This window comes from Cuculus canorus, chromosome 6 (assembly GCF_017976375.1).
Source record: "Cuculus canorus isolate bCucCan1 chromosome 6, bCucCan1.pri, whole genome shotgun sequence".
NCBI classification, from domain to species: Eukaryota; Metazoa; Chordata; class Aves; order Cuculiformes; family Cuculidae; genus Cuculus; species Cuculus canorus.
In genome coordinates, this window is record NC_071406.1 from 22,432,563 (window position 1) to 22,546,109 (window position 113,547).

General features: G+C 37.4%; 3 protein-coding genes across 9 annotated transcripts; 2 read left to right on the top strand and 1 right to left on the bottom strand.

Annotated features, from left to right (window-relative positions):
* The first annotated feature begins 2,288 nt into the window (after window positions 1-2,288).
* Window positions 2,289-32,922, top strand: DYNC1I2 (dynein cytoplasmic 1 intermediate chain 2). Of its 5 annotated transcripts, none has more exons than XM_054070145.1 (17): window positions 2,289-2,524; window positions 3,889-4,006; window positions 5,415-5,529; window positions 8,773-8,863; window positions 12,323-12,382; window positions 13,565-13,680; window positions 22,385-22,474; window positions 22,721-22,883; window positions 22,967-23,066; window positions 23,598-23,723; window positions 24,659-24,805; window positions 25,122-25,235; window positions 25,601-25,734; window positions 26,725-26,869; window positions 27,715-27,855; window positions 28,827-28,952; window positions 29,671-32,922. In XM_054070145.1, the coding sequence occupies exons 2-17, from the start codon at window positions 3,899-3,901 to the stop codon at window positions 29,782-29,784; spliced, it is 1,890 nt and encodes a 629-aa protein (XP_053926120.1). In that variant the 5' UTR covers window positions 2,289-2,524; window positions 3,889-3,898; the 3' UTR covers window positions 29,785-32,922. The 5 variants fall into 5 exon arrangements, with proteins under 5 accessions (XP_053926120.1, XP_053926121.1, XP_053926119.1 ...); XM_054070146.1 differs by having other exon boundaries at window positions 2,289-2,456; XM_054070144.1 differs by having other exon boundaries at window positions 2,289-2,453.
* A 143-nt stretch (window positions 32,923-33,065) lies between these two features.
* Window positions 33,066-82,838, bottom strand: SLC25A12 (solute carrier family 25 member 12). The gene is made up of 18 exons (XM_054070143.1): window positions 82,765-82,838; window positions 82,393-82,446; window positions 77,248-77,390; window positions 72,001-72,116; window positions 63,050-63,189; window positions 60,173-60,319; window positions 58,971-59,109; window positions 57,524-57,617; window positions 56,831-56,915; window positions 51,861-51,945; window positions 51,237-51,395; window positions 47,943-47,995; window positions 47,672-47,752; window positions 39,054-39,194; window positions 36,975-37,113; window positions 34,508-34,666; window positions 34,231-34,321; window positions 33,066-33,679 (listed from the first exon to the last, which is right to left on the bottom strand). The coding sequence occupies exons 1-18, from the start codon at window positions 82,774-82,776 to the stop codon at window positions 33,490-33,492; spliced, it is 2,028 nt and encodes a 675-aa protein (XP_053926118.1). The 5' UTR covers window positions 82,777-82,838; the 3' UTR covers window positions 33,066-33,489.
* A 2,887-nt stretch (window positions 82,839-85,725) lies between these two features.
* On the top strand, window positions 85,726-107,304 carry HAT1 (histone acetyltransferase 1). 3 transcript variants are annotated; one of them, XM_054070305.1, is made up of 11 exons: window positions 85,726-85,857; window positions 86,865-86,936; window positions 89,551-89,626; window positions 91,406-91,526; window positions 97,310-97,489; window positions 97,717-97,838; window positions 98,339-98,443; window positions 98,777-98,883; window positions 100,819-100,970; window positions 102,258-102,374; window positions 106,048-107,299. In XM_054070305.1, exons 1-11 carry the CDS (start codon window positions 85,851-85,853, stop codon window positions 106,213-106,215), a joined length of 1,227 nt encoding a protein of 408 aa, XP_053926280.1. In that variant the 5' UTR covers window positions 85,726-85,850; the 3' UTR covers window positions 106,216-107,299. The 3 variants fall into 3 exon arrangements, with proteins under 3 accessions (XP_053926280.1, XP_053926282.1, XP_053926281.1); XM_054070307.1 differs by having other exon boundaries at window positions 105,937-106,074; XM_054070306.1 differs by lacking the exon at window positions 85,726-85,857 and adding an exon at window positions 85,861-85,987 and having other exon boundaries at window positions 106,048-107,304.
* The last annotated feature ends 6,243 nt before the right edge of the window (window positions 107,305-113,547 follow it).

Sequence of the window (113,547 nt, forward strand, 5' to 3'; positions counted from 1 at the left end):
TATCCTCAGACCACTGAAGTGACTGTGGCCACCTGCCTGTGCAGTCTAAGAATTCAAACCACACAGTTCAGTCACTGTCCACATCAGGCGCAGTGGTGCCCAGTGTGGATCCTCGATCTCTGGGGAAGCCAAACCGAAAAATCATAGAATCAGAATTTTTTGGTTGAAAAGCCTTTTGAGGTCATCGAGTCCAACTATATCTGTCCACCAGTAAACCATATCCCTGTGATACGAAAAATGACAGCAAATAAACTCTCTAAGACTCATTTTTGAGTTTTAGAAAGCAAGCACCGTTTTTTACAGTGCTGGACGCATGAAGGAATGATCTGCATCAATCACACACAACAAGACAAGAGCTGGTTACAGAACCTATTTCCTACCTACATGCATATGTATTAATTTTCCCAGAAATCTTATGCATATTCTATTACTTTGCAAGGACTAATTTAAATGTTATTATGAACTTCACAATAGCCAAATCTCTGCTAGCTTGAGCCAGTTCTTTGTGTGACCTTGCATTTGAGATAGGGAAAGTCGGCAAACAGAAGTGATTATAGAAGACCCATCTGTTCAGCACAGATCACACTTAACAAAGGACATTATCATTTCTCAAAGGACAGTGTCTGGAAAAACACTAAAAAAAACATGCTATAAAAACCATGCTATCAGAGGGACATTCTGTCTAACATTAAAAAAATACAGTTACTTAAATGAAACTTAAATGAAGTTAGAAAACTAGCTATACAGAAAATTAACTCTGCATTACCTTAAATCAAAACATTCCACTTTTTGCAGCAGTAACTACTTCTTGTATCACCTGAGCACCACATCTCTTTCAAACACCTCCAGGGATGGGGACTCTACCACCTCCCAGGCAGCTCTGCCAGTGCCTGTAAGAAACACTTATTCGCTGGTAAAATATTGAAAAGGACAAAGTCTTCAAAGCAAAGGCAATAAAATTTTTATTTTACAATTCAGTGCTGAATCAGATGCCCTTCTAAAAACGGCATACCGTCTTACAAAAGCAGTGGGTATGTATACTAGTTTTAGACAAAGGACTGTGTAAGTCCTCAAAGAATGTTTATTTTTTTAGGTTATCCAACCATGTCTGGAAACTCCCTTGGGGCTGTCTCCTGACCCAAGACAACTACATCTCACACGTCAATTAAGCACATCAACAAATTCTTGCAGCCCTAAGAGAGGTTCTCTCTTGACCTAAAACAGCTACATCTTACAAGACAACTAAGCATATTGATAAATTCTTGCAAATCTAAGAGAGTGCTTATTCTTTCAGGTTATTTATCCATGTCTGGAAATTGTCTGCGTATTATCTACATACTAGAGGAAGAGCGGCTGGAAAGCTGCCTGGAGGAGAAGGACCTGAGGGTGTTGATTGACAGTGGCTGAACATGAGCCAGCAGTGTGCCCAGGTGGCCGAGAAGGCCAATGGCACCTTGGCTAGTATCAGAAACAGCGTGACCAGTAGGACCAGAGAGGTTATTCTGCCCCTGGACTCAGCACTGGTGAGGTCGCACCTCAAATCTTGTGTTCAGTTCTGGCCCCTCGCTACAAGAAGGATATTGAGGCTCTGGAGCGTGTCCAGAGAAGAGCAACAAAGCTGGTGAAGGGGCTGGAGAACAAGTCTTATGAGGAGCGGCTGAGAGAGCTGGGGTTGTTTAGCCTGGAGAAGAGGAGGCTGAGGGGAGACCTTATTACTCTCTACAACTACCTGAAAGGAGGTTGTAGAGAGGTGGGTGTTGGCCTCTTCTCCCAAGTGACAGGGGACAGGACAAGAGGGAATGGCCTCAAGCTGCACCACAGGAGGTTCAGACTGGATATTAGGAAAACAATTTTCACAGAAGGGGTCACCGGGCATTGGCAGAGGCTGCCCAGAGAGGGGGTGGAGTCACCATTCCTGGAGGTATTTAAAAGATGGGTAGATGAGGTGCTCTGGGACATGGTTTAGTGGCAGAGAGGAATGGTTGGACTCGATGATCCAAGAGGTCTTTTCCAACCTAGTGATTCTATGGCTCTAGATATCAGACAGATTTATATGACGAGATAAATAAACATACAAATCAACAAACTTATCAATTAACTCTAATGCCCGATAGCCCTTTCGGCGAAGAAGTTACTCCTGGTACCTCATTAAACTTCCCTGGAGCGCAGCATCCCCCTCGCCCCGCCCCTTGTTCCCCGCAGGCGATGCCGCTCCCGGCCAGGCGGCGGCGCTCGCTCCGCGCTGCCCCCCCCCGAACTACCGCTCCCGCCAGCCCGCGCGCGGCCGCCCCGCCCCACGCCCACAGCCCTTGTTCTCCGAGCGGCACCACCGGCGCCCGGCGGTGCGAGGCCTGCGGAAGAAGCCTGTTCTCGCGCCGCTCCCCGTGTCGCTCCGCTGACGGTGCGAACGCGTCGGGCGTCGGCGCGTCCCTCCGCGCTCTCCGCTGCCGGAGGTAGTTTGGCCCTCGGCGCCCGCCGTAGGCTGCGTCGCGGGGCTTCGGGGAGGCGGCGGGGCCCGGTCCAGGTGCGCGGAGCCCCCTTCTCTCGGCCCCGCCTGGCGACTGGGGGGCCCGGGGGCGCCCGTCAGGGTCTGAGCGCGCTGCCAGGCGTGGCGGGGTCTGGGCGGGTCCCCGTGGGTTCCTCAGAGGGCCTCGGCGCGGGGAGGCCGGGGCGGGCCGGGCGGTGACGGGGCGCCTCCGCGGCGCCGCTTCGGAGAACGCGGTGATGCCGGTTTAAAATGCTGAAAGTGTATTTATTTACTGGCTCTTAAATGTTTGCAGATGGCAAGGAGAAATGTGTACATTTACCCCGATGGTCGTGCTAGTAGGGATGTCGGGGTAGACGTGTGAGCCTTGCACATCCTGTGCGGCGCTTAGGCGTGCTGTGCGTGCTGGGTGTTCTTAGTTTTAAATTAATGAATAGTTCTGTTACTGATGCTTAATCTGGTGTCCTTCGTATCAAGCTTAGTGCAAAAGCATTTGTAGATCCCTCATCGCCTGTAGAACTGCTGTACATTCCTCAACTTGGGTTCACTTAAAAGCAGTAAAATTAAGCTTTTATTTGCTCAGACACTTCACACAGTTTTTCACACCTGTGTTCTAAATCTTTTTTAAGTTCTCAAGAGGTTTTTTTTTTTTTCACTTTATTGTTGACCTTTTTGTCTGTACTTAATTGAGTTAGTTATGTAGCAAAACTTTTTGTGGAATTTTTGTCTTTAAAAAAGGTCACCCAGTTTCTTAGCAGCATGCAAAATTTTGAGGAAAAAACATGATAATGCACATATTTTACAGGGTTTTTTTGGACAGCAGACTTGTACTTACTTGTCTTGCAATTTATAGTAATCCTGATAGATTTTTTTTTTTTTTATAAATCTGTACTATGAATCCTACAGCTGTATGTAGCACGATATATAGCTTACATGCTGCCGAGTTATAGCATGCCAATATTTAAGCTGTCAAAGTGAAAACGAAAAGGTAGATGTTGTGTTGGTACTCTGCTTGCTGTTTTCAGTCTCATAGTTGGCTCTGTACCGGTAGAGTCCTACAGCAAGATTGGATGATCTCATCTTTGGTGCCTAATGTTTTTTTCAAAGCATTCTTCCCTCAAACAGTGTCAGAGCTACCTTAGGAAGGGATGCTGTCACCATAGCATAGTTTTCTCTGTTTCTTTTAAATCAACCCCTTTAATATTGAGAATGTGTTAAAGGAAAGAAATGTGGAAATAGAAATGTGGTGGGGTTTTTTTAGTTCTTATTTTAAGACTTCATAGCTCTGATTTTAGTAAACTGTAGCGTTCCCTTAATGATAGCTTATTTAAAGGAAAGCTGTTATCATCAAAACAAGACAAAAACCCAAACCAAAGACAAACGGTGATATTTCTGTTGATCAGTGTTTCAGCCATGTCTGACAAAAGCGAACTGAAGGCAGAGTTGGAACGAAAGAAGCAGCGATTAGCTCAAATCAGGGAAGAGAAGAAAAGGAAAGAGGAAGAAAGAAAGAAAAAAGAAGTAAGAAATAATTTTCTCTTTGAAATTTGACTGTTTGTCTATGTAAATTGGCCAAAATTTAAAGGTACATTCACTTAGCCTTTTACTGCGTGCTACTCGGGGAGTGTCTGTGTAATGGTAGGTTGCTGATGCAAATGTAGCTTTATTCTTTTCTTAATAGAGCAAACACCTACTGTTTTCTTTAGAATTAGTCATATGGTAAGTTAACTTTTTTTTTTTTTGAATCTTACACTTGCATAAAGTGTGGATTTCTAATGATGTCCCACGCACACAATTGATTTTAATCAAATCACTGTGAAGTATTGCACAAAATCTCTGCTTAATGAGATGTGACAGTGTTACTTGGATAGCTTATTTCTAAAGCACAGTTCTGAGGACGTCCATACGAGTTGTCTGACTCTCAGTATTGTACAAACAACGTGCTACTACATTCTTCTGCCCGTTACCCTGAATTTTAGGATCGGATCAACCTTTGGGATGTATATGATACTTGCACATCAGATGTGATTTGTTAACAGTCTTCTGGATTTCTCTCTTTATGTGACAGTCAGTTAGTTATTACTGTGTTTTTCCTGAGCAGTTAAATGAGCTTGGAAAGATAGCAAGTGTTCAGCATCCTTCACAGTAGAGCTTGTATGATTTCTAAGTTATGGGGGTGTAATTTTTTTTCATGAAATCTAGCAGGCAGTAACAGAATTCTAGGAAATCTATTTATATCTTAAATGCCCCGTGAACTTGAGATTACCTCAAAGTTTAAGACTTTCTATTTTTTTGTAAAAACAGGGGTCCAAAAAAAAGCGCTCTCACTAATCACTTTGGTGATGGTTCTGTTTTTAAAAAAATGATTTGAAATACAGATATACTGTCTCATCACTTTTGCATCTTAAACATATTTCTTAATTGCTGTACACTTTAATATGTGTCCTGTTTAACCAAGGGTCCTACTACTTGCTTGACCAGAGGGGTGACTTTACCATAATTCCAACCCTGTAGTGTTTTCTTTGACACAGTTACTGTCATTTCAGAATTTGAACAATATGACTGTGTCTTTAAAGTACTTTTATCTACAGGTACATTATGCTTTTTTTTAGTCTTTGCATTTTACAGTGCTTAGCATTAGCGTAAAAAAGGTATTCTTGGTATTATGAAGTGTCAGTCACTTTGACAAATGAGAAGGCACTTTTGTATGTTATATGTCTTTTGAAGACAGTAGACAAGCTAAAAAATTTGGTGATTCTTGTCTAATTTATTTACAGAAAGGACCGTGAGAATTACTACGGTAAAATATCTAACCTATATGATGATAGATTTCAGTAGCATAACAGAGCCTAAGAGATCTCAAAAAAATAAGTAAAACAGTTTTTAATACTGGTTAAATGTTGTAACTTAATTATTGAATTGTTTTTAGACTGATCAGAAGAAAGATGCTCTTCCTGTACAAGAGGAATCTGATCTTGAAAAGAAGAGAAGAGAAGCTGAAGCACTGCTTCAGAGCATGGGGTTGACACCCGAATCTCCTGTTGGTAGGAATGTTAACATTAATTTGAGATAAATGTTTGGGGATTTTGTTTAGCTTATTTTGGGGATGTGTGGTTTTGGGGGGTTAGTTAGTGGTGGTAGTGGGTTTTTGTTTGCCTTTTGTTAGCATATAATATTCTCTGGCCAGTATTTTTTTGGTGGTTTATATGTCTGGATTTTGTACTGTTTTATTTATTGTGCATGATCTTTGTTATAAATGTCAAATTATGTGCTTCAGTACATATTACTAATACTATTTTGTAGAAGATATGCTTTACACTCAGTAGATTATTTGGAGTCTTTCAGTTAAAATATGTAAATAACATTTATTTGTTTTTATTTTTCATATTTTCCCTGCATATTCTCCTGTGGCTTTTTTTCCTTTCTCTTTTCCATAATGCCAAATTTTAATTCCAGTATTTTTGTGCAGAATTGTCTCGTTTCCTTTCTGTGTCATTTATGTGCTAGTTTCCCTTACCTCAAATACCTGATTGACTTTGATGGAACAATAGCAAGGGCAAGTATAAAATTTCACTAATGGGGATGATGATTCCTATCTGCACCTTTCTTGGATGGGTTACCGTATTGGTTGTTGCTTTTTGCCTTTACATAGCCACAGCTCTCCGGAAGAGGAAAGCAAAGAGGGTGATAATTCATCTCCACTTCTTGTCTTTGGCCCTGAAATCTAAAGGGTTTAAAACTTTGGCTCAGTGGTGAGGGTCTGTTTCAAATGGAATTGCAAATAAAAAATGGTGAGAATTTGTTATGGATATAGTAGATCTGCAACTACATCTTCATAATTGCTTTTGCATCATCCCGACATCTTCAAAAGAGAATGAGGAATAAGCACCATTACAGCTGCTCCCATTCCAACAGCCTCAGCAGTCGCATTTAGTAGTTTGACCTGTTATCACAGTTTAGATGCTGCATTTGGGCTATGTTAGCGCTAGTGTACAGCATTTTAAGTCATCAGTTCTTAACCTTCTAGAGATCTTGCTTGGCAGACTAGTAGCTGAACGCTTTCTTGTGTGAGGTTTTGCTAAGGCAGCTGATGAGACTCTTGCAGAAATGCATATCGTGGTTGTTGGTGTTTTTTTAAATCTGCTAGAATCTATAAACCACAGTGTAACTGGTCCTCAAGGCAAGTCATTGCAGGGGCTTAGATAGCTGTTCGTGGAAATCTATTTCAGGTGCTGTCATGCAAGACCAGGGCACACCCTTGCAAGTGTTGTTTTTAATTCCACTGAGCGTCTACTTAGCCACATCCTTCAATGTGCACAATTTCACGGGGGATTCATTCTATTCCCTTTCAAGATACCCAGACCTGAGCTGGATCCTAAATCAAACTAAAACGTCATAATGACTACCTCTCAGTAGTTCTGCTGACTGGATACTGGCAAAGTACAATAATACAGCAATCATACACCTGAACTGAAGCTAACTCACAGCTGACCAGCTCGGTGTGCTGATAGCCTGAGCTTGTATTGTCAGTGTAGATGGATAGCTTCAGATTAGATTCCTTCATAGAAAATTGTATTAAAAATTCCTGAGGTAATTGCTGTCCTGTTACCTGACAGAGAGGGACACCTCTTTTATGGGAGAGGGGGCCTCAATAATGTAAGTATGCTTTTGGTGTCTACCATATTCGTTATGTAAAAAGCCAGAAGTTAGTGAACCAAGATAACTTTCCAGAAAGTATTATAATTTCATCCTCTGTTGGGGCAGGTGGACTTACACTCGCTCCTTTCCTAAGAGGTCGTTAGATCCCACCTCGTTAGTGGGAAGACTCTTGAAAAGTTTGCCCCACAAGAGGGCACTGTATCATCAGAACTGAGCTGCCGGAGCCTTTTGGCCGTGCTTGCTGCTTGCTGGGGCTGGATGTCACCTCTTCGGTTAAGAAAGGGTGACGTGAAAATGACATCGTTTCTGATACAAACAAAAGTAGTAGAGTAATAGAAAAGCCTATGGGTCTGTCCTTTAGTATAAATTGTGGCAACATACACACCCATATTTATGTGAATATATGTATTAAGTGCGTAAATGTATGAATTCATAATGTAACTCTAGACCTATCCAAAAGTCTCTCCTGTAGGAGGAATGACTTTTTAATAAAGTGAAGTATTTGCTTTGATTTTGTAAGTTAAGGTTAGGATTTTTGTTAACCAGGGTCGTGTCTGTGTTTGGTGTGGGATGAAAGCATTCTTCAGAATTCACAACATACCTGTGATTTCAGGAAGTTCTGTATAAACGTTGCAGATCTAGCGTCAGAATTTTCCCTTGCCTAGCCCGACAGACTGGATAGCAGTTCATGTAGATAACTTACGTTCAGTTGGTTAAAGGTGCTTTTTAAGGGTTGCTAAGGAGTGAATGTGTTCTATGAGTGTTTTACATACTGCTGAAACATGAAGCAAATGAGGACTTTCAAGACACTTTGATTCTTAAGCATAAACCTAAGTTTCATTAAATGATGAGTTTCTCTATTTCTCAAAAGAAAAGTTAAGAGATATGTCGAAAATAGCTTGTGTTTGGATCAGATTGCATGATATAATTCATTGTTATGTAACAGTTCCAGAAAACATGTTGCTTTCTAAACAGTATTCACAGTCTTCATCTACATGCTGAAAATGAACTAATTATTAAGAAAACATTTTAATATAACAGGACTAGGCTGTTTGTTAGTAAAAAGCAAGCATGAATGTTGTAGTACACAGAATTTGTGTTAATTTGATTCAAACTAGAGCAAAAATAGCAGTGTGCTGGATGACAAAGCCACTTTTTGGGAGGCATGTTTCAATGATTATATATTTTGAAACAAAATTACCAGTTAAATACATTCAGTGTCTAATTTTTAAGAAAAACTGGTATCAAAGCTATATTACAGACTATCTTGCTTTTATGTTTAAGCAACATGATTTGGTGGAAATTACCCTTTGAAAGTTGATGCCATCATTTGTCAGAAGTTCAGTTTAAAAATATTGTTTTCAATTCATTTTCACTTAAATGTCTTCCCCTCCGTGTCTCTTTGTATGCTCCAGATGCATAAATGCCAAACAATTGCATGGAAGTCTAGCATGAGTTGTTAACATGGTCTTTTCCCCTCTCTTTCTACTGTTCATTTTCATCCATGTATTTTTTTTTTACCATCACTTTTTTTTTAATTACTTCATGTTAAATTAATTTGAAAACATCCTAAGCTGTGCAACCTCTACGAGTAGTAACAGCGGATACCTGTCTGTTTCACTATTTAGTCCCTCCTCCTACCTCTCCGTCTTCCAAATCTGTGAGTACACCAAGCGAGGCTGGAAGCCAGGACTCTGGTGATGGCGCTGTTGGATCTAGGTATGTCACTTTCCTTGTCATATTCTTTTGCTTAGTTGTCATATTATGAACAATTAAGCTTTAGAAGAGATCGAGGTTAATTACTTGATTATAATATAATAATATGAGGTTACAATGTTACTGAATCTGTCAACAGTGACTGTTTTACAGAAGTGCTTTAGAGTAAAATTTGAAATTAAACTACGCTTCCTAATTTGAAATTACCAACATTAATGCAGAGTTGTTTACACTTGCAAGTTTCAAGTAAAATGAGTCTGAATGTCTTGTGGTAATGTTCTTGTAAGCATGAAGGTCTCAGGAAAATCGAAAACTCTTAAGTCTAACTTCTGGGCTCTTCTCAGCCCTTTCTGTAGGAGAGCGTGTGTCGATGATAGACAATTCCCTTTTTCCCCTCTATACTACGTGACCTAATAAAAGGTACTATCTACAAATTTTGCCTTGCTTCTGATTTTTTTTTTCTGTTTCTTTGAACAGTATTTCTTGTTATTTCACCCTGCAGCCAACCCTGTAACACAACTATACCACTCACAATCTCTCTCATTTGGCTAAAACATAGCACCATGTTAGTACAGCCACAGCTGGCTTTTTTTCAGTTCCAGTACTTGCCACATCTATTTGACTTTTTTTTTTTTGTATGACAGTTTGAGATATGCTGCTTTAGAGAGTCAGGTAAATATTTCTGCTAAACTTAGGAGTTCAGAGTGGCAGCATATGGGGGGTGATAACGTGGGAAATGCTGCTTCCAAAAGATATTTCTACTGTTTCCCATGCACAGTCTATAGATAGGAGCAGTATTTACCTGATTAGTTTTGGTAACTTATGTTTTCTCAGCAAATTAAATTAGGGTACTTAAAATTTACTGAGAACACATTGTGAATGAAGTTTAGTAAAACCACAGTTGCTAAAGCAGTTACCTGTTACTTTTGTGCTTTTTTTGAGTAGATCTTTTTGAGAAAGAGTTAAAACACCTCTTTGAAACACCTCCTAAAAAGACTGCAGTAACATCTTGTATGTGTGCATTACACGTGCATAACTGTATACACAACCTTAATCTGAAAATATTCAAGATTCCCCATCCCCTATAAAAGCATCTATATCCTAGTAAATCGGTACAAATTTGCACAGCTTTCCTGATGGATGCATTCCTGATTGAACCTGAAAGTTAATGGGAAAAGTTGAACTGTGTGATATCACTGGCTTTTCACAGATGACTTTCATATCAGTGTGAGACGTGTTAGAAAGCCAGAGTTGTTCCACTACGCTTGAGAGTCTTAAAATAAACCCCTTGATATCAGTTTATTTTTTCAGTTTGGCGCTTTTTTTGGTCTGTGGCCATGGTCTGTGATGCAGTTATACTTTACAAAGATATTGCCCTTTGGTGCTTTAATCTTTTCACCTCTGATGCTGAATCTTCCCAGCAACTTTACTTATTTAGCAATTAGTAGAGCAGTGTTCAGACTGTTCCTGCTGTTACTTCCATCTGTCTTGCTTCATTTTCATCAGGAAAGAGTTTTGGTTCCCAGTTTCATACAGTTCTCTCTTTTCCTCAGTTCAGAGCATAAATTCAAGACTGGAAATCAATACACTTGATTTACTTTTAGGTTAGGCGGATGCTTCATAGAATTACTTTAAATGCAGAAAATGCTTTTTAGAGATGCAGGAAGCAATAGGAATATGCCTGAATACAGGGAAGTTTGGGCATATGTGGAAGAACAGAAATTTCTATTCACTGAAGCTTGTAGATGAGTTCATTTAACTTAAGGCATAACAAACATCTGGAAAGCAAAAGGATCAGTATTTTATATCATTTTGTTAACACATGTAATAGGTGAGTTTTATCTCGGAATGTTACCATTATTGTAGAAGTGTATATCTCTGAGAAGTATTTAACTGTGTATCCTGTCCTGCTTGTTGACTTGAGCTGTTTTAAAAAGCAGAGTGTCCTCAGTACCACTGAAGCAACTATTGAAAGAAGGTCGGGGGGTGGGGTGGTGGTTTGGTTTTCCTTAATTTTTTTTTTTTTTAATGCACGATTGAACAATATATGAGCAATATCTGGCTTAATGTCTCAGGCACCAAGTTAAACCCCAGACTTACATCTATTTGGTCAAGAAAAATAGAGGTCTAAAGAATAAGGATACTCAAAGTAATTTTTGGTAAAATGGGGTGTTTTCTGAAGCACAACAGTTATGGAAAGGTTTTAGAGATTTATATATTAACTGCTATTGCATCCACAGCAATGGCTTATGTAGAATGAGTTTCTAAATATGAAGACCGTGGATTTGTAGTTCTTTAATAAGCTATAATTAATTATCATTCTAATGCATACTTTCTACAAGAATAGGGTAGTGTATGACACATCTGTTTATGAGATTTCTGAAATCTGTTTATGAGATTTCATGGCATTGCCTGGACATTTTTGAGATTGACTTTACCTTTAGGTATCCTGTGCCTGGTTTATAAGAACATTACCATGTATGGGATGGAAATGGAAAATTTTATTGACTTATCATAGTAAAATATTAGTCTTTTTAATCACGTTTTATGATAAATAAAAAAATAGTATTATCTAAGAACTTCAGAAAAAACATGCGTGTTCAACTCTTAATCTCTTTTATAAGCTTATTTTGTATTCTGCCTAATCCTGGTAGCAGCTTAAAGGAAAATTTGTGAAGGCATGAAGGCTAAAAATGGAGGGAGAGGGGAGATTTATTTCACCCTTCATATTTCTTCTGATACAAAAGCAACTTGAAATGGAAATATTCTGTTAATTATTACGCTTGACTTTGAAATGTGTTGTTAATGTAAAGCCTACTATTTCTAAGAGATTTAAATATCTTAAATGGAGTTGGCTCCAAATCAGATGACACTTACAAGCCCAAGGCAGTGCTTAACCCATAATTACTGCAATGTCACATCTCGGAAACTCTAGCAGTTCTCTATCCCAGTGGAAATGCATTTTTGCCCCCCTACCAAAAAGCTTATGTGTTGACTCATTTCCTTTACCAATACGATAGTTTCTTCCACATTTACTGCTGTGGGCAAGATTGCATTATGTTGACAAATCTGTCTTCATATGACATGAACAGATCTGAACAGATTTTTAAAGGAATTTGATGTTTTTCATGGCCTTTGTCAGTATTTGAGGTATTTAGTTTGCCTCTCGTAAAGGCTACATTTGTGTGCAGATCTTTAACTCTCATTCTTTAAAATAATTTAATTCTTTCCTAAGAGCTCTGAATTCTGTGTTTGCTTTTTAACTTTTGGATTTACTGCATGTATTACTGCACTGAATGTTTGCCAGATTTCCCTTAACTGATGTTGCATTGCTTTGTATCTTGTGAACAATGAAATAACTATAAGCTTACTGTAGCTCTAGCATTTCATAGTGTGTATTTGCTTCACTAATCTCTGGCCTTTTTTGCTAATGCTGCATGATTGCTCAACCTGGGGTATCAGGACGCTGCATTGGGATACTGATCCATCAGTTCTTCAGCTCCACTCTGATTCCGATCTGGGGTATTGCATAGATTTCTTATATTCCCTCTTGCATGTACTTATGGATAATAAGAGCTTATTTTTTTTCTTTAAGACTTCAGGTTGTTGTTAAAAGATTGTTGTGTAAATAACTGAAATTCTTTGTCCCTAGACTTAGTGCAGTTTTCCTGCAATGGGAAATTTTTGTATTATTTACTATACCTAAGATGCTTATTTCTAATAACATACTTATTATTCATGTTTTTCTTTGGCTAAATGTAAACTTTAAAAAAGTCGTTTTTTTTAAATAAAAACCTTAGAATAACTTTAAAAATAGTGACTCCCATCTTTTCTTACAAATATGTTTATAAAAGCTGTAATTCGTTATAAACACTTACTAAACTTCATAGTGTGCTGTAAGAAATATGATTCTTCCCACCAAAACCTTTTAAAAGAGGCTACTCTTCTACATTTATCTTATGAGAGGGATGGATAACAAGAAACTAAACTTGATAGAAATAAATTGTTGTTTGGTCAATGCAGTATTACTACAACACATACTGAAATTATCTTTTATAGCAAGGTACAGTGACTGAATTAGTGTTGTGTGGTTTTTTGGAAATATGTTATGTATTGTAGCTTGATACTAGCTATGTCTGCATTTATGGGATCTTTCATAAGCTAAAGTTAGGAAGCTCAGAGGATTTCAGTGTGGTATTCTGGGTAAATCACTTGCTGGTGTGGGTTCCGGATTAGACTTTTAGTTCTGCATTCAAAATAGTATCTTAGAGGTAGACAAAAACAGGCAGCAAAATTAAAAGACAGAAAATGCTTTTTCTTTCAGAATAATGAAGCCAAATTTTAAGCTTTAAAATCATAGAACCACTGCTGTACAAACATGACTTATGAGCAGATCTGTTCTTCTGAAAATAGGGATGTGTCATATATGTGGCAGTACCCTACTCAACCAAAAAGAACAAGTCTTTAAAATTCTCCTATAATCTCTATATGTATTTGCATGTCTTTGTGTCACAGATTTATACATAGCTGCTGATTTTAAATAATAATGATAAATTATTAGTCATAATCACACGATGAGTTAAGTTTCTACTAGAGTTAAGCTTGACTAAGCAGTGCTGTGGCATAGTGAATGGGTATTATTCTAGGCGAAATGTGAAGTAATTAATAAATCTAAATATCTTTTCTGATTTCTCTATTATGTAGACGTGGACCTGTTAAACTTGGAATGGCCAAAATTACACAAGTTGACTTTCCTCCTCGGGAAATTGTTACTTACACAAAAGAGACACAAACACCTGTTTTGACTCAGCCAAAAGAAGGTGAATGGTGAACTTGCTACCGCTTAAGTTATTTTTATTTTGTTATCATAATGGTGACTGACTGAATTAGAAACTGCGTTTGTGATCTTGAAACTTAATACGATAGAATGAAGGTTGATCTGTGAGGTAATTGATACAAACTATATTATTAAATTCATATAGGTCTTGCTTAAGAGTGTTACTGTCATTTTGCATCTAAACTGTTGTTGAACATTACTCTTGATACTGATATGTGTCATCTCACTCAGCAAGTGTTCAAATTAAACACAGAGTTGCTTAATTAACTGATAAATGAAAGTGGCATATATCTTGCATTTATGACATTTTAGAATCCACACACAACCTTCTTGAAGGCTCTGTATCCTTACAACAACCTAGTGATTAAACTCCCCACCTTTTTAAGCATTTGAATTTTTGTACTTGTAGTTTATACACTGAGTTTTAAAAGAAGGAGCTAATTTCTTTATTAACACATGCAGTTTCTGTTCTCAGCAATTGAACGCATGCTTTCTTTTCAGACATGACTTGTTTGCTTTTCAGAAAAGAATTACTTTCCAGAGAAAACATAGTTAGCTAATAAACTTGCTTTTCAATATTGGAGCACTTGAATTTAGCTGCAAAAGAAGACGCTAATTTTGACCTATTTTGCACGTAGTTCCACAACAAATTTTTAGTTGTTTAGTATGACTGACTTTGAGTACATGTCTCTGCTAGCAATTTTAGGACCTAATTCTACATTCATAATTTTGCATTTGCCTGCTTTATGGTATGAAAACTTTTGGGTGTTTCTGTAGGAGATGAAAGCACTTTTTAAAATGTGAAGAGAATAGTCAACTGAAATCTTATGCTGGTGCTTCCAGAAACTATAATTTGCCTGCAAGTGTAACACAGGTGATATAGAGTGTAAAGTGTAGTACAAGTGATGTGGAATTGTTGTTGTTGCTCCAGTCTACATCAACATCCTGTTCTTGTCTGGAGTGTGTCTTGAAGTCACTTTCGCAAGTTTAACTATATGCAGATGACAATGTGAATGAGTTTTAAGTAGGGGAGAAACAGAAGGGAAAAGAAAGGAAGTAAATTGCAAGAGTACTTTCTGTTGAGAAGTTTCTTCCCTTCTTATTTCTGTGTATGTAGTATAAGGGTTTGGTGTGTCTTTAGAACAGAAAAATTGTCTTTCAAACTTCGTTATTCAGTGATGCAGATTAACAGAAGATATGCTTTTTCTCTAACTCTGTTTCTTTTCCTGTCTTCATTTTATCTATACCCTTGCCATGGACTGTCATTTTGGGTTTTCCTACTTTAGTGTCTTCTGTGCCTTTACCTTTTGCTTTCTCCTTTTTACTTCCTGTCTGTCATGTTCATGGAATCTGAAGACTTTGTTCCTAGTTTACATGCCTGAAGAATTTTGCTTCTGCTGCCCCTGTCAGTGGAAGTTGACTGGGATTGTATGATCTTAGTTTCACACTGAGTGGCTAAATTGTAGTTGAGGTTTACTGCACTGGAGCTGGAAAGATGGGTCATCTGTATTCCTGCGTTTAACAGAAAGCTCTGTCAATGCAGATATGGTCTCCTTGTCCATTCCACTTTAAAAATAATACCAGTTTCTTGAGAGCTGTCGTCATTATTTTGTGTATTTATACTCCACAAAAGTCACTAACAGATGCTTTTTCTTCATTTCAGTGTTGAGGATCGTTTTAAGGTCTGTCTTCTGCCTACATACGTTCGTTATTAAGCTCTATATTCACAGCTTATGATAACATTGAAATAGGACCTGATTTTTTAAAAAAATCATACTACTTCTACAAAAAGTCACTAGGTGAGGGATTTGATTTGATTTGATTTGATTTGGGAAGAGGTCTTCAAGAACAGTTGACAAAAGCAATATGCTGAAGTTCCAAAGTACAGTTAGCAAAAAGAAAATTTGATAGAATTTATTTCATTGATTCTTGTTTCTTCTCACAGTCTGAGTTTTTTATTTATTTTATTTAGTATACTGTAAACTAAAGATAATCTCATGAAGTACACTTCAAAGTTGAAATTAGAACTTGCAGCTGAATTTACAGGTTGCATCTCAGTTAGGTTAGCTCCAGTGTTCACACCTGCTTGTAATATGAGGTGGGCTGAACCTTCTAAGTCATATCTCTTAATTCTTAGTCATTTCATATCTTGATATTTGTCGGAGCTGTGCTTTTGAACAAAGGAAAATAGAAGCAGGTTTATTAAATATGCTGTGCAGTCATTCTGCAGGTTTAGATCCACTTGTGCTGAAGGTTGAATTGTGCTAATGCTGATTTTGAAGAAAAATACCAAACACATAAACAAAAGAAAAACCAAAAAAAAAAAAACCAAAGTAAAAAAATCAGTTCTACTTCTGTGTGCCACAATGGTTATGTAGTTATAATGTAACCTGAAATGGGAAACACTCAAGGTACAACTAATCTTTCTAGTAGCACCGGTAGGAAGTAGTGGAAAACTGGTGTTGGACTAAAACAGTTCCTAATTGTTGTGGAAATACTTCAGACAACACAAATGAAATGACAGTTACATAGGGAAGATTTCATGTCCTCAACTTAAAGTTGACCTTTGCAGATGCCCGTTTTGGATTCAGTGTAACAAACAGTTCAAATTTAAATAGGTGCCTTTTACCTGAACCATTCTGCTATCAGAATGTAAAAGTCGCTCATCTCAGAAGACAATAGACTGCATTCAGTAGCTCAGAAATCCAAACTAGGAAAATTCCGTTGTTAGAGAAGGGAGGTTGACTTAGATGTTCATGCTTCTGTATAGTGCAGACATGTTGCACCATCCTAGACAATAGTCAAATAGGAAGTAACTCGCCCCCACTGTCTTGGAGATACAAGGCTTCTCTGCTGCAACTGTTTTGAGCCAGTGATCCTCACCATTTGTAACGAAAGAATGACCAGTTTCCATGCAGCCCTAGGTGCTAAAGCTAGAATGTGACCTCAGTGCTAGTGGCGATACAGCCTCTTTACGCTAAGACAAAATATCACTGCTGGAATTATCACTTTTTCACATTTCTTCATCCCCACCTGTTTGAAGTGTTGTATCCAAAAAATAGTTGGTAGCCTTGTTGTTCTTACACAATGCTCAACTCTTAATTCTGAAATGTGACAGCTTCCTTAGGAGAAGGAGGCATTTAGCGTGCAACAGGTCTCACAACTTCCATCATTTTATTGCAGTAGTAATGTGTTGATTTATTATGACCACAAAGTATTTGAGAGACTGCCTGTCTTCAGAAGATTGATTCTTTTTATAATGCTGTAAAACAATAAAATCAGGATCTCCCTTAGAAATCGGTTTCACTCTGTGAAGAGATTGAGTGATTTTTAGAGTGCTAAGTATTTTGCCACAGGAAGCCATTCACTGTATTCTGAATAGTATGGAATATTAAATTTCCCCATTTGAATTTAGTAAACGTTTTACAGTTCTTATAAGATGATGTCCACATGAAAAGTAGGTTTAGAAGGTAAATCGCAATGCTTGTTTTATGGGCTCTCTGTATCATGGGTGCAACCCACAGCTGCTCTTTCCTCAAGGTCCTGTGTATACAAGAAGGTGACTAAGGATATGGAAGAAGAGAAGCACAGTAAGAAATGGTGTTGCGGTGGTGGTCTTGGTGCTCTCAGACTTCTTGCTTTGATGCTGACATGTGTCTGTCTTCAGTACTTTTTTTTTTTTTTTTTCATTTTTTGGGTTTTTTCTTCCAGGATTTTCAATAGAATTAGTCTTCTAACCCTATTGTTTCTGTAGCAGCTGTATTTATTATGTAAAATAAATTAAATAATGAAATGGTTCATTGTTCCAAGGAATATAGCAGAGACAATACACCCTTTTTTTTTTTTTTTTCTCTTGTTCTCTTGGCATGTCCTGTTCCCGTTTTCTGTCATTCTGTGGTATGGTAGCGATGGCCATCTTATTTATTTAGGGACCAAATAATTTGTTTTGACTTGAAGTGTTGTGTCATATTTTGTGCTGCTCCTTCTTATTTCATAACTAATAAGCCTAAGTGTCTAGGTCTCTATGCCATTACTACATTTTAACTTTTGTCACCATCATAACACGAATGTCATGTGTTTAGGCTGCTCCATTTACCCACATCCTTGTTCTGCCATCCCCTTTTCTACTGTCTTAATCCATTTTGCTCTTCCCATGTTGCTGTGTATAGCACTGCAGCCTGCTTCACTCGTCCAGTATTGGTAGACATGCTCTTTTAGTTAGTGGTCAGCTGCTTATTAGGGCTGTTATCCAGCCTGCTTGGTGTGCTGTATCAGACAGCAGATTTTTTGATCTGATCTCTGAAAATACATTTGAAAGTGTGTTCCCTTCACGCGCTCATTTCTTTCTAGCAGGCAGCAGAAGCAGTTTCAGCAGGAGATGCAATTCGTGTGTGAGCTCTGCTATATGTCTTGATGTTCAACACGTTGTGTTGGCCACCATGCAGAATACTGTAATTGTTACTGCTGAATTTTTTCTGACTTGTAGCGATGTGTGTAGCAAGAAGTACTACACTGTTCAATCTCTCTTTTCCAATTTGCTAACGTGTCTTTCAAATTTGTGTGCAAAGAAATTCAGCACCAATGCACCCAATAAAGATGTGTTAAATCCTTGAAGTAGTTAATCCAAAGAAGGAGAGGCATATAGGGGAATACGATTCTGCGCAGCTGTCACAACTAAGGCTTTTCCTGGGCTAACTTATTTAGAGCTGCTGTACAATATTGTGTGTGTGCAATCACAGCTAACTATAGACAGTATTACTGCATTAGCTCTGCTCTTTGAGGAATTATTATCTAGTAAAGTCTCCAAGACATAGAATGAAAATACAAAGCTTTTTGGTCCTGTAAATTCTAACTTAAGCAGAGTATTAACAATTTGGTATATAGGATTGGCTTTGTGGATGCTGTTGCATTGAATGTAGTGTCTTTACATTTTAATATTTTAAAAAGAAGTAATGGACCCCCATATAGTCATGTATTATCCTGTACATGCCTTAAATGTACAGTGAAATATAGATGGGGGAAAACTTGATATGAAGACATTCAGCTTAACAAAAGCCGACCATTTCACAGATGATTTAACTTACATTAACCTACTCTGCAGCAACAGATTACTCAGACAACGGGAACTTCACTCTATAGTGTTATTGCTAGGTGTAGCCTCATTTACAGCACTGCTTTTCTTTCTGTCTTGCCAAAATACATCACAATTTTGATGTTAACTCGAAGTAAAAATTCAATGGTTCATTAAACCACTGTTTTTAGCATTCGCTGGCAAGAAATTTGTCGTTATTAAAGTAGCTGCTATTTTTATGCCATCTTCAATACTCAGTTTGTAATGTTGGGTCCCCTGTTCCTCTGTCAGAAATAACACTGAGTTAACCCCTTAGCATGCTATAATGAATAGTCATCAATATATTGATGTGACAGAGTCCCATTTTCTATGTTCATGGCTCTACAACTTTTCTAAGTCTTAACAGCCTGGTTTTAAATGTAAAATTGTACTGAGTGTACTGACAGTAGAAGTGGTGTAAAATGTCAGTAGGTACAGTCAATAATGAATAAGGAGCGTGTAGTTAGACAGTGCCTTTTAAGGTTTCCAAATTTATGTAGCTGACTTGAAATAAATGCAGTACAGCACTGTGTCATGGGTTCTTGACTTAACTAGATGTGGAACTTTTTCAGAAATAGTACGTCCAATCTTTACTGGGAAATATAGTATTTTTCTGCCACTTCCTTACAAATACCAGTGCCTAGCGTATTATTAAATAAATTTAAGGTAAAGGAGAGCTAGGAGAAGTAATTAAAACAAAAAAAAATCTTATCTCATTTGTTATTTAACAGCTTCTTGGTGCCTTTTTAGATGGTAAACTTCTGTTGGAAAGCATCCTGGTTTCAGATAAGAAACCATCCTGGTTTTGGTAATGAGGTCAAGATCTTGGGGGGCAGAGGGATGTGAGGTTGGTTGGTTGGGTTTTTTCTGCCAGATCTCTTAATGAGAAAGTTTGCATATGACTTCTTTCTTTATAGAGAAGGTTTGAGATTTATGTAGTCACAGATAAATCACAGTGAGATGACATGTTCAATTTCAAGTCTGATACTTCGAGAATATTAAAATAAGTGCTGTATCCTGCATTTAAATTCAGTAATATCAGCTGGCTGTATGCAGTGAAAGTGCTATGAAGGAATTTAGATCTCTGTATAATATATGCCATTTATGTTTCAAACATTAAAAGGCAGGAGCAATCAACTATTTGATCCTTTGAATAAAATATGTAGATTAGAAGGTCACTTAGCACTAAGGGGTTGACCATCTGCATTTGACAAGAATTTGACTCCTGTCACTGAAAATGGTACTTAGAATCAGTGTAGTATGACTAATGGGGGGTTGGGCTGAAATTTCCAATTTGGGACTTTCAAAGCTAGAATAATGTATCCAGGGTGACCCAAAACCAAATTTCTGAATTTGAAGGCATCATTTAAGTCTGCAAGATTGATTGGCAGGGTGAACACGGGGAGGGGTTTTATCCAAGTGGCTCTAATGTGGATCTGTTGTCATGTATTTGTTGTTCTCAAAATCATGTATGTTAACTGGTATTACATTTTTTAATTAATCGGTGTGCCATTAAGAATTCCATTCTTTAGAATTACTACAAGTTTTCAGATTACTAGTCTGCTGTACACGCGAATCCATCTAAAAAGGAGCAGTATCTTTCTGTTTGTCTGCGTGATTATTTTGCCCAAAAAAGCTTCCTTTTTTTTTTTTTTTTTAAGTAGCACAAAAGCTGTAATTGGCATGCTTTGTAAGGAAGTGTCAATGTGCAAGAGAGTGGAGATCACTAAGAATTCTTTTACGTGTTCTTTCCCCTTTGCACCACCGCCTCCTCAGCAGGGTCACTGAGATCACTAGCTTTTCTTGAAATGGCCATTTTCACTGGCAGGTGCATTATACCCTGTATTTTCAGATTGTTTTTCCATTCTGAATGTTTGGCAGGTTGATTGCTCTGGCTGCATTGACAGAGAAAGGGCTGACAAATGCGGTTGGGCTGGCTGAAAAGACAGTGATTACTGTTTTCCTTTGTGGCTGATTGAGGCCCTTGAAAGGAAAGATTTTAACCTTCACCATTTGGTTCAAAAGTATGAGCATATATTGAAATCATTCATGCCATTTATCCTAGTTCTGTAAACTTGTCAGAACATAAAAATCGCTCAATTTCAAGTAATGTAGGATTGGCATACGTCATTATCATTTTGATTAAGTTGGAGTTTGTATTATTGTGTGCATTATACAGTGTCATTTAAAGCTTTCTTTCCTGCAGGTACAGTTATATTTTTATTGCCTATACTATGGTGTTAGAAAGATTTTCAGACCTCTTTAAACCTATCACTGTGTGTGTGGTTTGGCAGCTGGTATGGGCTACAAGCTGTATTTTGTTTGCAGGGTAAAGGCTTGTCTGTAGACCTCCTGGAGTGCTGGTAATTGCACAGGCTTGCCATTGGGGAAAGACATGATTGGAAGCAGTCAGGCAGAAAAATGTTGTGCCATCCCATTGCCACCTCATAGCAGAGAGACAATCCTAGCAGTACCATCTGGTTGTTGCTATCTAGTCAGCTGGCCTGGCTGCTGGGACCATGGCTTGGCAGCTGGTTCCCATCCCCTGACCACGCTTTTTTTTCTTTCTTTGCGGTTTTTTTTGTGTGTGCGCGTGCATGTGGATTTTTTTTTACTTTTTTTTTTTTTTTGTTAGATAACTTTGAACGTGGGTCAGGGAGATGGCTGCAACAAACAAGCCTAGTCGCTGTTGAATACTGCCTCATTACTTGTGATGAGGCATGCAGCAGACTCCTGCTGCCAATCCCTTATAGACAGATGACATAGCTGTTTAACCAATAAAAATAGTCTTTTCAGAAGCTTATTCTAGAAAGTGGATGAAGAAAAGCCAGGAAATTCATATTCCACAACACTAATTGTAAGATATTTTCTGGTTTACGGTATAAAAAGAATAAAATGTAAAAATGCAGAAAGTGCTGTAAACCTTATCAGTATTCCTGAAGATTAACATTTTATGTTATTCATTGCAATTAGGGAAAACACATTTTGCTGTAAAGTTCTCATTGCCAAACATGATACAGATAATGCGACTTGCATTTAGAATGACAGAAAAAATGTAATCTCTCTGCTATTATCTTTAGCAAAATTTGCCTCTCAGAATAGCAACCTGAAAGCTAATGTAAGCCATCTTCATGCCATGTGAAGACCCATTAGACTCTGATGGTTTGAGATCACAAGTAAGCAGCTGCTCTGTAGACTATTTTAGACGTTTGATTTTTCTTTATTCTGCAGCATTAATGTGTCAGTATGTTACGCAGAACATGTATCCGCCATATGGTTTTGTGTGGAAATATTAATTCTTCCAAGAGAGATTTCCACTTCGGATTCTTTACAATTTCTTAGGCATCATATTTCAGTTTATACAACTACATAATTTAATGCAACTAAAACCTAGGTATAGACAGAGTTCCAATGATCTTTTGGTTTGAGATAATGTTATCCTGGGGACTACGTTTTACGAATATAACCATTTTGACCTAAATGATACCATTTTGCATCAGCTTGTTTGAGGTTCATATGGAATGTTACTGTTCCTCCTTAAAAACATTGACTGTCTCACCGTAATATTTCTCCTCAGATGAGGAAGATGAAGACGATGTGGTTGCGCCAAAACCTTTAGCCGAACCTGAGGAAGAAAAAACATTAAAAAAGGAGGAGGAGGAAGAAGGTACAGCTCACGTAGACATTCTGAGCATGCTTTAAAGAAAGGCATCAATAAACCTTTTTGCTTATTTTCTTTCCATTAAGTTTAAATTAATTTGATTTACATTTTGGTGATCAGCTAGCAAAATTATTTAAAACCTACAGATGTTAGGAAACAAATTTTCCAATATCATAATACTTGGTTTTTCTTTCTTGGAAAGAATTGGTAAAAGTATGCAGTCCGGAGAATGTGTGTATACTTCTTTTCCAGCTGCCCCTCATGAACTTACTGAAGAGGAGAAACAACAAATTTTGCATTCTGAAGAATTTTTAAGTTTCTTTGACCACTCCACAAGGATTGTCGAAAGAGCCCTTTCTGAGCAAATCAACATTTTCTTTGACTATAGTGGAAGAGACTTAGAAGACAAAGAAGGGTAAAGTGAATGTTGAGTACTTTACTGAGAATGTGCAATATTTGTAATGGAAAAAGATTAATTTCTGTTAATTGCTTTTATAGAGAGATTCAAGCAGGAGCAAAACTGTCCTTAAATAGGCAATTTTTTGATGAACGTTGGTCAAAGCACCGTGTTGTCAGTTGTTTGGACTGGTCATCTCAGGTAAAAAATAATGCTTACACTAAGGAGTTATTTATTCAAATGCTTCTAGTTCTATGTGTTTGACCCTTGTATAAGTACAGTTCATACAGGCTGCATTTCTAAATATGTTCTTTATATGCTCTGTAATGTTCAAAAAGTAAACAGAGCTGTTAATCTTTAATGAAAAGCAGCAAAATGTTTATCTTCTGAAGAAAGTCTTGGCATACTTATTTCTGGTTTATGGACTATTTCATAGGGTTAAGTGTTAGCTTCACTAAAAAAGCTCACTTAAAAATACTGAGTTTTACTTTGAAAAGCAAGTTATGAAAGAACAACAACACTCTAACGTGTATGTTAATGCTGGTTTATGAGCTAAAGTCAAACCAGTTACAGTTTTAACTGCTAATTTCTCATTTTTATGTAATGTAAGGTGGCTTGGGGTTCTGGTGGTTTTTTCAATCCTAGTTCCTTGAAAGAAAACAGATTCTAGGATTGTCTGGACTATTAGCTAGTCATCTTGCTTACTTTGAGTCTTTTTCACTTATTTTACAGTACCCAGAATTACTTGTAGCCTCTTACAACAACAATGAGGATGCACCTCATGAGCCCGATGGGGTGGCCCTTGTATGGAATATGAAGTACAAGAAGACTACCCCAGAGTATGTCTTTCACTGCCAGGTATGATTCCGTCTTGGGAGGCTAAAGATCTTACATTGATGAACTTGGACAAGTGTCTTCGTTTTTCTTGTCAACGTAGTGATTTCATTGGGCTGGCACTCACTTTTAACATATATATTTGCAAACACATTTTGATAGCTAAAGATTTCAGTCTAGAAACATTGTTCTGTTTCAGAATTTCTGATGTGTTCAGAACTCAGTCTCGTTTGAGAACTTATGTTCTTATTTTGGTTTATTTAAAAACCGAAAAACCTTGTCATATAGTGGTTGAACCATAAAGCAGGTTTATATGTAAGGGGATTGAGTGGGATTTTATACTACTAGAGCTTAGTTTACTGGGTAAAATGAGGACGGCCTGAGGAGATGGAGCAAGGATAAAAATTAGAAACGCATCAAGAAAAAGGCAGGTAGAGGTTTTCTAGTAGTTTTCTGAAAGATAAAAACATGCAAATCTCTTTCATTATGCCAAGCCTGGAATAGCTACTTTATTTTGAAAATGCCGTGATTCTGAAAAATTACATAGTTAATTAATTCTCATGATGTCAGATAACTGTCGAAGCCCAGATTGCAAAAGTAACTTTATTGCATCAAAATGGCTTTGTACTCTCTCTGAGAAAATGACCACAGAATATGGCATAACGTTATTAAAGTCTTGTGCATTAGTGCTGGAACTTCCCTTGTTAACCGACTGTGCTAGGAGGAATTACAAATGTATACATATGAAAGAAAAAGAGGAGGAAAACTTCATTCTGTGAATACAAGTCAAAACTAAAAGACTATTGGGAGTTCACAAAGAGTTTGGACAGTAAATAGTGTGTCGAATAAATCTAGGCAAAGAGCTTACTCTGATATTTGGTCCCATTTTCTTTAGTTTGAGATGTAGTGTCATTGGATGATAGGTTTTTGTGTATGTTGTTGTGTGTTTTGCCTTTCAGTCAGCAGTAATGTCAGCTACATTTGCAAAATTCCATCCCAATCTGGTGGTTGGTGGCACATACTCGGGCCAAATAGTGCTGTGGGATAATCGCAGCAATAAGAGAACTCCAGTGCAGCGAACTCCACTTTCGGCTGCTGCTCACACGGTAGGAACTGAAATACCTTCAAGGAATGTTCCCTGTTGAGATGTGGGAAACTGTCCAGTGCACTTTGTTAATAATGCTTAAATGTTTATGTCCGTATTTTGCCAATGCTATCACCAAAAACTGAGCTATTCATAAAAATCAAAGTGTCAGACAAACATGTATCAGTTTTATAGGGGAGTATTCTTTGTACCATACTGTGGTCCATCTTTTATGCTTCATTAAATGGTGAAGTTGTATGTTTTACTATGTAGTAATTATACTAGAATTGATTATTACTTAGAAATTCCTTTTTCTGATAGTATCTTGCATTTCTTAGCACCCAGTGTACTGTGTAAATGTCGTTGGGACCCAGAATGCTCATAATCTGATTAGTATCTCAACTGATGGGAAAATATGCTCATGGAGCCTGGACATGCTTTCCCAACCACAGGTAAGATAACTTTGCATATATATAGTATCTATTCCACATGAGTGTTCTTTTAGGTTCATTAAGTTTTTACAAAGCATTAATAAACATTTTCCCAGAAGACTAAACTATACCTAAGGTAGCTTGCTAGGTCTTTGATTAAATATTTCCACACTCTTGGAATCAAGTATTGTCTGTTGATCCCTTTGTATATTTTTTGTTGCACTTGTTTTAGTGGTGAACACAATTTTAACAAGAAATAACTTTCTTATTCCTGCCTAATTCTATAGAAGTAAAGAACAAAAATGCACTTACTATTCAGAAGTCTAAATGACTTTGTAGATATTTCGGTTTTCTTTAAAAGTAAGTTGCTGCTGTTTTCACTACAGGATAGTATGGAGCTGGTTCACAAACAGTCCAAGGCTGTGGCTGTTACTTGCATGTCGTTCCCTGTTGGAGATGTCAATAACTTTGTCGTTGGCAGTGAAGAAGGCTCAGTGTACACTGCGTGCCGTCATGGCAGGTGAATACAGACTTTTATTATTCAAAGGAAGTAAAAATAGTGGAAGGATGAGCCCCTACATGCTTTACAGTCCTAAAAATATTTATAGTGCCTATTTACTCCTTTGTCTGGGAGGAGTTCTAAATAGCGGTGTATTAATTCTAGTGCATACTCAGGAAAAAGTAAGAGCTTCATTAAAAGCAGAAGTTGTTGGAACATCCAAATGGTACTATGCTGCCTTCAGTGACTAGGAGTTGTTGATGAGGACAGTGGGTCCAGGTTTTATTCATTTGAATTGTAGCAGAACATTCCAAACTTTGTATCGGTTCTGTAGCTAATTGTACAGTAACATCACGCACAAATCTTAAATTGGCTGGCTTTTCTCCTGCTGTTCAATCTATTTTGAAATTGTCCGACTGTATCTTATCAATTGCTTTCTTAAATATAATTGAGTGTCCAGGTTTCATTTCAAATACACATCACCCTTGCTGCACAGCTTTTTGGTTCCAAAATACCCCAAATTGTATCACTTTTGTGTAACATCCTTCCCATCTGTTCCCCCCCTTTTCATCTGATAGGAGACTATTACAGAGATATTGTTACTGGTTTGTCTGAGCCCTGTGCCCATATGCACCTTCTCTTAAGCCAGTGGGAGTTTTGTGCTCATTCCTGAGGACTGGATTTTGTTCTTTATATGAATGGAAGTTTTAGCTGTTGCTTGGAGAACAGTGTAGTTAAATGTGTGGACTGGTACTTGCTGAACAAGTCTTTTCTCCCTGCAGTGTATTTTGGCACTTCAGGTTAGCAGAAAATAGATGTTGAAGGTAAGGTCCATATTCAAGCCTGGTCTTCTCTGATCCTGTTGTGATTAAGTCTTTTGCAGTGGGGTAACATCCATACAAAACAGCAAAATCTTCGTGTGGCTATATTTAAATTGCATTTCAGTGCTGTCTCTGTCTGCAGATGTGTGGTTTCCAGATAAATTAACCTTGGTTATATATTCTAAAACAGCAAAGCTGGAATCAGTGAGATGTTTGAAGGACACCAGGGACCAATCACAGGTATCAACTGCCATGCAGCAGTTGGACCTGTAGACTTCTCACATCTTTTTGTCACCTCTTCTTTTGACTGGACAGTAAAGCTTTGGACAACTAAGGTAACTGAAATGGATAGTTCAGTAATTTTTCTTCATAGTCCTTGACACAAGATGGTGCTATAATGTAAGCTCGTTGAACCTCAGTAAAGTGAACTCAAATCCTGTGAAGTGCTCTAGGGTTCCTAGCAGCGGTCGTGCAAAGAGGAGACAGCTGATGAACAAAACTGTAGTTAACGAATTAAAGCTTTGCTTTCAGATTGTATATCATTTGTATTCTTCTCATCCATTCTGTGTTCATCCTTTTGCCCTTTGTTATCAATAATTACAATGTAATCAATGTAAATCAAGTTGTAAAATCAGTTGCTTCATATTATGCATAAGGCAAATGTTTTGCTACAATTTTGTGGAGGAAGGGACAGCACCAAACCTGATGTCCATTAAACTCCAGGAGGCTCACAACTGATGTGGATATTATTCCCATTGCCAGAATTACCTCTTTCTCTGTTAGTCTGATGACGTTAGGAATTTAAAGCAGAGGAAGAAAGTTCAAATCTCTCCGTAACAGTCTGAAACGCTGTCACTGAATTATTGTTGGCTTGATATACAAGATTCTTAATGCATTAAATTTACTGTCCTTTACAATATTGGCTTGCCACTGATTGTTTTATAGCAGCAGCCAGCAAAAAGGCCGCTTGTTTTGCAAAGCATGCTTTTAATAGTAGCGTTAATTTTTGGCTGCTTTTTCGCAGAGGCTTTTTTTTTTTTTTTTTTGAACTAAGTTAAAATATGAATCACTTTTTAGCTACTACTGATAATCCTGTTGAGGAGTGTTCTGTATTTTGCCTTATCTGTTAGCTTGAGAATTTTGAAGTGCAGAGTTTGGGTATTGTGTTTGTTTTTTTCAGAATAACAAGCCTCTCTACTCCTTTGAAGACAACTCCGATTATGTGTATGACGTGATGTGGTCTCCAACTCACCCTGCCTTGTTTGCATGTGTGGATGGCATGGGCAGGCTTGACCTGTGGAATCTTAACAACGATACTGAGGTGAGGCAGGTTAGCAGTCGAATGCAGCTAGAAAAGTGTTTGTGCGCTTCAAAAAAAAAAAAAGTCAAGAATTTACCATAGTGGTTTGGGTTTTTTGTTGTTCTTAAATAGTCTGTAGGTCCAGTAGTTTCTGCATAACAGATATCATTCTTTGATTACAGGGTTGTAACTCAAATGACTCCTTGTAATGAATAACAGCGGTAATTAAATTGGTTTAACCATAACAAGTGCACAAAACGTTGATCTGTGTAACACTGATCCATGTTGTGAAGGTGATTATAGACCTCCCCCAATACAGCCTTGGCAGCCTATAGCTTAACAGTATGGACAGACCTGTTATCCACACACCACTGCAGTTCCTGTTGCTGTAGTAATGCTGCAGGGACATTTTCATTTGTTTCTAAACCTAGTGAAATGAATGTTTGGGTTTTCTGGTGAGAGATATAAACCTGATTATAGTATGAACCTTTTCCAAGACTTAAACTTGTTGGAGGTAGATGGGAGGGGGAAATCGTGACAGATATTCAGTACCTTAATTTTACCTTCTTAAAAACTGCACATAGGAGAAAGGGCAGTTCTATAGGAGCATATACCAGCCTGTGGCTTCAAATTGGAATTACTTGTTTCTGGCTTTTGGGCAGGATTTGACCTCCCAAAGCAGCTGATTTCATCTCTGCCCTCTGTCATAATCTTCCTTGAGATCCCGGGGCCCCTCTGTGCCTCTTGTCTAGTGATGGAGTGCACGTTTGCTTTTTGATAGAGAATGTTTGGGCAAGGGACAGAAGATACATTGTTTTGTTCCTGTCACTGGTGATAGTTTAAGGCTGCTGAGTGTCTTTAAGATCTACAGACTCTGCCTCAGCTGAAGTGTCGGGCAGTTCTTTTAATACAATGCTGAGGGACTGGGTGTTTTGATCTATAGCTTATGGAATCTTCATGCATTTTTAACAATATATTTTACACGGATACAGGTGCCAACTGCAAGCATTACAGTGGAGGGCAATCCTGCTCTGAACCGCGTGAGATGGACACATTCTGGGCGAGAGATTGCTGTAGGTGACTCAGAAGGACAAATAGTTATATATGACGTGGGAGAGGTAAGTGTACCACGTACTGTTCAAAGTGCATTACAAAACACAAGTTTATTCGACTTTTATTTAGTAACTTACTTTTAACATTTTTTCCCCTGCAATTAAAGGAATAAGGTTTCATTTTTATTTCCAAATTAATGTTTCATTTTTGTGTCTATTTCAGGTATTCTAGTATAACCTTTTAGCATGGTATCTGGCAGCAAATCAAAAAGTAAAAACATTATCGTGAGGCTGGTGGGGAAAAAAAGATGAAAGAATCAGTGGGTTTGTTTCTGTAGAGATTTTATCTGGTTTGTAACTGTGGCACATGTGAGTTCTGACCATAGCTTGAGAAGTACCAAGCAAAAAGTTTTGCAGTAAAGCAGTCTTGGCTTCATTCCTACAGGGAAGCTGTTGCTATTGCAAGTACATGTACTGCCATAGGACGTAACTGATTGATTGGATGAGGACACAGCATTAGTATTCTCTTTGAGAGGGAGTCTGAGACGTATCATGGAGGCTTGCAATAATATCATCGCATACTTGTATACAGGATTGTCAAATTCTGCTTCTTTTATTAGTTAGAGATTTTGATGTTCAGACTATTTTAAATAAGTTACGCTAAGTGAAGGTAAGCTTTTTTACCAGAACCTTTTCTGAACATTACTTAAGAAGCACTCTGCTGTTCAGAATGAGCTCAGTTTTTATTTATCAGTAGGTTTAAATAACATTCTTTTGTCAACAGCAAATTGCCGTTCCTCGCAGTGATGAGTGGACTCGATTTGGTCGAACACTGGCAGAAATAAATGCTAACAGAGCTGATGCAGAAGAGGAAGCTGCAACCCGCATACCAGCGTAGATGTTCAAAACCAGGCTGCAGTGCTAGACTTGCGAATGATTTGATGCAGTTCTTAACAGTGTAAGCATGTGTCAGTTCAAATAATAGCTTAAGGGAGGAATATATGGATTCAGTTATGGACTTTGAAACTGTATTAAGATGACTGAAAATCAAAACTTGCATTGTCACTTTTTATATATAAATTACAAGCACATTCTTGGATTTGTGTAACTTTTAATACAGTTAACTCTGAATTTGCAAGGAATTTCTTTTGCTGAAACACTAACCTGGTGTAAATTTGCTGTTGGCCTTCTGAAATTTCCACTTTGTCACAATATCTATCTCTGAAAAGTAAAAGTTCTGTTTCTAAACTAAACTTTCTATATTACACAGACTAGCCTTCATTAGGTAGTAAAGCTCTGAAGCATTCTTTTAAGTTGAACTATTCAACTTACTTGATCATATGCATGTGTGTTCCAAGTAAGTTTCATTGTCTATATATAGATAAGCCTCAGACTCTGGTAGTGGGTATTACATGTCAATAAAAAATTGTCTGTAGTTACAAACTTACTTGATGATTGGACCTGAATTAATTAAATACATATTTAATACCAAGCCCTTTGTTCGACTTTGTGCATTAGAAGGGGAGACTGATTCATAAATAAAAATTAGATGAGCACTTGTCAGCTGCCCTAACCCCTAATCTGTGTCCCTTCAGTTGGACAGTAGAAAGTTCCTGGAAGCTGCTGCTTTCATTGTACTACACGCAGGACAGAGTGGTTTTCTAACCCCAACCCCCACCTTGTACCACAGCAATCAGCCAAAAGGAAAAAGGCTTCTGTTGTTCAACTTTTCCTTTTCTAACAGAGAAGGAAGTAGATTTTTACTTGACTCCTGTAGCGGGATGGTTTGCATTCTGTTAACTACAGACTTGCTACTAATTTTCCAGTTGAGTTAAAGAAAAATGTTTTAATTGTTTTTTAATATCTTTATTGAAACAACTTCTCAGTGGCTTTAAACAGAATGGTTAGAATTTCTGTTAATGGTTAAAATTTTTTTAGTACATCTTTAAGACATTATGAAGTGTTGCATCAAGACTGGTTTTGGAGTTTGTGCGTTTTGTTTTCTTATTAAATACCCTAACTCTTATTAACTAGGCACTAAACCTGTACTGATGCCTTTAATTTAGGATTCTAGGTTTGTTTCTGGTATTCTTAATCTGCTACAAGCTCATCATTTTGCCAGAAGAGCTGGTTTATATATTCAAAAGTAGGAAATAGATTTCTATTCCTGCTTAATCGGCATGATGCCCAGAAGTGTTCTTCATTGTTTTGAAGTGGAGTTGTTTGGGGTTTTTTTTCCAATTTCTCCTTGTCTCAATTCTGTTACAAACAGCTCAGACATAGGCAGCAATAACAATTCTGTCTTCAGGAGGTTTTTTTTCAGTGAGTTTGAAAGTGAACTGTATTTAGGCTTCCACTGGTGTTGGCTTGTCACAAGCTCCCCCCTCCCTTTTCAATGCAAAGTATTGCTGTTCAGTTTGACATTTGCCTCGTCTGTTGCCTCCTCAACCTTACGACAGCAGCATTCTGTTCAGTTGAGAGACGTGAACTTTATAAAGAACAGGCACATCATGTGATGATTTTTACCCTTTAGACACAAGAACTGTCAGTGAGCAGAATGTCTTGCTTTTGGGTGTTTTTATATTTTTTTTTTTCTGAGAGTGTTACTTAAAAATACATTTCCTTCAGACTTCTGTTTTCAGAAATCCAGTAGATAAGGTATTCTTTCAGTGGACTGTGGCATAAACATATAGGTTATATGGCATTAGTTTTACATAACTTCAACTTTTTAGTAACTTTCAACAAAACTACTCAGCAATCCTTCCTGCTTGTGTTCCTCACAAAGCAGCCAAGTATAGGTTAAAAGTGTTGTAAACCCTCTACTTGCAACATTAAGAGAGCAACAGTGATGCTAGATACCGTAAACAATGACCCTCGGAGACACTCTGTCCAGTTCTGGAACTGTAAGAAGTACAAAGGTTCTCTTGCATTGTAAAGTCTCCTCAGGCCTCGCTCAATGCAGTCAACAAGCTGTGACTAAGATTAAATGCCATTTTTGTATCTGTTTATAAACAAAGTTTAGAACAACATGTATAGATATGGGGGAGAGTTCCTGGGAAGGCTGTCTCTAGAAAACTGCACCGAACAGGTAATTCTTTAAATAAAACAAAAACAAAGCCAGGAAGCTGCCTAAGGGGGTTGTATAGGCGCATGTTGCAGAAAAAGGGTTCAGACTTCTGAGTTCAGTGTATTGTAACCTCTAGCTCACTAAATAGTATTCAACACCAGAAGACTTTGCATCTTACTCAGAGTCTAGAACTAAAGGAGCGCTTGTCTGCAGTTGTAGCATTCAGTTTTTATGAAGCCACTTCTTCATCAGCTGATTAAAACGATTATTGGCCTGTTTCTCCTGAGCCAGAAACTGACAGAACCTGAAGTGTACTCAAGGATGCTTAACCTAGAAGAAACACATAAAACTCAAGATTGGAGGTCTTAATATTTGAGTAAGCAAAGCTGAAAATCCACCAATCTCTTCTCTGACCATATGGGTATTATAACTCCTTTTCTTTTAGGACTGTAGAGATCTAGACTCCCCTCTTTCCTCTGACATTTTAGGCATTTAAAAATTACATTAGATGAACTTTTGGCAGACATTAAGCCAGAAGGGGATTGAGCTTTTCCTTTCTCCTCTCCTTCTACTTAGCATCACGCTCACCTGGAAGTCTAAATCAGTTTTGCATGTAAGACTATAAAAGTATTTTTTCTAGAATAACCTGATCTTTCAGTGGTAAAACAATTTACAAATAAGGAGAACACCTTCTGTTTTTGTTATAAAACTATTTCCATTTGGAGAAAAAAACTCCTGTAAATCTGGAGTCTGCTAGTAACTGGTAAATATTTCATTTTGTTTTAAATATGCTACCATAGAGGTAAGGTCTATTACGTATTTAGTACTGCTGTGTATTTTGAGGGAATTCCTCAATGGAAAGTAGTCCTGTGAAATAAAATACTGCATGTGCTCCTCTAATGACTGTGTTCTCTTCCACTTAGAAGCCAGCACATGCTGTAACCAGCAGTGAAATGCTTTCCTTTGTAGGTCACGTCCTGTGCTGTACTTTCATTAAATGGGTGCCTCTAATCATTATATTTTAATATATGATCCATAATCCGTGGAGGGGAAAAAAATAAAATCACACTTGACGAGATTGCTATAAACATGAAGAAGTGAACTCACTGAGGTGGTTTTAAATATTTTATTTTCACGTTATTGTTAACAAAACACCTTCAAAACATTCTGTACATTTCAAACTATTCTGAACTGCAATGTCATTATATAAATGTACGGGTGTAGATGCTGTGATGTCTCTGTACAAAGATGTACAATATGTACAGTAACATTAAACGCAAGCTGTGCGAGGCAAAGTCTAAGCTACAGATTCATGCCACTGGTTAGAACAAGGCATAGAACCACAGCTTCAATTAGTTCCTTGTGTGCAAATAAACAAATAAATGCAGGTATGTATTAATATTAGAAAGGAGTAATTAGGTTTGCAAGCTCAGTTCAGCGAGAACAACATGCAGCTGACTGGAAAAAAATACAGTACTATGCTTGTGACCTTTTTCCACTGCATTGCTTTGTTAGGTTGAAACATCTTTTCAGGACTCAGCTGCTGCTTTTTGCTTGAGCTGAGGCGATGCCAGAAGATCGAAACTTTGGAAGATATAAACCAAATTTATTTTCTATACCAGCAAACGTAGCTGTAGCAAGTCTGTATCCACCAATGTGCTCAGGGTTAGCAGGGGGCAGATCTGAAATTCGAGTTTTTGGGGCAGGTTCAGATCCAGAAGGTTTGCTGTTTGAAGAAAGAAAAAGAAAAAAAGGCTTTCCTTTATTCAGGCTTAAGAAAATACTTTAAATGACTTGATGAAATCTAGACGAAATAGGCTTTTGTCCGAGTATGGAAGACCATTAAAGCTGACCTTAATTAATTCACTTCTACAGTCAAGTGAAGTTATGAGTTCATACCACTACTTCATGTGAAATCAAGGCCAAAACTCAAGTTACATTTTTACTGATAGCTTTGTAAATTCTTTTCATTTCCCGTGACATGAGGAAAATGGACAAAGTATCTTGCTGGAGCAGAAATACAAATTCTAGGTAGTTTATTAAAATAAATATGAAATGATTCTTTATCTCCTCATCTGTTTAGAAGTAGCATGCAAGTTTCTCTCAATTATGTAAGGATGGGGGGATCTCTTTGCATACTGCAATTTTAAGTACAGGTGCTCAAAGTCACTGAGTTTAATGGGTCCCATGCATGAAAAGAAAGTAAGATTTTTATTTTTTTTTTTCCCTAACTTGGCAGGGGGTTCGTGCAAGCTAAAAAGCGAAAATCTGACTTACAGGCCTCCAAAATCAACATAAAACCATCTCTGCAGAAGTTCATAGGTGACCAAAGTAACACCAAACTGGGGTGAAGATCTGAACACACGAGCTGTTAAATATTACAAAGCATAGTGTCAAAGACTCGCATTTCTTACAGGAAAGGCTAAACATTTTTAACAAGACATATTTTTCAGAGTCAGACCTCATAAGGACTCAAATTAGAGCAGTGTTTAACAAAGCAAGTGCTAATTTGCAGACTCAAGGTCCACCTTAATATACAGAATGCATTTCTCACCTCCAGCTCCCTTCCAAAAAGCTGAAGCACCTTCTTCCCTTAGAATCTTTCTAAAGCAGTCAATAACTCCGCTGTATGTTGTCTGACCAGCGCGAGCTGCCACTTGCAGTCTTGTCTTGATGACATCAGCAGGGGTTACCAAAGAAGCAGCAGGCACACCTTTTAGAAGAAAAACACATTTAATTTGCACAAAGAATCTTGTAAAAGTTGAAACACTTCTAACTGAAAAATACAACCGCAAACTTTAATATTTTTGCAAGAATTAGACTTTAAAAAAAAAATGCAAGTTCTTACACTTGATACTAATATAAACCATTGGGTTTGGTACAATCCTTTAAATTCAGAAGAAACTCAAAAGGCTATAGCTGATAGTAAAGAAAATAATAAAAAAACTAATGGTCTTGACATCTTCTAGTGGTCTGTCATTAACAGTTTCAGATAGATAAAAGAGGCATTTTTAAATTCACAGATCTGTATACGTCATAAGACATATCTATGACACAAATTCGCTGTGCAACCTTACAGCATTTGCTAATAAGCTACAACATATTTTGCAAGTTACATAGATGATCAGTTTGGGAACTTGAGTCCTACACATCCATTTGTTAAAGATGTTAATAAGAAAATTACTACTTAAACCAGCTGTTCTGCAGAAATACATCTGTACTGCTGCTTGGACTGTTCTGTAGGAGAGTAGATGCTGCTTACTTCAGTAGGCAAAAGCCATAAAAAGACTGAGGACAAGGAAGGTGTTTTACAAGTCTGCTTTAGTACCAACAGCGTGGTATTAGCCAACAGTGAGGGAAGAACAAATCTCCACTTCCAAGGCACCACTCTCAGCTTTCTAGTCAAAGGAAAGAAGAAAGTTTTCAGAAATGTACTCCACAGTACTGAGCTGTGTTATCTGAGCTATTTCTGAATACTTCTGAATACTGTAAAAATTTCAGCCTCTGAGAAAGAGGAACCACCCTCTGACTTTGAATTTTGCAGTTGATTTTGACTTCTGTTGAACTTCTGTTGCTTAGCATTGAATTCAAAGTTTAACTCACTGATTGGCACAGGTGATCATAAACTCGCAAAAGTGTTGCTGATCAATTCACAAATTTTTAAAGGAAAACCGAAATGATGTAGTTAAGCCTACAAGCACACACTAAGAGCAACCATATGCAGATTTCCCCTTACAGGCAGATGCGTTCAGACTGTGTTCTTCCCTGCTGCGCATGCATAATAGGAATAGATCAAGCAATCAGGAATTTGAAATTTGCAATTTGGAAAGGCGGATTCCTGTATATGCCATAAAACTGTGCCTACAAGACTTACTTACACATGTTTTTAATAGGGTTCATAACTTAGTATGAGTGACTCAGAAACACTAAATCAAACATAGAAAGAGAAGCTGTGAAGTTTGCTTTCTAGAAATAAAACCAGTAAGTCTTTGTATGAGATACAAGTCCAGTAATAGTATTTATATGTGCTTCTATAAGTACAGTAAGCTAAATAATTTTCTATTTTGGACAACTCCACACTGAGTGAGAATAAACAGGGCTACAGATCTGTTAGTAGTTTCCTAACTGGTCTCTCTGGCATCCCTCTGGCACGAGGGACACACCAACTGGCACAGAGCAGGTGCCGCTAAGCTCTGTATCAAGTCCCATATGGGAAACTGCTCTTTACACACAGATGACTAAGGTCCATGCTTGTAAGTGATTCCTTACAGCTGTAACAAGTAACAAAAGGTCTCTTCAGCCCAGCAATGTTTCTAAACTGCACAGATTCCAACACTGAATCCTTCAGGACTGACAGGCTGCAGATATCTGGTTTTCATCCTACTGCTCTCATAGTCAGCAGTGCAGAATCTGGCTATCTCGACCCATATTTTTAAATATCCACCTCTACAGTTCCTATATCTAGGATTTTTATATCACTTGCCATTTAGTACAAACAACATTTTATGCTTTTATTTATTCTTTTTACAATAAACATCTTTGAGAAGCCTTTAAAATATTTTAAACTTCAGAGTATGATACTTCATCTTCATTACATACTAATGCCCTATTTTTGCAATTACATTTGAACAAAGTTTCTTCTCGGTTATTCAGGAATCCAGAACTACATAAGTCATTTTTCTTCTTAGTTCTTATGGTACCTCATTTTATGTTCATCAAAGATTCAAATTAGCCTTCAACTCTGAGAGCACAGTAACAAGTCAAACCCCATTGAGACAGACAGATCAAATTTGACTACAAGTTGCTGAGTTGCATTACGCTGTTTATCCACATTATGCAAATGTAATTAGCTCTCATCAAAATTACATCACCTCCCACTAAGGATAATGGTGATCAAATTTAAATTAAATCAGATACAATGGTACGGTACCCTTCTTTTTCGTGGGGCTACTGAATGAATATTAAATATTACTCGCTAAAAGAAAAAAACCCTACTTCTAGAACATATTCTGAAAAATTACCTGCAATGGCTCCAGCTAGAAGGAGATTAAGCCCTCCCACATGGCCGTTTTCATCAGCAAGCATCAGTTTACTATGAGCATAAACAGGAAAGTAGATCGCAGAAAAGGGAATGTCTCTGAGGAAACACGCTTTGGCCCCCTGTCACATAGAAGAGAGACATAATACAAATAAATTTTGTAAATAAGGTTAAAATTGATATCCAGCAAGCTGCATGAGTGAGCCCAGGAAGTACCAACTCTCTTGATCTATCTAGTAAATAACAGAAAATAAAACGTCTCTGGTAGGGCTGAACTTGAAAAAAGGACAAAGCACATCTAAAGTAAGTTTCTGGCACAAGGAAGATTCAAAGTTCGCGTCTAATTTTGGTAAGCAGTTCGTGACATCAATCCTGACATCACTACCGAGGATAAATACCTTTTACATATGATGTGTCCAAGTGCGATGAAGAAAGTGGCAAAGGTCTGCCCTTATGTCTTGCTGACAACTGCCCACAACCACAGAAGCAGCAAGACAAGCCCTTGCATGCCATTTGCTTTTACCAAACACAAAAAGCACTACTAGAAGATCTGGGAGAACTGTAAGACCTCATACCAATCTCCACTGATCGTCATCTGGTTGACTGAAGAAGCTGCACTGGAAGGTTAGCAAAAAGAGGGAAACGGAGACAAAACAGGAGTCATGTGGTATGGGGAAGATACAGGGAGACAAAACTAGTGGGATAGGATGATGCTGCAGAGAGTAGCTCCTGGCCACAAACTGGCACTAAACCATTTTCCTCAACAGAAAATTGCATGCTGTATAAACAGTAGAATAGTAATAGTAAAACATATCTAATACTCTTATTTTAGTAACTTCAGTCATCAGTTTCCTTCTCTACAAAGCTCAAATAAGCATTTGCATGCACAAAAATCTCATTTGTGTACCCTGGAAGCACACACTGCGGTACAAAACCACCCCCCCCTTGCCTAAATACCCACCCAGGACAGTCCCAACCCAGCAGCCCCCAGTCACCCAGCAGCTGCATTAATAGCGCACATTACAAACACTACATGGCTTAGGCAGGAGACCTGATAAAGAGAAACTCATTCCTTCAGCGCCCTTCATGCAGATACTTTATGCTCTAAAATGAGTCCTTACAGTTATCCACAAATGATAATGCAATTCTCGGGAACAGCAGAATTTTTAGTAAGCTCAATTGTTTAACTTCTGCAAACGCAATCGGTAGTTTTGTCCCAGAACATCTGTGATCTTTAGGCAACGTAATGGTCGTGAATCTCAACTACTGATTTCAAAATAAAAGCTTCAGCTCTAAAAGTAAATTTGCACATTTTTATAGTATTATTGCAGGTCTATAGACAAAGCACCTAAAACTGTCTTGTAAGTGCACAGCAAATACAACTGCTGAATTTACGCATCACCCCTTGCACTGGCAGAAGATACAGGAAGAAATACTTTTCCTTGTTTAAGAAAACTAATAGCTTCTGCTCCATTACATCTGATCTGTAATGATGGTAGTAAGTGTACCTGCAGGGAAGGAATCTGTTGACTGGCATTTTGCTGCAGTTCGGTATGGGCTTTTTTTTCAGTGGAATTTGTTATTGACAAATCCCACCACTTAACTTCTTAAAAATCTGAATCCTACTAAACTCCACTACTGTTTCACTGCCATCAAATTATTAAGACAAAGAGAATATCCTGCTGCAAAGATAACAATAGAGATAACAGAGATTCAAAAAAAAAAAAAAAATAAGGTAAGAAAAACGCACAAGGAAAGCTAAAGAAACTTTTCACAAAACCCCACCAAATGAAATTATCGGTGCCAGAAGGCAGCAGGTCTGCAATACAGGACTCCCTGTAGCTTGGTATAAAAGCCCAAAGGATAGAATGGGGGAGTATTTTTTGTATCCCACTGCCATTAATCTAGAAGTAGGTTTTCTTCAGTTTTCCACTGTGGAGCTGCCCTGCAGGAAGAGATTGGTTTTAAATTCAAAACATTTCTTTGTTTTTAACAGTTTTTGTTTCCACAGTATAAAAGTTTAACATAAAACGCTGAAGCCCGTCAAAGCAGAAATACATACCTTATAAAGACCAAGAAGGCCTAAATCTTTCAGAACAGAGAGGGCACTGACTCTGGGTCCTGTAGTAATTTCTCCTGCTACCTGCAAGCGAATCTTTACAATCTCCAGAGGGTTAGTGAAGATGACCTGGGAAGCTCCTGCCTGCAAACCCAAAGAAGAAGAAAGTAAATTGCATTACTAGAGCGTGTGGTGACAGGCGACTTCTACAAGGTGCTGAATGCCTTCAATTCTCACCGCATCAGCTGATATTCTCCTGTAAAAATGTATGAGAAAGATTTAATAAAGCACCTGTCTGGAAGTTAAAAGCCCCAAATCAGAAATCATGGATTTTTTTACATTTATAGGTCTATATTCCGGGTGGATTAATTCAGTTTGCTTTTGCTTCTCTTCTTGACATCACTTTCTGAAAGTCATGACTGTGTTTAGTTTATCAGATATTAGATGAAATACTAAACTAAAATAACCATCAAGCTAAATGCTACTAAAGCATCAAGCACATATAAAGAAGACTTTATGTTTATTCAATAATAATCTATCACCAGTGGGCAGACATGTTATTTGCATTTAGTGGTGATGCAGTTCAAAAGGTAAATCTGCATTTAATGGTGCAATTTTAAATTATTAGAAAAAGTGTTTGGAGTTATGTTTAGCAGCCTTTAATTGTCTTAAGTGGAAACAAAACATAAAATTTAAATAGGAAAAGCAACATTTCAAAATATACTAGATATAAATGGAAGTTGTTTCTTTCTCTGAGCTGAGCAGGATAGATTTACATGCAGGAAATTTTCTCTTAGCAGCGCTGAGGACTATCAAGCGCACTTCCCAGCAATAGTGTTGCAGAGCTGTTTCAGATTCTGCGCTTTAACCTAAGGCTTTCAAAGCACTATATCTCAAATTTGAGAGAGACTGAATCTGACAGCTCCATTTTACACACATGTAAATCTAATTAAAATGACATGTTTTGATTTCTCCGTGGTTTGCTGTAGATACTATCATTCACTTCTGGAGGAGCTTCTGAATTTTACTAAGCTTTCTTTTTTCCCCTCTTCCTACGCCACCTTTTCCAGTTAAAAATTACAACTACTTTCTTAACATTTATGACATGCAACTACTTGAAAACAGCCAACTTTAAAAAGAATTTCTTCCACAATCTAAAAGCCCCTCTTAATGCTGATCTATTCCTCCAACACATCAAATTTTATTGAAGGAAAAAGATGCAGAACATCTGCAATTAAAGCTTTTTTCCACTTCTAAATTGCCTGGGAAATAAACTCTCTTTGTGACACTGGGGTGTATGTGTGAAGGAAAATCAATAGTCTGCTCCAGCACCTCCTGGACAGCAGGCAGGGTGTTCTTTGCTAATTGATTCAGAACTAATGAATACTAATCCTTTCTGCCTATAACACAAATTTCCTCTCTCTGGCCGCAGACAGAATAAACTTGAGATCAGCCCTGAAGCATGTCTTCCAAGTTGGTAACTTGAACTGTCCTAGACTTGAGACAAAAGAACATTGCAAACCTGGGCAGCTCTTTTTGAGCCTGACCAAGCACTCGGGCCATATCTACAGGATGTGGGGCATGAAGCATCAAACTCTTCACTGACCAAAAACCCAATACTTGACTGAACCTTTACCGAGCACACTGCCTCCCTTTTACTGCAAGCTTAGTTTATTACTTCAGTCATTATTGACATTTTAAATCACCGTTGTTATGGCTTTGCTAAAGCACCTTGACCCAAACAGTGGGAGATCAACCCCTGCTTTTGATTAATTATCTCCACTGTAGTAGCTACTTTTCACGCCTCCCACTCAAATAATCGGACTTAATCGACAATCTTCATTTTATTCCCTCGCTTCTTCATCTCTCTGAAAGAAAATCAAAGCCTACATTTTTGTGGACATTTATTGCAACCATCATGAAGATCACGAGAACTCCCAGACCAGCCAAACCGATCCCAGCCTCTCTGTTCCTTGGACTTACTGCATTGTGTTTACTGAGTCGTCTGGCACCACTCGTGTCCAAAGCCATTCTTCTGGCTCTCTTTACTTCCCATCTCACCTTTTCCTTCCCCATTCATACACACCTACACATGTAAGATGAAACAGCTGTCCTGCCAGGCAAAGTTCCAATCCAAATAAAACTTACGAACTTCACATCTGGCAAGTTCTGTTAAACAATAACTAATTTTTTTTTTGTATTGCATTAAAACAGAAAAAAACAATTTAAAATGTTTATAAATCCACAACATAATTTTTAAAAACAATTGTGTTAGATAAAACATTAAGCAAATTGCTCTTCCTATATAATACAATGCACCACATAAAAGAGTCAAGTAACTTTAAACGTAGACACTAAGCTAGAAATTCATGCCAGCTACCGGCCTATTAAGTGTGCATTCTTTGTTTACATATATATGTGAAATTCCAATTTTTATTTTTAATGTTATAAATCAGCACATCCTGCAGAGCAGCCAAAATAACTCTTCCTATTTGCCTAACGCCCACCACAGAAGCACAAATAGGCCAATTCGTAAACATTTCTATTTTCTATCCTGAATTCAATCTTCCTGCAATTAACAATCTCTTCTTCTAGGTGCACAGCTGCCTTACCCTTCTGTTAAAATCAGCAACAGCCCTCTTCTGATAGAGAGATGAAAAGAGAAGGCTTTAAACACAACACATTTTAATATTTTAGTAGCAATACTAATTATATATAGTACATTACAAATTGTATGTTGTTAACGAAGAATTATATATGACAATATTAATATTAAAATATGACATGATGATCAGGTTATTGTGAAAAATAAAATATAATGAACACCCTAACATATGCTTATATTGTCAGTGAAAACCATTTCAAAACTCTTTAATTACATTAACATTTTGAACACTGAGTATTTACAGCGTTGACAAATTTCTCAACGGGCAGCTTTCTCTGAAAGAGCTGTAACTGTCAAGCTGCTCAGCTAATACTCCCTGTGAGCAATATCTACTTCTGTCCAGCTCCTGACTTTTCATACAGTTGTTCTTGGAGTTCGGCAAACTTTTCTGCACAGCAGTGATTTGATTGGCACAGTGAGGCACTGAATTCACTGGAGCTGTGTGAATGAATTAGGTCCTCAGATGTGTCACAAGAACAGATGAGACAGCATCAGCTTTAATACTGAACACATAACACAAGAAAACTCACTTTCCCATTGTATTTGGGGGGTTTTAAAATGAATGGAATGGTTGCTTTTGTTTGTTTGTTTTTTTTCTTTTGAAGTAAGCAGTTGCCTAACTATCCTGAAGAACGTGTGAGATGGAGGAGAGAGAGCTGGCTGGGAGCAGAGGAAGAGTGCGCCCCAGAAGAGGATGCAGAGGAGAATGAGACAAAGGATCTCCAAATAAAAATGAACTGGCAGCATGCAGGGTTGCAACACAAATCTTCATGCTTCCGTGTAAATCATTAGCAATCACCATCATTCTTTTTCAAAGTATCTTACTTCAGCTGTCAGCCATGTGTGTTAAATTCACGTGCACGTGTACGTACACACAGAGGTATACATTGCAGTCCTTGACTTTCTTTTGGGGAAGGTGCACTAAATCTAGTCTTTCCCCCCATCAAAATTTCCCTTCACATGTAAATTACAACAGACACTTTAAAAAAGGTTGACAAATTTGTTTCTGAAGGGAGGTTATTCATACACATCAAAAATACCAGTAATAAAAGCTTCTACTTAACCTTAATGTCATGTAAAATAACTCTACAAGGAGCAAATAAAGGAACTAAATCTGACAGCAAAGGTTATGAGAGAAAAGATGTAGTTTGAGATCCCACAGCAAACGCCCCATGACATGCCAAAGGCTGAAGGAAATACACAAATGACCCCGCAACATGAGACCTCTTGCCCTTTCCAATTCCACCCGAGAGGCATATGCTACAAAGGGGGAGAGGCCTGCTTCAAGCCCTTCCTTCCTTCCTTCCTTTTTGAAAGCACCACATCCTGGACCGCAACTATGTCCCATACTAGCAGCTAAAATAAGATGTTACCTAAAACAGTCTGGTTTAAAGACATCATAAGAACTCGCCCTTCTTTCTCAAGGCAAAGCTGTCACTGTTCATGCACCTACTGTAGACTTCCTGTCTGTTTTACTAAACAACTAACTTTAAACATATGCAAGCAAGGTCAGGCAGTGAAGTTTAACTCTGCTTATAACTTTATCTGTTTGATATACATTAAAAGAAGTAGAGTATTATCAAGATTTTAAAGGAAAAGTACTGGCAGCTATAATTCTATGGGTTTGTCTTTGTTAAATAAAAAGTTATGATTTTAATTTTTTTCTAAAGTAAATATTTGACCCATTCCTATTTGCCTGACAAGCCTAAATACCTGTTTGTGTGTTTATATGCACGTATAAATACATATGAAATTTTTTTTTATAAATATGCCAACTAGTTAGACTAAAGCTTACATTTAATGTTTAAATATATAAGAGATTTCAAAGCAGAGGTAAATCTGGACTTATACGTATTTGCACATGCAAACACACACACTCTCACCCCTAATGATCAACACATGCATTGCCTACACCTTCAAGAAGGGTTCTTAGACCCCCATCTGGCACCCCAAATCCTCTTCCTCCCTGCAGCGCAAATCAGAAACTTCTTTCTGATGAAACAGGATTCGTTCATTTAAAGTAGTAAGCATCTGTATTGATGGGAAGAGTTCTTTTTTTTTTTGCCAGTATAACTCATAGGAATTATACCTCAAAATCACAGCATCTTTGTCTACTGTGACAGTACTTACGAATCATTTATACAGCATTAGATGTCTACTTCAACATCGCTTCTCAGCTGAGAATGAGCACTCGCCCTACAGCTTCTTGCCCTTCACAATGCACTCACATGTGTCACGTGTGTAAGTTCCTCTGAGAAGCACTGTCCATATCAGGTGTGCGCTCTCTGCTTTCCCAGATGCTGTCGGAATAAAGGGAAGCACTACTGATGCCTCACTCAGTCCCCCTGCAACTCAAAGTTAATGGTAGCTGAAAAATCCAAAGGTGGGAGGAATGCAGGGTAATCACTGAATTACAATGAAATGTAATTCAATTAATTACTGTAATGGTAGAGAAAGAAATTGTTTGCTTTGACCCTATATAAGCGTGGATGGTGCTGTTGATCATTAACAAACCAGCACGCTCTCGGGAAGGTAGGAAGATGGGATATCAGTTTCATCCACCAGGGACTGGAGCCCTTTCACTGACAGGTATGACCTGACTGCTGTAACTGAGCTGCCCCATGGAGCTGTTCTGCAGATTTCAAATATAGTCACAGCTTGGAAGCAGCTGGGAATATCTGGGCTCTGGCCGAGCAGACCCTACACTTCCCAATGACATTTACACTGCCCAGCGGCGAGCAGGTAGGTTTCAAGGAGCACAGGGCACAGGCTGCCTGCGGGAGGTCCCTGCCCCGCGGGAAGGAAGGAAAGACAACAGACAGGCAGCTGACCATATAAACAGGCCACCGCGTAGGCAGATGTCCATGTTAACTGCTACAAGAATGAAGACATTTCCTTTTACTGGGAACAGGGGCATATTCTGTAACCTTACAGGAGCTGAGAATAATTGGAGCCTTGAGAAGAAAGACTCTGGCCAAAGAGATGCAGCCTGTCGGAGTTACTGTTTCTGACAGTGTAGCACTTCTTGCAGACATTCCAGAGCTATCAGCCTATACAGGTTCTCTTGAATCACTACTGTCTTAATGTCAAAGGTTTCACCTGTACTCATATGCGGATTTTAGAAGTGTAATGCCTTACGTAGGCTTTGATACAGCAGCACCATCCAGAGCAGAGAATCCGCTTGGTCTGCTGGTGCCTTTCCCAAGTTTTTTTTTTCCTCCGAAGGAAAAAAATCTTCCACAGAAAGGGTCATTGGGCACTGGCAGAGGCTGCTCAGGGACGTGGTTGAGTCACCATCCCTAGAAGTATTTAAAGAACGGGGAGATGAGGTGCTCAGGGACATGGTTTAGTGGCAGATAGGAATGGGTGGACTCATCCAAGAGGTCTTCTCCAATCTAGTGATTCTATGATTCTAATATGCTTCCACTTCCTCAAGCATTTTTTTTGTCCCTGGTTGAGGACTGTGGCGTGCATAATGTGCTTTTGTATGGCTTGCAGGAAGGTGGGCCTTCAAAGGGTAGGAAGGCCTCTGCTGCAAAAGCTAAAAACAAGGCTTGCTCATCTTGCTCATCCACTACTAGTTCCATACCAGAAATGGTGAAAAAGTGCATTATTCCTGTTAATCAGACGGTTCAACACTAAATACAGGGAAGTGATGGCCAGAGATAAGTACATGGCTGAGAACTAGGTACAAGAGTAATGATTTTTCATCTGATATTACAACAAGATGAAAAGCATGTTTTGAATTTAGCCTGTATTTACAGTGTATTAGCAAAATGTTTAACTGTCAAACAAAGAAAAGGCACAAATAACAAGTTACCCAAATTCAGATGCTAAAAATAATTTTGGCATATATAAAGCACAAACAGTTGCACAGTATCCCATCATTTTGTCGTAAAAGAGAGTGAAGGAATAGAATAAGGGACAAAATGAATAAGAAAGGTAGCATCACCCAAACTAAGCCTTGCATGCCTCTGCACGCAGAATGGACTACACGTGCTTGTGGCACTTCCTTTGATATAACTGTTGATTATGTCTCATAATATTTTGTAGAAAAACAGTACACAATGAACACCAGAAGGGCAAAGATCAATACTATTTCCAAGCACGTCAATATAGAAAACAGCTGTCACAATGAGGATGAAAAGGACTGAGGATGAGAAGCATTAACATATCATCCCGCTACTGCTTTAGTAAACTTTCAGATTTTTGGAATAAACTTTATAGACTTGCTAATAAGATTCTGGTATTTAGGAAGAAGTGAAACTGCTAAAATGAAAGCAACCTACAGTACAGACAGAAAAGTCAGCAACTGGTAGGATATGAGATGATCCAGAGGAGGCTCCAAAGAAACAAACAGCCCCGAGGTTGCTAAACTGTGATCAACTCCTCTCCTACAAGGGCCAATTTTGTTTAAAATTCTCCCAGATTGAGCGAGATTAACACTGATCTTGAAAAACGTGGTGAGAACATCAGCTAGGACAGTCAGCCAGAAGATAGGGTTGTGTTTGGACGAATTATAAATTTACCCTACTTCACGGAAACATCCAAATTTCTGAAAGCTTATCTGAAACTCACGATTTCTCCCCAATTTTTGATTGTTCACTAAACAAAGACAATAAAGCTATTTTGAAAAAGGAGTATGTATCAGGAAGTGGAAGAGTCTCTAATGTAGATTGAATGTAATATTATACATTTTGGTACAAAAGAATACAATAGTAAAACTGATTATCAGATATTTAATTTTAATTATGAATTTAAGCAAAACACAGAGAAAAACACTATTGAATGTTATTCCCTTATGTTATCAATGACCTGTATGTGCTTTCTGCGTTATTGAGCTTTCCAGACAAAGGTTAGTCTTTTGCTAGCTATGCATCACAGTTGCTTTCTCACATTTCTCAGAAAATAAACTTTGTACACTGACAGGTGAAGACTCAAGCATGTACCAGGCTGCCAAATTCAATCAGGCAGAACTATAAGCAGTCTCCCTTCAGGGCTGCTTCTTTGAATTAAAAGTTTGCAGAGGTCAACAACCTTTCTGCCCCAGGTTTTGTTGTACACTGAGGAGGTTTTATACCAGCCTGTCAGCCTACTCAACTGGAAGTTATTAGTGTTCTCAGCTACAAAAGAAACCTAACTCAAGCCTTAAACATTTTATAGGGTTAACAACTGTTGGGGAATATCATAAATGAAATTAGCCATTGTGCAAATAACAATAAAAATATCTATCAATATCAATTCAAATTATTTACAGAATGCTAAGAAATACACTAAATTACAGCTCTCACTCTCCATGAAAACACAGTTTGGTGTTGAGTGGTATTTAGATGATGGATGTAGCTAGCATCTGGAGTAATGCAGTTACATTTTATATGAAGTCATTTAAACAGAAAATTCACTCATACTTGCCATCTGAAAGATAAAACTATATCGTTCGGGTTTTCCACATTTTCACAAACAGAAAAAAATCACATATACCAAGTTGAAGAGTGTGTTTCTTTTCCCTCTTAAAATTTTCAGCATGAAATTTTTTAAACTGTCCTAGCTCCACCCCCGTCACCGAAGGAAACTCAAAAATTATCTCTATAATCCATTCTCATGGACTACCTACACCTTTCCAAAGTAATCATGAATGCCAGCCCAAGCAAAAGTAAGGAAAGGGAGAAAAAACACCTTCACCTTAGCCTTTTGTGAGTAAAAACACTGCTGTAACCAAAAGTTAGAAACTGGGTCAAAAGAAGTTGTTCAAGCACGTAAGTCCATGGGAACCCAACTCAGAAGTACACAAAGCTTCTCAAGCAGAAAAAGTACTTTTTCTAAGTTCTTGTGACTGGGAGGAAAAAAAAAACCAGTTCTGTTCAAATTGACAAAGCACACCCATTAACTGTCATTCCAACTATACTGCACGTGACTAAGAATCAATTTTTCCTAGGAATACAGGACAGATACTTACACAGCCTCCAGCAAGGACCTCTGCGGGGAGTGGAATGGAACCATCTTTCTCAGTAAATTTGTCTCTGACAAAGTCATTAACCTAATAAAGATACAATACATTACACACAATTTTAAGTTATTTTTTCTCCTTATTAACATATATCAAGTAGACTCGTAAGCATACATATTAGAGTGCTTGTAAGTGGTCATCTTTCACACATTTTAGGAAATCAATCCTGTGTATGTTAACAAACAAAAGGATTCCAGGGGAAAAATAAAAAGATACGTACAGTTAGCTTAATAGCCTTTTCTGGAGCAACACCTATCAGCTGTGGTAACAAGCCTATAGAAACAAAGACATCACAAGGCAACATTATCTTCCTAATACAGAAACTGGTATTTTATAAGAGCTCTACAGAAATGCCTGTCTGCACAAGGGACATCCTGTCAGGTTGGGGGCATTTTTGTACACGCCACTGGCACATTGCATAGTCACACCAGTACAATTTTATATTAAGAGTTCTGTTGAAAATGGTAATGAAAAGGGTGACCAGATCTGCCTTCCACAACCAAATCAAGGCTGATGCTATTGGTACACAGAAGGAAAAAAAAAGTCAGGACTGAACATAGACCTTGAATATGCCTACTACATAAAAGTTCATTTAATTTTTTCAGCTCCTTAATATAATTTTTCACATAAAGGTTGCAATTACTTTTTAAAAATAGGAGAGTAATTGTTAGACATAACCATGACTATGATAAATTATCAACTTACTTCTACTTGACTCACTAACCTAAGCTTTCTGAGGGCTCCAGTCAACTAAGGATATGAAGGATTTTCTCTTGTTCAGTCCAACATGGTAGCCTGAACTTCTTTAAACTCTATTACTATTAAGTATCTTTTATCTCACCAAGTGGAAGCATTAGTGTATAGAAACCAATTTTGAAAAGGCCCTTGCTCCTGGAAAATAACTACTATCAAAATGAACTACCATTTGACAAAAAGCACATACACTGTTCTAGGAACTAATAGGTTTAAGAAAAAAATCAGTAGATGGCAGTCTTAACTTCCTAACATACAAGATTACAGCAGTATGTTATTTTTAAATCCATTTTCTCTACAGTCGTTTAGGCATACATGGAGACTACGAAACTTAAAAGTTTTAGTTTTATTACAAGTAGTCAGTTCCTAATGTCATTCCATGTCTAGGGAATATCAATTTGTCAAAAGTGTTTGGCAGTTAACTAACAAAAAAAATCCCCATGTTAATTATACCCATTATCAGATAACAGCAACAAAACTATATCAACGCAGCTTTCCACTATCCATTAATTGAAAATAGCTAAAAATTCGTAAAGGATGTTCAACATTCACAAAAGTACTTCGACTGCAGAATTTTTATACTACTTCCTTAAAAGGTAGCTCAGAGCGAACGTACCTAAGTAGAAAGTGCAGCAGATAATATATGCAGTGTAGTGTTTTCTTCCAGCATAGTACTTTCTGTGCGATTTACAGACTTACTATGCTGAGGAAAGGTAGTTATTAAATACAAAGAAAGGTTGACAACAACAAAAAGAAACGCCGCCCTCTCAGCCTGAATCTCTGATCTACCATGAAAAGAAAATCCAACTCTCCAGCGCCTACATTTTAAAAACCCAAAACTACCAGACAAAACACCATAAGACAACCCCCCCTCCTTTTATGCAGCTGAACTTGTTGGGCACACACATTTGGTGTGCCAGAGAACATGGGACCCTGCACAGTCTAGTGAGGGACTTCAGAAGATACTACATTAGCCCTCAAGTTGCACGCTAGGATTCAGAAGTGTCACAATTTCCTTTACCGTAAATGGTAAGTTTTATTTAAAAATATGAAATTTCCAGTATGCGTTCAGATCTATTTTTTAAACTGTGGTAAACAACTACATTGTACCGTTCTATTACAATACAACTTAAGACAATCCAGCTCAGGAATATGAAGAACCCAGTAACAGACTCAAAGTCAAATCCACAAATGTTTCTGTTCTTTAGTCTACCGTCCTTCCACAGACAGTCTGATTCATTGAGTGCAAGGCCTTAGTGACATGCTGACCATCAAATGCAGCATTTTCAAAACAGCTACATTACCTTCTTATACTAGACAATCTTAAAGACAATTATTAGACAGACTATTAAGAAGTTCAATAAGCTGACATTCTTTCAAACAAGCATATTTTTTTTCTCAAGTGTAAAAGCATTGCTTTTAACTCATCAATGGAACCATCATTGATTTCAAAGTGTTCGAGAAAGGTTAGAAAACAAAACTAAAACTAAGAAATGCTCAGTTCTAGAAGCTGCGATGCAATCCCATGTGGTTGGGGGGGCAGGAAGAGGAAGAAAACAGCACTGTAGAACGGCCATGTAGAAAGTCTCATAAATGTAACTCAAGGAGTGTTGGGTTTTGTAAGATTTAGTAACAAAAGGAAAACAATTTACCAGTAAGACTTAATTTAGGGAGATTACAGCTATTTCATTAACACTTTCAGCGACATATTCCTCCCTCTACTCATTGGCATAGCAAAATCCTGCAAGATTACAAAAAACTCATTAGCCAGAATCCACAGATTTTAACTCACAAAAACTTTTCAGACACGGCTTTAAAAGACACTGTCCAGTGTCTTCATTGACAGAACACGTCACAAAGCAGAAAAAGAGGCTGTGACCATCACAGAAGTGAGTGACTAAAAAAAGTGTGCCAATTATAAATACCTTACTGATCCTTATGAAAACTGTGCACTTCATTAAGTTATGTGAAATAACAATTAAAAATTGATAATTCAACTAAATATTACTTTCAGAGGACTGGCTAGCATGTGCCCTCTATGTAAGTCACCTTATTGATGTGAAAAAAAAAACTGTCAGAATCTTCCAAGCTAAAACAAGATATAAGACAGCTTTCAGTCTAACTGATAAAACTGATAAAAAATTGCTTTGAATTTTTAACCTGTATTTTAGAGAAGTGTTTTTGTCTTTTTTTTAATTACAACTTTTATGAGTTCCATTGCTTTTTTTAAGTAAGATAGAGCGACATAACACAACAGCAGGATGAAATCTCTTGTTCACAGGATAAAATCATAAAACAAGTCCCACTATCTGCAAAATTATATGGCATAAGATCTGATCTCCAGTTTAACAAGTACATTTCAAAATTACTGTCTTTCATCTCTTTTAACAAAAAACATTTGCAGTAAAATGGATCTTTATTCCACAGATGCTAATCTGCTCCTGACGGTTGCTCCCAGCCAAAAGTTACAATCCTCAGTCTCTGCGACAACAACCACATCCACAACACTCACATCCCAGAAATCAGGACTTCAAACCACCTAAGCAGCAAGGAGCAAATCAGTAACAACAAAAATATGCCTAGTTCTTCCCAGCATTTTTTTTATGATGAAAGGTAAGATAAATATTCAGCTCTACAAAACAGAAGCAAAATTGTATTTATCAAGTTTCCTCATTTTCCCATAAAAAACTAGCTGCTGAGGTATGAAAAAAGAAAGCAGAAAATCCCTGACTCGGTATACAAGTATTTTTTATTCACTTACCTCTGTAAAGACCAAAAAAGCCTTCAAAACGCAAAACTTTTTTAAAGCAGTCAAAGCTGTTTTTATACATCAACTCTCCTACAACCGAACCGGAGGTGCGCTGATTCTGCATACGAGTTTTCACCAGATCTATGGGATACACTGCAGTAGCACCAACAGCTGTGAGAAAGCATTTGAAGTATTATTTCTGCAACATCCTTGTTGCTGTGGTATATAATTCTTATGATAATTTTCTACATTTATTTATACATAAAGAATACGAAGCTCTAAGATCTCCAACGCGTTAGAAGGAAAAAAGGACAATAGTGAAAGTCTAGAAAAAGGTCTAAAGGAGAATGGATTGCACTATTACATAAAACAAGTTGCACAGAACAAAGAAAACCAATCTGAATTATGAGTAGGGAAATCTGCTACTGAAGTAGAGTTTCAGAGGGATACTCCGTGGAGGGATACTACAAAAGAAGTGGTAAGGAAAGAAAGGGAACAGCACAACCAAAGGTGGTTCTACCCTCCAGCTCTTCACATGTATAACAAAGAAATGCTCCTTAGGTGAGACCAAGCAGTCCAGCATGACAGTGTTAAACTAACCTAAGCTTGGAAACAGAAACCAGAAATATTACTCACCTCCAGCAATTGAGCCCAAAGTGAACCTGTAAGCGGACTCAGCTACCTGGAGCCAGATAGGCCTGCCTAACTCTCCATAAGATTGCTGTGAGGAACAGAAAAGAAAAAAAAATGCTTAAAATCTGCATGGAAAAACAAAGATGTCTGTGAACTGACTTTGATGATGTTGGAGAAATAATCTGATAAAAATTGGTAGCTTTATGTTAGGGAGAAAAAAAATGAAAATGCTGTATAACCTCCACTGTGGTTAATGAACGAAACACATTTTTCAAATATTCCTTTCATAAAATATTTTCCTTACATATTCCTAGTATAACTGAAACAACTATGGTCAAGAAAAAGTAGACAGAAAGTCAAATCAACTTTGCTACTTTCTATTCAGTTGCCTTTGACTTTGTAAGGCATGGAATCTCCTCTTGGCTCAAATAAAATCCAGTATCTCAAAAGCAATTCAGTATCTCACAGACACAATCTACCAGCACAGGATGTATTTTAACATTACATATATATTAATACATAGCATAAGGATGACATTTCATGTCTTCAAAACAAGGATAACAATTATTCCCCAAAGTATTCCCCACAAGAGTTTTTCAGGCAGTTGATAATTTACAGACACAATGATGACCGTGCTCACTTCAACCACATATGCTACCACAAATTTATCAGTGTTTTAAATAAATACAAGACCATGCAGACAATATTTGCAAAGACTCATACTATTAGATGGTTATCAGAAACAAGGTAACTGGTAAACAAGATGTAAACGTTCATAAACTTGCACTGCGAAGTATGCAAGAAGGCCATAAATAAGGGAATCAGAGAAGAATTTACAATACGCAGTATAAACTGTCTAGGTTACATAAGTGGTCAAGATACTGACTGTTAAATTCCAAATTAAAGGAGGTACTAAAGCCCATCTCCCAAACACAAACCTGTTTTGCTTAGAAGCCCCTTGTATCATTAGCAGATGCGCTCCTAACAGCACAGCTGGAATATATAACAGACCTTAGACTGCTACAGGAGCCTTTGCTTTGATGTATATTATGAGTTATCCACGAAGATTACCACATGCACATTTCACAGCTAACTCATCAAGGCTACTTAGTTAACTAAGTAACACTCAGCTTACTGAAGCTCTGGGAAGTGGAACGGCCTCAGAAAGACCACATGTGTCTCACAGTAAGCTACTCTGGTTGGATGACATTGGATGTGCAAAGACCTGACTCTGCTCCATAAAGTTGCACCGTATGTGCACAACACAGGGCAAAAGCCTATGAGATTAAGATGGGATCATTACCTATAAAAAAAATCAATTATATTTTATACATTTTTTCCAATTACGTTTTATACATTTTTCCCACAGAAGAAAAAGATACAGCTACCACCATTTCCTTCCACAAGACATTTTCCTCCCCCAACAATGCAGCTTAACAGAGAAGAACAGAGAAATTCTGCATAGCATCAAACTTCTAAACTGCACATATGTACCAGCATGAAAAAGCATAAATCAAACATATTGCCTTTACAAGCAAATAGAATCAATACAGGAATATCAGTTTTGATTAATGTAAATAAAAGACACATGCAACAATACCACCCCAAAAAGGCTTAGAAACAGGACTGGTTCTTCATTCTACATAAACTTTCTCTTAGTGCAGCACACCTGCTTCCTTTTAACTGCTTTAAGTTTATTCATTTTCTTCTAAGCTCCAGAGTTATCATCAAAATCCAGTCATTACACTCAGACATAAATCTTAATGAATATGCCACTGGATGTTAAAAATCAAATTCTTTGTGAAGGAAATGGTACTTCTGTATTATTAAATAAGTGTCCACAAAGTTTGCAGTTTACTTGTGTGTTCAGATGGATATGTAAATGAATGTAATTAATGCTATAGCTTTCAAATCATGAATATTTATAAACAGAAAATTACTGTAGCTGTCATCCTCATAGGATATTCAGCTGCTAGGCTTTAAGAAAATCTTACACAACAAAACAATTGACAATAAAGTAAACATGGTTGAAAGCAGGCTAATTTCCATTTCCACCAAATCTACAAAGACAGACGTAAAAATTTAGATTTTCCTTTAAGAAGGAATTTTAAAATCCCATAAAAGTGGATACAGACTTGTTTTCATCTTCCAGGGACAGCTGGACCCCACTGGATGGATACTCTTTCTTCCAAAAGGGACCTCTTTCATTTTATCAATACAGTTAGCCTAGGATATTTTACCAATACAGTTAACTTAGGATAAGGGCTAGTAAAAGACTGTTGTAAAATAAAGAAAACTAAATTACTTTGCTTTCTGCTGTGCATTCTTCACAAAGAATGTAGAATAGGATGAAAATATAATGTATTACTCCAGAAGTATGAAGACTATATTCTGTTCTAGCAGTGTGAAACTCATTTGTAACAGTATCAAGCTACAAAGGTAATTATGAGGTGTAAAACAAAGCAAGTTAATATCTTGTCTACTCAGAAAGGTGAGTGCCACAAAGACCAATTAAAACCAAAGTTGGCAGTTCAGAATGTAATTACAAAACATCATCAAAAATATTTCTTATTACTACAGATAAACTTTGTATACAAATTTCTGCGTCAATCCATTCCATCATTCTTGTCTTGAGGAATCCAGGAGGCTGTTACCATTAAGTAGGTTTTGGACTCTTATTTCATTAGCTCAGACATGCCTAATCACCTAATAATACACACACTAAATTTGGTAGTGGATCTAACTGCTTAAAGGAACCTCTTTGCAATATGCATAAAAAGTGAGCTGAGAAGTAAAACGCTTTTATAAATGCAAGTTTTCATTTTCAGGCAGACTCCTAGGACCTCTCATTCACCCACAAACACCAGACATTCACGTGGTGAACAAGGCATGGGTGAATTTGTCACTGCATTTCAGACCACCCTGCAGCAGTACTGTCACTGGCATCACAGGGGAGAGAACCTGGATTCCACTTTATGGGAGACAGTGTGACTTGGAATGGCTGACAGTTATTACTGCCAGCTGCATGATCTCCTGCCCCAACATCCCAGACGGCTGAGCTATTGGGAATCAGTTACTGAATCACTGCAATTCAGGAGCAGCATATTAATGCAACTCATCTCCAGCATCAGGTTACCACAAATGCTGAGCTGTAAGACGTAGCTGCTCAGCTCCTGATTCCTAAGCCACTCGGCTGTCTGCATGTCCAGCAAGGTGTGGGCAGCTGGGAGCAGAACCTGGCCCAAGCTGCGCTATGCCCACTTCGGAATCAGAACCCTTGGAGGTCTTGATAGGGACCACATAAAATCTTAACACAGACTAAAAGAGAGAGAACTGAAGTTGTTTAGACATCGCAAGAAGATGGGAACCTTCAGGATGATAAATTATGTTTATCTACTGACTATACAAAGATGTATTTAGTCAGAACTGTGGGATATGCTCATATCTAAAGAATTAGATATCCTACTTCATTTGTATATTACAGAGAGAAAGATGATGTGGAGATATCCTTGTAGCAAAATGCATTTGTTCAGGTGAACACTATCATATTTTCTTGTAAAGTTTACTCAAGAACGTACAGCTCTGTGTGAAACTGTCATTTCTCATGAAGTTCAAACAGTAAAAATAAATAAAACATTGCCTATCAGAAGCTTTTAAGAGCAGATACTATTTTTTTTGTTTTGCAAAATAAACACTAAAGTGCAACTGGCCTATGTATTTTACGACTATGCAACCATGGAATTCACCACGTATGCTTGTCTTCCTTGCTGAATCTGCTGTGTAACCATTTCAAGGATTTTCTTGAGGGCATTATTATCTTTAAGTTATTAGCAGCTGAATTCATTCCCCCTGAACCACTCTCATGAGAACAGCTACCTACAAAATGCTCCGGAAAAAGGATTTCCCTAGAATATATGTGGAATGAAACAGAATATTTCTATTAGCAACACAGTAGATGCCCCATTATGTTGTGAGCTTCAATATTAGCATTACTTCAGATTCAGTCTAAGAGGAAGGTTAAGGTACAATTTAATTCACAACTAGTTCACAACATTAGACAGATCTGCTTGCAAAAGATAAACTCTCAGATTATATGTTGAACTAAAAATACAATGAAGATAAGCTCCCAAAATCTAGATTTATTTTTAACACAAACTTGCAAGCTCTGCTACTGAAAAGTGAGAAGTAGGGTACCCAGTGACTGTGGTGGAAAGTCCAAACATAAAGCTAAACACCTGCATAATGTTCAGTCCTGAAATTTCATTTCTCATAGTTGTAAAAACAGCCATTGAACTAAGAAAAATATTATCTTCAAAATAGCACAGTCTGGGATTCTTACGCTGTACTACACATTTATATGTTTAACAAGGAAACAAACTATGATAAAAGCAAAGCTAGCAAACATGAATGTAAGAGTCTGGTGAAATAGAGGCTTAACATTCTACTGCGATATTTTTCATCTTCTATTCTACTCCTTTCATTACTCCCAATAAATTTGAGTTCCCTTACTACTGTCTAGGTCAGACAGCTAATAAGTACAGTAAAATTCAATGATCATTTTAGAAAAATAGTTACACAAATAATTTCATTCTTTTTTAAAAAAATAATATATTTATAAGCCTTGCATTTAATATTTATATTTTTTACTAGCTAAGAATAATTTTATAATTACAGAGTTAGATTACCTAGTGAAGTGAAAAGCCCTGCAGGAGTTAACAAAGAATTCACAGCACGGAATCCAAGTATCTATACACACTCATATCTAAAAGGCCATCCTTGAATACGACTTCTAATATCTTGTTTAAACATATACTTAATAGTCTGCCCTATTTCTGTCCTTATAACAATAATCACAGTATGTTTCACTTGTTAGGAATCTGTTTGAAGTGCATTAATCTTATTTTTCATAAGCAAGTACATGTAAACATCCACTTAACTTCAACAATTCTATTGTATATATGATTTCTGCCTACCTGCCTCTGGAGTTCTGCCAAGTTGTAAGGTAATGCACCTTCAGCCAACGGCGCTATTCTCTCAATATCTGCCAAAGTTAAGCGCCTTTACACAAGACAGAGAAAAGCAAATTACTGTTAAACATCAAACGTATTCATTGCAGTATTCCTGGCCACACCCAACAGAATACATCCTGAGTTCAAAGCAAACACCCATCATACTTGAATGCACATCTAAGAAGTCTGCTACACTGCTGTAAAGAACCCTTAGAGTCAGAATGGCATTCTCTTCTTGAAGCTCACAAGTGGAGATAAAGGAAGCCTGGGTTATTCAGCAGCATGTTCTTGATTATGAGTAATAAAGGATACAATACACAAATTAATCTATTTCTAGGTATTCCTATCTAAGGTTTCACATGCATTAAAGACCCATGCAAAGCTTCATCAATACTTGAAGTTAACAATACCAGCCTATAGCAGCCTTTTGGGACTACTATAATGTATTTTGCTATTTTATATGTATACCTACAATATAACAATAATTGTGCTTGATGTACACAGTTCACTTACAAACCACATGCATTCACAAAAGTTTACATGGAACACTTTACTGTGATGACGTACAGTGGAAACACATGACTTTAAAATGAAAATGTAGTTTTCACACAGAAAACAGCAAAATAATGAATGTAAATGATAAAATTATTATGTTACCCAGTAACACTGTACAAATCCGCAAGTTGGTAGAGAATATCTATTTCCAGTGGTGTAACTTGCCCAAATCGGATTGCAGAGTGGGTAAATTCCTCTGGATTTAAAGGGAAAGAGAAATGAAGTAATTGTGGTGTTTGTCAAATTTTCTTGTTGAAGCTATTTGTGGGCATTTAAAATTACAAAAATGATATCTATCACCAAGAAATGAAAGACATAACGCAAAGGGAAAAGATATCTTTAGGAGAACATCTGTCTTGAAACAGGCCTTTTCAACACAGAGCCACTCCAGCTCCACAACTCTGATTTATGGTAAGAATTCATCAAAGTCAACAAAAATCCTCATATTAGCAAGGTTAATAAAACCACACCCACAATTTGTCATTCTTATTTCTGAAGTTCTACAAAAGAGAACAGAACAGATAACGGTCCATTATTCACAGCTTTAAGGGCAACTGACTCATCTATTGCCATCATGTCCACATTTCTTTCTCTGCTAGCTCTGAATGACCTCAAGCTTAGGTACTAATCTAGCTGAATTACATGACATGTTCATGACATAACTGCCAAGCCACAGTAAATACATCTGAGCAGTGAAAACACAGTAGCTTTTTCTCCCAATGCAAATACAAGCAAGATGTATATATGCATCTGTATAAAAAAACATTGTTAGGTAATTTGTTGGCACAATTTTGAGGATGAGGACAAGCATTTTATGCTTTCTTTTAGGGACAAAGGCACACGGAGCATAAGAACATAAGACAAACAAAGAAAAGCAAAGGAACTGAGTATGCTTTTTACTACACACAGGCTTGGCTGATCCCATCCATAGAGGTAATAAAATCAGTGATAAAATCTGTCATAAAATTACTACAAAAGCCATCCACACATGCCTGTGGCAAGACTGAAATATGGTAACCTTTCATATGCACGTGGATTAATGATGTCATAACAGAAACGAACTATAGATTAAATTACCCAGACAAGTAAGCACTAAGAACTTATACATTATTACCATTTTTCTAAAAAAGATTTAATCATGGATTAAGTAACTAGGGCCAAAACAACATGAAGATTATTGATGATGGATTTTCAAACTTAACCCATTCTATCACATTCCCTAGGAATTTTCTATCTCTAAGCAACCCTGCATCCCTTTCCAGGAGTGGTAAAACCCTCAATAATATACTGACTTAGAGCTATCCATTCAAACTAATAAGGGCAACATGGTTCCTGCCAGAATCCCAATTCTTCTCTTCAATGAGCCAGCTGAAACTCATTAACAACCTGAGAATGAAAATCACCTTTTAAACACTTCCACAGTAGCCCTAAGCTTGCATACTATTGCAGCTTTAGATTTGCCTCAACCCATATGCAACACCAGGTCACAAATTCTCCACTAATTGGACAAAAACTAAAAAATTAATAAAATTTAGGAAATATACTTTACCTTTCGTGACTTCAACATCTTTTCTTGTACCTGCTATATTACTGTATATCTTCCTAACAAGATCCATGTTATTCAGAAGGGCATTAAATGCATTGAAATAGGAGAAGCTGACCTGATGTGAAATGGTTCCACCAGCTACCTTTAAAAATGAAATTAATGCAATTAAGTGTCTTAAGCCCTTTTACAACATCTTATTACAAATTACAGAAATATCCATTTGGGCAAATAAGGAAAGAATTAAAGATATCTTTTAATTCCTATAATTTTAAGATATTTTTAATAGAAATATGAAGGGAAAATTATTAGACAGGTTACTATCTTTTGGTAAAAACTGAACATTAGGAAACAATCAGGAGATAATCATATAAGTAGATTATTATTCAATTTATCTGATATGTTAAATGTGTCACTGAGTATTTTTGTAATACTATTTCTAATAGAGAAATGTATGTAGATGCTACTTTAGATAAACGCGCTAACTGACTTCTTACATCACATACAGCAGTGACCATTTATTTTAAAGCCTAAAGTTAGTAGTTACTATAAATTTTACGGAAGATGGTATGCTTTATTAGTTAGGCTAGGCAAGATTTATAGGTAAAATATTAAGAGAAAATATATCACTTTATATTTCATATAACTTTCATTCTTATATACTTTTGAATACTATATACTTTTGGTTTATAGCTTTCATGTCATTACTTTACCTACAGATCTTGCCAGACTATCACAGCTGTAACCATTCTACCTCTAGAATTTACAAACTGATGTTCCAAATTCTGATCTGAAAAAGAAAAGAATGTAAGAGTATATAAAGGAAAAAACTGTAAGCAGTCTCCACTTTTTGAGATCTCTCGTATATTTAAATAATTAGACACTTTTGTCCTAAAGTTCTGTTGGCACAGAACGTCCTTTCTGTGCCAAGTACAGTTTGCCCTGCTTTAGTGGAAAGTGTAGTGGACCAATTCAAATTGTTTCCAACAGCACTTTAGGCATGTAAACCAGACTGAGAAATGTTCTCCTGACCGCAGCCAAGGAGTGCTGCCATGTTTCACTTGCCCACCCTGTTATGAAGGTGATAATCTCTTGCATCAAGGCAGTAATAAACAGGTAGATGAAGACAAAGTGGGAGAGAAGTAGTAATATCTTAAATCATTCCACTTATTACATGCTGAAATAAAGGCACATTTCTTTACACTTACTGAAACTAAATTTTCTTCCACAAATGGAGTTAGCATATGCGAGCGAAGGGTTACCATGATGTCATTGAAGTCCAGCCCAGTTATCATACCACTTTTATTCTTGTCCTTTAATGCAAAGGCTTGTCTTGCATGTTCTGACTGCAGCTCCTAGAACCAATATTCAGAAATAGCAGATTAGAAGTAAATTCTGTAATTCACTGTTCACAAAACTCTCACTAATTTAACATTCTTACAGCTTGACTCAATACGTCCGTGCACGCAGACCACAGCACAACTGCAGGTTAAGCTTAAAGGCCAGGTCAACTAAAATAACAGATTCATTCCGCTGCCAAGGAAAAGCCTCCAATCAACTGTAAGGAAATATGCACTTTCACTAAATTTTTTGAGAAACAAAATTCACGTACCCATGCCCTGTCTGATATCTATTGCTTTATTAAATACTTAACTGCTAGAGAAACTTCTGATATTGATCTTAAAGCGAGCTGATCTCTTACACATCCAAGTTGAAATACGACTGTGTTATTATGAACTAACTCATTGAAAAGCACTTGAAAGTAAACGAGAGGACAGTGAAAATTATATAATACAGATTTAGATTGCCCCCAACAGCTACCTCCCATAATGTCAAAAATAGTTGCTCATTTCAGGCAATTTAAAGCTACTATATAATCTGTAAAAAACTTCATATAAAGCACACTGCAGTAACCCAACCTCAAGATAACAATGATGGTCATAAATTCTATGTCCCGAAAAAGTTGTTTCCTCCTATTCAAGCAAACAATAAAGCACATTCAGCTGTCATTCACACCTCTAGAAGCAGCTAATATAATAACCACGTTCTGACAGACAATAAGAAGAGGGCAAACTATCTAGCTTGTATCACCTTTACAGTAATTTCTCAAGTCTTATAACCTCAAGATGAAGGTTTTCTAGATCAGGGTGCAACAAGCCTGCTCTGATCCAAGTCCCAAAAACCACACAATGCTGTTAGACCAAATAAGGAAACCAACCTAATCTTAAAGAAGGGACAATATCCAACTTGTGTTCATACTGAAATTACTGCAGCTCACGCCACCTTTTCCCTATGAAGGGCTTTTATTATATAATGACAGTAAGAGGTTGCTGTACCTTACGTGACAGTATCTTGGAACAATAAACTAAAAACAGAATAGATATTTATCACTTTGCTCTGGGTTCCCAACAAAAAGATTCTTCTCACTAGCAATCTCTTTTTTTCCACACTAGAGTCCCAAACTTGTGCCTGGAATAACTTGAAATATGTAGTATCAAATGCAGGACAGTTTATTCCTTGAAAGTAACAACAAGTTATACCACAGCCTTGAAGGACTGTGCCAAACTCCAGTATTTCTATTCACAATATAGGCTACAGATTCTATCTGGTCAGACGTGTTTTTCTGGCATCTGCTCCAGATCTAGATACAGCTCAGCACAGGAAAGACATGGACTGTTGGAGTAGGTCCACAAGAGGGCCACAAAATTGATCAGAGGGATGGAACATGTCTCTTGTGAAGAAAGCGTAAGGGAGCTGGGGTTGTTCAGCCCAGAGAAGAGAAGGCTCCAGGGAGACCCTTATTATGGCCTGTCAGTACCTAAAAGGGGCCTATAAGAAAGATGGGGACAGACTTCTCAGTAGAACTTGCTGCGACAGGACAAGGGGTAATGGTTTTAAGCTGAAAGAGAGTAAATTTATATTACATATAAGGAAGTAATTTTTTACAATGAGGGTGGGAAACACTGGAGGCTGCCCAGGGAGGTGGTGAATGCCCCATCCCTGGAAATGTTCAAGGTCAGGTTGGATGGGGCTCTGAGCAATCTGATCCTGCTGAAGATGTCCCTGCTTATTGCAGGGGGCTGGACTAGATGACCTTTAAAGGTCTCTTCCAACCCAAACCATTCTATGATTTTATGGTCTATTTTTATCCTGGACAATAATTACAGATTATATTAAAGCACATCTATCATTCCTTACTTTTAAGGCAGTATGTCCAAAACTATTTTGTACCAAAACCAGATCTGGAAGTATATAATCTACTTTTTTTTCAGATCTACTATACAGAAAACTGTAAGTAATACCATGAGGTGATCACTGCACGATAATTTATAAAGTTCAGTACAGTTATCTACAATTACCCTTTCTCGTTAATTACAATGTACATTTCTCCTACTGTCCTTTTCTCCTTTATAACTGATGTCTTCCTTTACTTCCTTCTAGTATAATGCTCAATTAATAATACGTTTTTACTGTACATTTTTGGCTTAGCACAAAGTTCAGTTTTAGGAGTGAAAGCCTTTAAAGCCTCCCTAGAGGGTACTTCAGAAACATTCCAGGAAAGCAGATTTGCCTCCTGTGAAGCTGGCTGCATTAAAGACCAAACTCCCAATACATGTGTGGTAGCATACATGCCAGTGAGAGCAAAAAAGGGTATTAGGATAACATTTATAAAACTAGAAGAATTGTTAAAGAAGCTAAAGCCTTTATATGGGGAGTTACATGGTTAATAACAACTGGTTATATAAAGGATGCAATCTTTCTCTGGTAGAGGTTAGTTTTGCTACTAAATTCCTATGACAAAAGAAGTAGACCCTCAACTCAGTTTAACAACAATCAGTAAAATGGCTAATTTTATAAACAGTATATATAGTCCCATTCTTTTGTAGGATGGTATTAAAGTACAATGAGTACACACTGCTTACAGAGCTTGTATAGAGAAATAACAGATCATCACAACTCTCAGGATTAGTATCGCATAATGATATCACTACTGGAATAAGACCAAATTTTTTTAATGGCATTAGAGTATTATTAGAAGTGAAAATGAATTTCAGTTCTGCTTTGGAAGAAGGTTATTAACTGACCTGAAGAAACTGAGTGAACTCTGAATAGTTAAGATGCTTCTTCCTGTTATGTCCAAAATGCAGTCGAATGAACTCACAGTCCCAGTTGAAGGGGATTTGAAGATGAATAAGAGTTTGCTCAAATATTTCTTTGACATTTGCTTTGGGGGAGGGAAAAACAACAAGTAAGCTTTGGGGTACAGTAAGTCTACAAACATTCCATGAAGGATACAAATAAGTGATGTTTTAAGCAGTGTTTAAGAAGTGTTTTAGTTTGTTAAGAATAATTGCTAACTGAACCTTTAGAGACCTGTGTAAGAACATATTTGCAACACAACGTGATACTTTCTGTATTACTGCATAAAACCTTGGAGTGAGTGTTTTATTTAGTTTTAATTAAGAAGCAATTTCCTTCTTATACGACAAATAAGAGCTATTTTGCATTCTGATATAAAAATCAATAGTGGTTCCCTGTCTTTGCTAGAAGTCAAATTAAGCCCTTTCTCAAGAGCACGAATAACTGCACTACAATCTCACACAGTATTTGTCATACTAAGTATGGTTTGATTGAAACTTGATTATTACAATCACACTGTCTGAATATGTCTATTGAAGATAGGTATAAGAAATGCCATCTAAAACATATCATTAACTCAGCAGAAAGCACCTTATTAAAAGCTTTTGATAAGGCCTTAGCACAAAAATCAAATCCTATAAAACATAATTGGTAGTCTCAGTTATTAAAATGTTTTAAGATAAGTGAAGATAGAGATGTCCTCTTTTAAACGAAGTAAAGAAAAAAACCATCATTTCAGAATATGGAATTCTCCGTATGTATACTGTACAACTGAAACCTCAGTGCCAGATGTATTATCTGAATTCAGTCAAAAACCTCATCTGCAAAAAAGGATGCATTATTCATACACGGCATTGTCATGCCATAAAACAAGCCTGCTTCTTGTGCAGATTATCCAACCACACAAACAGTATAACTGAACACCTATCCATATTATGTGAAGACTTTCCAAAATCTACCTCAAAGTAATCAAATTGATTTATCAACTAACCTATAACCTGTTAACAACCAAAATAAAATGTGGCATATAGCTTATATTTAGAATAAAGTACAAAATATTTAAGCTGGAAACACACCTCTTCTTTTATGTTTAAATAGTTCTTCTAAGGGATAAAATGCAATGAGAAGAACTTTAATATCATTTGATAATTCCATTGAGAGCTATTTACTTGGAGTAAACATGTTGCTTTCACTATGTTAAAGGACTATTTGATTCATTCATTCCTTCAATTCTACAGCCATTCTACTCATTCTACATCTAATCTAGGTAAATCACTATGTGGTTTTATCTTTTCAATGAGGAAAGGAAGAGGACTGTTCAGAACAAATCTGTCTCACAATGGGGACACACAAAGCAGGATTCCTTGGCTAGATCACCTGCTTCACAGTTAGTTTGAGATTATGTATTCAAAGGGCAGATTATAGCTAGTAAGTGACTTAACTGTAATTTAGCCCTTACTTAAAGGTCAAGCATAGACGACAGTCAAAAAACTGCAATTTAAACCACAGTTTCCACCACGCCAGCTGTTGGTTAAGAAAATTATAAACCACCCAATATATAGTGCTAAACTATTTTACTTTGCCATACTTCCACTGAAAGTTTTGTCTGTAGTAGATTTATTGATCATCACTACAGATCAAGAAACCAGGAAATTTAAATTCCCCACCTACCACTGGTCCACTGCAGCTTCTGTTCAAACTACCTAGAAACTTTGTCATGTACTACAAACTCAAACAGATCAGTGCAGCTCACTGCTGAGCTTGTCACGTGGCACTGAGCTCTGAATGGAACAGAGGACAGGTCTGCTTAGTCCAATCTATTGGCTTGGCTACTGATGCACAAACAGGGTGCCGGCCAGTGACCACCAACACGTCTGTAACACACATCAAGTTCTCCTAATGAAAACTTAGGAAAGAATATGCTGAAGCAGCCATGAAATTTAAAATTTTACTTCCAATTCTTTCCAATGATTGCTTCTTTTAAACTTAGAGAAAGGTTAAAAGAATCCTCATGTTTTTGTTATAAGAAATTATTCCTACATGTTCATATGGAAAAAAAATTCAATTATTTTTAATGAGACTTAAGCTCCTGGACTTTTCATAACCCTCATTCAAACACGTAATTGCATTCTACTTAAAAAAGCAAGAATCAATTTCCCACTCTATTGATTTTTCCGTCCTAAAAACATTTACAACTAGTTGTCAACACATCACAAGTCAAGATTCTTCAGCACATGAAAATAATACTGGTAAATTAATTAATACATTTATATTCAGTAGTCAAGTGTATAGGTACTTGGAGAATCCCAGTAAGGGCTAATCAACTTTACAAAACGGCATCCAGATTAGCCTGGTGCTTCTCTGAAAATTGAGGTGCCTTATCCATTCTTCTTCCACAGGCAATCACTCACCATCAGTAATAGACACTGCATATATTACAGTAGTCTGGGTTTAAGGATATGCTGTTGAATCTAATGCCAAATTAATTCCATGTTGGGTTTGTTTATGAAACACTTGGGGTACAGGAGCAAAACTGTGTACCTGTTGTGAATAACTGACACAGTTAAAACCACTGAAACCCTAAATGAAATTTTCCAAAGCCATTTGAGATTCTCAAATATCTCTAGATAAGCACTAAAATTTACTACTTCTGCCCAAGAGTAGCAATGCTTTCTTCATAATATCTCTTTAATCCAATTTCGTTGGCTATTCTCTTACATTAAAGGAAATAGCCGTCACCACAACTAAGAACTTGTGTGATGAGAACCAGCAAATGGACAATCACATTTCAGAAATTATACATAATATGATCATTGCCTACACTTTCACCACTTTGAATTATGATCAAACGTCTTTTTTTTTTTTTTTTTTTTTTTTTCCCCACAGTAGAAGCAAGGCGCTGACAACAAAGAAAAAAGGTAATATTAAGGTACAGTCGCTGGGGGGGGGGGGAGGTTGCTTTTTTTCATCATCTCACTCAGTCAAAAACCAGTAATGCTTCTAAATTAAGATAAACTACAAGTACTTCAGATTTCCAACAGAGCTATTCTGCAGGGGGCAAACAGCAAATTATTTTTAAACCCTTTCATTTTAGGATGACATTTTACAGAATGCATTCACTGTCCCTGTCAATACATGTTGCTCATTTACTAATGTCTTCTCCTACTCTTTGCTCACCTTTCCACAGTGGAATTCTTTCCTACCGAGCTGATAACTTTCTTTCCAGACTTATAGCAATGCATTTTCTTCTCAGATAGGCATACAAGTCAGCAGCCTGATAACATACTCAACTTACCATCAGCCCCAGGAACAATAAACCCACTCCTCTAGTGCACTAGTACATTACCTCCAAGGCGACATGCATTCTCTCAAGATTGCTTCAGAATTTCCCCACCCAATCATTTTAAACAAATTATAGATGCCTGTAGCAGCTATCTGCAGGCAGCACACACATGTCTGGCTCAACCTCCATCAAACATCATTATCTATCGGGCACAGAAAAACGATATAAGAAAAACAAAGTTTTAAAGCAATACTGAATTTCACAGAAGGAGGAAGAATACTTTACGTTATAAACACTATGATGTCCTGCTGATGGCCCGCGGTGAGGATGAGCTCAGTACCCCAAGTAAGCCTTGAGTTAGTACCTATTATTTATTTTGACTTATCGGCTCACCAAGATGCAAAGGGAAAACCTCACAAAACCCCAGTGCTGTCCGCCTGCTAACAGTTTGCCATTCCCTCCCACCAGTGATAGAACATCAATCACACTTGTCAGAGACACAAAAATATAAATGTGATCATTTTAAGTACTAAGGTAAGTTTGCTAAAGGTTGGTTGTTTTAAAAGGGCTCCTTTTTATAAAATGCCTACTCAGTCATCTACAGTCCCATTTGTACATGTTTCAGCCTTAACGCACACAATGCATTTTAATGTATTCTGTGTTGCTATTTTTCACTATTTCTGGTAACAGCAAATCCTATGTATTTGCACTTTCAAGCATAAAACTAAAAAATCACAGTTAAAGGCAAAAAGACTTTTTTTGTAGCACCTGATGCAACAGAATTATATTGAGTGATCCAAATGTAAATAATACAATAATTACTCTGATGTGAGAGCAAAACAACTAGTGGCAGGAAAAGTGAGAAAGCTTAACTAGAAATAGTTACACTGAATTTCATAATCATATTTTGAAAGGATTAGTGATTCTGTTTACGGTTAAGATTAGTGACAGCCATAACAACAAATTGTCAATACAGATCATTTTATTGCAGAGTTCTCCTTTTCCATCCCCTCCTGCTGATCTATGGTTTTGAACTTAATACTATATTATTATTATAAAAAGTAAGGAGGAGGTCCCATCCTGCACTACTCACTAGTGTTTAAAACTGTGGTTTAAACCTGAAAGAATCATACAACAGGAATGAAACAAACAAGAAACAGAAAAAAAAAAAAATGAGGACAAAAGAAAGTCATAACATACAGTGATGATTCCTACATTATCTGCACATGTTAAGCAAAAGACATATTGAAAACAGGCAACTAATATATGGCAACCAGGAAGCCAAGAAAAACAACAGTTCTAGTTTAAAGCATCCTCAATAAAAAATGGTGTTTTTCTTATATCCTCACATCTGTAGCCATGTGATTATGAGATATTTTCTGTTTACATTTTAAAAGGCTTCTAGCCTTTATGCTAGTTGCAAATAATACTTTTTAAGGAGCAGAACCCTCAAGATAAACCCAAATCCTGGCACTTTCAATCCAACTGCTCTCTTGGAAATGGTAGAGGAGCGAGTACTAGGAGTGACCTGTGTCTCCTGAAAAATAATACGCAAAGGCAAAGAGCTATAACATTTATTTTACTCCTTCTCAATCACCTTCTTCCAGTGTTCTCAAACTCTATGTCCTGATGAAGATAAATCTGAACTTTCTTTCCCAGATCAAAATTTGTTACTGTATGTGCAACTTCTAAAACTATTACACTGATGTTTATAATTTCAGTTCACCAATATCAAGGCAACCTTCACATAGCTGCATTACTAGGCAGCCATTCCCCTTACTTCCTCCAGTGTCTTTAAAGAAGAGGCAATTATATTCTGCAAAATATTTTTAATTAGATGTTGAGCTGCAGGATGTTTTTTAAAAGCCTAATGTTCAGCTCCACAAATATTTTCCAATTATCTCCAAAATAAAGTAAAAAGTCTGGATACAGAAGAATCATGAAGGCAGTAAAATTGTTTCAAAATCTCATTATTCTAGCTCTATCTTTCTAACCATACCAGCATGTGTACTTAACTAAAAATGTGTTTCTGAAATTGTCTGGTTTATCAGAGAATGGATTTCTTTGTGGTAACTCTACGAGGAAGAACAGCTGGAAAAAGCCTTGAAATTGTACATTCCAATTAAAAGTGATACAGCCCAGATTATTGTATAGTTTGCTGAAGGGATAAATTACAGAGAATCCTCTTACTTCCAGTTAGACAGCCCATTTCTGAGAGAACTTTCAGGGATAGTCACAGACTTCATCTTTTGATCACAGTAAGGATTATCTGCTTCAATATCGAAGGAAACCAAATAGCTTGAGCAGATTTAATATTCAAGTTTGCTTTAACCTGAATTCAGATCAAAAGACCTTCACTGAATAGCCATTAAAGGAAGCTTCCTCAGTGCAACAGCATTAATTTTATGCAGCATTTTTAAATATTTCACTCATGTTAAGTAGCTTAATCTGTTACATCCCGTGATCAAAAAAGCACAGTGGTTGTCAGTCTTCTCTGGCTACCGACAGCAACCCAGAACAAGAAAGACAATGCATAAAAAGAAAAAAAATCACTTCTCTTTATCAGCTTCAGCAGTTACCTTTTAAATATTTCATAGCTAAAGCAACATTGTAAGGGCTTATCAGTAGTGCATTTCCCATAAAATATTCACCTAGGAACCATTTATGAAGATGGACTAGCACTTGATCAAGAAAAGAAATGTTTTTTTCCTGTTTGTCCATGATTAAAAAGTAATTTAAACCACACTGTCCCTTATATCAATGGACTATTAAAATAGTAATTTCATTGCTTTTTATTCACCAAGCTGGCAGCAAGTCCAGTGTGGCTGAAAAATGTAAAGAGTACTGAGTAGGCTGTACAGTTTCCTCATACAAAGCAGGTCTAATTTCATGTTCTTGCAATGGACCCACTATACAAATATTGCAGTATACTATCTGCACATTCATGGCAGTCATTCATACAGGATTTCTGGATACCCCAAACTTCCAGAAAAAAATGCCCGAGAGCAATAAGAAAATAGATGACATAGATGTGACAGAAGGCTTCCTGTTTCAACAATCCAAATTAACATATGATATTGCAGAGACAAAGACAAAGACACAGATCATCATAGCACAGCTGACAAATATTTCTACCAAATAGTTTCTCCCTCTTCCATTTCTGAACTTATAAGACAAAGGTTCTTCTGTAATACAACTTCAATAGTCTCCTCATTGGAGAATTGGAAGCTAAACTTTTGAAGAGACAACTGGCAGACTGAAACTAAACAGGACTGCAAGAAGCTAAGGTGCTCAAATATCGTGGGAGTCCATGCCAGTATACAAATCCTAAAAAGGAGATGGGAACCTTTCAAATACAGAGACAGCTCTAAAATCCACAAGTATACTTAACTTTCTCCAGAAAACTGAGAATTTGAGTAGATCAGGATTTTTGAAAATGCCATACAGTCCTACCCCAAATGCTTTTGAGACATTATCTCATGTCAAGCAAGGCCAGTGCTGGGTTCAAGTTATGGCCTAACAGACCCAAGTTGAGTCTGTGTTCCATTCTCCAGCACCTCCAACCCTTGTTCCAGATGCACACTGCAGAAAAAACTCAAGTCAATCCATGCCATCTCTGGCAAGACTTACTGGCTTGAGTTAGCCTTGGAATCAATGCAATCACATCCACAGAGCATTGCATCTGAGCTAGAAAATCTTGACTCACGTTTGCTCCGATAAACAACATGGTTTATCTGCAGACTGGACACATTACTCACTTTTCCTAAAAGAAAGCTGACTCATCTGATAGCAATTCTCACGCCGATTGTCTAAATTTACTCCATTTCAGTATATTTCTAATAACTTAACTTTTAACTTTAAGATCTAATTTTATATATTCTCCTCTTTTTACATGAATCTAAACTCTGTGCCTTTCTGTCTATGTGGTGTAAAAATGAAAAAGTGTAGGACTTATTTATAAAACAGCCTCTGCAGGCCATAAGACCGACTTGGAAATGAACTGCAGTTACCAAATTCTGAACGTGTCATATATCATCATTCACATTCTTCCCATATGCATTAATTTGTATGATACGCTTATGAAGTAGAAATAAGCAGCCCATGTTACAAGAAACAACAGCAAAAAAGCACAAAAAAGCAGCAGTAAACATGGGAACTGTCACACAAAAATATGTACCACTGATACATTACAACATACTACTAGATCTAGTAATGTTTTCAATACAGTTAGTTTTGTAAAAACAATAAATCAAAAGTGAATTTTAAATTCCCTCATTTCCTACTCAGGATATATCAGCCTTACAAAAAAAATTCAGTGAGAAACACATGGAAAAAACTGTGCAATTCTCCATTTTACAGTTTCTCTTGTTTGTGTTTTCTTTTAGCCTCTACTATAATGTCGCGCACATAAAAATAACAAACCTCAGCCTGATTAAGGAATCTGCATACGAGTCGAAATTACTTCTTCATTTACAGAACCAGCTATTTCAAGTGTGTGCATGAGAGCCACAAAGCGCATACCCCTGTTTTGTGAGATTATTTAATATACCATCATTAACATGGTCACAATGATTGCAGTAACTTTCTAATAACTGTGTTTACCAACTTCACCTTAAGTTCTAAAATATTTTCTTTTCAAGATGTTGTGTATCCAAATTGCTTAGTATTTGACCCTTCAGTTAACAATGCAATTTAACAGACATGGTAGAGTCAAGTAGTTTGTTTCCATAAAAAGACCCTTGCTTTTATTTTTTCAACAAGCTGCAACAGTTTTCAGAGGAATGAAATAGTGTAAACAGCAAGTGGTTACAAATCCAAGCGTAGTTTATATTTTCTTTATTGAGAGCTTTATTCTTTTGAATAGAAATAACATTTAATTCTCATTCCATTTTATTAAAATTCTTCGCATTGATTTATCTAATTTTCATAAACATATGAAGTTTTAAAAATAAAACCTTGTCCTCTTTAAACTGCAATGTGAATGAAATTTATTTAGCAACATCATAAAGCAGCATAGTTAGCCTAAAGAATTTTGCCCAATTACTCACTTATGTGATTAAGGAAAAAAAAAAAGTAAAAAGTAAAGGCCATATTTTTGTCCTAATTTTTAAATATATTATCTAGTAGAAAGTTACACTCATAACATCAAGGTGAGATTTGCTCCTCAAGAAATGGAGCACTAAATTAGGAATTAAAAAGATTATACCTCCTTGATGTCTATATTGAGCTCCTACTGTATCTAATGACAATTCTTCAAAGATACGTGGAGCTCCACAACATATTTTAAAAAGTCCTCATCAATGAAGGGTTTCAAAAAGTCCACAGCAGAATTTTCCTCAGGATGACAATGAACAAAACAACATTGTATTAACTATTTCAGGAACATAAAAAAATCTTGTTTCAAGATGACAGAGCAAAATATACTTTGTTTCTGTGTATTTCTTAAGCATGTACCACTCAAAAGAAAAAAAATATTTTACTCATGCGAAGTCTTAGGAAATCAGTACAGCACTGCACAATATGCATTTCTACACACCAATGGTGATGAATGATTATTATGATTTATACTACTGTAATCGCTTCCTTAAACTGTTTTTCTTTAGGTATTCTTACCAAATGTTACTTCTCCATTGCCACTCTTGTCAAATAACTGAAAAGCAACAATAAATATTGCATCTGGAGTGCACAAAACAGATTCAAATGCCAAAAATTCTTGAAAGGAAATCAACCTACAAAGGAAAATACAAAAGTTTTAAAGATTTCAAAAACTATTCACAATGCCAGTGATATCTTGTGCTTGATGCTCTAGAAAAGTGTATGATCCAATTACTAAAATAAAATTCTAATACAAGAAAGCTAAGGCCCTACCTTAGAAACTGAAAAAGTATTTGTTACATTTAAGTAGTTTTTTAACCTTTATGCAATTCAGTTTCCTCCAGTATAAAAGGACTGAATTCTTCATATTCATCAACAACAAAATATAATCCATTCTCACTGAACGCCTACAATTTATTACCTTATAATTACAAATGTAAGCAGACAGCACTTAAAGATCAAGACAAAAACCCACAGAAATTCTACCACCAAGAGATTTACAGAGCTGTCATTGTATTACTAATTCGTATATGTATTTCTAATACGAAAGAAAAGAAAGTCTAATGCAGCTATAGGAATATAATACATGATATATGTATTTTCTTAAAACAGCATATAACATTCATTTAAAAAAACAGGTTCTGGAAAAAAAAAATTTTACTATGTATATAGAAAAAATATTATTCTTCAACTATAACATGAACCACAGAGTCATGTACTTGAGGACGAGAAAGGAAGAAACTATAAGAACATCTGGACATATAGACAGACATGACGAAGGCAGGAGGATTTTGTGTAACAGCAGATCACAAGACTGAGCTCTGTATGGAGGACAGTCGCCATATAGAAAAATGCAACTCAGGATGCTTTAGGAAAGCTGTTTCTGTGCAAGAAAGGAAGCAGCAGTATCCCCAGATATGGTTCCCACAACATCTCTGTCATGTTGCATAGAAATTCAAAATGTATTAACTCAGACTTGAATGTATGCACACCTATCTGTAAGGATAATCATAAATAACTTTTCTGCAGGTAAGTTTTTCAGTTTATTCTCCCTAACAGAAAAAAGGGAATCTAATGCCATATGTAAGAACACCTACAGAAAGATAAGCCCTAAGCCAGGAGAAGATAAAGGATAATTCTGGCACAAGGACAAAATCATATATCCACAAAGATATTTACAGCAGGCATACACTGCGGCCTTTCCAGAATACTGCACACAAAAACTTCAGGTTTTAAGAGCAAACTCCGTTTATTAAAACTATGGTGTGTCTTTATCCTTGTAAAACTAGGAGACTTAGCTTGATGACTCAGAATATTCCATCCTGTTACAAGTTCCTGAGCTCAGTTTACAGAAAAAAACCAATAGGAAATCTATTTTAGCATCAAATAAATCATCAATGGGAATAAGAATTTTAATTACATTTTTTAAACTAAACAAAAAATGTACTATTAAAGTAGATGCTGGTAAAACATAGAATATCGCTGTAGATGGTACATTTTCCTAGAATTTGGTGCTCTTCATAGGATATCATTAGCTCATAGCAATTGCTTCGTACATTGCTTAGAATTAATGAGTCAAGTATAAATTCTGTTCCCTACAGGAAAAAAAAAAACAAGCCACATTATTCCTTAGTTTAACTAGTCTTTCTCTGTGTAAGTACACAGAGAGCAGGATTGAGATATTTTAAACAAAAAGAGGTTATATACTCTAACATTCTTGTGTGTGTGCATTATACAGAAAATAGAGAAAAAAACAGTGATTTTGAAAGGAATTAAAATATGGCAAATACAGAATTATGATACTAATTTATCACACTTTAGCCACAAGAATCAGAGATGTGAGAATGGTTCTTCAGACGCAAAGTCAATTTCATCCAAAGGATGGTCTAACAAAGGGTTAGTATCAGAGAAAATAATTTTAAATTTAATACATTTTCAAATATAGCTCACATACAAGCGTAAACTGGACATGCAAATTAATTCCTAACCAGGAAGCTTTATAACTGACAGAAGCAAGTGATGGTCTCTGTAGAATACATTCTGAACCTGAAAGAAGCCGTCTTCAGAGGTCTCACTTTAACAGTGCCTACAGCAAAAGGAGACAGACATGTTCAATTTCCTTTTCATATATTCAACTTGCAATACCTAAGTACAGGGATATCGCCTGTGATCCTCTGTTATCCATTAGGGCAGAGATAACAGGAGCTGCATTAAACAGAATGACTGAGCTTCCCACCCAATCACTACTTCAAGTATCACCCAGTGAACCCACTGCATTAGAGATTCCATAACAATATCAAATCACTCACCTTTCATTTTATCTGTAATATTTTAAAAAATTTCCTTTCCTGTTATTTTTTCTGTACTGTTATCCTTCAAAAGCACACAAAGTAAGCCGTCTGTTTACAGTTCTCCTCTATCTTTCCTTTCTTCCTACAACTCTTTGCTCTTTTTTCCCCACACAACATAGCCTTTAGACATTATGTATAGTTCTGTTGTGACTATCCATCCTGCGAAACATCAACTCTTTCTTCAGGACTTCTTCTTAAGAACACACTTCCAAATTTTAAGATTGATACGCTGATAAAAAGAGTATCCAGAAACAAGCACTAAAATGAAGAATTTTGAATGACTGCTGTGAAATTTTGAAGGTTTGAAGGGAGAAAAAAAATCTTTGATTTTAAAACTGCAATACCAACTAATGTGAATTGACTCATGTAATTGGGAAGCTGGATTTGGTACACATATAGTCCATTATTCAGAGAGGACACTAATTTAAAAACTAGTGCCTCCGGGCCGAAGACACGGGAATGCTTACAGCATCAGTGAAAGCCTGTTGTATTAAACAGAAAGCAGCCAGGAAAGTTTAGGCCAAACTCTCACTCAGAGCTCATCACCTTAATTTCTCAGAACACGGATTTGTAACATTAAACACTTCGAAAGCGAGCAGTCATCTGTTTTAAGAGCTACCTTACAGAGTTCCACTATAGCAAACCAGGCTTGTGTTGTAGTAATGGGAGAAGGCAATAGCATTCTCGAACAGTTAAGTAAGGATCAAGTTACCATTAGAAAAAAATTAGAAAACATTTTCTTAAATGTATGGCTACAGACAGACAGCTCCAAGTGTGCTTTTTTTCTGAAGTGTCAAACTTAAACCTAAATTAAATAAAAAAACATTAGCGAAGAACAGTTACTGATAACACTTTGAGAATTTATTTGAAGGGCAAGCAAGGCCGAGAGAATACGATAGCTGAGATAAGAATGAAATTTTGTAACAGAATCCAAAGCTTATCAAGGACTTGTGTGATATTGGGTTGTCATTTAACTTATAAACCTATGTACGGAATTGGACTACTAATACTTCCTTGGACTTCATAAAGTAACCGTAAGTCCTTGGAAAGATGTAATGTATTCCAGAATTCAGTTGAAGATTACAATAATTATTCATGCTACAGATTAGGGTCTCTATGCAGACGATTAGTTATTAGAGTCTGGATTTTGATATATTACAGCTCACTACAAATAGAAGAACGCAAATCTAAAAGTAAATAAATAAACCAATGATGATAATGGGGATACAACAAATTCTTTACATTAAATACATATTAGAGATAGATTAAAAAATTTAGGAAAATAAGTTTCAGACAAGTATTGAGACAGACAAACATTTTGCATTGCAAACCATATGGTAATAATTCCCATTCCCACTGTTCACATACAGCAGATAAAGCATACTTACCCTTCTTTTATTATCTCAATTCAAATACTACCCAGATTTAAAAAAAAAAAAAAGAAAAGAAAAAAAACCCCAACAATACAAACTTATACTCACAGGGAAAGCAAGAAAAATTGATGCCTGAACATAAAAGTTCTGTTGTAGCAATAAAACAAGTTATTAATTTCTTACTGCAAGAAATATCCTTTCATAAGACATTTTCTGAAGAAACACACATCGTAGAAGATAACCAATAGTTTTCAAAGAAACAAGATACTCAGCATGTTGGTTTACAGTCATCAATTAGATTATTATTTCAAAACATGCAAACAAAATGGCCTTTTCAATCCACAACAATGTAATAAACTGCAGCCACATCTTGCAAATACAGAGACATGGCATTTGGATTTATCAAATGTATGTCTATCTCAAACGTACTACCAACATGCGGCACCTTCCTAAAAAAAAATCATGTAACATTACATCAAACAGGAAATCCTACATTCGTTACTTAGTGTAAAATGTATACAGCATATACAATATCATTGGTAAAGCACAGATACTGTGCAAGGTACTCAGGATATTACACGAACTAATAAAATATTCTAAAGCAGAACGCAAGAAAACAAAAACATTCAAGTGATGTCAAAGGTCAGTTTTAGACTCACAAATCCAAGGAAGTTAATGGGGTTTCAACTGAAAGTAAGTTACATCTATATATTTACAAATGTATTGTATATTGTATATTGTAACGGCAAGTTTTTCTCTCTTCTCTACAAAATACCCACTCCTTTCTGCATTCTTGACCTTTTCTCTTGATCCATCTTAACCTTCTCATTTTAACAATGTCCATGTTTCCGACTACAATCCAAGGCCAAAACTAGAAGCCTAAATACAGCAAGAGAAAAGGCTCCTTTGGAGACAAGTAAGGCAGAGGGCACTACCTCAGCGGAGTGGACAATTTGTAAGTTAGTTCCAGAGAACTGTCTAACGGCAAGTAATACCATCTGAAAGCAGAAATGGAAAAGCTTTACTGGTGTGACCTTAATCTTGTTTAGACAAACATGTTTTTCATTTAGAGTCACCAGCGTCTCTCTTTCCTAATAACCAACATGTAAAAATATACCTCAATGGTTTGATTTGAATTGCATGCTACTGAAATAAGAGAGCTTTTCCTATTTCCATGTTTAATTACAGGTACTAAAGACTCTGCATAGTGTCTAATCATGGACATGAGTATACAGAGAAAAACTTTTTCAAAGTAATCACATTACATTAAACTTATTCACAGTTCAACTTCCTCTACACTTGTGGTAATTGTTAAAAGCCCATAAAAATAAATCTTAATTTAAAAAAACGCATGTTAAACACTATTCTTCCCAATCATCACAAATTTACAGTGTATTGTACTTCGGAAAAACCTTATCATCTAAATAAGCTTCAAGAGTAATAAAAGCAATAATGTATTTTAGAAGACGAAATTATCAAACTCATTCACTCAGGCATTTACCAAAGCATTACAAGCTTCTAATGGAAAGCAAAATTCTCACCCATCCTTAGTTTGATCAGCCACTCCGGCCAACAGCTGCACTGTTTTAGGATTGTAACGCGGATCTTTATAAAGTCCTAGGTATCTTTGCACAAAATCTTCTGGGGTCATGAAATGCTCGCCATCTTTCTCAACACTGGCATACTAGAGGGAAAAACAAACAACAAAACCACACAAACAAAAATGAATCCATTTAGATGCTAATTATCAGTGATTACCAAACTAGTACCTTTACTGAATATCACTTAAAATAGTGCACAACTGTCTGCACATAACCGCTCTGAAATTAAAGGGCTTGATTAAACTAATAGTGTTACTATACTAGTTGCGTACCACCAACAATCAGATTATCCCTGTAGAATAGATGTGTTCACATAATGACCAATATCTTCTAATAAAAAGACAATTATATATTTTCAGAAACTGTCAGATAATTGCATACATTTATAAAAATGACAGCTATGCCATAGCTTTCCATTTGCAACTATGCTGTGAAAACACAGCACACAAATTTTCTTACGATTTCTAGTGGCAGATATCTTCTGAATAATTATTCCTAATCATTATTATAATTAGCTGAGAAAATATATATTGTTTCTTTTCTCTTTTTTGAAGTAATTTTCAGATTAATTTTTATCCTGAAACAAATGGGTTTGGCATTTTTATTTCAAGTAAAAATTCACAGAGGCAGGCAAAAAGGATTTAAGTCAACTGAAATGTTTTAAGTTTTAATTTTATTAACAAAAAATTTTCAACTAAAATCCACAGGTAATTTTTAAAGTACAGAATTTAAATACTGATAAAATTAACTAAACATAACATAACCACTTGTAAACCAAGACAACTGCCACAGTGGGTATCCATATTCTTACTGATCACTTTCCTGTCTTAAATCGTTAATCACTGGTTCTTGTCTACAGGTCAACTTCAAATTAGAAGTGAACTTTGTAGCATGAAGTAAATTCCATGTCCTCAGTTGTCTAGTTATGCTGAGTAATACCAATCTCCAAGCAAGAACATGAAGAGGTAGGAGTAGAAAGCACCACAATTGATGAACAAAAGGGAAATGTATTGTGGAAGTTCATACCCTTCAGATCTTGTTTCAAGGTGGCAGTAGAGTTGCAGAAAAAATTCCTTGTAGTTTACTTACGATATGTCAGTAATCTTAGAAATAAAACCTAAGTTTTCAGATTGCAAAGTTAAACTATGTTTGCATCCTGGAACACAGGGAAGTATCTCACAAAAGATTTATGGTTCCCTAAACTACTGTCCCCCAATCCAGTTTGATGACGGAGTTTGTTTCTCAACATTTTTGCTCACAAAACCTGTATGCAAACTTATTTGATAGCTGAAAATCCACCTCTTCTCTTCAGTCTCTGCTGTATAGGCCACTTGTACATGCAATGATTTAGACGCAGACCTTTAAACATACAAATGAACTGTGTTCATTCTGACAAAGTGAAATTACAAAACTACACAGTTTTTATTAGGTTCTAGTCATTAAAAGATGACTTCATAAGCATTCTCTGCAGAAAAATAAAAGGCACTGCCCCCCACAAGACCTATACTGCAACATCTATGATAGTGAATTCAAACTTCAATTAATGGCTTTATCTGTAATTTGTAACTTTTCCACTATATGCTGCAGTATCTTGGATTGGTTGACACGGCTTTGTGTAAAAGAGTTACAAAATGGGCCCTCACTTTGCCAGGGGCCCACTGGAAATAGAATAACAACACCAAGATCTACACGCAATACCCGTTAAGGTGTAATACCCTATTACAATAAAGGAGATAATTCACACCTCATGCTTTTTTCAGCTGTATGCAACCCAGTCAATTCAGTCAGGACACTATTTCAGTGAAAAGGAGCTTGCATCAGAGTCGATGCTTGCTTAAGCATCTCCTTTAGCTCTTCCACAGCACCAGTCCTTCACATCACCTCAGCACCTCTCCCTCTTTCACCCTACAGCTGTGATGACAGCTGTTTGCAAGACTGCACTGTAATCAGATTATTGAACTAATGCAAAATTAGAATATATTATTTCCACAAAAATAGGAACACAAAGCAGTGGACAGGAATCCTTTAATTCAGCACTGCTGCCAACATGACAAGATAATGAAATTGTGGCTTCATTGAATCAGCTCAGAAAGGTTCTCTTCTCAATTGTATACACAAGTGACTAAAAAATGCATTCTGAAGCACGATTCGGCTGCAAGACATGCACTCCAAAGAAAGTTTTATGTATGAAGGACTATCAAACACACAGAGTATTGAGGATATCCTCACGAATAACAGAATTCAACTGTATGACAGTAGAGTGCATATCAGAGACAGTCAAAACCTAAACGTCATCACTGTCTATTCCTCAGACACCCATTTATCCGAGTTTATTACAAACAGTGAACTGGTTTACAACAAAAACTCTGGGTGGTAAATTTTGTTAAAAAAAATGTTGAGACAAATATAATTAACTGACAGATACATTGAACTCGATATGAGAAGGTCATGGTATTTTGAAAGAGTTTGGCAGTGAGCCAACAAATTAAGGCCTGACAAAGTAGCTGGGCTATTCTCTTTCAGCATGTATTTACATGTGTCCTCAAGTTATCTCTTCACCATATAACTTCAGTCAAGAATCTTTTAGCACAAAATAGGCAATGTAAATTATATCTTAATTTTCGTATAAAACTTAAGGCATGTCTTTTACTCGGTCTTTAATTATATTACTTTATAACACAGAATTTTCAGTCTACATTTATAGACTGTCTCAGGTAAGGACTTCATGAATTTGCATGAGACCTCCTTTTTTAAAACAAAACACATAACATCAACACAGGCAAATCCTACTCTATTTGTACAATATAGTGCTAGGTGTGGCCATACTTCCAGAAACAATGCTTATTTTGAAAAACTGGTTAATTTCCAATTTAAATGAGTTTTCTAGCCTAGTTAATTTGTCTGGAAAGAGAAATAAGTTTCAAAACAAAAGAGACCTATGGGTACTCCTAATCTTTACTGTGTTTATTTTAATTAAGCTAAGCTACAAATAAGAGATTCAGGACATTTTTTTTTGGGGGGGGTGGGTTCCTGTATTAAAATTGGAAAATCGTTTTTGCCTCTTTCTCCACCTTGCTGGTGCAGGTTCCACTTATTCCCCAAGGGCTGACTGCATCTTGAAAAGAAAAAAGAATGAGGTCTCACTAAGACATGTAGTAACTTCTGTTCTAGATAGAATTTCACTGAAGGGTAAAAAAGTTATTTTGTGCTTTATGGCTGTTACTGACATTAGTGGTCAGCAAAACCTGAGAGGTAACTTATTTGTACAAACATGGAATTTCAATGCCTGCATTTCCCAGTTACAGGAGAAATAATAGCACATATTTTTAATACAAGTCAAGCTTAAGACTTTTAACAATTTAAAATAATAAAAATAAACATATAGCAAAGTTCAGAAAATCTAAGAGAAAGGTATATATCAAGCATCTATTAAGATACAACTAAAATGGATGAACAGAGGACAAGTATCACAGCAGAGGATCCGCAGGAACAGAAGGAAATTTAAGTATGCTCTCTATGAATAAGGTGGATGACGAAGAGGCCTAGAGTCACATCTTCCCTTGCATCCATTTCCAAGAGAAGCCAAATTTAGGAAGGAATGCACGCCCTTTAGCTGAAGCTCTCTGAACAGGCTGGCAGCCTCTGCAAAGAGCACAACATATCTGACCCCTGGTGTGTGCAACACTAGCAGTATTTCGTAACAAGACTCTGCAATTTAGTCTTGGAAAGAATGGGGTTTTGCCTGCTAAGTTTGCCTGCTACCTATCAAACAAAAGCCACCATTTCAAACTCAGTTGGAATCAAATATAATCCAAAAGAAATATAAACTCTCCTTCTATGCCAGAAGTGTCTGCGATGTTTGTCTTTTCCTACTCCAAATCTCACATACTGAAGAGACAGAAGAGCTTTTGTGTTTTTCATTCCTCCTCAGAGTACAAAATAATCCACAACTTAATTTGCATGTTTCTTTGAAGACTGTAAGATAGACACAGAGAAGACCAAAAAGCTGTTTTAAAATCAGACTGGCTGCTTTTTAGGTCAACAAAACTCATGTTGTCAGAGACAGTTTCAAGATCCAGTTGGCCGATGTTCTTTCTCTCCACTTTTCCCTGTATGATCAAAATCAAGGACTTCAAACAATTACTTATTTCCAGAAGAAAGCACTTCTACTGACTGGAAGTCACATGTTCAAGCTGGATAGCGTATGTAATTTCACCCTCTCAGGCCAAAACATAACCCTGCCTATTTACCATATGTAGAAACTTTAGATAATATGGTAGGACCAAAACATACATGTCAAAGATGAAATAACAGATTTTATTATTTATAGTATTAGCTGTATTAATACTTAATATTATAGTCTTTCCTTTTTCATAGAGAAAAGCTTCTTGATATTCTGTGTGATAACTCAATACAAAGGGAAAAGGAAAAGGGTAATTTAGTGATTTTAGAAATATCATTGGCCCAATCATGGACCTAAGCTATAGCTGTTGTTCTTATCCCATCTGTCTGATTCATAGCTTATTATCCAAGTTTCAAGACTGAATGGATCATACGTCCCTGTATCCGAGGCCAGTGGAGAAAGCTTCATGCACCTATTTAGATATGTTAATTCTAAGGCCCTGCAAGGGATAATATTATTAAATACATCTGCTTTAAGAAATCAGTGTTATGTTCTAAAAACATTGCCAGTTGTCCATCCATCTGTAGGAGGAACACACATGAACCTTGAGGACGACATACAGAGTCAGGGAAGAAGAATTTTTTAGAACCTTTCAAAAGCGCATTGAAAAAATAACAGTACTTAGTCGTGGTTATAACTGTTTGCTTTAGAGAAAATTAGAAAATACATCAGAAAACCATTTAAGATTGTAATTTGGAACTGGTTAATTGCGATTTGCACCAGGAGCAGCTTCTGCTCAGCACCTGACGGCCCTCTGCAGAAACACACTGTCTGCAAAGCGAACTTTTAAGCATCCCACAAGCACAACACGCATGCGATGCCACGGCAAACTGCCGGAAAGGGGAAAAATGAGTAAAAACTGAGCATCTGTCATTCGGACAGCGTCAGACACGGGGTTTTACCTGCAGAAAAATACTTCGCAGCTCAGCAGGGTCCGCCCTTTTGGTCGAGTGCACCTGCGAACAGAGGCAGATTAACGCCCGGCTCGGCGGGCCGCCCCGCAGGGTCCCGCACCCAGCCCCGAGCGGGCCCCGCCGGGGCCGCTGACAGCTGTCACCCCGCGGGCTGCCCGCGCACCTGCAGCCCCGCCGCCCCTCCGAACCCGCCGCCCCTCCGCAGCTCCACGGCACCCGCAGCCCCTCCGCGCACTCGCAGCCCCCGCGAAGCCCCTGCCCGGCCGCCTCCCCCGCCGCCCGCCTGTGCCCCGGCCGCGCCGGCAAGGCGGCGGGTCCGCCCGCCTCCTGGTGCGAGAAGCAGCGGAGGGGGAGAGTCACCTTGACCGCCATGCTGCGCCCGGCGAGGAGGAGGAGCCGCCCCCCCGCCGCGCCGCCGCAGCAGCCGCCGCCCCGGGGCGAGCGCCCGGCCCCGCCCGCCTTGCCGAGCCCAGCGCGGGGCCACGGGGACGGACGCTCGTTCGGTTGGAAAAGACCTTTGGGAGCGAGTCGGAGCGCACCTGCCCGCCGCGGAACGCACCCCCGAGCGCCTCGTCTTGTAGCACCTCCAGGGATGGGCACGCAAGCGCCTCCCCGGGCAGCTGGTTCCTAAGCCTGACAGCCCTCTCGGTGGAGAAATGTTTATTAACGTCTATTCTGAACCTCCCGTCACGGGCGGGGGGTGTCGGTGTCCCCACTTACAAGGTGCGGTTTGGCCCCGGGGCTGCGGGCAGCGCCTCACCGGAGCGGAGCTGAGCTGCTGGAAGTGCGGCTCCAACTCGGTGGTGGCTCAGCAGACGCAGGCGCTGCCTTCGGGCCAGCAGAGCCGCACCTGCTGGTGCCAGCGCTGGACCTGCTCGGGACCCGCGTTCCTGCAGCAGCACCGTGTTTCTACGGGAGAAAGAGGCACAAACTAACCAATTCTGGCCGGAATTCAGCACAAAGTAACCAAGTCTGGCAGGAATTCGGTGGCTTCGGGCTGACTGTGGTAGCACTTCAGCAGCAGAGCATACTGTGTCACCTTAAAACAAAAACCATGCAGGCCATGGCCTCGAGGAAGGAGAAATTGGATGGGGCCTTGGGCAACCTAATCCAATGGGATTTGGAACAGGGATGATCTGTAAGGCCCCTTCTAATCCAAACCATTCTGTGAGTCTATGCATTCATACTCTTGTTTGGCCAGTTCGATAGCAGAAAATGCTTATGAAACCTGTCTTAAATAATAATAATAACAACGCGTGATTTGTCTTGCTGTGCTATTTCAAGGGCCCAACAAAATCTCTTTTGTTACATGACACCAGAAAACGTTAAAAGGAAGACATCTGTTATACCTCAGGCAGCATAGTGAGGTACAAACATGCAACATAGCAGGTGGGAGTTTGTAACAGGCTCAGTTTAAAACAACTAACTTTCTCTAGAAAGCAGAACTTTGTTTGGCCACAGTCAGCAGAGACTTCCTGAAGACAACTTGGGAGTTCACACACTGCGCATGCGCCTCATGTCAACTGACAGAAGAAACAGTTTTGCTGGAAACTTGCCTGTTTGGTGAGCATTTGACCACTATACGGTCTTCATCAGCCGGTCCACATGCACGCTGCTTGCAGGGTAACCATGTGGACCAGAAAGCAGACCCTTAGAATCATAGAATAGTTTGAGTTGGAAAGGACCTTAAAGATCATATAATCATAGAATCACCAGGTTGGAAAAGGCCTCTTGGATCATCAAGTCCACCCATTCCTATCTGCCATTAAACCAAGTCCCAGAGCACCTCATCTACCCATCTTTTAAACACCTCCAGGGAAGGTGACTCCACCCCCTCCCTGGGCAGCCTCTGCCAGTGCCCAATGACCCTTTCTGTGAAAATTTTTTTCCTGATATACAGTCTGAACCTCCTGTGGCACAGCTTGAGGCCATTCCCCTTTGTCCTGTCCCCTGTCACTTGGGAGAAGAGGCCAACACCCACCTCTCTACAACCTCCTTTCAGGTACTTGTAGAGAGCAATAAGGTCTCCCCTCAGCCTCCTCTTCTCCAGGCTAAACAACCCCAGTTCCCTCAGCCGCTCCTCATAAGACTTGTTTTCCAGCCCCTTCACCAGCTTTGTTGCTCTTCTCTGGACACTCTCCAGAACCTCAACATCCTTCATTCCATTCCAACCCCCCTGCCCTGGGTAGGGACACCTCCCACCAGAGCAGGCTGCTCAAGGCCCCATCCAACCTGTCCTTGAACACCCTCAGGGATGGGGCAGCCACAGCTTCCCTGGGCAACCTGTTTGGCGTTTTTTGTTTGTTTGGGGGTTCTTTTGTTTTGTTTTGGCGTTTTTTTGTTTGTTGGTTGGGTTGGGGGTTGTTTGGGTTTTTTTTTGTTTGTGTGTTTTTGTTTGTTTGTTTCTAAAAAGAAAAACAGGTTAACCCCTTTAAAAGAAGGGATGCCCTCAGCCCTCCCAGTGGCGACGGCCGGTGGCTCAGCGTACAGCTTCGCCCTGTAATAAACGTTGGACTGGACGCCGAATAATTTCAATCAGTCCTTTTTATTAATAATTAAGCAAGTGGAAAGTGAGCAAAAGCAGCGCTGGGTGACAGAGTGACGGGATAAATCTCCACTCCACTGCTGCCACACTCTTCAGCGTATATGCAGTCCTTTATATAGTCCATTTTTCTTGTTTTTCTTGCATATCTTCCGTGTGCACCTTGTATTCCACTAAGAAGCTTTCCTTGTATTTTGCTGAGAGTCTCTCTTTATCTTGAGTAGCAATAATCACGTACACTCTCCATATAAGGCAAGCAAAGTACACAACTTGCTTATCTTGAGTAGAAATAAGCAAAACAAATTGCAGAAGTTACATTGTCACAGCAAAGTTACATATACTGTATTTTTGTAAAGAAGAGCTTCACACTTTGTTGAATTTATATACCCTAATAGTTTAATTAAACAATTTCACTTTTAACAGCCCTTTGCTGAAGCTCCGCTTTCACCCCGCTCAGTGCCAGATCGCCGCTGAGCCCCGAGCTCTCTGCGAAGCAGGACCCGCACGGCCTGCTCAGGGACGATGCTGTGTTTTAGGCCCCTCCCAAGGGGCTACGATTCGGTTTAGCCCAAGACCGCGCCGGGTCGAGCTGCCCCCTCACCTCCAACCCCGGGGCCGGGACCCGCCGCAGGGCACGCTGCGCATGCGCACGGACACAACCAGATCAGCCTAGAGCCTGTTGCCGGAGTGGGCGGGGCTATGCAAACGAGTTGCCGCGAGCCTTTCAGCAGTCAATGGGCGCGGCAAGTTGTTTGCATAGCCCCGCCTTCCCTCGGCGCCAGGCATGCTCTCTGCGGCATTTAGGCGGGTGGAAGCGGAAGTCGCGTGCGTGCGCTCATTTCCGGCGAGCGGGCGCGCGGGTTGATTCGTTCTCCCCGGGTGACTCGGCCGCGGCGCCTCCGAGATGGCGGGTGAGTTCCTGGCCTGTGCCGTCTGCCGCCGCCCCGACAGCTGACAGCGCCCGACAGCCCGGCTGTGGGGCCTCGGGGCCGGTCGCGCCTGAGAGCGCTGTGGCCGGGACGTGGGGCGAGGAAGCGCAGCGTGAGCTCGGGGAGGCTGTGGCGGGCGGGAAGCGAGGGTCGGGCGGGGGAGCGGGACCTGGCCGCTCCACGTCACTCTGAGCGTGCGGCTGCTGGGCAGGTGTCGTCGGGCTCACGGTTCTCGGTTTATTAGTGGTGAGCCAGAACGTACCTCTCTGTCCGCTGACTTCCCGGGGCAGCGGGAGAAATCGGCAACCCGAGCTTTTTTTTTTGCTTTTTTTTTTTTTTGCTTAAAAATTAGTATCTGAAGTTAGAGGAGGAACTTTCTGATGGGAATGATGAGGAGATAGGATGTAGAAAGCACTTGAAAAACACTGTGATGAGTGACACATTTTCTGCCCTGCTTTTCTTTGGAAAGCAGCCTACGTGCAACTTGTTTTATTTCCTTCCTGCTCTGGAAGAGAAGTGGTTACTGGGTAATTGCTGGTGGTATACTTGCTGCTGTTGTTTTTTGAATGCCTGTTTATGAAAATGACTTGGTGCAAACACTTGAAATGTCCTAAAACGTATTAACGTGTTTTTTTAAAAGGAACATCAAACAGGTTGAAATCTTTGTTCTTACAAGTTTCAAATATTTTATTGATAATAACTTAGAACATTTAAGTATTTTTCATACTCAGAATTTAAAGAGATACTTGTATTCTGTTTTCTAATTCTTATGTCAAATTCCAGAAAAGCGTTGGAGATAAATTTCTCTATGCTTTTACACATTGTTAGCATATTGTATATACGTTTTCAACCTGCTAGTTCAGTAGTTTTGGGGGTTTTGTGGGGGGTTTGGGGATTTAGAGAACCTTTTTCTAAATATGTTCCTTGAATAATAATGACATGCAGATTGTAAGTCTCTTAACTCTTTTTGAAAAAATCTTTTTATCTAGGCCTTATGCCTGTGGAGAAGAAGCTGGCTGAATACAAGTGTAATACAAATGAAGCAATTCAGCTGAAATTAGGTAATTTTTTAAATACTGTACACCTCATACTGGAATATCTTAGTACCTTCTTAAGAAACCTTGGGTTTAATATTTACTTATTCATGTAAATATATTTAAACACAGGAATAGCAATAAAAATCTAGTTTTCCTGGGACTACCTTAGTTAGAGTACAGCTGTGGGGATTCCACCTTGTATCTGCATGTCATCAGCAATTTATTAGCGTGTTACCAGAGTGCATTGGAATTGCATCTTATCTTATTTTCTTGAAGTATTCATTATGTTCTTCAGTTTCCCTTTTGCTCTCCAATCCTTATGCTGTGGTGCAGTACTCAGTATGTGTCATCTTCATAGTGAACATAGCAACAGAACTAATTTCTTTAGGCGTACGAACATCTAATTATGTATTTTTTAATATCTTTCCCTTTCCTCTCTCTTCAAGGGGGGAAGATGGGGAATAAAAGTAAGAAAGAAGGCTGAAAAATGTTGTTGGGTTGGGGTTTTTGCTGCCTTTTCTGCCAACATCTACATTACATAAAATGTGTTTGATGAAAATTGTTTAAAATCTGAAAAGAAAAAAATTAGTCTTTTGAGATTTTTTTATCATTCTCCATAGATAATTGGCTTACTAGGACACCCAGAACACAGGGTTTCTGAACTCTTAGTGGACTTGCTTATATCACAAACTTACCAACTTGAAGAGTAAGGCATATCCATCTAATTTTTAATCTCTCCAGCCCTTCAGCAATTTGTTCCTTTGAGCAGTACAAATAGAATCATTTATTAAGAAAATAAAAGTAATGAGCCTGTTAAGCACTTCTCAGAACTATTAGAGCTCTGTTCTGTGTAGTTTAGTAGCATTTTCAATACAGTCACCTTGTGAGCCAAAATGTCATCATAACCAAAAAACTTCAGTATTTAAGCAATTGTTATTATGACGTATTTCTCTTCCACTTCAGTGTTGTTTAAAATAATGGCTGTATGGCTAGATGTATGGTTTTGTTTTTCTCTTCCATCTTTCTAAAGCCAAAGGAAAGAATAAGCAATGATGACACCTGAATGAGTTTTGTCTAGAAGGCTTCAGGGAGACTGCTAGAGGGTTTTTAATTAAGTGACCCACTGCCCATCTCTGCTAATATATTGAGCTTTCTTTTGTCTTTTGGAAAGCTTGGGTATTCCACATGCAAGTTATTCCAGATTCTCTTAATTTATTTAAGAGAAAAGATGGGAAGCTCCAAAGTGGTACCATTAAAAAAACCCTAAGCATGTATTTCCCACATGCATGTAAAAGCACTTGTATGCTATCCTTTTTGGGGTCCAAATTTTTTCTATGGTGACAGTTAAGAATCACTCTTTTTTTGGTCTGTTTTCTTTCATTGCTTTGTTGATGCTGCTGCTTTGACTTAAATCAGTTACTCTCTGAATTAAACCTGAGAGGACAAAAGCAGCCATTCTCTTTTGCTTTTAATGAGGCTAAACTTTTTATCTGGTTGCTGGAACACTCTTCATTTTCATTTTTCTCACTGAATAATTCCTTTCTAATATTATCAGAAAAAAAAATGTTCAGCTCTCCTTTTACTGGAGTAAAGGCACAATGAAGCTGTAGGTCAATATTCAATGGGCTTTAAAAAAATACATTAGTAGCAATATTGACTCCCACAACATTGTGTGCTCATGCAACATTAAAAATGTGTAAATGTTGTCTTGAGCTAGCTGTGCCTTAATGATGTGGGTGAACTATCACTCTAACGCCTAAGTTGATCTTATATCCCTCCCAGTTTCAGGTTATTTTCTAAACGGCAAATACACATATGATGTTTCAGAATCAAGTATCTCGGTCTTCTAACGTTTTTTCTAGAAAATCATGTTTTAATCTGTAACTTAATCCTGTCACAATTACTACGGAGCAACTGCTATAACTCCATAAGCATGAATAAAAGGCTTGTTCAGTAGTTATTGGGTTTGAGTAGATGCCGTTATAGCAAATATTTTTAATTACCAGAGAAGACCTTGTTTAATAGTAGGCTTTGAGGAAAAGCAGACAGTCAGTGGGAAAAAAAATCACCAATTGGTAAGATTGGTAGAAGTACCAATATAGTATTGATGCAGCTGGTTTGTGTGTATCCGTGCTGATTCTCCAAAACTTCAAACATACGTGCACATAAACACTACTTTCCGTTGATCACTCCATGAAAACCCACTACAGTGAAGTGTTCTCACCTGCACATAAGAGAATGGCAGAATGAGAGGGCAACACTGATTATAGGATCTGTCTGGTTTACTGTGGGAATATCCAGCTGGGCAGTGTCCTCAGCGTTCAAAACTAAGTTCAAGGTGGTAACATTTAGGAGATGTATATATGAAATACATGCATCTGTGTGTCTATGTCAATTTTTAAGTTTTGTTCTGCTTAGTGATTTGATCTTATCAGATCTAATAATGTGTCTGAACTGCACAAGATGTCTTTATCTTGCTTATTTGCCAGCCTGGCGTAGGCAGGTTCATAACAAGTTGTCTGACTCTGTAGTAGAAGAATGCATGAATATCTAGTGTGGTATGCATGGATAAACAAACTGGAGGTTATGACTTAGTCATGCTCTTTTTTTCCTTTCTTTCTGCTTTTTTTCTTCTCAGTTCGCTTTCCTGAGGATTTGGAGGATGAAAACACAACATTTAATCCAGAATTTAGCCATCAAGTGTTTGGAGACAAGTAAGTTAAACTACTCGGAGTCTGGATGGGGAAAGTTGTTTCCAAATTAAGAGAACAAGAACTCCTGCTTTCCCAAGCTATTTTAAATGACACAGCAACACTGTGTCATTTTTATGACTGTTAGATGGTGCCCTTGGTGTCTAGCTTGTAGTTGGTTTATATGCTATTTTTAAGGTAGATTAACAAAGATTGAAATACCTGATTTCGTAATTAGAATTACTTGTTTAAGTGGGTGTTGTGCTCATGACGTTTTTTTATGATTAAGAAAGAGTTATCAATTCTTGCTAATATTCACAGTGATGTGTATTAAAACCAGTATCTAGCAACAGTGTATTGATTTATTTTGTGCTGCTACGTGGGATTTTTGGTGAATAAAATATAGAAGGATTGACTTACAGAACAGCCAATGTGAGTTTATCATTGAATGTTAAGTGTATTGAATCCAGTGGCTTATTTACACTAATGTGTCCCCGGTGCTAAAGTGTCATTTAATATTTTCAGTAGTGTGAAATTAAGCAACTTGTCCATTTTAAAAAAAAAAAAAAAATCAAACCACTAATGAAAATCCACACGCACAAATCTGTGGAGTTTTTAGAGTAGTCAAGTTTCTTCATTTCCAATTCCTTTAAAAAGCATTCTAAGTACTTCACGTAGGATAAGCCACCTGTATTAACTGTAATGAAATGTTACCCTATTACACATCTACTACAGTTGTCACTAACAATAATTATACTTTTAGTAATGTGAGAACTTTCCAGTCTATCAGTATCATTTACAAGCACATTCTTGTTGTGGCACTTAAAATTTTAAATTATAAATGTGCTACCATAAAGGAAATGTCAGTAAAAACAAATTAACTGTGTATTAAAATAACAAAGGTGCCTATTTCTTTGAACATTACCATTTTCTACAGTTTTTTTTTCCTTGAAACTTCCTGTACTTCAGCATAGTATTTATGTTCAGGCAACTCATATTTCCAAAATGTAAAAGACTTTGGTATTCCATACCATTTTTTGTCTACTTGATTCTTGTTAGATAGGATGAGCACATAGAAACTGCCGATGAAAACCACACTTTTTGCTATGACTGGTTGTCCTTTTTTAAACTAAAAGAGTAGAGGTTTAGACTAGATATTAGGAAGAAATTTTTTTATGCTGAGGGTGGTGAAATACTGGAGCAGGTTGCCCAGAGAGGTGATGGATGCCTCGTTCCTGGAAACATTCAAGGTCATGTTGGATGGGATTCTAAGCAACCTGATTTAGTTGAAGATGTCTGTGCTTGCTGCTGGGAGGTTGGAGTAGATGACCCGCATGGTCCCTTTCAACCCAGGCCACTCTATGATCTGTCTACGTTGTATACAGTATAAATTGCGGTAGCATATTAAAAAATAATATGCTATACTGCAAAGTAATTTTAATAAATGTTATCAGTCAATTAATGTAAATGTTAATGTGTTTAATATCTTAAATATAAATGCAGTATTAGCTATTTCAAGTGTTTCTCTTGAGCTGTCACAGATAAGTGCACAGACACTGCCTTATTGAGTTCAGGAAAATGTTCCGTTTCTCCACTAGAGAAGTAAAATAACTAGTAGAAATAGTGTGAGGGAATGTCTCTTTCTAGATAGTGCACATCCAATTTGATTCCATCTTCCTATTAAGAAGCTTAATATACCTCACTGAGAGAGATTACTCTAGAGCTTATTAAATTATAGCACTGTGATGTGAATATTTTGCTGTGAAACTTAGAGTTCCTGATTGCTCTTTTCTCCTTCCTCAGTGAGGTTGCCTTTGGCTACAAGGGACTGAAGATCCTCTTGTACTATATCGCTGGTAACCTGTCAACGCTCTTCCGCATCGAGTATACGTCTAAAGTTAATGAAAAGTTTGACTGTGTGGAGGTAAAAACAGATCCAGAACTGCACAAATATTATTGAGAAGGTTTAGCTGGGATATGGACAAGAATGCTAGGTTCAGTAATTGCCCACGCAAGCATGATTTACATTAAAAGCAAACAAAGCTAGCTTCCTTTGTTGCTAAGCTGAAAAAAACTTTGAACTTCACCTGTGTTTTCCATTGTTCCTCCTGTGGCTGCAGTAACACCAAAATTGTGTTGAACAGTATGGTCAAACATGAGGTGCTAACACCCAGGCCAATTCCACAAATAAACCACAACAATTTAGCAAGTCTGTATATTCACGTTAATTGTCTGCAGGTAGAGAACTATCAGTGATGGGTTTTTATATTGAAGAGAATTCAATAAGAAGGAAAAGGAGGTTTTCGTAAACATTTTGTGAGGTACGATATTTGACAATGTCTTTAAGTGGCAAATGTGGAAATCAAGTAAGGCAGAAATTAGATTAAAAACTTCTGGTTAGGTATCATATGCTTTGTCCTACTTAGTGGAATACAATAATACAATTACTTGCAGGATGTTTTGTTTGGGTTTTTGGCTTTGGTTTTGTGGTTGGTTTTTTTTCTCTTTCTGCCCGCAGGTTTTCCAAGCTTATAGAACTCTTGCAGCAAAGCTTTTTTTTTTTATTCCTTTTCTTCTTCTACCTATATGCTCAGAACATTTTTTAAGAACTCCACAAAAGCCAAGCTATTCAGTCTTTCAGCCAGCTGAAGAAAGGTGTATGGAACTTGCAAATAGAAATATCTTCTTAATGTTTTTTACTGTTAAATGATTGTATAAGTATATGTACTGTTATTCAGAAAAACTGCTTCAGGTTAGTCTGTGATGCATTAAGAAAACCTAATATCATATGAGTTCTTAGTTGGAAGTAAAAAGAAGACAAAAGTTGGTTCACTTCTTTCTAAAAGAACTGTTGGTATGGTTATTGATGAGTCTTCATAACACTGTAGCACTGACTTCAAATTGCTCTGCCTGAGAGATTTTTTTTCAGAAGTAAACATCCTTATGACCTCAAGCTGTATTTTAAGTTCATAACTTCAGATTCATGAGAGTTTATTTAAATATTTTCAAGGAAAGGCCTGTTCTAAAGGGAAAAAAATATTGGAATTACTCTGTTAAATGAATCTTAAAGATTTGCCCTTGTTCTGAAGTTGCATTGGAATATACTTAGTTCAACAAGCTAAGTGCCTGTGTGTCTGAATAATTTTGAGTCTAGGGAAATGTATCTTAGTGAAGGGTCATACTTTTCAATCTTTAAGAAGGTTTTTAGAAAAAAGGAAAGCCTGTTGGTGAATTAGTAATTGTATTAAGATAAAACAGGCCAACCTTTCACCAATGTAACTTCAAAATTTTGTCAGAACAGGAATCCACACCTTAACACCTTTTTTGTTCATGGTCTATTATCTGTGCGGATAACAAAGCCACTTTACTTTTCTGGAGGTATGAGTGAGGAATGTAAGCAAGAGCTGTGTTGCCCTAAGCCCACTGCAACTTTTTTGAGTGCTCAGAATCCTTGCTTCTTTCGAGCCCTGTTTTCTTTGCTGAATTTTTTCTGCAGTTGCTTAAGAGTTTGAAATGGTGACAAAAAAAGAGGATCTTTTAGCAAGGCTTCTGTGTACTTTCCAGAGTATTTACAGGCTTTAACTGCATTAGAAGAATGTGGTAGCTTACGCTATACTACCGTTGGTATTCTTAACGCTTTGCATCCAGATACGCTACTCATCTGGCTATATCAAAACCTGTGTAGGAAGGAAAGATATGATGGCCATCAGTCTTGTTCTGCAGTTGTATTTGCTGTTAGTTTAACCACCTTGAGACATGGATGCATTTGCAGAGATTAAAACATAATTTGTCGTTACAGCAGCGTGTAATGCATATTAACTTTTCCTTTTCTAAGTTAACTGTTTAGTTGCTGATCTCAGCTCCTTCAGAATAATCATATTAGGATGTGGGCTATCTGCCGCACGTGACAGGTAATCTTTTGTGCTGTGAATAGATGGTGTTCAGGAAAGGACAGCAGTTTCTGCCTTTAACATAACTGGTTACAAGTTAGAAGTTAATTCAAGCTTAGCATTTTATATCTAAATACCCACACAAGCCCATTCAACAGGAGATTGGTTTATTTTGTGATACTAAGCTTTGTTCCATCATTGCTAGAGCAGCTGCTAGGAACTGACAAGATTCATCCTATTGCCGCTATTTTTTTTCTCCCAAGATCTTTGCAAATGTGAAGTAAAAGATAAGATCTTGAACTATCAAGAGCCATCACTCTATTCGTACTTATGCATCTTAATATCATATCCCTAAACATGGATCTAAACCATTGGGATGGCTCAGCAAAGCATGATTGTGTTTTGAACAGAAGTTGGCACTTCATGTAATAAAAGTGGACAGAATTTATCCCCTAGGCAGAGTTGATTCTCCCAAATAACTGAAGGGGGGCTGCTTTCTTCTAGTGTAAATATTAATAGCTTTGACCTCAGAATTGCTTGCTGCTTTGAGATTTGCAGCTATTCCTGTATCCTCCTTTTCATCTGCATTTCATGATGGTGCGGGGTAAAGTATTTCACTAACCGCTGAGATAGTCTTTAGTATATAAGTCTATCTAGCTTTGCAGCTGGTCTAATACATTTATTTTACACCAGTTAATGAAAAAGTGTTATTTTAATATCGGACACCTTTTTTTTAAGTAATACTACTGAGGACCCCATTGCTCCCCACTGGAATTAATGCATATAATTGTTAGAGAAATTCAGCTTTCAATATGTTTCCATGATTGTTTTAAGCCCCATTGAAACAGCAGCTACGTGGTATACAGATGTCATAACTGCCTGTTAGTACAAGAGTGATCTCTAGACAAGTTATCCAGTGTCAAATGCAGTGTACAAAGAGACACTGCCCACTTAAGCAGTCCTACTACAATTCAAATTTAGCTGCAAGCCTATGCCAAATTCCCCATCATCACCTCACATGATTCTGATCACGAAGGTAATGCAGTACAGGTAATACTTCCATGAAGCCCAAGCTGAACAATGCTTGGCTGGCTTCGTTCAGGTTTTTGCATGCTTCATGGTAAGTCACTTTACCTGTATTTAACACCGCTGTGGTGGTCAACTGGATTGTTTTTCTGGACAGAAATTTGTGTGGTGTTGTGGGCATCAGTGCCAGTTGGTAAGAGATGAGTGCCTTGTTCTCATAAAAGAAATGAATGTCTCACCAATATCAAAGAAACGCACAAGGGAAAAGCAGAAACATTTTGATAATTTCTTGGATTTTGAGCACCTTGGAAGCAGTTGGAAAGTGCCTGCTGTCTAATGGATGTCTCAATTAACAAGTATGAGTATTAGTGAAGCATATAATTTCTATGCTGGTTGATATTTCAAGATATTCCAGGGGTTATTTCAAGGTTACCGTATTCCGGGACTTAACTGAAAGTTGGGTCACTTAAACTTGTGCCACCACTCAGAAGGAGATTCTGGGTTTTCCTCTGTAAGAAAAGGAGATCTTGTTAACCTTAAAAGTAACTGAAGAGTACAGTTCCTTAAGTTATGTCAGGTCCCATTTCAAGGGGAGAGAACTTTTAAGAGGTGGTAGGTAAAAATGTGTTGTAGTCATGTAGAACTAAGGAGAATTATCTACTAAGGTTCTGTTCTCGTTATTTAATTCTTCCTATTTTATGCAAAACAAGATTTTTCTGTGCTGGCAGCCAGTGATGGATGTGTTGTCTTACATGCTTTCAGCATGTGAAAGTTTGTCTTCCTTCTTATTACTGATGAAGAAACTTAGAAATTTGAGGGGAGCAAAATTCTTAAATGTTATTTATATAATACTTCATACTGCATTTTCACCCTTTTTAGATATCTTCCACATAGTCTGAGTTACTGAACTGATGCTTGGAAGTAGTTTTAATTCTGCATTGGTTTTACAAGCTTTTTTCATCTGTATAAAATTAAAGTTACTAGAGATTCTTAGTTTCAGTTTCCTACAGCTTTGTCAGCAGTGCAGGCTTAAGATCTGTATAAAGAAGGCACGTGCACAGCTTTAAAAAAAGGCATTTCTAAAATGTGTTCCATACATGTAAGTTTTTTATGTAATAAATTGATCCTGAAAAATACTAATTTGTGTAATGCAGATAAATCAGTCTAAAGAAAATGTTTAACTAGTATTGCTTCAAGAAAAATAGCAAAGGTTTCAATAAATGCATCTCCTTTGTTTTCAGAATGAAATGGATGTTAAGATTGTACATATCTTAGCTGGGTTCTTATACCAAGTATTGTAGAGTTATATTTTAACTGCCTAATAGTGCTCTCTACAAATATAAATATAAATGTTGGTAGTACCAAACCATTAAGAATAAAACTTGTTTGTGCTGAACTACATCTATCTTTCTCTACACTAAAAATATAACTGAATGATAAAGTACTATTCATTTGCAGGTGCATTGCTTCTACTTAAGAGACTGTGGTTGAAAGGACAGGAATTAGTAGCATGTTGTATTAGCCTTTTGTAGTGTATTTTGTTCTAAGCATCTTAATTTCCCTGTTTTGAATGCTAAGTAGCAAGGGTCTTGGTTTTGAACTAATACCCATCATGCATGTAAACGGTGTGAAAGAGCTGCTTAGTAAGTTAACACAAAGTGTTCTTGTGTCAGTCCTTGTGGAAATAGATACAATACAAACATTACAGCTGAACTCACGGCAAACTCCATTAAGTGAAAACCTGGATTCATTGTCCAGAGGAAAGTTTGAATTGAATGTAAGCTCATTTTGTTGAATATAATGTCAGGCTTTTAGGGGCTGTATTGAGGAGTACGGTTTTGTTAAGTTGAGACCAATTCATTAAGTTTTATTGCCTGGTGAGAAGCAGTAATACGTTATTGTGAAACTTCATCAAATATTCATGGTTAAAAAGAAGTAGTAAATGTATTCAATCAAGTGGTCTTTTTGGGGTCTGAAAAGGATTATGAAGTCTGCTCAGCTGATAGTCACTTGGTTATCTGAAAAGAGTAATTTTGGTCTCAATTTAATTTTGGTGTCAGAATATTTCTTCCTCAGTCTGTTAAGACTACAGGTCATATTTGCTGATGGTAGCCTTAAATTGAATTTTTATTATATGTCAAACTTTGTTTGCAAAATGTTCTTTGATTAGAGTGTGGGATGTTGTCTTTGAGTTTGTAATGTGTTTTGCTGTTGATCCTATAAGTAGGCATTTCAAACAGAGAAACATAAGAATGCAAGAATGTGCTGGCTGTCACTTTCCTGCTCGGGGCTACTGAGTTTTTCTTGTTTTGTCCCTTTTCCTACACTTAGTTCTGCATCACCTAATACCTCTTGTAAGCTGCTTGTTTGGGAACCTGAGTTCTGCAAAACTGTGTAGCATAGACTTGGAGAATTGCTGGCTGCAAAGTCTTCTGAATATGCTGCACTTTCAGAATAGCTATCAACACTCTTAAGATTTAATTGGACAAATGTAATCATCACTAAGCACAAAGACGTTAATGAACTGATGCTGTAACTACAAGCTTTTTGACGCTTACAGTGGCTGGATTGTGACCTTCCTGGATCTTGTCAGAGCACCTCCCTTACTTGCTGGAAGGTCACTACTGAAAAACAGGAATGCTTGTTTTGTTTTTCTTTTTTGCTTTTTTTTTTTTAAACTGCTGCTAGGCCATAGCTGCTCTTCTATATTCTTTTATTATAGAACAGTAGTGACATCAATGCTGTCTTTTTCTAGTCTGCCACTGATCCTGCCCTGTTTTATAACTTCCAGGCAGATGATGTGGAAAGTAAAATTAGAGAAATCATTCCTCCTGGTTTTTGCACAAACACAGATGACTTTGTGTCACTGCTGGAGAAAGAGGTCAACTTCAAGCCCTTTGGAATGCTGCTACACACATATTCTGTCCATAATGAGGAAGCTGGTGAAGATATAACATATCAGATATACAAGGTATGAAAAATAAGTGAAACTTCTGCTTTTGAGCAATTTTAAACTTAATTTTGCAGTGATGCCCTTTCAGTAATCTTTCAGCTGTAGTATATAAATACTGTCATTTTACCACTTTAATGATTATAAACATGCTTTTTTGTATTGGAAAATTTAATTAGGTTTTGCATATTTTTTTCCTCTTATATCTGTGATAGGTTTCACCTGACTTCTCCTGGCTTTTTCCCTAGGCTGACATGACATGTCCAGGCTTTCGAGAATATCATGAAAGGCTTCAGACGTTCTTGATGTGGTTTATTGAAACTGCTAGCTTTATTGATGTAGATGATGAAAGATGGAACTACTTTCTAGTGTAAGTACAGTTCTAAAGCAACAGTGGACCTTATTACCTCCACAAAGCCTGCATTTTAATTGTGGCTGGCCAATTATTGGAGAAGTATAATGATATTTTTCCCAGGAAAGAAAGACCATTGTTTATGAGGCTTGAGTTTTCCTCCATTATGCTTTGGGAAACCTTGAGAATAGAGCTGAATTAAATGCTGTTGTCCGTTAGAGCCCTGAATGTAGGCTTAAACAGTAAAATGAGCTTTGCCTGTGTTTTCTTTTACTTGCCACCTATTCATCTTTATAATAGGCAAGTGCACTGAAGTGCTGTAAAGAGGCCTGATTTATCCAAGTTGCTGCACACCAATTAAGTGAATTGTACATTCAGAACATAGCAGGTGTACCCATTGGGCCCTCACAGAGTAGCTTGCTGACACTGAAAATTCAGTTGGAGAATGGAAAAGAAAATGGACACTGCATGGGAGCGCGACTGTAATTGACCTGCTTGGCTTTCTGTTTTATCTGCAGATTTGAGAAGTATAATAAGGATGGAGCTACGCTCTTTGCGACCGTAGGCTACATGACAGTCTATAATTACTATGTGTACCCAGACAAAACCCGGCCACGTGTAAGGTAATTGGCGGCGTAACTCGTGCCTTGCCTTTTATTTCAGAAGAGGGAACTGCTGAAGTTCCCAATACTTGTTTATAATGGTGTTGATTTGTTTAAAAAAATCCCCATTATTAGCTGGCTATGCACTGATTTATATCATTGTTCCCTCCTTGCAGCGGAGGGAATCTCAAACAAGTTTTGAATATTTAGCAATTTTAAGACTTCCTTAAACATTATATTTTAACATGAAGATTGTTACACATAGTTTAAAATAAACGTAATTTTTTTTTAAGCCTTTACATTATGTTTGCAAATGCATACATTTGAGCTGAAAATGCATTCCTTTGTCTGTAGCCAGATGCTGATCTTGCCACCGTTCCAAGGAGAAGGCCATGGTGCTCAGCTTCTTGAAACAGTTCATAGATACTATATGTCTTCTCCTACAGTACTTGATATAACAGGTTTGTGTCAAGTTTTTGACTCTGTTCACCTGTTTAATAAGCAACTTATAGTGTTTGCAGGTTGTTAGGCTGGAAAGTAACTTCCATGTTCGTTTGTCGGAATTAAGTGGCCTTTTGAAGATTTAGCTACAGCTCAGTTTAGGATTAATAGTGCCCTGGTTTACAGAACTGTATATAATGTAGCTCCTTAAATCCTTTACTTCGATACAGCACACCAGGGAAATTCAATCCCTAGCATGAACGGATTACCAGCTAATTAGCTGTTTTATTGTGAGATACACAGCTGAGTTTGCCAAGAGATCAAGCTTTGTCAAATTCCTTGTTCAACTTATTCCTGTTAGCCAAAACTTAAAATTGCAGGGGGAGACACAAACTGAAATAGCATATTAATTTAGTGTTCAAGCCAAAATTTACAGACAGTAAAAATCTATAGACAATTTCTGCTGCAGAAACATGTACCCATTCAGTTAGATGTAGACACAAATGCCTAAAAAATAAACTATTGAGGAAATGATTGGGGGGGGGGGGGAAGGCATACATGCATAAAAAATAGCTACAAACATGACACCTGTCCTGTGGTTTCAAGTCCAGTGCAGGAAGGTGTGCAGTTCAAAGTTGGCCCTTCAAAGTTGGCCATTCAATTCTAGATGCATCTCAGACCTCTTCTTAGTTAGGAGTAACCCACCCATTCTAATTAAAATACAATAGAATGCTTGCTTTCATAATGCATTGCTGCAGAAGAACCCTAACATCAAGTAATCCACCTCATAATTTTAATCCAGTTCATAGGAACCCAAGGAAGTTTAACTCCATTTATGCAACAGGAAAACACGCATCAAGCATTTACTTTTTTCAGTAGTACAAGGCTTTACATAGCTCTTGTAGCCGAGGATAAACAAGTTCTTAACATGGCACTATGTAAATCATATGATATTCATGGTTTAGTGTCTTAAACGCAGAGTTGTGGCAAATAGTAAATGTGCACTAAGGTAGGCTTTAATTTCTTTATGGAATAAAGCAGGAGAAAACTTGAAATATTCTGTAGCATTTAAGTTGTAAAAATAAAGGCTTTAACAAAATTATTTATTGTCCTTCTTGAGGGCAAAATCAAGCTGGTCAATATTGATATGGCCAGAACATTTAATTATGTGGCATTTAAAATTGTGAAGTAAAGCCTTTAGCCTATCTGAAAGGAGGAAATAAGGATCTACTTAAGGGAGGAAGAAAGAAGTGTTTACAGTGTTGTAAGCATTTTCCTTCTGTGTAGTTCATCAGTGGGAACAAATTTGCACGTGGGACCATGTTGATGTTCACCAAAGCTAGTTTTCAACTTTGGTGTTTCTTCTAAAGCAGCAGTTTTGATGGTTATGCTGCCTTTTTAAGTAAAATAAGAGTAACTTGAAATTGTGATCAGCTTTTGCTTAGGTCTCCAGCCTTTTCATTTTGGATAAGCTTGTCCTTTGAGTCCTGTCGTCCTTGCTAACAAAAACTGTTACTGGTGGTCAGTACATGTCTTCAGTTATTTCGTTGGATACAGTAGGATACTTTCACCATTTTTTTAATGCATAATTAGTTTGTGCTCTAGTAGTTCTACCACTCAAATTTAGAAGAGATGGAACATACAAGAAAAAGGGTTTTATGCATAGTGTAATTTTCTTTTCCCAAGGAGTTTAAATTGGATTAAATGTATATTGTCAGTCTATTAGAAATGTATCTATAGTACTGCATATACAAAATAGAATTTTTTATTTCAGCAGTGTCTTTAATGTTTACTAACATCTGAAACTTCTGTAGTAGTATTTATGGTTAGGCACAGCTGTTTATAGTGATTAACACTTTATCTGCTTTTGTTTTCTGTAGTTCTTTGTCATTACATACCAGACATGAGGAAACAAATAATGCCCATATTAACTACCTGCTTTTTTTTCTTTCTAGCTGAAGATCCATCTGAAAACTATGTGAAGCTCAGAGACTTTGTTCATGTAAAGCTCTGTCAAGATTTACTTTGCTTTTCCCCAGGAAAATTAATGCAGGGTTTCAGTCAAGAAATGGTGATGGAAGCTCAACAAAAACTTAAAATAAATAAGGTACTAAATCAGGATATTTGTAGTTGAACATACTCTTACCAAGCTAGCAGAATAATAATTTAAACACGGAGGTGGAGACCTGGAGTTTACACACGCTGGCTTATTTCAAGAGATTTTTAGGATGTATCTGAAAGGGAGATATCTAGCTCATGGTTTTAAATAATACTTTTTTGCCTACTAATTCTGTTGATGTAATAGAATTTGACACTGCTTCCATTTCTTTCAAATAATTTTGTACAAATAAGTGCTGTTTTGGGAATGCAGAACGCTAAAGCTGTGAGCAGCTGCTAGTAAGGCAGCTCTGAACACTTGGAGAACTAAACAGTTCAATTGAATAGTTAAATTTGCTGGTAATATCAGGATGATTAAACTCATTAGCGAGCATGGTGGTGAAAAGGCAGAGTTGCTTAATTAAAAAATGCATTTGAACATCATGTAATGAAGACTTTGATACTTGAGGTATGTGGGGTTGTGAAGCCATTTTAAATGTGTTCATGAAAATGGTGTAGCTTGTAAAAATAAACTACATCTGCAGCCTTCAGCGCCCAAAACCTTCGACCTGAAAGGATAAGTTGGTTTGGGATTTTATACAGTATCTAAATATGTGCTAAGAGTGGCAAACTATCCTAGTTTTGTTGTGTTGCTCAGCAAAAAAATGCTTGATGTTAAATTCTGTTTTCATACAGATGCAACAGTTAAAAGTAATATAGTAGCAACATGATTTTTTTGCTGTTCCCAGATGTGATATTAGCTGATCCTGGTTCCGAAAGTGCTTCAGTTCTTCTGTTTACTAGTTCTTTCATTTTTCTTCACTAATAAAACTTAAAACGTTGTTTCATTCTTATTTAGAACTTCTAGGGGGGCTTTTGAAGAAGAGTTGGTATATAGAGATTATTAAAATTAGGGAAGTAGATACTGTTCCGTCAAATATTGCTTATTGTCACTCTAGTTCAGATCCTTGAATTCTTTGACATGTTTTTGGACTCTAGCATCTGGACTTTCTGCTGATCATTTAAGTCAGGTCCTTGAAGTACCTCTACAGCTGATGCAACACTTTGCAGCCAGTATCTGATCTCTCCTGAAAGAAAATGCTTTTGAATGAAAAATGTGTGTTTATTCATTTAACCCACCAGATAGAAGGATAGGTTTGACAGCCCTGCCTCTGACTGGCTTCCGATGAACTATTCTAATATTTCGTATTTCTCTGTTTTGAGTTCTATTGCTTTGAGTTCTATTGAGTGACCTCTTTATTCAGACTTAGTTTTTATTCTCCTTTCTGTTCATTAGCAACACACAAGACGAGTTTATGAAATTCTCCGATTGCGTGCAACAGATATGGGTGATGCAGAACAGTCCAGAAGCTATCGGTTGGACATTAAAAGAAGACTGATTGGCCCCTACAAGGTATGTATGACTTAAGTATCATTTAATGCTTATTTCAAGGCTAATTATACTTGATTTTACTTTCATTTCCGTAAATGTAGCTGATGCCAATTATGTTGCCAATCAACTACTATTAAGTTATGCAGCGTTCGACTGATACGTATACAGATGCAGAGAACATTCATACAGAGCAGTGCTGAAGATCCTGTGTTTGGCTTCTGACTGTTTCCTGCACAATTCCAGCAGGAAGTTACTACTAAGCTTATCTAGCTACAAGTGGCACTATGCCCAGGTGGGCTTAAGGGGGGGAATAATTTCTTGAAAAGGTTAAAAACATCTTAAATAAACAAGCAAAAAACTTTGATAGGTAAATGCTATAATAAGTTTACACTGCACACCAGGTGTAGTTAGATGTTTAGATTCCTGTTCTACTTGTTGACTAGGTCTTAGGAAAACAGTTTTCTAGGAGTAATCCAGTCATGTCCACATAGAACTCCATGCAATGGAATAGAAAACAATTTCAGCAGTAAAGTTTAAGCAAGTACTAAACTTAGTGCAGATTAATTTTCTTAGATCTTTTTAAGTATGCTTGTCAGGATCTTTGTAGCTGGTCTGTGTTGCATAAACTGACCTTCTGAGATGCAGAATTCCTTGTTGCTAATGGCATCAGTCTTTGTAGTAACAGTCAATGAATCTAGGTTTATCACTAAGTGGCATGTTAGCTACTCTCTTCAATTAAGTACTTGCTAAGCAAACCAAAATGCTATTGAAGTTTCACAAAGTATGAAAAGAACCTTGATTAGCTTGCAAACCTTCCTAAACAGTACTCACCCTGTTATACCAAAGTAGCAAGACTTCAATTGTACTCCTGTTGGACTAAGCAGGGGCTGTTAGCAGAAATGAGACCCCAGCACTGTATTAAATACTTGCCTGATCTGCAGATAATACCATGTTATGCTGAGTGACAGGACCTTCATCAAAATGCATCATATTCTCTTGCATGAATGTCTTGTCTTGTTTGCCAAATGTTACTCAGTGTCAACTGCAAATAAGACTGTGGGCTTTTTTTTTTTAAGCTAACAGGACTGTTAAAAGGTTTCAATTCATTTACTCAGCACTGAAGTCCTATGGGGGAAATCCAAAATTCCTTAAGCAGCTTCAATTCTAGTGCTTCTAGCAGTTTTCACTGTGGTCTTTGCATGCAATCAGCCCATTAATAATGGATGCTTCTTCAGAATATTGCTTTTTTAATTTTTCAGTTATTTCAATAAGAACTGAAAAGAATCCTTAAAGCAGCCAACACCCTTTCCCTGATCTTAAGTTTCCTGTTCTGAAATACAGCCATCTTGATTATGGTAGTTCTACCTAGTAAACAGCTTACTCATGCACTCACATTGAACAATGTTTCCAATAAACTTTAGTCATAGTGCTGTTTTTGAAAACTTTTCAGAATAGCAATTAAACTAACTTATAATAAATGTTGTAATTTGGAGCAGGGGGGAACAAACTTTATTAAAGAATTTGGAATGTTACTGCATACTCTAATGATAGCTTCATTTGAACAGTGCTATACAGGTATAGAATAATTCTAAATTGCCACTACTTTAACTTACTAAAAATGGTATTGCATCATACAGCTCTTTCATGGCTAGCAGCGGTGGAAAAACTATGCAGAAAACCCCAGATGAAAAATCCTGCAATACATCTTTTCCCCTTGAGGTCTTCACATTAGGAAGGAGGCTGTTGCTAAAAGTACTGAAACTTTTATGTAGATCCACCACTAGAGTGGAATGGCTGACACAGCCAACAATGTGGCTCTCTGTATACAAAGTGCTACTACAATGGGACATAAGATGTATCTTGGTGAAAAATAAGGCAGCCTTCTAAGGTAGTTCAGAGGATGAACAGCTTGTGAAATTTCAGTTTCACTGTGGCTTCTCCATTTCTGAAGAGCTGCTTTTTATGCCTATTAGTGGGCTGTGCTGCTAGACGCGTCTCCTTGATAATGTCTTTGTTCATGTTGTCCCTTCTGGAAATAAACAACGCTGCTGTGCTGCTTTTCTTAATCATAATACTTTGATCGGGTTTCCTACTTGAACAAAATATACTTTCCTATCCAGCCCAACACCTTGCTCCCAAAGAATCCTCTTGAAGCTGCCCAGGTAATGTCACTGATTGCAGGTTTCAGAAGCCTGTGTATCTGGATATGCTGGTGGTATGTTTAGAGGGAAATGGGTATTGAAACACCAGGTATCTGAAATATACGGAGGGAGTTTCCTTTTTATGTGGTATCTGGAACTTGGAGGTGGCCTAATGCTACATTGAGACCTAACAGTTATTTAAAAGCTGATGCCTTTTTTTCAAAGCTACTTTTTATAATTTTAACAGGTATTCCTGTTAATTAAGTGGACTTTGACCTCATTCTAGATTAAGGAGGTTTTAGTTTTTCCCACTGACAAGCTTGCTCGGAAGATGCTCATCTCTCTTTTTTTTGTTTGGGTAACACATCACATGTTTTGAGTATCTTATGCATTTTGACTCAACAGAGCTAACATGAATCTGAAATTCAAACAGCTATGGTGCTTTTGACATACTTTCTAGAAGGAAGTGTTTCTTGATTATTGGCCAGAAAGGTGCCCGGAGGACTCTTCAGGACTCTGATACAGAACTTCCTTTTCTGAACTGAACTCTGCCTTTCAAAGGGATCTGTGGGAGATCATCAAAGTGTTTCTCATCTTAGTCATTTACAGTTTGTGGTCTTCACTCCCTCCTCCTACCTTACGCATCAAACATAGAAAGAAACAGATTTTCCTTTGAGACTTAAGTGTACAATTAAAGACAATACAGAAAGGCTTTGATTTTTGAGACTGATAGTAGAAGAAGAATTGTTTGGGGAAATGTTGCTTTAACAAACTCTGATTCCATAGGAATTGCAAAGACTTATTGGTAAGATGCCAGGCATACATAATATGTATCTTTTTACGAAATGTTGAATGATATTCCGCTTTTACAAAGCGAGGGAAGACTGAAGAATGGAAAGTAACTAAGGAACTGAGTAGTTCAGAAACAAATATCAGCTGTATAAAAATACATCTGGAAAAGGAGGAACACCTCAAAACACTTGTGTTTAAGAATCAGATAAAAAAAATCACATGTGGCACAGCAATGAGAACTCATCTTCTTGCTGTACAAATGTTTATAGTTGTAAATAATCTCAACTGCATTTCAGTGCTGTTACTGTTAATTTCTGCTAACTTTTGTGTAATTTGTAACCATTCAGGAAATGTTTTCTATGTACAGAAGGCTTAAAATTAATTTTAGATAGTCTGTTATGAAGAAGCTACTGTGTGGCTGTTCAGCCAACTGGGACACCAGTGTGATTAATGCCAGCATAGAACTAAATATCCTGGTTAATTTTCTACAGTCTAGTTTTTCATACCATACATCTTCTGTGGCAGAAATACTATTAGGTCTAATCTATTTGGTTAAGTAAAAACTTGGAAACTGTTTTGATTCAGTAGTAAGAAAATGAGGCTTTAACATAAAAGATGTCCTAACCAAACACTGTTACTGTTTTTCTTAGGATTAGGAACATCTCAAAGAGCTAGATACTGAAATTGAATTAATGTAATGAAACGCCATGTTCTTGATCATTATTGGTTATGTTCAAACTGCTGTTTTGTTGATTGCTTAGAAAAAGCAGCGAGAACTTGCCAAGATGAGAAGGTGTCTAAGACCAGAGGAGCTGACGAATCAGTTGAACCAAATAGACCTAAACATGCAACATGAACAGCTAGAAGAGAGCTTCCAGCAACTTGTTTCAGATTACAGGAGAGTCCTAGAACGACTCGCACAAGCATGAGGATCCTGCCTGCACAGGAAACTTCCGTATTTCCATACAGTGTTGTAAAGCACATCCTTAATTGCCACTTATCTGCAAAAAATCTCATGTGACGTTTTAATCACATTAAGGGTGACTTGTGTTTCTGTGCATTTTGAATATTTTCTATTTTTGTGTTGTAGATTTTTTTTAAATGTTGTACTTTAGGTTTGGGGGGCACTTATTGCTGAAATAAACAATGTAGATTCTCAAATACAGCATCACTTCAATTGTTTGGGTTTTTTTTACCCTTCTGTTTTGCCTTGAAACTTAAATACCTGAATAGCAAGCCAGTACATAAATTGAAGGACTACAACTATTGCATCTCTCAAATTTCTCCTACTTTGATCCTCCTCAGGGGCTGTTCTGTTTGGATCTGTTGTACTGTGTAAGGCCTGTGCATTCTGGTTTAATGGCATTTGATGAGAGGTTAGAAGACTGGTTGTGTGGTCTGGCTGGTGCGCTTCCTAAGTACAGGCTCTTTAGCCTTTCTTAAAAGCAGATCCTGCTCCCATAAGCTCTCAGACCCATTATGCTTAAGCCTCTAAAAGGCCTTGAGCGTGTTCTTTTTCAACCCTCCAAGTCTGCAGGTTTGTGATTTCTGGAAAATATCTGAGTTGAGGAAATGGCCAAGACACTGTAAGAACTCTCCAAAGCACTTCTACTCTAGCTAGGGTGAAAAACAAAACAAATCTGTAGGAAACAAGTGCCTTTATATAGTTTGTTGACTATTCTGCTATCAGTTACTTCTCAGATTTGAGGTAAGTTCTAAAATGTGCTGCCCTTCCTTCCTCAAAGGAATAAATTACACTATCTTTTCTTGTCATTCAGACTTAAGAACTGATTTTGTCTTGGCCTGTAATCAAGAGGACTTAGTCTAAATAAGGATTATTGAAAATTATTAGTGGTGTTTCATGGTCCAGCTTTCAAAACTGGAGTCTGTAGATGACAGTTATCTACTACCATTTTGATATGGTGTGCAGTGTCATGTTTTCCAAATGTTTAAAACCTATTGTGGATTTGGTTTGTATTTTCTATTAAATTCTTTTAAGGCATTTAAATTCTCCCAGCTGGGATATCTTGTCTGTATGTGTCATTCATCTACTGTAGTATCGGAGTCTGTTACTAATAATAATTTTATAAATATCTCTCCAGACTGTAGTAGTAAGTCTGAAGGTGAGATCTGGGGTTTGGGATGGGTTTTCTTGGTTGATTTTTGTTTCTTATTGAACCTGTTCAAGGTGTTGGTTCTAAGCAAGACGGGGAAAGCTGAACTGAAGAACTGTTTTAATTTGGTTTCTACATGGAGATCCAGATCACTTCTTGTCCTTCTGGGGAAGTCCAAACTTATACTGCCAGAGCTTTTGCATTACTGAGGCTGAAGCTGCACAGAAAGCAGTTTAAGCCTTTTAAGAAACTAGGATCACGAATAAAAACACTGCCTGATGGGCTCTTTGCCTGCTTAGAGATTGAACATTGTTTCCATTTTCATAAGTCAGTTTCCTTGAGGCTGGCGTGGGGAGGGAGTTAAAGAGGCAGAAAAGTCTGGCATATCTGTTCCTTACATCTTGCTAATACCTGATGTGGGAAGGAAAAGGAGGTTTGTCTGCTGTCATCTTGAGGCTATAGGAATTCCTAAAAAGGTCCGAGAAATGTTATGAAAAGGAGGCTTGATGCTAGAGGTAATGAAGTTTGCTATATTTGGTTGGTGGTGTGGGATGGATATGGAAGAAGCTACTGAGCCAGAAGGACAAACAGTGACACTTCTCTCACACACTGATTAGGACAGATTACCTTTTTCATAACCTAACAGTATATTTTCCTTTTTATGTTGTCAATGTTGAGAGAGGGGAGGTAGTTTTAGGCTGAGCATGATTTCTTACTCCACTATGGGCTGAGAACATCCTAAGCTGTTGGGATGTGCCTGTGGACAACAATACTTACCACCTGGTTTACAGGAACTGTCTTGTTACTAATTCTTGACACTATAGCTGTGAATAAACAGCCTCTTGGAGATCTATAAACTTTGAATCCTTCCATCCTGTAGCAGATTACAGTTTCTGAATCACTGCTGCTGGGAAAGACCATGTGAGTACTCCCTAATCCATTACAGTTAATTAAGCCACTTATCTGAAACAACCTTCATCAGCAAATTAAACTAGCCCTGCTGACTTTGCCTGAAGTGGTCTAAGTGTCTGGACTATCCTTTGCCTTGGCAGACAGAAAGAGCCAATAATCTATTGTATAACAGCTAGAGAACAAGCTGCTTGGGAGCATGTGCCAGGTTCATTTGGTAGCCTTTGGGGACCAGTCTGTTTGAACTAACATTTTAGACACTAAGTATTGTTGGTAAAGTTGACCAGTTTTGGATGGATACTACTAGACAAACTCCTAGCTTTCTGATTTGTTTGTGTGGATATTTGTTCCATGGTTTCCAACAGGATAATAAACTTCACCTATACGTGAGCTGCAGGGTTCTTTTCTCTGAAGTATGCCTAGCGGCAACTCCAGCAGTTTAGCAAGTCATTTTTATGAAATAAAAAATATTAATACTGTTTATAAAGGTTTAAATTTTGTGTAACTCCTGTTTATATTTGTGTATTAATGTAATTAGAACAGGACCTCCTACTATATTTTGAACAAATACTTAACAGTATAGTATAGAAAACTGCATAGCTATCACTAGTATTGTCTGGCCTCTTCATGCCTAGAGAGGACTTGTGAACTAAAAATGGCATTTAAATATTCTTTCCAAAATGTACCTAAGATCTGTAAGTATACTTAAAGTTTTTCATCATAGATGCTGTTGGCATCAGGCTGCTGTTTTGCCCTTCCATCACAGGACGGTGAATCTACTTTAAAAAAATATTCAATGGATTGTCTGAAACAATGAATCTAGTTCAACTTCTAGAAACAAATTTTCTTTCTGTGCAAAGCTACTGTCAATGGTGCCAATTCAAGATTTTTTGAGGTAAATCATGCTCTGAAAAATGTTTGTTTAGAAACCTAGGTCAAACTGTTCCCTGTCACATACTTTGAAACATAAAAATTACCAACTGCAGACACTAGGAAACAACTTCTAGCTCAACAACTAATAACCTGAAGAAATACAATAGAATAGCTCTAGTTTCAGAACTGAGAAAGCAAGCTACCTGAAGCGGCAGGATTTGAAGGACACTCTGACTGCTGTAGTAGAGGGAATAAAGCTGTATGTAGCTGAAGCAGTATCTTAGGCAGTAAGTGTCCGTGCCTCCTATGAACACACACACAAAGCTGCTATGTGGCAGTCCAGGCAATTCAAGACTGACCTATTGTCTCTCTCTGCAATGTCAGCAGGAGGGTAAGCAGCCCATAAGGTCTATACGAAGCATTTACGTCTGCTTATATAGATCATTTTCTCAATTCCTTTTTGTCTCTCACTGAGACTTTGTTCCTTTTTTCCTTTATCATATTGTATGACTGTCAGATACTAGAAGGCTTGAAAATCTTATGTTGCATATTTTGCCATTTTACCTTTTCTCACAGTGTCAGTTCTGACCTGATTTCATCAGTATCAAACTGTTAGAGCTAGAAATACCTGTTATATTTGTAAGCCTATCACCTTGAAGCTTGGAATCTCAGCTTTCAATTTGAAAAATACTATTCTCTAATGCTGCTGCTTTGTGAAACGTTGTTTGCTAGGATAATATGGACTTGAAGCTGACAAAAAAGACAGCACGATAAAATATTAAAATCTGTATCTCATAAGCAAGTATCTGTGGCAGATATTTCAGTTTTCTCAAAAAAAATCAATTTCAACTCATGGGGAACAATTTTTTTCCATGTCATCAGTACTTCCAGCCATTTTACACCACTAGTTTGTTCTCCAATGATCAGAAAGATCTCAATTGAATTCTGAATTCTATCTATTAAAATGTTTCTTTTATAAAAGGCTATTAACCACACCAGTGCCAGTAACTGGAATGTGAGGCTAAAAATTTTGTGCACCCAGTAGAAGTAGAAGGCTATTACACAAAGCAATACAAATAGATGCAAGCTCTGCTCAGGCAGGACATGCTATCTGTGGAGGGAAAATTGTAGGAATGGGCTTGCCTCCCTATCACTCAAGTCTTTTTTACTATGTAAAATGAAAAAAAATAATGCAAATACCCAGAACTACACATTCAAATACATGGTTACCAGGTTCTTTGTTCCTTGAGCCAAAGCCTTCAGTAACAGGCATTACAAGAAAGAAGACTGCAGTCTCTGCATCTGCTCTTCCTTTTAGACCTATAAAGGTAAAAGCTAATGTAGAAAGGATTATTAATCTGACAATTTCCAGATTTCCATGTTCAAAATATTTTTAATTCTCCAGACTAGAGAAGCAAAGAGAAAGGGGGTAGGGAGGCGGGAAGAAAAGTCCTCCTTCCAAGCTCGTTTCAGATGTAAGGCTCTGACCCAAATTGAAGGAATCTCAGATAATGATATGATGAAGACAAAAACTTGGGAAGAGCATTTCAGAATTCCCTCTTTGCTGTTACAAAAAATCCATATAGCAGGAGTAGTACTATGTGGTGTTTTATTCTGAGAGTAGCACTACCTTCTTTCTTTAGTAAATAAAGAACATGTAGTGCTGTAAACATTTCTCATATAGGAGGTATGTGCTCCATCTACAGTTGTTGCACAGTTTGAGCTGAAGTGATAAAATGTAAAGGAAATCTAGATGAATGGGAACAGCTTGATATCTACTTTTTGTTTCTAAATGGTACAGCAATAAGGGAAGTGTTCCATGTTCAACAGCAGCTATTTTTAGGTGCTTGTCAGTTTTCCAGTTAAGCTTCCCTTACTACTATATGCGGTGTTCATAACTTTAAAACTTCAGAGTTTCATGGAAAAAGACAAAATCTTTGTCTGGCATGGGTTCCATACGACAGGGAACACACAGGTGTCATTTTACTTTCCCTAGAGCTGTGGTGTAACACTTCAGTGTAGCTTTGTCTGATTATACGTATTCTGTATCATGGATGTAGGAGGTTTTTGGTTTTTAGAAAGTTCGGGACTCTGAAGTATCTCACTGTGGATCAGATGAACACCAATGCTGAAAAAAACCACCCATTTGTGATTACAGCAGGATTCAATCAGCATCAACCTCACCAGCAGTACTAAATCATCCTTTAAGACAATCTTAGACAGGAAAGTCTAAGCAGTCTAAGCCTAATCCCAGAAGTATCCAGCCACTGTACTTAAACTAGAAGCATATTTCTAGATTGCTCTATATAAAATCTCATGTATATATAAGGCATAACTCCACTGTTTTATAGGCTGTTACAGACTGCTTTCAAACTTGCATTTAAAAGCCTAGCTTTATGTCTTCTTTAGCACATCTTTTGCTTATTTTAATATCAACCTGTGCAATATCTGGGAGGAAATAAAGTTGAGATTCTATATTTAGAACATGCTGACTCTGACAGCACAGAGCCAATATAAATGAGATGGGATGCACAAGACTCTCTTTGAAGAATGTAGGACACAGAAGTGTTAAAAAAAAAGTCATTTCTCCAAAGTTGTCTCCTGACTTAAAGGTCAGGCAGCTTGAGACATCACTGCGCATCTTAAACGCTTCAGAGGATTTGCCAAATGTGGATAATTATATACATGTGGAAAGGGTGACATATTTGATTTGTTGACAGAACTTGAGCATGGCAGAGTACGATTTTTCAGGTCTGCTGTGTTAAAATATGGTGTATCTCTCCTTTTCTGAATTATCCTCATTTTGCTAGTATAAACTCCAAATAAACCTGTCTCTGTTATCTGCACTTCTTAGTAAAAGAAGGGAGATAAAATGATGCCTGATGAGATCCAAACTCCTGAATTCTACTATATTGTAGATGTGCATTTCTGCCCTGCAGATGAGATGGGTGCATGTTTCTCACCAGTGAGCAGCAGGCAGTGGGGGTCCTGAGGTGTAACTGGGCAGCTTATAGCAATGCTATTTCTTAATTTATTTCTAGCTCTTTTTCTACTGTTAAAACCCTAGCATTCTCCCCTTACTGAATAATGATGATGAAACACATCAGTTGGAGCAGAGTGTAGCTATAAGAAGTGCATTGTTTTACTTTTTGAAGGCAGTGCAAAGTACTGTATTGATCTTTAAACTACTATGCGGTCTGGAAATTAGCTCTATGATAGGCTGCCTATTGCACTGCGGCAGCTAATTCAGTGAGGTACTTTTGCTAGCAATGTCTACAGAGGACCACTGAGAGGATCACAGCACTTTTTTGATCAGAGAATGCTTGGAATTTGCTCCTTAAAGGCAGAACTACTCACAGTGTAACTTTTAAGTTAGTATGTTTTTTAGGCTTCTCCACAGAGTACAGGGGGGTAAATAACATCAGCATTCCCATTGGGCTTGGAGTCTATTCTTATCAACTGAATTGTAAAATTTGTCCATGTGAAGTTAAAAACTACTAACTGCTCTCTCAGGGGATAAATACATCTGGAGATAAACAACCAGTTTACAGATAAACAATCAGTTCTTATTTGAGAATTTGCTTCCAGGTAACACACAGGTTACCAGTATGTCTGTGTACATGCTTGCATAAGGATGGAATAGTCATTACATGTGCATGAAGATATAAGAAAGGATACTTGTATGACATTTTGGTTTCTTCCCTCTATTCTTGTAACCATTACCCTAATGCATTGTGTTCATTCTTTCATTACTGACTTGATTCCTTCAAGTTTATTATTTGCCTGCCAGCTGTTGGGTTGATGGCCTCTAACAGTGTTTCTCAAACTTTGACCAGTCACAAGAACATAATTTCAAAACTGCAAACTGTGCTCTTTTTTTTTTTTTTTTTTTTTAATACAGTGCAGGCAAGGATACAAAACAGTGGAAGATGAAAACAGTCAAAGGACCTTAGATGTTTAGTTTGTTTTTTGTTTGGCTGCAAGGAAAACCTGCCATACCAACACTGTGTGAAATTTCTTTAAAGTAAGGTGATACGTATACCACAAAGAGATTGGAAAGATGCTGCTCTACTGAGAAGTTTGCTCTTTTAGATCTTTTCTAAATGTATGAAGTTTGGCTGTGCAGATGAAATAATGAGTTTAGCTAGAAAAATATTAAAATTTAGGGTTCAAGCTTTATTCTTCAAAACCTGCAAAAGCCTTTGCAACAAATACAACAGTAATAATCTAGTTCATAAAGAGTAGTTCATCTTTTGATTCACAAAAAAAAAAGTTTTATTTAAAAAAAAAATTAAATGGAAAGCAATTATGAAGTAGCTCATAGAATAGTTTGGGTTGGAAGTGACCTTAATGATCACCCAGTTC

Excerpts from the sequence above, each read along its gene's own strand:
- DYNC1I2 (XM_054070145.1), top strand. The coding sequence starts at position 3,899 with ATGTCTGACAAAAGCGAACTGAAGGCAGAGTTGGAACGAAAGAAGCAG. Across the intron at positions 24,806-25,121 it reads TTTCGGCTGCTGCTCACACG|CACCCAGTGTACTGTGTAAA; the intron begins GTAGGAACTGAA and ends TGCATTTCTTAG. Across the intron at positions 26,870-27,714 it reads TAAAGCTTTGGACAACTAAG|AATAACAAGCCTCTCTACTC; the intron begins GTAACTGAAATG and ends TGTTTTTTTCAG.
- SLC25A12 (XM_054070143.1), bottom strand. Across the intron at positions 59,110-60,172 it reads TGGAAGAAAATTTAGTTTCA|GTAGCTGGTGGAACCATTTC; the intron begins GTAAGTGTAAAG and ends TCATTTTTAAAG. Across the intron at positions 57,618-58,970 it reads AGATGTTGAAGTCACGAAAG|AGGAATTTACCCACTCTGCA; the intron begins GTAAAGTATATT and ends CTTTAAATCCAG.
- HAT1 (XM_054070305.1), top strand. Across the intron at positions 86,937-89,550 it reads AGCAATTCAGCTGAAATTAG|TTCGCTTTCCTGAGGATTTG; the intron begins GTAATTTTTTAA and ends TTTTCTTCTCAG. Across the intron at positions 102,375-106,047 it reads GACTGATTGGCCCCTACAAG|AAAAAGCAGCGAGAACTTGC; the intron begins GTATGTATGACT and ends TTGATTGCTTAG.